The sequence below is a fragment of the Camellia sinensis genome, chromosome 1 (genome assembly GCF_055761805.1).
Source record: "Camellia sinensis isolate YWXY chromosome 1, ASM5576180v1, whole genome shotgun sequence".
NCBI lineage: Eukaryota > Viridiplantae > Streptophyta > Magnoliopsida > Ericales > Theaceae > Camellia > Camellia sinensis.
Window position 1 is genome coordinate 58013798 of NC_138961.1, and position 144179 is coordinate 58157976.

Genomic DNA, 144179 nt, shown 5'->3' on the forward strand with positions numbered 1-144179 from the left:
TCACCCACCACCCACCTGCCACCCACCTGCCACCACCACCACCACCCACTCGCTACCACCCGCCACCGTCACCCACCCACCCACCCACCACCACCACCACCTTCCACCTACCCACCACCATCTATCACTACCTGCTATCCGCCACCCACATGCCATCACCACCCACCACCCGCTACCACCACCACCCATTCGCTACCACCCACGATCGTCACCCACCACCGTCACCCGCCACCCACCCACCACCACCGGCCAGCCGCTACCCACCTGCCACCACCACCACCCACCACCGTCACCCACCCACCCGCCACCACCCGCCATCCGCCATCCACCACCCACCACCCAGGCACCATCACCCACTCGCTACCACCCGCCACCGTCACCCATCCACCCACCCGCTACCACCCACCGCTCACCGTCACCACTTTCCACCACCGTCTTCCGCCGCCATTTGCCATTTCTCACTCTTTTTTATATTTTTAAATTTTTTTAAACATTTTGTCAATTACCAAACGCATTTGTAGTTTATGTTTTTCTAAAAATAAACAAAAACCAGTTTATAAAATTTTTGTAAATATAAACTGAAAACGTAAACGTTACCAAACACACCCAATATGTATTGTGCATGTATTTTTATGTTGTGCATTGTTAGTGTAAATTGTTTGTGCTATTATAAACAAAAATCATCATTTCTAGTTTGAGAAAATTGTGGCATTCTTTAAATATGTATAGATATATATATATATATATATATTATTTAAAAAAAAGGTGGTTAGAGTAGTTTATATCTTTTAGGAAAATTAAGGCTCTGTTTGTTTGAGTTTTGAAATTTTAGTTCCAGTTATTGGTTTTCACGTGGTGTTTGTTTGCATCCTTCAAAAATTAATTCCACATTCATTTTTGAAAACTTGGTTGAAGGCGGAAAAATGACTAACCGGTCGTCCGACCGGTTGACCGAAATAGTGCAATTTTTTATTTTTTGCAATTGACACATGTTAATTTTTATATATTCAAAAAAAAATATTTTCTGAATTTTTAAAAAAAATCTTATGAGCTTTAATGGAATTTTGAGTTGTGTGTTTGGTTATGAGTTGTAAATTTTTGTATCAAATATTATATGTTATATCAAAAATTTCCTACTCTTTTCAAAACTCATTTACCAAACAAATTTTTCACACCCAAATCATAATTCCAAAACTCACAAACTCAAAATACAACTCATATTCTCAAATCATAGTTAGAAAATTCTACCAAACGCTACCTAAAATTTTGACTCAAGTATATGTTTATTATTTAAAGATGAAATGTGTACTGCATTACTTATTAATAAAAGAAGATGAATACTCTCTTGCCATTCACAAGCAGCCCCTCTACAACTTCTTTCTGGACAACTTTCTCATAAAGGTTGGTGATGGAAAGATAGTCAAATTTTGGTTGGATAAATGGTATGGAAACATCTACCTCAAAGATGAATTCCCAGTCTTTCAATTATCAACTGATAAGGAAGACACAGTATCCTTGTTCTATGAAAGAAGATCATTCTCAGGGTATTGGAATTTATCTTTCAGAAGAGCTCCATATGAGTGGGAAGAGATGGAGATTGCTAGACTGTCCAGTACATTATCTTCTGCACCCTCACTTAGGAATGAGGTGAATGACAAACCTGTATGGCTTAGTTCAAACTCAAGTACTTACAAAGCTGCTGATGTGTATAACTATTGCACTGCTTCTCTTGGCCCTCATCTCAATATTTGTAAGTTCATTTAGAATAAAGATATCCGCCCCAAAATTCAATTCTTCAGTTGGTTGGTATAGAAAGATAGGATCAAATTAGCTCATTTCCTCCAAAAAATTGGGATTCTTAGGCCTCGTTTGGCATGCGAGTGTTTTAACCTAAAAGCTAAGAAGTTACTAAAAAAATCAAAAAGCCTTTAACATTTACCAAAAAGCCTTTAACATTTACCAAAAAGTCAAAGATTCCATTTTCTCTCTACTTTTTGCACATTTTTTCATAAAAAATTAAAAAGTCATTCTAAACATACTAATTTTTTTTACCTCATGTTTTAGTCAAAAAACTAAAAAATTACTAAAATAGCATGTTCCCAAACGAGGCCTTAGAATCAATGCTTCCACTTAGTGTATTTTCAACAGATCAGAATCTGAATGCATAGGCATGAATTATCTCATACTTTGAATACAAAAGAAAATATATCCATTGCATGGAAAGTATTCAATAATGACAAAAAGTAGAACACTTACACACCATACAATTACAAAAAGCAGAACACTTAAAGAGAATAATGGAAACTATATTCAAAACCTTTTTAAACACTATACAACTTGTTCATACTAGAAGATGGACGACTAGCCACTCATAGAGGAGTGGGAAGAGGTAGAGAAAGCAACCACCATGGAAGACATCCTTGAAAACTCCAAACTCCTTTCTCTTCCAAACCCTAGCCTCTCAATTTCTTTAGAAAATTGCAGAACCCCCTTTTAGCTTTTTCTTCTTCCTTTTATACCTTCAAGCCTTTAAAATAGGTTTAGAACGACGCGCACACAAAACAAGGAACGGCTGCACATACGGGAAATGTGTGGGGCGAAGGCTCCACATGTTCGGGAAAAGCCCTCCGCATATGTGGTTTTTGCATAATGCATGGGCTTCAGGAGGAGAGGTCATACATGCGAGAATGGCCCTCCGCACATGCGGATTGACTTTTTTTTTTTTAATAGCTAAAACTCTATGCTTTTGCTCATTTTGTGCTTCAACCGCATCCAACTTGATTGACATTAAACAATAGTAAAATGTAAAACTTGAATCAAGAATAGGGTTAAGAACTCTCAATTATCAGCGTCAATGATATACAATTCAGCCTTAATCAGCGGACATTTCTATCCTCCTTATTGGGGGATGCCATTTTAGGGAAGTTTGATCTAATTTTTAGATCACGTTTCCGTCATTCAAACATAACACTTAAACCTTTATTTTTTTATTTTTTTATTTTTTTATCAGACTTAAACCTAACACTCACAAAAAAAAAAAAAAAAAACTCCTTAGTATACTTTTCCTAAATGTAACACTCTCAAATGCAACACTTCAATGTAACACATAAAAAAACTTCTTAGTATATTTTTTTTTCCAAATGTAACACTCAAATATAACACACTAAAAAATTTCTTAGTATATTTTTCTCAAACGTAACACTCCAACAAACAACAACAATTAAGGAGATTATAATGACAAATGAGTCATTACACATTCAAAATGATTAAATGAATCACAAAAAATAAAAATAATAAAATAATAATAAAAAAAATTTATGGAACTAATTGGAACATAATTGCAACATATAAGATTTATCAATAACTCTCTATAATTTATGTTACTTTATTATTTTGTTATTACAAAACTTATGATATTATTATATCATTATGAGATTTTATGTCAAAATAATTATGGTATTAAATATGAGTTTGATTGAAATTTAATTAGGTTTTAATCCTTTGTGGTACAAATTCTCCTATAAATACCTATAGTTTTTTAAAAGTAAAAGGCACAAGAAGAGAAAATGAAAACTGAAAGTTGTTAGAAAGAGTTCTATATATATTGTACATATTATTATTGACTGAAGTCAAACTTATTTTTATTTTGAGAAATTTTGATTCATGGTTTGATTCTAAAATGGTAAGTTTGGCTAACCTAAAAAAGTGCACTTATTTTATCTTTTTATTTTTTTTAGGTCATATCAATCAACATCTCCTCTCTACTTTTTCTACACAATTACAAAAAAAGTCAAAAAGTGCACTTATTTAGTCTTCCCAAACTTGACCTAAATGAAGAATACTATTTCATTCTGATTTTATTTGCACGAGAAAAAACAAAAATAATTTTAAGATAGTAACAATGAGACCCCAAATTTCACAACTATTACTCCCTCTGTCCCAAAATAATGGTCCCTTTTGGGGAATTTAACTTTTTTTGGTAATACAATTATTGCATTTGAAAAAAGTTGATTTTTCAAAATTACCCTTTTGATAGTACATTTTTTGAGAATATCAATGCCATAATTGTACTTTTTATATTGTTTATTAATTTAAAAGAAGGGCAAAATACGAAATTTATATTATTTTTGTACTTGATTTTTGAAGAGGGACTAATATTTTGGGACAATGAAAAATGAAATAAGGGACTAATATTTTGGGACAGAGGAAGTATTGTTTTTATCTTTTTACCACTAACACAGAACATTCCCCTTTCAAATAAATCTCAATCATACAATAATTATTCTATGATGTTTTTCTCAGTAAATTTTCTTGGCGGTGAGTACAAAAAGTAGAGCACTTAAAGAGAATAATGGAAAATATATTCAAAACCTTCTGAAACACTATACAACTTGTTCAAACTATTACAACAATCAAAAACTTATGAAAAATCCTATTTATTTGGCTAGGGTTTCATCAAAACCCTGGAACATGGACGACTAGCCACTCATAGAGGAGTGGGAAGAGGTAAAGGAAGCAACCACCATGAAAGACATCCTTGAAAACTCCAAACTCGTTTCACTTCCAAACCCTAGCCTCTCATTTTCTTTAGAAAATCTCAATACCCCCTTTCAGCTTTTTCTTCTTCCTTTTATACCTTCAAGCCTTTAAAATAGGTTTAGAACAATGCGCACACAAAACGAGGTACGACTGCACACGCGAAAAATGTCACCATATGTGCGGCGAAGGCTCCGCATGTTGTTGGGTATACCTCCTTATTGGAGTGTGGGACCCAAATTGATTTATTAAAAGAGTTTTAATTTGGTTTGGTTTAGGTATAATATATTTTTATATATTATATCTAATTTTGTGGAGACCCAATTCAATTTGGAAACAATTAAGGTTTTGATGAAAAACCCTAAAATTAACAATATATAAATATTGTTTATGTGTTCCGTGCGGGTGGTAGTAGCTTGAATACATATATTGTTTTCACTAAAAGCAAAGAAACAGTAGCTACATGATTTGTTTCAGCCTCGGTAAATGTGCAGGTTGATTTGCTTAGTTTATTAGGAGCTTTGGAAATTTTCAGTGCATCTTCAGCTAGGTGCTTTGGTGAAGTTGATTTGGTTCGTTATTTTGGGTCTTCTATAACTTTGGTTCGAAGATTTTTGTTCGTCTATTTGGTGAGGTATTTCCTCTTGTTTATTTGTGATTATTTGGAATTCACCTAAGGGTGGTTTTGTGAGACCATTCATGTCTCATTTATAATCGTTTGGAAACTATTTGGTTGATAATGGAATCGGATTTCGATCCCGTTGATGTACCTCACATTGAGGGAACCACATAAAATTCTTGTGTTGCTTTTGATTTAATTTTTCCGCATTAGTTTTTATTCTCATTAATTGATTTACTTGTGGGGAATCATATATTTTCCCTAACAACTGGTATCAGAGCTTACGATTTATTTGGGTTTAATTATTTGTGTAAATCAATAGAGGGAAATGTGGGTCGTATGTCTAGCTTCAATGGAAGCAATTGGGTAACTTGAAAAACTAAAATAGAGGACCTATTATTTTGTAAAGATTTGTATGGGCCAATTGAGGGTGATAGTGGCAAACCTGATGATATGAAAAACAATGAATGGAAGAGGCTTAATCGAAAAGTCGTTGGTATTATCCGTCAATAGATTGATGACAGTGTGTTTCATCATGTTGCTACTGAAACTTCAGCACATAATTTATTAAAAAAATTAGAAGGCCTTTACGATAGGAAATCAGCCACAAATAAAACTTTTCTGTTTCGTAAGTTGGTTAATTTAAAATATAAAGAGGGCAGCCCTATATCGGAACATCTGAATGAAATAAAGAGCATTGTTAACCAACTTGCTTCTATGAAAATTATTTTTGATAATGAGTTGCAGGCTTTGATGCTACTTAGTTCCTAACCCGAAAGTTGGGAGACTTTGGTTGTGACAGTTAGTAATTCGGCACCCGATGGAGTTGTCACAATGGGCCAAGTCACTAGTAGCTTGTTGAATGAAGAAACTAGAAGAAAATCAGCGAGTTCCTCTCATTCAGAAGCATTTGTTATGAGAGGCCGAAGCAAAACAAGGGGGAGAAGTAAGACTCCTCATGGTCGTGATCAAAGCCGTGACAAATCAAGAGATGATTCTTTTTCAAAGAAAGACATTGAGTGCTATTATAGCCATAAGAAAGGGCACATGAAGCGGGAATGCCGAAAGCTCAAGAATAAGGAGAAAATGTGTGACAAACGTGTGGATAAGAAGCAAGAAGACACAACGACAGTTACTACTGATGATCTCATGGTTGTTTGTGAAGATAAATGTATCGATTTTGTGGGCCAAGAGAGCAATTGGGTGATTGATTCTGGTGTTTCTTTTCATGTGACTTCTCGAGTTGATTTCTTCATTACCTACACCAAAGGAGATTATGATTCTGTTCGAATGGGTAATGAAGGTTTGTCAAAGATTATTGGCATGGGTGATATTTGCTTGGAAACAAATTTAGGCTGCAAGTTGTTGCTTAAAGATGTGAGGCATGTTCCCGACATTCACCTCAATTTGATCTCTACTGGGAAGCTAGATGATGAAGGCCTCAACAACAAATTTGGTGATGGAATATGAACGCTCACAAAGGGTTCTTTGGTGGTGGCTAAGTGCAAGAAGACTCATACACTTTATTCGATGCAAGGAAAAATTTGTAAAGGTGTTGTCAATGCACTTCAAGATGATACTTCTATTGAATTGTGGCATACGCGGCTTGGCCATATGAGTGAAAAGGGGCTACAAGTTGTGTTCAAGAAAGAGCTTCTACCCGGTTTAAAAGGTACGCATCTCAAAACTTGTGTTCATTGTTTGGCGGGTAAACAACATAGAGTTTCTTTTCAGAAAAATGTTGCTTCTAAAAAAGAAAATGTTTTGGAGTTGATTCATTCGGATGTTTGTGGTCTTTTAAAAGTTAGAACACATAGTGGTGCACTTTTTTTTGTTACTTTCATTGATGATTATTCAAGAAAAGTTTGGACTTTTCTACTAAAAACTAAAGATAAAGTTCTAGAAGTATTTAAGCATTTTCAGGCCATGGTTGAAAGAGAAACAGGGCAGAAATTGAAGTGCATCCGATCAGACAATGGTGGTGAATACATTGGGCCATTTGCAGTCAAGGTATTCGGCACCAAAAGACAGTTAAGAAGACTCCTCAACAAAATGGCGTTGCCGAGAGAATGAACCGCACCATTGTGGAAAGAACAAGGTGTTTGCTTTCACAAGCTAAATTGCCAAGATCCTTTTGGGGTCAGGCAATGAGTACAGCGGTTGACGTGATCAATTTGTCTCATTGCTATCCTTTGAATGGTGATGTTCCTGAAATAGTTTGGACTAGCAAAGATGTATCTTATGAGCACTTGAGAGTATTTGGTTGCCGAGCTTTTGTTCACATTCCAAATGATGAGAGGTCCAAGCTTGATAGTAAGTCAAGACAATGTATTTTTTTTGACTATGGGCGTGATGAATTCGGGTATAGATTGTGGGATCCGGTCGACAAGAAAGTTATTCGAAGCCGTAATGTTGTGTTTCTTGAAAACCAAACAATTGAAGACTTTGGCAAAGGTGATCAACCGGAGCCAAAAACTAGTGATCTCATTGACATTGGTCCATCTCCTTCATCTTCAGTTGATGATGAAAATGAGGGAGATGTGCAGCCACCTATTGAAGATATAGAGGATGATGCTAATCCTAATGAAGTTAAGCCAGAAATTGAGAAAGGACATCCAACTCAAGAACCGCTACCACAACTTGAGTTGAGGAAATCTATAAGGGACCAACAACCTTCAAGAAAGTATCCTCTCAATGAATTTGTGTTGATTTCTGATCAAGGGGAGCCCGAGAGCTACCAAGAAGCAATTGAGCATACAAAGAAAGGTGATTGGAAAAAGGCCATGGAAGAGGAGATGAACTCCTTACTTGAAAATCACACTTATGATTTAGTGAAGTTGCCTAAAGAGAGGAAAATTCTGAAAAATAAGTGGGTTTTCAAATTGAAGAATGATAGTAAGAATCTGAGGTACAAAGCACGTCTTGTTGTAAAATGCTTTGGGCAAAAAAAAGGCATTGACTTTGATGAGATTTTTTAACTGGTTGTGAAGATGTCTTCTATTCGGGTTGTACTTGGCATGGCTGCAAGTATGAACCTTGAAGTTGAACAACTTGATGTGAAGACCACATTTCTTCATAGTGACCTTGAAGAAGAAATTTACATGGAGCAACCGGAAGGTTTTGTGGAAAAAGGGAAAGAGAAATTTGTTTGAAGATTGAAGAAAAGTTTGTATGGTCTCAAGTACGTCCCGCGACAATGGTACAAAAAATTTAACTCTTTCATGATGAATAATGGTTTTTCTAAAACCACTTCGGACCATTGTATGTTTGTGAAAAATTTTCCAGATGGCAAATTTATTATTCTTTTGCTTTATGTTGATGACATGTTAATTGTGGGTCAAGATTACACCATGATTAACAGGTTGAAATTGGAGTTAAGCAAGTCTTTTGCTATGAAAGATTTGGGACCGGCAAAGTAAATACTTGGTATGAAAATTGTTCGTGATCGCAAAGAGGGACTAATTTGGTTGTCTTAAAAAAGCTACATTGAGAAAGTTCTTGAGAGGTTCAACATGGATAAAGCAAAGCCAGTTGGTTGTCCACTTGCAGGTCACTTCAAGCTTAGTTCGAATCAATGTCCTACAAGTGAAAAAGACAAAGAAGAGATGCAGAAAATTCCTTAGGCTTCAGCAGTTGGTTTTTTGATGTACGCCATGGTTTGCACAAGGCCGGATATTGCTCACGCAGTTAGTGTGGTGAGTCGTTTTTTTTCTAATCCGGGTAAAGGACATTGGGCATCGGTAAAATGGATTCTAAGGTATCTTCGAGGGACTTCGAAGGTGTGTTTGTGTTTTGGGGATGGTATGCCGATGCTTGATGGGTTCACAGATTCTGACATGGCCGGTGATGTTGATTCTAGAAAATCTACTTCGGGGTATTTGATGACTTTTGTAGGGGGAGCTGTGGCATGGAAATCTAAATTACAAAAATGTGTTGCTCTCTTAACTACCGAAGCTGAATTTATTGCTATTACAGAAGCTTGCAAAGAAGAGTTATGGTTGAAGAAATTTTTGCAAGAGTTGGGTTTGAAGCAAGAAAAGTATGTGCTTTATTGTGATAGTCAAAGTGCTATTCATTTGAGTAAAAATTGTATTTTTCATTCGAGATCGAAACACATTGATGTGAGATACCATTGGATTCGTGATGTGTTAGATTCGAAACGGTTACAACTCGAAAAAGTTTACACAGATGATAATATTTCAGATATGTTGACTAAGACTTTGTCGAAGGACAAACATTTAAAGTGTCGAACTTTGGCGGGTATGGTTGATGTCTCCACCTAAGTCAGTAGTGGGAGAGTTGTTGGGTATACCTCCTTATTGGAGTGTGGAATCCAAATTGATTTATTAAAAGAGTTTTAATTTGGATTGGTTTAGGTATAATATATTTTTATATATTATATCTAATTTTGTGGAGACCCAATTCAATTTGGAAACAATTAAGGTTTTGATGAAAAACCCTAAAATTAACAATATATAAATATTGTTTATGTGTTCCGTGTGGGTGGTAGTAGCTTGAATACATATATTGTTTTCACCAAAAGTAAAGCAACAGCAGCTACATGATTTGTTTCAGCCTCGGTAGCCGTGCGGGTTGATTTGCTTAGTTGATTAGGAGCTTTGGAATTTTTCAGTGCATCTTCGGTTAGATGCTTTGGTGAAGCTGATTTGGTTCGTTATTTTGGGTCTTCTACAACTTTGGTTTCGAAGATTTTTGTTCGTCTATTTAGTGAGATCTTTCCTCTTGTTTATTTGTGATTATTTGGAATTCACCTAAGGGTGGTTTTGTGAGACTATTCGTGTCTCATTTGTAATCGTTTGAAAACTATTTGATTGATAGTGGAATTGGATTTCGATCCCGTGGACGTACTTCACATTGAGGGAACCATGTAAAATTCTTGTGTTGTTTTTTATTTAATTTTTCTGCATTAATTTTTATTCTCATTGATTGATTTACTTGTGGAGAATCACATATTTTCCTTAACACATGTTTGGGAAAAGCCCTCAGCATATGCAGTTTTTTTCAAAATGCATGGGCTTCGGGAGGAGAGGTTGCACGTGCGGGAATGACCTTCTGCAGTGCGGGTTGACTTTTTTTTTTTTGTTGAAAAAAAAAAAAAGCTAAAACTCTATGCTTTTGCTCATTTGGTTTTTTTACAGTACAACATGACTATCTACAGAGATGAGCTTGAGACAATCTTGGCCAAAACTGCTACAGAAAACAAGATTGTGATAATAGCAGTAGTAAACAAAGCCTATGTTGAAGGCATAGTTTTAAATCGCGGTATCGGGTAACGTAACGGTATCGATCGCGGAGTCTCGGTATCGGTAGTATCGGCCGGTACGTATCGGGAATCGGGTGTCGCGGCCGTGAAATTTTAAAAATCATTAGCAATCCCTCTAAAACTCAATTTTATGCATTTTTTTTTACTCTTTTAGCCTTAATTTGTCACATTTTAATCAAAATCTTGATATGTAGGAGCACTTTTGACTCATTTTCAACTAAATGATATGTATTTATTTTAGTCACAATTATAACTTTTAATTATCTGCAATATCATTTTCAACTAAATGATATGTATTTATTTTAGTCACAATAAAATATTTAAAATAAAAATAAAAATCTAATTAGAATAAACCTCTTTAAAAAAAAAATTCTAAATCTTAAACATCTACACCAAAACAAGACACAAATAAAAAAAATAAAAAAAAAATATAGTACAAAAACATGGCACCAAAATAAATAAATAAATAAATAAATAATAAAAACCAATAACAAACCTTTCCACTAATCCAACTTTTGACATATTGGATTGAAGATGTATTTTTCTTATTTTTTTCCCCTTCTTCTGCTCAGTAGAAATATATATATATATATATATATATTAATATAAACAGTGGTGGTGTAGTGTAGAAGAAAAGAGAAAACAAAACAGGGGGGGCTCTCTCTATCTCTCTCACTCTCTCGGCCTCCACTCTCTCTCACCCCGAAATTCTTCTTTGGAGCCATACATGAACTTCTCTATCTCTTTGCCTCTTCTCTCTCTCTCTCTCTATATTTCTGATTTTTGGTGAGACCAAACCCACAGCAACAGCAATGGTTCCAAAAAACAGAGCATCAACAACTCACCAAAAACAGAGCATAAACACAAATTATAACTTGCAACTCAGGGACACAAACCGTCTTTGAAGAAGCTTGAAGATCAAGTGAACTCCATAGCCCAAAGAAGCTTAGATCTTGCAGGTTTTCGGTACTGATTTTCATCCGTACCGGCGTGTATCGGACTGTATCGCCGTATGTATCGGATTCGGGCTGATATGTATCGGGAATCGGCCGATACGGACGTGAAATCCAATCTCACCGGTATACCGGTGAGTATCCGACGCGGCCCTCCCATTTTCCGGTACGAATCGGCCGATACGGAACGTACCGGCCGATATTTAGAACCTTGGTTGAAGGAGACAAGTCCATGCTTGATCTCTTCTTGGATGGTTTTTGGCTAGGCGAAAATACTCCGGGCTTGAGAGATCATCTCTTAATCGTAGCCGTCGATCAAATGGCCTACGAACGGTGCATGTTTCTTAAGCTTTACTGCTATAAGCTTGAAACGGACGGTGTAGATTATGATGGGAAGAAGCTGTTTATGTCTGGTGATTTTGTGAAGATGATGTGGAGGAGGACTACGTTTCTTGGAGATGTACTCAAACGTGACTACAACTTCATTTTCACGGTACGTTAAAAAAAAAAAAAACATTAAAAAAAAAAAAAAACTATTACCCGTTCGGCACAACTCTCAAATTATAATTTCACCTATTGATTTGAGTATGTTGTTTGTTTAGAGTTTTGAAATCATAATTCTACATCCATTTCTCAAAACTCAATTCAAAACATAATCATTATTTTTCAAAACTCATAACCAAACACATAATCCAAAACTCTTTTCAAAATTCAATTCAAATCAATATTTTAATTTTTTAAATATTTTAAACATTTTAAAAATATTTTAATTTTGTTAAGATTTTAAATATTTTAATATTTAAATATGTTACGATTTTTTAAATTTTTTAATTTTTTGAATATTTTTAAATATTTTAATTTCAAAATATTGCGATTTTAATTTTATAAATTTTAAAATATTTTATAAAAATAAATTCAAACTCTATTTTATAAAAATATTTTTAAATATTTTAATTTTTTTGTTATGTATTTGGTTACGATTTGAGTGTAGAGTTGTGAAAGTAGTATGAAGTTTCAAGTTATATGTTTGGTTATGAGTTTTAAAAATAATTTCTTAATTGAGTTTTGTTTTATATGTTTGGTTACAATTTGAGTGTAGAGTTGTTTTTAAATTTAAAATATTAACATTTTAAATTATTTAAATTTTTTGAATATTTAAATTTTACGATTTAAATTTTTTGAATATTTATTTTAATTTTTTTAGATTATTTAAATTATTTAAATATGGGCAAATTATTGATAAATCACATTTAGAAGTGTTTTAATCCAAGAAGTCCATGAAGGAATTTTTAACCTATTTAGTCCCATGTATGTATAGTTTTATTCCATAAAGTCCTTTTTTTTAATTTACACTATTTTCTTTGACACTTATGTCCTTATATTTAATTTTGATACCCTTATAAATATTTTTTAAATGGTTAGCAACTTTATGATGTGAACATTCATATTTTAAAATTCACATTGGTAGGAATGTAAAATTGGCCCGTGGGCGGCTCGAAACCAGCCCGCGAGCCAGGGCAGGCCCGGCCCGGGCTGTTGACAATGTGAATATTCACATTGATATGTTAACATTCACATTAATAGAAGTGTAAAATTGGCCCGCGTCCCGTGGCGGCGTGAAACCCGCCCGCGACGGCGGGCCCGGTCCGGCCAGTTGACAATGTGAATATTTACATTGACATGTTAACATTCACATTGATAAGAGTATAAAAATGGCCCGCGGCCCATGGGCGGCCAAAAGCCCGCTTGTCGCCCGGGTAGGCCCGGCCCGTTGACAATGTGAATATTCATATTGACATGTTAACATTCACATTGATAGGAGTGTAAAATTAGCCCGCCCCTCGTGGCTGCCCGAAACCCGCCCACGGCCCATGGGGGGCCCGGCCCGGCCTGTTGACAATGTGAATATTCACATTGACATGTTAACATTCACATTGATAAGAGTATAAAATTGGCCAGCATCTCAGAGCGGGCCCGATCCGGCCCGTTGACAATGTGAATATTCACATTGACGTGTTAACATTCACATTGATAGGAGTATAAAATTCGCCAGCGTCCCAGGGCGGGCCCGACCCAGCCCGTTGACAATGTGAATATTCACATTGACATGTTAACATTCACATTGATAGGAGTATAAAATTGGCCAGTGGCCCAGGGCGGGTCCAACCCGGCCCGTTGACAATGTGAATATTTACATTGATATGTTAACATTCACATTGATAAGAGTGTAAAATTAGCCCGTGCCTCGTGGCTGCCCGAAACCCACCCATAGCTCATGGACGGCCCGGGGCGGGCCCGGTCCGGCTTGTTGACAATGTGAATATTCACATTGACATTTTAACATTCACATTGATAAGAGTATAAAATTAGCCCGCGGCCCATGGGCGGCCCAAAGCCCGCCTGCCGCCTGGGACAGGTCCGGCCCGGTCCGGCCCATGGACAATGTGAATATTCACACGTAAAGTGTAAAATTAGCTCGCGCCTCATGGCTGCACGAAACCCGCCCACGGCCCATTGGCGGCCCGGGTCAGGCTCGGCCCGGCCTGTTGACAATGTGAATATTCACATTGACATGTTAACATTCACATTGATAAGAGTATAAAATTGGCCAGCGGCCTAGGGCAGGCCTGACCCGGCCCGTTGACAATGTGAATATTCACATTGATAAGAGTGTAAAATTGGCCCGCAGCCCGTGGGAGGCCCGAAGCCCGACCGCAGCCCAAGGCGGGCTTGGTCCGACCCGTGACAATGTGAATATTCACATTGACATGTTAACATTAACATTGATAGGGGTGTAAACTTTGCCCGCTGGCCGAAGCTTGCCTGCGGCCCAGGTAGGCCCGGCCCGGCCCGTTGACAATGTGAACATTCACATTGACATGTTAAAATACACATTGATAGGAATGTAGAATTGGCCCGCGGCCCGTGGACTGCCTGAAGCCCACCCACGGCCCAGGGCAGGCTCGTTTCGGTCCGGGCCCGAGCATGACCGAGGCCCTAGGTTAGGGCCTAGGTCATCACTTTGAAGCCCGGCCTGGCCCATCGGCCCGCTTAAGGCCCATTCAAGGCTCGGTTCGAGGCCCAGCCCGCTCGAAGCGCAATGTATTTTTTTGTGAAAAATAATAAAATTTTAGTAGAAAAAATTAAAAGAATTAAAAAAAAATGGTCAGGCCCGCCCACACCCGACCTAAGCTTGAGGTTAGGCCCAGGCCAACCGGCCCGACCCGAGGCTCGATCCATCGGCCCGTCCAAGGCCTGAATAACCTTGTACCAGAGCTAGGGCCTGGGCCTAATTTTTTGGCCCGTGGGCCGGCCTGACCAGGCCCGGGAAAGGCTTGTTTGGGCCCAAGCTCGAGCCTACTTTGAGACCCTAGGCTAGGGCCTGGGCCATCACTTTGAAGCCCGGCCCGACCCATCGGTCCGGTTAAGGCCCATTCAAGGCTCGGTCTGAGGCTCGGCCCGCGCCGAGGCCTAGTGTCTTTTTTTGTGAAAAATAATAAAATTTTGGTAGAAAAAGTTAAAAAGAATTAAAAAAAAATGGCTAGGCCAGCCCCGAGCCGTGGGCGGGTTTCAGGCAGCCACGAGGCACGGGCTAATTTTACACTCCTATCAATGTGAATGTTAACATGTCAACGTGAATGTTCACATTGTCAACGGGTCGAGTCGGGCCCGCCCTGGGCCGCTGGCCAAGTTTATACTCTTATCAATGTGAATGTTAATATGTCAATGTGAATATTTACATTATCAACAGGTCGGGCCGGGCCAGCCCCGGCTAGCCCATGGGCCGTGGGTGGGTTTCCGGTAGCCACAAGGCGCGGGCTAATTTTACATTCCTATCAATGTGAATGTTAACATGTCAATGTGAACATTCACATTGTCAATGGGCCGGGCTGGGCCCCCCGGGCCGTGGGCGGGCTTTTGGCCGCCCATGGGCCGCGGACTAATTTTATACTCTTATCAATGTGAATGTTAACATGTCAATGTGAATATTCACATTATCAACGGGCCGGACCAGGCCCGTCCCGGGTCGCCCATGGGCCGCGGGCAGGTTTCGTACCGCCACGGGACGCGGGCCAATTTTACACTCCTATTAATGTGAATGTTATCATGTTAATTTGAATATTCACATTATCAATGGGTCGGGCTCGCCCCGGCCTGACTCAAATTTTTCCGGGCACCAATGAGGATCGACATGGGCTGGGCCCCTAAACATTAACGATATGAACATTCACATTGACGGTGTAAATATTCACATTAGGGGAATTTTGATAATTATGTCACCCATATGACTTATTGAAACATAAGAAAATAATATGAATTAAATGAAACATAGGTAGATGGAAAGGGTATTTTGGTCTTCTTATCTCAAATAGGACCTAATGAAATAGTCAAAAAGAATATGGGTTGATGGAATAAAGCTCTTAGAAAGTGAATTTATCAAAAAAGCTATCTTTAAATATTTATGATTTAAAATTTTTGAATATTTGTTTTGAAAAAAAATTATTTCCTTTCTAGCATTTTCAATTAAAAAATTGATTAATGTTATTTTTTGTTAATAATAAATTTTTTTAATTGAATTTTAAAAAGAGTTTGGTTATGAGTGTTGATTAGAATTTTCAATAGTGTGAAGTAGTGTATTTTGTTATGAGTTATAACAATTTGAATTAAGTTTAAAAAACTCTTTCTAAAACTCATAGCCAAACAAATTTTCTTACTTCACATGTAAATCAAACTTTCAAAATTCAATTTCACACTCAATTCAACATTTTATTAAAAACTCATAACTAAACAAATTTTCTACACTCAAATCATAATTCCACAACTTACAAACTCAAAATACAATTCATATTCTCAAATCATATTTATAAAATTCTACCAAACACAATACTTTTATTTATGTTTTTGTTGACTTTTACCATGGTTTAGAAATTTGTTTTAAACATAATTGATCAAAATCCTTAAATAATGAAGGTTGTCATTCCCTAGAATAACATAGGATTGCCACTTTGGGCTTTGGGGAAAAAAATGGTATAGGGAGATGTAATTTTTTGATATAACACAATTTTTTTTTAAGGTCAGGTTTGTAAAATGTTATTTTATTAGTAAAGCTATATTATAATTAAAGAGGTCGTTGCTGCTTCACTAACTTAATTGATTTGCATTTCACAAGAAATTTTTTTTAATTTTTATTTACTTTTGAGTGTGACAATCAACACTAGGTTGTAATATTATTCAATTGTGAAAAAAAAAAAAAAACAAACAAATGAACAAACAACTAGTGTAATTATTTTTCCGTCACATTTGTAAATGTAGGTAAAGTAGCTATTTTCCTCCGCAGGTAAAGTTTTATGTGAGTGCATGAGTATTGAGTATAATTTAATTATACAAATATATAATTTAGTTTATTTTTTAATCAACAGAATTTTAATTTGTAGTAGGAAGCTGAGTTCATTTTTACTTTCTAGAGAGAGACCACGATGGAGTCCTACACGTATCACAACTATTCCACGATAACTACTAAAAAAAAAAAAATCCCATAATCAACGCCTCAATGTTAGGAAGTCACGTAATGGACTTTGAAATTGCATTTGGTTCTTTATTATTTACGAAAGATAAATTATGGAAAATTTTGTTTTCACACATTATATTTTTTCAATCCACACACTTTAATGAATTATTTTTGTATTATATTTTTATCTTAAAATAAAAATATCAAAATATCCATATATTAAATCATGCGCGCGTCTCTCTCTCTCTCTCTCAAATCCCCTCTCTTTCTTCCTAGATCTAATTCACTGTCTCTCTCTCTCTCCATCAGAGGAGGCGAGGGCTTTGATCACCGCCGGCCGCCGTTCTCATGGCTCCCGTCAGCCGTCGCTCCTCTTTGACTTTTCCTCCTTTGATCTCCGCCATCGCACTCACTGTCAGCCGTCACTCCTCTACAACTAGCAAACCCTCCCTCTCTCTCTATCTCTCTAGCTTTCTCTCTCTGGGACTCATCTTCATCATCCTCTATCACTGCGGGGCCCCAACCCCTGATCTTCCTCGCTCACCGTCGCTACCACCAGTGCGGGATAGGAATTGTGGCAGTTGGAGATGATCGGAGTGGGTGTCTTTTGAAGATAAGGGGCACGAGGGGAGGAGGGGGGTATTGAGATGAGGATGAGAGAAGAGTGGCTGTTGGCTACCGGCGGACGGCGGTGGACAGTGGCCAAGGGTTATAGCCAGGGTTTGTTGGAGCAAATGAGGGTAATATGGTATTATATGAAAATTGAGGGTGTGTATTGAGATAACTCAACATATTTAATTTGTGTGTGGTGTATACTGAGTAAATGATGTGTACTAAGAGGATTATGATGTGAAAATAGAATTACCCATAAACTATCTATTGGTTATATTAGCTAGATTTAATTTCTATCAAGTCTGATTGAAAATAAGTCTTAATAAAATTGTCGCTAAAAATAATTTTTTTTGGATGATTTTTTGTATGTCGCTAAAAATTAATAATTTGTGATTTTTTTTTGTTATGATTTTTATAAATTATCACTAAAACTTACAATTAGTAACATTTTTCTATGACTAATTTTTCAAACTGTCATTGAAAGTTGAAAATTAGTGACGATTTTTTTAAACTATCTCTAAAACTTATAAATAGTGACATTTTTTTTTTATAAAATTTTCAAACTATTGTTCAAAATTAACAATTAGTGATTTTTTTTTTATAATGTTTGATGAAAAACCCTATTAATTTTTACAAGACTTATTAGACAATAAATCTGCATATTAAGACCTACACGTAAGTCCCCCTATTATTTGACCTCTTTTAACTCATGTGATGTGGATTTTACACTTGTGTAAATATTATGTAAAATATTTAATAATTTACATTGCTCTTTTAATAGAAGTATTATCTATAGAATTATTCTTAAATAAATAAAGATTGATTTTTATACGAGTTGATAGTTTTATAAAATAAATAATTTAAATTATTGAGAGAGGTTGAAATGAGCTGCACTGCACTGCACTGTGCAGTCCAAAATTTGACAAACCACATAGCTCTGTTTGGCAAGAGCTTTTTTGGCTATTTAAGCCATAAAAGACAACATAGGCTATTTTAGCCACAATAAACAAAATATCACATCTAACCCATAATTATTACACTATTCTCTTACAAAAAAAGTCAAAAAAGCCAAAAAGCTAAAAAGCCCTTCCAAAACCAAAATTTTTAGCCCAAGCTAAAATAGCCAAAAAAATCAAAAAGCCAAAAAACCAACTCACTTCCCAAACGGAGGCTTATTAAAATTGCTTTGCTGTAACCATTTCATTGGCGTGTTTTGAGTAATAAGACCATTCCAACGGTGAACCAAACTTGGCATCAAATTTAAATTTTGGTGAAAAAATCACTTTTTGGTGCTCTAACCGTTTCACCAAATTGATATCAAAATGAGAATTCAACAAAAAAATCATCAAACTGAGAACAAGGTACAGATTTTACCAAATTACTGTGCCTAACCGTTGGAAGAGCTGAACCGGTCAACCAGCTGGTTGTCAACCGGTTCATCAATTCTGCAACGGGTTTGAACTGCGACCGGTTTGAACTGGTTGGTTTGACCTGGTTTACTGTGCGCGTGACCGTTGGAGTTGAACCGGTCAACTAGCCGGTTGCCCGGCCGGTTGACCAACTGGTCGACCGGTCTGATCAATTCTGCAACAGGTTTGGACTGGTTGGTTTGAACTGGTTTGAACAGGTTTGGTTTGAACAGGTTTATTTTGAGATAGGTTATTTTGTGGACTTGGAATAATTTGAAGGGTGATATAAATTTAAATTTCCTTAAAAATATAATTGAAATTGTTATCTCATATACATATTTCAGAACTAGTTGTTCTAATAATTTACCGTTGGATGGACAGAGTATTTTAAAAATTTACCGTTGATGATATGTTCTATAAAATATATCTGTTTCGTATATCAAGCTGATAGAGTATTTTATTTTCAGAATAGCATTACATTGTATGCCGTGAATTTTGTTTCTTCTGTGTCATATAGAAATTTTTTTCCCTAGAAACTTTAATTTATATTATCTGATTAAATTATCTGATTCTGAGGTTGAGTATATATCATTCTAATATTTTTCAATAACTTAGATATTGTATGTACTGTATTTTTTCCAAACTATGGAAGATTTTGAAATGTTTGAGGAATCACAAATGTTGGAGCACAACAGTGATATTAATTTTCTGTCGGAAACTTCACGAGAGCAGAACACACAGAACAGTGATAATCATTTTATTTCAGAAATTTCTCGTGTTTCTCGTGGTAAAACGTTCATAATTATAGAAGATGAAACTTTATGTAGATCTTAGTTAGCAGTCTCTTAAGATCCCATTACTGGTAATAGTCAGACTATGGCTATATTTTGGAAACGAGTACTTGTTTATTTTAATTCACAATTGAGCGGTGAATCAAATCGAAACCGTATTTCTTTGTCTCACCGTTGGTCTGGCATGCAAAAGGCAATTAATAAATTCTGTGGTTTTCTTGAACAAATTCAATTGAGGCAACAAAGTGGAACAACTGCGGCAGACATGGTAAAATTTATTTGTGTTATTAAATATCAAATTTCTTTTCTAAATGTATACTTGTTATTAAATTTTTTGTAATTTTTTTTGTAGGTCACTGAAGTGAAGCGGATGTATCATGCAATACAGAAAAAACACTTCACATTTGATACATGTTGGGATATTTTGCGCCGAAGTTGTAAGTGGGATGAATTTCAAACTCAATCCAAAAGAAGCACGCAATATCCATGTTCGAATCCACCAACTGGAGAATCTGATGCATTTTAATCCAACCAGAATAATGCGGTGCACGAACAACTATCTAATACATCAACACGACCAATTGGTACTAAGGCAGCGAAAGAGAAGTTGAAGAATCAAACAATGCACGATAGTAGATTTGATGAAATGGCTGCCAACCAATCCAAAATTATTGAAGTGTTATCAACTATCTCCGCTAGAACTATTGAGCGAGATAAACAAAAGGCGATCGACCGTGAGCAGAAAGCTGCAGAGCGTCGAAGAAAGGCCGAAGATAGGGAGGAACAACTAAAACTCTTATCTATGATGAATGAAAGAAAACAACGAAATGAAGATCATAAAATAATGTCAATGGACATGACAATTTTAAATCCTATGCATGGGGCGCACTACGAAGATCTTCAACGACAGATTTTATTTCGAATAACTAATAGATTGCCTTGAAATGTTCTGTATTACTGGGTTTCATCTATTGGAACAGGAAACGGAAAAACTGTGTAAAATTATGTGAAATGTCTCACTTGCCTTTTCTATTTCTCTAAAATTAGAAATTAATTAATTTGTTCTAGGTTTTTGTTTCTTGAGATGGTTGAGTTCTATTCTCTGCTGCTACTTTGGATACCATATTGATTGGTAAAAACAAAAAAGTGTAATTCATAACTATTAATCATGACTGAAATTCTTAGAATGCATATGTCAGATAAGGGCCTCATATTTTTATTTTTCTTCTAGAATTCCCTACAACTATCTCAATGGGTTTTGTTCTTCTATTAAGTAATCAAGTCCAAGGGCTATATCTTGGTATTCTTATAGAAAGATTACATTCTCACATACAAGGCTACAAATCTCATGTCTCATTCTATCCTTGCATTGCAACCAAATGTAGGGATGTCAAATTGTTGTTTGTTTGATTTTTACATGTTTTCTTATGCTAGTGTTCTTGATGCTAGTGTGATGCATATCTTCTTGATGCTAGGGCAACACTGGTTTTTACATTCTCACTTCAATTAGGTGATGCATATCTTCTTGATGCTAGTGTTCTCATCAACCTCAGTTTTAACTTTTATATATGCCTTTCTCGATTCTGTTTCATAAACAGTGTTGTAATGTCACTTAAAAAGAAAGAAAAATATAAAAGTAGGTTTTAGAATTTCACCCTTCATTCAATCTGCTTCTTATCTTGATCTCAATGAATCTCCTCTGTCTGCTTTCTCAAACAAGAATATGATGTACATGTATATATAGTGTTACAGATAAATACTTACATATAAATACATCATTTCTTCTTTTCTTTGGTTACCATTACACCTTTCAGAAATTTTCATAAAAATTGAAGTAATCAGAAACATTAATAAAATATTAAAGATTATGGCATCAGTGAAGCTCGAAAAGATGGTGCACATGTATTACCAAGGCAATGTAAGTGAAAAACTAACAGAGAATTTTATATCAGATAATATGACAAAACCACTACATTTATAAAAGAAATTGACCCAACAAAAGGTTGTTAAAATAATAAAATACAAAACAATGCAAATACATAATGTCACACAGATCAACAGTCATTATCTGGTGGTGGTAGAGGAGGGAAGTAGTGATGGTATATGTCATTTACGCGATGCTCAATCCTATCTATGCGATTGTTTGCCACGTCATGACTTCTTTCAATGTCCAAACGGAACTCACCAAATTGTTCAATTAATGAGTTCTGCGCAGTGGCAAATGTATCAAACTGAGTACCCAACGAATTGACTTGGTTCGCCATTTGATGTTCTCATTGAACGCGTTGATTATAACGTTGTTCTTCCATGGCCAAAAACTCAGTCCAATATTGAGGTTGTTCAGTTGATGGCATCACATTGGCAGGAGGATCTTCTGGAGCATCATCTGGTGAGACTTCATCTTCTGAATCTTCTGCAGCATTAACACTTCCCATTAAATTGGAGGCTGCACCAGCACGGGTCACTGTATACTGATTAATGGGTGAACGGATTTTGATCTCCATTTCATTGACAAGGCGAACCCTAAAATGTTTGAAAATTTTTGTCAAGAGTGCCCTAAACAGTAATGACCAGCCCGTGAATTGAGCTTGATTTGCGAACATCATTTCTTTCATAATTATGTAACACAAATCTAACTTATGACCAACTTCAAAACAATATAACAAATAGACATTAAAATATGGGACCGCATCATGATGCTTTTTTTTCGGAGTGACATTTTCTACAATCCACCGGTGAAGAATCTGAAGATAAAGTTTTAAATGTCTTGCTTGTAGACTAGTTCCAGTAAATCTGTTATGACATATAGTAGTATATACATCAATAGCATTACCAACAATATTAACTAACTCAGCCTCACTCTGAAAATGGATATTTTCATCACCTACCTCAACTCCAATAATGCTTGCCAAAGTAAGAACATCAAACTATATACCCTTTCCTTTCACATATGACAAAAGAATAAAATTTCCATCTTCTTCCTGAGTACCTCTTAGGTGAACATAAAAAAGAGATACTAGCCGTGGATATACCTTTTGGGGTAAATTAATTAAATTTAGCCATCCCATTGCTTCAAGTTTACTAACTAATAGTGCATCATATTGAGGTGGAAAATTTACCCTCCTCCTTGTTACAATAGGTCGGCTGGAGAAGTTTGGAAAGGCTAGTTCATGACTTTGACTGAGAAAATTATCAGTAGGATATGACTGATTTTGAGGCTGCTATTCTTTGCGTCGTGGAGGGTTGGAACTTTCACCAACTTGTGGTCTCGCTCTTTTAGTTCTAGGCATGATGTCAATATCTGTTGAATTTTAATAAAAATGTGTTACTTATGAAAGCTGAATTACAGTTGGCTTGTTGTAGTTCTGGTGTTATGTTGAATATAAATATGCAGTGTTTGTGTTGTTATGCAGTAATTAGCATAAACACTGCATTTTAAAATTCTTAATGAAAACATGAACTTAGAATTCAAATGTGGGGATGTATTTTTAATAAAGCATGCACACTGAAAGTTGAACAACATACTGAATGTAGTATAAAGAATGCAGACTGAAAATTCAATACATATTAAAATGAATGTAGTTCATGTTTTAATAAAACATGCACTCTGAAAATTCAGTACTCTAGTTCATGTTTTAATAAACTACATTCATTTTAAAAACATGAAAGTAACATCAAGTAAAAATCATGTTCTTGTGTTCTGTATGACAAAGTTGAACAAATATGTGGCATGCACACTGAAAGGAAAAAAAATAAAATAAAAATTGAAAGGGCCGGTTGACCAATCGGTTGACCCGTGCGAAGCAGCTTACTCTTTTGCTAATGCCTTGCTGTTCGATTTTGATGCTGCCTTGTTGTTCCTGCTGATGTTGGCTTTGTTGATTCAGATGGTTTGCCTTGCTGATTATGTGGATTCACACTTACAATATAGTGAATATGCAGAGTTTGAGAATATAATTTGGTTAAGCCGAATTTGAAGGTGATGGTGGAGGGGTGTCACGACCCAAACCCGGCCCTATGGGTTTAGCACCGTAACCGGCCAGTAATCCGAGATTACCGAAGGCCTGCTGAACAGTAAATCAGTAAAACAGAGTACAGGGCCTGGCGGAAGCCAATATAGTAAATGAACAATGTCCAATGAGCTGTGACAGTCTACACATACAAGTACAATCATTCAGAACAGGGATCTAATCCCTAATAAATGGTACAGTAATAGTCTATACAGTAAAGTAAACAGTTACAGGGACAGACGGGGAATATTAAAACACCCCAAAGCCGAAGCTTGAACGGCTTAGAACCTCACAGTGAGGCACAGTGGTTGGCTGACAAAACAAAAGCTTGCCTGACGCTCCTAGCAGCGGTCCAGTGCCTGAACACCTACATATATATATAAGCAGTGAGCTAAAGCCCAGTGAATAACATAATGCGTAAAGAGGTTTAGGATGAATGTCTTTTCAAAATTTAAACAGTTCATTGATTCAGTATACCGGTCAGTCAGTTTGTGGCTCATATTGATGCCGTAACAGTCATTTAGAAATCATAGTAATCGTACGTGGCACATCCGTTAGCAGTACTAGTAGCAGTGTCAGTACAGCAGCAGTAACAGTAACAGTACAGTAGCAGTAACAGTAACAGTAACAGTACAGTAGCAGTAACAGTAACAGTAACAGTAACAGTACAAGCAGTACAGTAACAGTAACAGTACAGTAGCAGTACAGTAACAGTAACAGTGCAGCAGCAGTAGCAGTACAGTAACAGTAACAGTGCAGTAGCAGTACAGTAACAGTAACAGCGCAGTAGCAGTACAGTAACAGTAACAGTGCAGTAGCAGTACAGTAACAGTAACAATGCAGTAGCATTTCAGAAAACAGTACAGTTCTTATGGATTCAAGAGGTGTCTCGCACAGACTCTAGAGGTGGCTCACTCTGTAGCACTTAGTTCCGTGCAGCACTTTGCTCCAAGTTTCATAGATTATAACAGTCATATGTGGTACATCCAGTAGCTAAACAGTACAGTAGGTCTTAATAGACCAGGTCTTAATAGACCAAACAGTGAATGATGGCCATCATATCAGTAAACAGTAGTGGTTCCACGAGGGAACCGACAGAGATCTCTGTAACAGTAACAGTAAGCAGTAGTTGCTAAGGATGCCACAATACAGTTCAGAATATAGGTCATACATTCATTCATTCAGTTAACAATAACAGTTCAGAAACAGTTCAGTTTAATTGTTCAGAAGATAATCATTTTGAACATATCTTTACACAAATGTTACTCACAGAGTTCTGGGCTATAGTAAGCTAGAGCGTCTCCTCGGAAGTCAACCCTACACAGTCAACAGATCGAACACACACTAAGCTACACAGTTGGGAAAGATAATAACTTAATCCCTAATTTGCCTTGGTGTGTTCTACATCTTTATCCTCATTAAGATGCCTTAAACTAGGCCTAAGAATGCCTAGGATGGGATGAGGATACAAAAATACACTTAGAAAACATTTCGCAAACTTTGCTGAAAATAGGGGCTTCGCTCGAGCGAGACTTTCTCCGCTCGAGCGGAAGTCCAAAATCAAAGGCTTCGCTCGAGCGAGTAATCCACCGCTCGAGCGGTCTGCAAAACGGTAAGAATACTGGATGCTGAGATTTTACGCGCGATGGTCGCTCGAGCGGAGCCCTGGACAAAGGTGCTCGCTCGAGCGGGGAATCCTTCGCTCGAGCGAGGAAGCCAAATCTGGAATTTCCAGATCTGCCTCCCAAGCTCAAACCAAGCATTCTACCACTCCAAACTCGACCTCTTGGGCCCAAATTCTAGAAAACATCACTAAATTCAATGTATAACAAGTTTCAAAGCTCAATTTATGAATTCAAGCCCCAAAGGTGAGTCGATTAAAACCATATTCAAACCCATTTTCAAGAACAACATTCAAACATGTCATGTATGAGTTTTAAACCAAATTAAAGCTCCAAAGCTTGCTCAAATGAGCTCATTTCTTTTCAAAACCAGATAAAAACATGGTCTATAACAACAATATGAGCATGCATGCACTAATGTCCATGTAATGAACCTCAAAATGCAACAATACCAACATGCATGCAAGAAATGAGCTTCAATCCAACATGTATGAACCAAATCATGGCTTAGCTCTACAAATGAGGCATGAATCATGCAAGAACTAGCTCAAACACATCAATAAAGGTTGAGTTCTCTTACCTAGAGCCTCAATTACAAGTGTAGGACCACAAAGCAACAATCAACCTTCAATTCTCCAAGTTGTTTAAGCCAAATCTCAAGAACTACACAAACTCTCACTCTCTCTTCCTCAAGGTCGGCTAGAACAAGAGATATGGCTGTTGGGAATGTTCTTCAAGTGTGTACATACAAGGCTCAAGTATGTGTATTGAGATAGTGGCCCACTCGAGAGCAAAACGGTAATTAAGTCCAACTCTTTAATTAGCTTATTTTAATCTAATTTAATCATACCTAATCAATTTTCAGGTAAATACACCATAAAATCACATTAATTATGAGGGTCACGGAACATCAATCGATTTCTAATTCGGCCGCCGATAAGGCCTTCAATTAGCAGTTTAAACATATAAACATGAACAGATAATCATACAGTCAAACAGATAGATTATGCATTTAAACAGATACAGTCAGTCAATTAATTCTAGACTCCAGTCAGTCAGTTCAGTACTTTTAATCAGCTCAATTATCAGTCATAATCAATTCAGTTTAACGGTAATCAGTGTCTATCGGTAATCAATCAGTCATTAATCGATAAGCAGTATGAGGGTTGTTACAGTCTTCCCTCCTTATAAAGAGTTTGGTCCTCCAAACTCGAATTAACATACGGCAACAGAGATAACGCCTAACATAACAGTAGCTTTCACTCTTTCACAGGAGCATAATCATATTCATAACAGTTTCATGGCCCAATCTCACTCTTAGCAGTGCACAGAAATAGAATCATAAATTGCATACAGAGATTAGGGTCCGAATTATAATGGAGTCTTAGACCTAGTCAGGTTTTAGAGTCAGGAACAGATTCGGATACAAAGCAGAAGCTGAGCCCTCGTAACGAGGCCTCCGGTACGGGTAACAGAGTGTAGACAAATACAAGTTCCATAAGGAACCTCCAATACCGGGCAGCTAACATATACCACATAATATTAAGAGTCACGAATACATATCAGAGGTTGACCCCTTAATCAGTATACAACATATAGCATTACAGAAAACAAAACTTATTTCGTGACACAGAACATGAATACTGTTGCACACAACTTTACTGTAGTGGTAATCACACTACTTATATCAAGTACTTATCGGGGTTATAGATTGCACTAGCTTCATTTCATAAGTAATTTCCCCCGTTAAGTTACAGAGATTCGATTCATTCACTTCTGAGTCATTCATCTGGTCTTTGTTCAATTTGTCCCCAATTCGGCAATCCATCACAGTCAGTCCAGTTCATTCGGGAGTTATTGGAAACATAAGGCGAATTTGTACATTACTTCCATAGCAGTAGGCAGAGTTCTGAAGTAATCATTCACATACTATTCATCAGTTTCAGTCCTTACAGATTCGATCATATTACGTATCAATACGGAAGCAGTCATACTGACTACATATACTTCTAGATAGTGAGGGTTCATAATCAAAACCAGTCTGTTGTCAATAAATCCCATCAGTTCTGAAGCACGGTAATCACCAAAACAATCATTCCCTAGTCAAACAAGTTCATAATCATAACGGTAATACCGGGTAAGTAATCACATGTCAACACCCAGTTTCTCCATATTGTAAGTAAATCAGGTAATAGCTCTCAATAGGAGTTTTCTCAAGTCAAATCGATGAAAGTTAGACTAGGTCATTTCAGATGCCAGTTCTGCCCAATCATAATAAGTAAGAGTTCGGAGCACCAGCATCAAACAGAAGTTCTATTAGTTACACAAAGGGTTTCATCAACCCATGGTTCTATCAGATCAGATCAGGTAGCAGTTTCATACTCCAGTCATTTCAGTACATAGTCAGTAGTTTCGCAATTAGTCAGAGTCCATTTATTGTCAAACTTACATCAGGGTCTGGTATCATTATAATTCATATCGAAGCAGTACAGATCATATACAATGTGTTCCTCCCATTAAGTTTACAGGCAATACAGTTATTCACATCGAGAGGTAAACATCACAGTCAGTATAGCAACTTCCAAATAAATCTTTCACATAGGCATATGGCATACATCAATACATTACGTGAGATTCTCGAACACATAATAGGGAGTTGCCCTACGAGGGTTCCAAATCAGTCATACAGTCACTAGAGCATAGGCTCGCAGGTCTATTCCAACAGTCAAGAGTTTATTCGTCGGGGTCTTTATTCAGTCACACAATTCTGGAGTCATAGTCCCAACGGTTAAGTTATCAACAAATTATACACCAATCAGTCTGAGCAAAGGTACAGTCATATATGTGCACTCTCAGAGTCCACTAATATTCCCAATACGGATGCATAAGTTCAATGTACAATACAAAATAGTTTTCCCCAGATACGATAGTTAAGGTAGCAAGTCATAAGTCTACCCAGTCTAGTGACATCCTTAAGCAAAGGTATACGAACATGTACATGAGTCCAAACAGTTTTCATAGCATAGGTGATTGTTAACATAAGGCGTTACGGTGTTGTACATAGTCCACATCAAATAGTAGATCTCGAAAGATTCATTAACCACAGTCCATACCTCACAGTCCTAATAGTATCACAAGTATGGGAACATATATATAGGTGTGAGTCTAAAATCAATTAGCATGTGAGCATTCGTTCGCAAATTCATACGCAGTAGTTCATCTTTACAAGCTAATATGGGCTCTTAATTTCAGAAGTCCCACACACAAACAGTTCACGTGTATAATTCGAGTTCAAGGGTCCGATCATTTAATGATGTCCGTCAATATATAACAGTTCAGTCCGAATCATAGCTGTACAGATTTCTCGAATTACAGTCAGTCATAAGGTGTTCCCACGTTCAACAGTTCTAGCACAGTTCAAAAGGTCATGCTTAATAGTTCACATTCAGTTATTGCCATATGATACAAGGACCTAACTCAGTAAACTCTCGTTGGTCACAAGTCCTGACAATTCTCATAGTATAGGGTTCATAATTTCAGTAATTCAGTTGGTCCAGTCAGTATGTTCACAGTCTTTATCGGATTAGGGAATGTACGATTCCCACACAAATGTTCGTATAGGCAATTACACATAATTAAGGTAATACCCGCGTCCGTCATTTCAGTGTTCCGAGCATTCTCTGGAACTATGGTCTAGATTTAGACTCAATGTCGTTCGGTTGAGTTCGTGGGCAAGATTTAGGCAAGTGTCCTCCCTGTCCACGTCTAAAGCGAGTTTCAGACAGGCGGTGGCAACGCCCCAATGTTATTTCCCACAATCGGTACAGATAGGTATATCATTGGTCAGGGCTACTGCCCGAGGTTTTCCATTCACAGTGGTCATTTTCACTTTCTGTTACTTCCGTTTCATTCTTTCTGATTCGGTTGACGATGTTGATTTGGATATTTCAATGCTGCTACGTTGTCTCAGGCATTAATACTCCATCCAGGACATCTACATGCTTTGTTGGGTTTTAGCACGTCAAGTCAGTCAAACACATCTAGGTCACGCCCACCTTCAATTCTCTTCTATTCTTTGGTAGACAGTATCTAACATGTGGGGTGCCTATCGAATTAGCTGGGTAAATTTTACCTTGTATTCGACCACAGTCTTATCACCTTACTCGAGTTGTTCAACTCGGATACTTCCCTATCTTGGATGCATTGGGGGAAAGTATTTTTCGAAGAACACTTCACCTATTTTCTTAGTTACTGAACCCATGCCTCAGTTTTCAGTGGTTCGGTACTTCCCAGAAATTCCGGTGGTTTCAGTTTGTTGGGTTTCTGTATCCTCGCCCTTTCCCTTGTTTACTCACAACGGGGTGATTATCAATCCAGGAGAGGTTCTTACTGATTTCACGTTTTATTTCCTATCAGACGTGTGTATGCTTTCAATTCAACTCAGGTACGGTCACATGACCCTTTACTACCACGCGTCCATAATCACATAGATTCCATATTCGGCATTAACATTCACATTACATGTTATACCACTTAACTTCTTTAAGTGTGCATATAGGTTGCGTTCATTTCACCATAGACAGTACAGTAATCATAAGCGTAGACAGTTGCATACTTAAACACATTAACACATTTATTCAAATCATGGCCACACACACTTCTCATGTTCATGCAATGCCCTAATTACTTTTCTAGGACATCCTATAGCTCACTTGGACACGTGTGTGCAGTATAACTCGTGATTAAATATCGCTCTGATACCACTCTGTCACGACCCAAACCCGGCCCTATGGGTTTAGCACCGTAACCGACCAGTAATCCGAGATTACCGAAGGCCTGCTGAACAGTAAATCAGTAAAACAGAGTACAGGGCCTGGCGGAAGCCAATATAGTAAATGAACAATGTCCAATGAGCTGTGACAGTCTACACATACAAGTACAATCATTCAGAACAGGGATCTAATCCCTAATAAACGGTACAGTAATAGTCTATACAGTAAAGTAAACAGTTACAGGGACAGACGGGGAATATTAAAACACCCCAAAGCCGAAGCTTGAACGACTTAGAACCTCACAGTGAGGCACAGTGGTTGGCTGACAAAACAAAAGCTTGCCTGACGCTCCTAGCAGCGGTCCAGTGCCTGAACACCTACATATATATATAAGCAATGAGCTAAAGCCCAGTGAATAACATAATGCGTAAAGAGGTTTAGGATGAATGTCTTTTCAAAATTTAAACAGTTCATTGATTCAGTATACCGGTCAGTCAGTTTGTGGCTCATATTGATGCCGTAACAGTCATTTAGAAATCATAGTAATCGTACGTGGCACATCCGTTAGCAGTACTAGTAGCAGTGTCAGTACAACAGCAGTAACAGTAGCAGTAACAGTAACAGTAACAGTAACAGTACAGTAGCAGTAACAGTAACAGTAACAGTACAAGCAGTACAGTAACAGTAACAGTACAGTAGCAGTACAGTAACAGTAACAGTGCAGTAGCAGTACAGTAACAGTAACAGTGCAGTAGCAGTACAGTAACAGTAACAGCGCAGTAGCAGTACAGTAACAATAACAGTGCAGTAGCAGTACAGTAACAGTAACAGTGCAGTAACAGTGCAGTAACAGTAACAGTGCAGTAGCAGTACAGTAACAGTAACAATGCAGTAGCATTTCAGAAAACAGTACAGTTCTTATGGATTCAAGAGGTGTCTCGCACAGACTCTAGAGGTGGCTCACTCTGTAGCACTTAGTTCCGTGCAGCACTTTGCTCCAAGTTTCATAGATTATAACAGTCATATGTGGTACATCCAGTAGCTAAACAGTACAGTAGGTCTTAATAGACCGGGTCTTAATAGACCAAACAGTGAATGATGGCCATCATATCAGTAAACAGTAGTGGTTCCACGAGGGAACCGACAGAGATCTCTGTAACAGTAACAGTAAGCAGTAGTTGCTAAGGATGCCACAATACAGTTCAGAATATAGGTCATACATTCATTCATTCAGTTAACAATAACAGTTCAGAAACAGTTCAGTTTAATTGTTCAGAAGATAATCATTCTGAACATATCTTTACACAAATGTTACTCACAGAGTTCTGGGCTATAGTAAGCTAGAGCGTCTCCTCGGAAGTCAACCCTACACAGTCAACAGATCGAACACACACTAAGCTACACAGTTGGGAAAGATAATAACTTAATCCCTAATTTGCCTTGGTGTGTTCTACATCTTTATCCTCATTAAGATGCCTTAAACTAGGCCTAAGAATGCCTAGGATGGGATGAGGATGCAAAAATACACTTAGAAAACATTTCGCAAACTTTGCTGAAAATAGGGGCTTCGCTCGAGCGAGACTTTCTCCGCTCGAGCGGAAGTCCAAAATCAAAGGCTTCGCTCGAGCGAGTAATCCACCGCTCGAGCGGTCTGCAAAACGGTAAGAATACTGGATGCTGAGATTTTACGCGCGATGGTCGCTCGATGGTCGCTCAAGCGGAGCCCTGGACAAAGGTGCTCGCTCGAGCGGGGAATCCTTCGCTCGAGCGAGGAAGCCAAATCTGGAATTTCCAGATCTGCCTCCCAAGCTCAAACCAAGCATTCTACCACTCCAAACTCGACCTTTTGGGCCCAAATTCTGGAAAACATCACTAAATTCAATGTATAACAAGTTTCAAAGCTCAATTTATGAATTCAAGCCCCAAAGGTGAGTCGATTAAAACCATATTCAAACCCATTTTCAAGAACAACATTCAAACATGTCATGTATGAGTTTTAAACCAAATTAAAGCTCCAAAGCTTGCTCAAATGAGCTCATTTCTTTTCAAAACCAGATGAAAACATGGTCTATAACAACAATATGAGCATGCATGCACTAATGTCCATGTAATGAACCTCAAAATGCAACAATACCAACATGCATGCAAGAAATGAGCTTCAATCCAACATGTATGAACCAAATCATGGCTTAGCTCTACAAATGAGGCATGAATCATGCAAGAACTAGCTCAAACACATCAATAAAGGTTGAGTTCTCTTACCTAGAGCCTCAATTACAAGTGTAGGACCACAAAGCAACAATCAACCTTCAATTCTCCAAGTTGTTTAAGCCAAATCTCAAGAACTACACAAACTCTCACTCTCTCTTCCTCAAGGTCGGCTAGAACAAGAGATATGGCTGTTGGGAATGTTCTTCAAGTGTGTACATACAAGGCTCAAGTATGTGTATTGAGATAGTGGCCCACTCGAGAGCAAAACGGTAATTAAGTCCAACTCTTTAATTAGCTTATTTTAATCTAATTTAATCATACCTAATCAATTTTCAGGTAAATACACCATAAAATCACATTAATTATGAGGGTCACGGAACATCAATCGATTTCTAATTCGGCCGCCGATAAGGCCTTCAATTAGCAGTTTAAACATATAAACATGAACAGATAATCATACAGTCAAACAGATAGATTATGCATTTAAACAGATACAGTCAGTCAATTAATTCTAGACTCCAGTCAGTCAGTTCAGTACTTTTAATCAGCTCAATTATCAGTCATAATCAATTCAGTTTAACGGTAATCAGTGTCTATCGGTAATCAATCAGTCATTAATCGATAAGTAGTATGAGGGTTGTTACAAGGGGATATAGTGAATGCAGACTATAGAGGTAATCTGTGGGTAGAGGTCTTCAGTGAAAACATGTGAATTTGGTGATGGCAATCTTGAGCTGATATAGAGAGTGAATTATTGAGGTAGGTGGTGGAGGGAATTAATACTCAACTAAATTTATAGAATAATTTTAATGACTAAATGAATACTCAACTAAATTAGTGTGTAAAGTGAGGCATGTAGGTGGAATGAATTCAATGAATGGTAGGTGGTGTGTAAAATGAATGGTAGGTGGTTGAAACGTATGCCACATCTGTAGTATGCCATGAATGTAGGTTGAATGCATTTCAACTGAGGCAATAATTGAATGGCAACATCAACATCAATAAATGAATGAATGGCACAAATAATGCACAGTACAAATAATGCACAAATAATGGATAGCACAAACAAGAGGTTACAAATTAATGAATGGCACAAATAATGCATAAATTTGTATACACATCAATAAATTTGTATATACACAAATAATGCGTGGCATCAATAAATGAATGGCACAAATAATGCATACTAATAAATTCGTATACTGAATAAAATAATGTGGAACATCAATAAATATGAATTGTGAAGAAATTTATGTGGTATTATCATTTGTAATTGATTAAGATATGTTCATATAAATATGTATTAAATATCATTTGTGGTATTATCATTACTGAATTGAACATAGAATACTGAATTGCATAAATTTAAGACATTATTATTAAATTATCATTTCAGACATCATTATTAAATGTGTATAAATGGATGTGGTATTATCATTTGTGGCACATCAATACTGAATTGAACACAGAATTTAAGACATTATTATTAAATTTATGTGGTATTGTCATTTGTAATTAAGACATGATTATTATCATTTGTAATTCTCGTAAATGGAACAGAGAACAATTCTGAATATTAAAGATTGGATCATCGCAATAGCACATCTAATCACATAACTTCTAAACTACTTGGTTAATATAGTGCATCATAATGAAGATTACAAACAAGACAACCTTCCATTCCAAAACTATAAACAAAATTACATGTATTGATGTGGTGAATCTAGTTTTCACCATGAAGATGCCACATATGTTCTATTAAATCATTACGGAGGGCATGATATGCATTCTTATCTCTAATACCTAAATGACGAGACAAAAATGATTGGAGGTCATTGGTAGGAGTAGAGGAAAGTTGCACTGGTGTGTTGGTTGATGAAATTTCATAATCAAAATCAAGGTGCTTTTCCCTCTCATCTTCGACAATCATATTATGTAATATAATGCAACTCTTCATTATGTTGGCAAGCATTTTCGGATCCCAAAAATGTACAGCACCACCTATAATTGCGAATCGAGATTGAAGGACTCCGAATGTCCGCTCTACATCTTTTCTGGCAGACTCTTGCATCATTGCAAAATGTTGTCTCTTTGCTCCTTGGGGAGAAGAAATTGTTTGAACCAGTGTTGTCCATTGAGGGTATATACCATCAACAAGGTAATAACCCATATCGTAACTATGTCCATTAATAGTGTAATGGACATGGGGAGCTTTACCTTGCGCAAGATCAGAAAACAAAGGCGATCGGTCCCACACATTCAAGTCATTATGTGAGCCAGGCATTCCGAAAAATACATGCCAAATCCATAAGTCATAAGAAGCTACTGCTTCAAGAATAATGGTTGGCTTTTTTTGATGGCCTACGTATTGACCTTGCCATGCTTTTGGACAATTTTTCCACTCCCAATGCATGCAATCTAAACTTCTCAACATACCCGGAAACCCCCGAACCTCCCCAATAGCAAGTAATCTAGCAATGTCAGTTGGTGTCAGAGATCTCAGATATTCTACTCCAAAGATTTCAATCACTAAATTACAAAATTGTTGCAAATTTTGAATTGCAGTGCTTTCCCCGATACGTATGTAATCATCAACTGCATCTACTGTGACACCATATGATAATATTCTCATTGCTGAAGTCATTTTTTGTAGGGGAGATAATCCAACTACATGAGCTGCATCTTGTTTTTGAACAAAATAAGAATTGTGTGCTTGGATTGCTTTCAAAATTCGCAGATATAAAGGACGACGCATTCGAAAACGTCTCCGAAATATTGTAGGTGAATACACTGGATTTACAGTAAAATAATCTGCAAACAATCTGTCATGACCCTGCCTTCTATCTCTACATATATACTTATGGCCTACAACAGAACCACCTATTTTCTTTGAGCTATCACTTGACTTAATAATCTGAAGCATACTACTATTATTCTGCTCATAAGCCCCTAAAAGTGTGACCATATATTCATCATCAGACTCATCATCAGAGGAGGAGGAAGAAGAAGAGGATGAAAATGAAGTCAATATCATGGATTTGAAGGTATTCATTATGCTCTGTTTTGTTTAAGCTATGATCGTATCAATTGTGTAGAGTTGTCTGGCATATGAATAATGTGTTTATATGAGATTTTAGAAGCAAATCATTGTTAGAGGTAAACCAAAACGACATATATGTAATGGAGGGAAAAAGAAATAGGAAAAGAATTAGGAACAACAATGGAGGGAAACCAAAAAAAAAATACAAAAAAATTAATTTTCTTACCAGTCGACCAACCGGTCACCCCTCCCCCAGTTCACATAGATCAGTTCACATAGGTGGGTTCAAACAGTTCAAAAAAGGTAAATATATATATATATATATACCCTTACCGGTCGACCCACCAGTTGACCATCCGGTTGACCCACGGGTTTTGATGCACCGTTGGAGCAACTGATATCAAATTAAAAAAATGAGCCATTTTTTATTCAAATTTGATGAAAAAAATGCTGAACTGTTGGAGATGCTTGAAGTGAAAAGTTGACTTTTTTTTTTTTTTTGAAAAAAACTATAGAAAAATATCAAAAAAAGAGTTAAAAATCAAAAAAATAATTTTTAATCATGTTTCCAAAATAAGCCGGTGTATGAAATAGTGCACATGTAGTAGTATTTATAAGTCAAATTTTTAGTTTATTTGTTTAAGTTTTATTTAGTGTCTTTGGTTTCAGTTTTTTGAATTCAGTTTTCTGGAAATTATTATTTTTTTATTTTTTGTATTTTTTGTTTTTAGTGAATATTTTTATTTTCTTAAGAATTTTTTTTTAGATACACCTTACTTAAATGTATCTAAATAGTAAAATATTTGTGAAAAAATATTTTTGAAAAATTAATAAATACATAAAAATTGAAAAATATATTGAATTTTCATATATATTTTTTTTATTTTTGGTATTTAGTGATTTTTTTTTTACAAATATTATACTTTTAAGTGTATTTAGGTGTGTCTAAAAATAAAAATAAAAAAATTGCTTAAAATATTAAAAACATCCATTAAAAACAAAAATAAAATTTAAAATTTAAAAACCAAAACCAAGCAAATTGATTTTTTTTTTTATTTTTTTATTTTTTTTTGGAGTTACACAGACTAATACACATAAACACCAGTAGGTTTAGTCGTTAGATGTTAATAGTGGGAAGGGGGTAATAAAAAGGTTTCAAACTTCACGCTATATAATTAATCATACGGCATTCCTTCAATTTAGTATCTCTAATGTATCTTTAATAACGTGAAAGAGAGAGAAAATAGAGAGAAATAGAGAGTGGACTTATCTAAGTCTTGAAGGGTATCTACTATCCCCTTTCTGATTTCATGCATGCTGTAAAAGGGGCTCGAGCGTCCTGGGCTTGGTCTAGTCTCCTCCTTGGCCGTGAAGTGCTAGCAAATGGTTTACGGTGGCAAGTTTTCAACGGTTCCTTGATTAAATTTTGGGATGATCAATGGGTTCCAGGGTTAAAGGACTTCAGAGTGCAATCGCGCCGGCCGTCTGGATGTGGGGTTAGTTTGGTTCAAGATGTGATTGAGCCTCGAACCAAATCCTGGGTTAAACCGAAATTGGAAGCTTTGGTCTCCCCGGAAGAGGTAGCTGCAATTGTTGCAATCCCCATTTCTATTGAGAATATTCCCGACTCTTTTATTTGGCATCATGAGGCCAAAGGCTCTTATACAGTCAAGTCTGGGTATATAGCGATGGTAAACAAAGGGGCCTCCTCTTCTCACTCGAAGCCGTCCTCCTCCTTCTGTTGGTCTGACAAGGAATGGAAGTTCATTTGGGGGCTGACCCTTCCTCCCAAGATCAAACATTTTGCATGGAGGATGTGTAACAACTTTGTCGCCTCCCGTCAAAACTTGCATATTCGCAGGTGTGCAGCGACGAATTTGTGCCAACTCTGTCATGGTGAGGTTGAATCTATCGAACACATTCTTGTAGGCTGCTTCTGGACTAAAGCAGTTTGGTTCGGGAGTGGTCTTGGTCTTCGGTTGGATCCTTCGCGAATTCCGTCACTCTCGATATGGCTTAGAGGGGTCATGGAATGCTTTGACAACCCTAAACTTCGGCAAGAAATTGTTGGCCAGCTATTGCGGCTCTGTTGGCACATTTGGAAGGCCCGCAACGATTACATTTTTAACCATGTTCCAGTGGATCCTACGGAAGTTATTTTCAAGGCAGCTCGGGATGCTATGGAATTCAAGACAGCCCAAGCGTTGTTGGCAACCCCTCCTAGTGCTTTCAGACAGTCTTGTGGGGTCACTCCAGCATGGGTCTCTCATCCTCAGGGGATTTTTAGAGTTAATTGTGATGTGGCTTTCCATCCTGGTTCAAACGTGGGTGCAGTGGCTGCTCTGCTGCGTAATGCTCAAGGGTTACTTCTTGACGGGGTAGCTACGACAGTCCCGATCGCTTCGGTGCTTCAGGGTGTTAAAACCTACCATCACCTACTCCACCTACTACACCTACCACCACCTACTACCACCTACTATACACCTACAACTACCACCTACTCCACTACATCTCCTATATAAGGAGCCCATCACCATTTGTAATATATAACATACATCAATTAATAATACATCAATTTTAACATGGTATCAGAGCAAGGCTAAGAACTTAGTATTTTTCGCTTCACCGGCGGGCGGCAACCTCGCCTTGGTCGCCCGCCGGACCTCAACCTAGTCCGCTAGAATTTTCTACACATACCTTCACTCTTCTTCACCACCTCGCCGAAGCAAACCCAAAATCCCTCTGGTACATTTTGTCAAACACCATGTCTGCAACAATGATGGTCTCACGCACACACACAGATTCTCTACCAGAAACTCTTCTTTCTCTACACCATGGATGACTTTCGGAGAAGCCATGTACCGGTTTTCGGAAGCTGGGATTGCACCGACGATCTCCCTTTCACTCAGTGCTTCGAATCGGTGAGGCAAGCCAGCTTGCTTCGCTACAACTACTCTACAGATCGCGATCTCTACTAGTTCGTCGTTTGGGTCGACTGGTTCTTCGATTTCGGGTGTAACTTCGCAGATGGCTCCCCTCTGGCCACCTCCACATCCTCTGCAATGCCTCTGGCATCGAATTTGTTCACGCCAATGGCCACCTCCACATCCTCTGCAATGCCTCTGGCATCGAATTTGTTCACGCCGATGGCCACCTCCACATCCTCTGCAATGCCTCTGGCATCGAATTTGTTCACGCCGAAGCCAAACACATCCTCATCGCCCACATTTTAAGCCCTGTTGATGTTCCCAATTGCTTCAAAATGTTCTTCACCTTCGACGACACTCTTAGCTACGCCGGCCACCACAAGCCCTTGGCCGCTGTGCCGGTTACGGAGCTCGGCGACGGATTCTTCGTCGGATGCACCGTCAATCACGCTGTCACGGACGGCACGTCGTTCTGGAACTTCTTCAACACCTTCGCCGAGATCTGCAGAGGAGCCAAGAACATCTCCAAGTCGCCGGACTTTTGCCGGAACACCGTCTTCGATTCTCCAGTGGTTCTCCGGTTCCCGGAGGGCGGACCGTCGGTGACTTTTTCCGGCGACGAGCCGTTGAGGGAACGCGTTTCTTCTTACTTTTCCTGATCATCTTCGGTTGGAATTAGTGGTGGCCTCACTGACGATTTCATAGACTTCTGATATGGACTTGGAGGAATGCTCTGTTTTGGTGTTGTCTCATCCTCACTTGGGGAGATACTATGGTACCAACCCTTCAATTCTAACCTCTCACAGTCCACACCCATTCTTCTTTTATTTATTTAATCACATCCACTAAGATTGTTCCACTGTCATTATCACATCCATACACACCGCTATCATGATGTCTTCAACTTTCTTTTATTTATCATGATGTCTTCAACCTCTCGGCTCCCCACTACCCCCTTTAATTTTTAATTTATGTTATGTTTTTTACTTTTCATCATCAGCATGTTCACACTGGATTCCAACACTTCATTTTATATATTATTATTATTATTATTAAAAAAAAAAAAACAAACAAACAAACACCCAAAACTACATTCCTTCCAGTTGATTTTTCTGCATTACCACACCTACCATTCGAGTTTGCACAACACCCATATTTTATTCATCTCAGGGATCAACCCCGATCACAATTTTGCACAAAAAAAAAAAAAAAACCCACACAAACACCCACCCACGGCGGGACTTTTTCCTTATCCCTTCTCTACTCTGTCGCCGGTCTTTTTTTCTTGCCTCCGTCCTGGACGGCCCTTGACGGTGGTGCCTCCGTGTTTCCCCCGCCACCGAGCACGTTCACTCCCTCCTGCTCCTCCACTGCAGCATATGACGGACCTCCAAATCGGAACATAACGGTGGCCTTCCGCTTCAGCTCCTTGTTTTCCGCTTTTAGCACACATATCTCTGCTCGCGCATCCTTATACATGCATTGGAGCAGAGCCAGTTGGGCGTTTAACTGTTGCACCACATTTGTCCTACTCTGAAACCGGTGCGACAAGTTTGTGAATGTCGTCATGGTCTCCACACATGACTTCAATGTATACTGATTGGCCTCAATATCTGATTGCGCTGCCATTCTTTGCTCCACAGACCGCATCGGAAACGTCAACGGAGCAAACTCAGGGGCGCTTGGTTGAGGTTCAAGGGCACCTGCACCAGTTATCTCTCTTGTGGACTCGTTGAGGTCTGGAAAGAGAGTGAGCAGACCACGGGACGAAGAGGCCATTTTCTGGGCAACAGAGTGTTACAGAGTATCTCTCTCAGCAAAACGAAGAGTTTTTCAGAGGTTTTTCGCAGGTTTTTGTCTCAGCCTCAGCCTCAGCCTCCGCCTCCGTCTTGGTTAAATAGCCAAGGCAGACACGCGCATCATGCACCGCTCGGCGCTCGCCAACAACATGGGCGCGCCTTTTGATGGCACGCCTTTTTATGGATTGGGCACGGCTTTTGATGGCACGCCTTTTGAAAGATTGGGCACACTTTTTGAGGGTGCGACTTTTACACCAGTCTGACATGACCCCATAAACTGCTCCCGACATTTGATTCCGGTTAGCTTTTACAACGGTCTGACATGCCCTCGTCAACTGTCCAGACTTTATCTGCTACAACGGTCTGCCACAACCATCCAGTGTCCTCTACAACGTTATGACACAACCATCCAGTGTCCTCTACAACGTTATGACACAACCATCCAGTGTCCTCTACCACGTTATGACATAACCATCCAGTGTCTTCACCAACGGTCTGACACGACCATACAGTGTCTCCTATCCTCTTTTATTTTATGTATTAGACTATTTTCTTGTTTTGTTACTCTCTCCAAACTCAAGTTGGTTAGTTCCTACCCCCTTTGAGTTTGCGGGGGGCTGTTAAAACCTACCATCACCTACTCCACCTACTACACCTACCACCACCTACTACCACCTACTACACACCTACCACTACCACCTACTCCACCTACTCCACTACATCTCCTATATAAGGAGCCCCTCACCATTTGTAATATATAACATACATCAATCAATAATACATCAATTTTAACACAGGGTGAAGTTTTGGCTATTCGTCTGGCCTGCGTTATGTGTGACACCCTTCAGCTCAGTCGCGTGGAGGTTGAAGGGGATAATCAAGGAGCAATCAAGCTTAGTGTTTCTGAGGATGCCCCCCTTGGGGAGTGTGCTGCCCCCGTGGCTGATATCAAGGCTCTAGCATGCAAACGTGGTCTCTCTTTCAGATGGTGTCCCCGCAGTGCTAACAGTGCAGCTAACTGGGTTGCACGAGCTAGACTAGGAGGTTATCTTCCTGTAAATTGGGTGGCATGCCCCCCTCCCCTGTTTGTTTCTAGTTTATCTTTGAATGAAGCTTAATTGGTTTCTCTGATCAAAAAAAAAAAAAGACTTATCTATCCACATGGTTCATTTTATATCATTAGAGGTGAATTAGGGGTGTTAAATTAGTATTTTCAAATATTTTTCTTATATAATTTGAATCCACAACTTTATACCATAAAGTGGTGTTACACATAAAATTATACAATAGTCTCATAATATTATATGATTATATTCTCTCACCAATCATTATTTATTATGTCTCTTATGTTTCTCAATCACCAAACATAAATAATCAATACTTTACATTCTCCACTAATCATATTAGCATGGAATACCACATGACCGTACTCTCAAACTACCAAATAATCACCGATGTTACACAATTATTAGGTCAAGGGCTTTGATTTACTTAAAAGTTAACCAAAATTTTAAATTATAATTTATTTGACCAAAAAAAAAAAAAAGAAGAGAGATTTGAAAAAAAAAATACAATTTGTAATTTTTTTGGCCTCATTTAGGAACATGATTTTTTAGTAACTTTTTGACTTTTTAGTTAAAATATGATGTAAAAAAATTAGTATATTTGGGATAATTTTTTAATTTTTTACAAAAAAATATGCAAAAAATAGAAAGAAATTTTTTTTTTTTAACTTTTTAGTACAAATTGTTAACTTATTTATTTTTTTTAATAATTTTTTGATTTTTTAAATAATTTTTTGACTTTTAAACTATAAAGTAAACGTTTTAAATGCATACGGACAAAAACGTCATTCAAAAGTCATTCTCTTCTGTGCGTAAAAATGGTAATGTAGATATTTGCACAGTAACAATGATAGAGACTACTAATTTGGTGGTTTTAAACCCACTATTAATGAGGTAAAAAAAAAAAATGCTGTGACAATGGATGAGACCCACTGCCACATCATTAGTAATAGCTCTAATTAAAACTCTCACTCATTTTCCTTTGCCCAATTAATGGTTATGTGCCAACTTATTTAATCAAAAGACTTTTTCATAGATCATCAAAAGTTATATTATATAAATTTACAATTTATTTTGATTTTTTAAATTAATAATTCTAAAAACTATAAACATAAAAGTCAATTTATAAATAATATCATTACAACATTGCATTTTTTTAATTGGTAAAAACTTATTAACAAATACTGGGACAATAATTATGTAAAAAAATTTAACAACGCAACAAAACTAACACAAAAAAGTCTTGTAATGAAAAAATAAAAGTAATAGTAAATAGGAGAAATCTACAACATGCACCCTTTAAAAGGATACACATCGCCAAAAAAAATTATGATTTTTTGTGACACAAGTTATGATTATGTATGATGTGTGTTATGATATTTTTTTTTATAAAGTTATGAATAGTGATTTTATGGTGGGTACTCTAAAGTTGGGAATGATAATATTATGAAACTTTGTGGTTTTTGTTATGACATTTTATAATTTTATTATGATATTTTGTGATTTTTGTGAGAACATTTTATAATGGAAAAAATTTATGATTTTTGTAGTGAAAAGTTACGACATTTTGTGCCTAAATTATGAAATTTTGTAAAAAAATTATGAAAAATATACTATATATACCTTTTTTAGGATACACATTGTAAACATCTCCCTAGTAAATAATCAATTTTTACCTTTGGCAAATTGCCTTCTTATTCTTGAGTTGAGAATGTACTTCATTGTTATATATTGCTTTTTTAGATTTTATTTATTATTATTTATTTTTAGAATCTACAAAGGTTAATGCCTTTAGTAATTATATTTAAAAAAAATAAACTAACTTTTTAAATTCCTTTTTGTTTTTTATTTTAACTCAAGGCAAATGGATTTTTACTTTTTGATTATGGGTCTAAAAAGCTTCTTTAGGCCTTGTTTGGAGACTTAAAATTTTGGTTAAAAAGTCAAAAAAATTACTATAAATTATCTTATCATTATCTATTTTGTATATCTTTTCATAAAAAGCCAAAAAATAAATTAAAGGCGTGAATTTTCAAACTAGGCCTAAGCTAAATACAGCTTCTTTTGTCATTGTAAAATCATTGTATGATGTTATATGATTGTGTTCTTATAATTAATAGTTCCAAATAGCTGAAACAACCAGAAATTTGAATGTATGGTAGTGTTTGGGAAGGGAAGTTGGGGCTAAATTAGCCACATTTGGACAAAAAATGCTAATTTAGCCAAATGAAGACAAAACAGAAGCAACATGTTGGATTCAAACCTTTTTGGGATAAATTTACCAAAATACCCTTGGTCTTCCCTCTGAATCTGAGGTCCAACGTGTAAATCACACACACAGAGAACAAGTGAAGGAAGAGAAGAGAGATGGAAGACGAGGACCTTCACCATGTTGACTCGGTTCTAGATTTGGCCTCGACGAGTTCGAGTAGCTCCGGCGACATCTCCGTCGCGAGCAGCAGTTCTAGCGAGATTCCTTCGACCTTGTTGGCGGTGCCGCCGAGACTGGTGGTGGGACCGCCAGTGCCGGAGGCAGCGTCTGTGGCGGTTTCGGGGAGAGTGAAGTGCCTCCTGGAAGAACAACAAGGGAGTGACGTAGGGGTTTATGTCAGTGATAGGGAGGAAGAGAGAGATGGAGGACGCCGTTGCCATCGTGCTTGAGTTCATGACTCGTACGTGCGATCACGTGGGAGGGTGCACCGCCTCTGGTTCTCGAAGCTCTGGCGAGATCTCGCCCTCAATTTCTTCGCCATTTATGATGGCCACGGTGGATCTCAGGTACTTTGGATTTTTTAATTTTTCAAAAAATATTCATATAATATGTATTTTTTGAAAAATTAAAAAAAGAATTTGTATACCAATAAAAATTAAAGAACAAGAACTAATTAATATAGTATAAAAAAAATGACAAAAACATAAATTAAAAAAAAAAAAAAATGAAAATACGGCAAAATCCAAACACTCCTCCAAAAAAAAAAAAAAATCGGTCCAAACAATCTGACATGGAGGACGCCCAAATGCAATGAGTTGACATGTATATCAGGGGCAGTTTGGTAATTTAATAGGAAGATATCTCATCAAAAAGTCAAAAAGTTAAAAAAGTCAAAAAATTCATTCCAAATCAGATTTTTTAACCTCATATTAAAATAATTAAAAAAATTAAAAAGTTAAAAAGTCAACCCACTTCCCAAACGGAAGCCCAATCGATTATCCATGATTTTTGCGTGTTATATAGAAAATGCATAAGCTGTCTTCCAACTAGATTTGTATTCATTGAAAAAAATGCATAAGCTGTCTTCCAACTAGATTTGTATTCATTTAAAAAAATGATTAAAACAAATGGTGATTTATGATCCTCGCGTCTTGCGTCAACCCTCCTCGGAAGGAAAAATGTTTGGAAGTACTAATTAGTACTCCCACTAATTAGGTGGTAGTAGGTTCTGCCATTAATGATGTGATGTTTTGGTCTTAGAATTATATATATATATATATATATATTTTTTACTTTTTTAATACATTAGTGCTATTAGTGATAATATTTTTAATGGGATGAATCATTGTTGTCTCGGAAGATGGGATGTTGCTTTCAACTGGGTACATATATCTTGAAAGGGATGAAATTTTCTCAGCTCTCAAGTTCATTGAAGTAGATTGGGTAGAGAGGTCTAACGTTGACTTCGTTGTATAGATTATTTATAAAAGAAAAAAAAATAATTAATTAATTAATTCGATTAGTGTAGTAATATAATTTTATTAATTCATTTCAAAAGAAAAAAAAAAATAGACGAATAGTGTGGTTTTAAAAATAGAACATTTATTTTAAAAAAAATAAATATGATAAAATTGATCTACAACAAATTAAGGACAAAAACTGAGGAACAAATTTACTTTTCAACACTGATGCATACCCCCAGTGGGGGTCGCACCCCCACTGGCCGAAATCCAAAAAAAAAAAAAAAAAAAAAAAACAGTTTTTTTTTTTTTGTCAAATGATGGACTGCCACCTCACTGGGGGTCGACCCCCAGTGGGTGTATGAGGCATTTCTGTTTACTTTTTATGAACGAAATATCTTACTTGTCAAAAATATAATTGTTATATTTTATTAACGAAATTGGACATTTTTAATAATGAATTAGTGTTTTTTTGAAACCAAAATTTTGGTCTTTAAAATTTAACCTTCTTGCACAAATTGAGTTTGTCTTGTGCATTTATTAGTGATAGCTAAAGGTCATCATTTTATGTTTTTTGGATGATTCTTTTGATGATTGGAATTGATCTCTTAACTTTTTGTAATAAAATTTTTAATTTTAGAGATAAGCCCTACAAACCCAACTCAATACTCCATTCCAAATGGAGACAAGCCTATCACATAATGGAATCCTATCATTTCCATGTTTAAGGATTGTGAAAAATTATATCCAATTGATTTATTGATGTTTTAATGGCAGGACACTGACGTAATATGGTTAAGAAATCCATTTCCAAGGCTCAATCCAAATGAAACAGTAGACTTACAAATCAGTACTGATGTGTTCTATGGCAATGAATGGTCCAAATCCAACAAGATCAACACCGGTTTCTACATGGTTAGTTCGAACAACAAGACCATTGCATTGTTTGATAATTGGTATGCAAAGAAAGACAAGTCCACCGGAATGAAAGTGTAAGAGGAGCTAATTTAAGCCTACTAAATTAATTAGGCCCAATAGTCCAAGATTGGTGGGTCCGAATTTATCGCATGTCCAAGATTGGTGAGCCCGGATTTATCGCCATCAAACGGGCTGAATCGCTCTAAGCCTCGAAAGGGTTCAGATCCACGAACCTAGAGACTTACTCGAGCCCGGACTCAAAAGGGTATTAAGCAAGCCTAGAGATCCGAGGCACTCGGACTCGAAAGGATTCGAATTCACGAATCTAGAGATCCGAAGCACCTGGCTTCGAACGGATTCAAACGCAATCTAGAAGTCACTCCGTTAATGAGTCCCAGAACACTTGCGGGCTCGGAGCTTTCCGGGATCTACGCACCAGAACCATGGGCGTAATGGAGTTCGAACAAAGGACCCGATCCCGAGGACGGTGAGTGGAGATAAATTCACTCTTCGGTTAAACTAGCCTATACCCGGGTCGAGGTGGCACGACCTCGGGGGGTCCATGAGACTCGGCAATATTTTGCTGCAGGACGTCCTCTGGGACTACCCCTGACCCTTTGGGATGATTGGGGATCATTGGTTAGGTGTGGCTAAGAAGAAGGGTTCGCCGAGGGATTGATCTCCTCTTCGGGGTTTTCTCATCCTCGGAGAAGTCACCTCCTCGGAGAGGTCACCTCCTCGGACAAGGTGGTTAGAGAGAATATCCCCCATATGCCTTGCACATGGGCTCCATCCTACATCATGAGGTGCCTATAAATAGCACCCACCTATAGCTTTACAAGGGATGGATTTTGGAGATTTTTAACTCTTGGGAAAGAACTAATTTCCCTTCTCCATTATCAACCTTGAGAGTGAAAGTGGGAGATCAATGGGAGAGCCTTGCCATTATTCTATTCTCTAGCCATTTTGCCTTCTTCTTCACCCAATCTCTTATCTCCATCATCTCCTTTGTTGTTGTGTTCCTAAGTTGAGATTATTGAAGAATCTAAGCCTCTCATCATATTCTAGAGAATTCGAAGTTGTTCTTCAAGGATCTTCGAAGATCTTCGAATTTTCCAACTCTTTTCTTGAACCCTCTCCTACAGAAAGAAGAAGATGTTCTAGAGATGCTCTTGCATGAAGGTGTGCGTAAAGGTTTAGGCCTCAGGGTGAGGTTCTTGGACACTCTTTTTCAGTGGTTTTTGTCAAAAGAGCAGTGATGTTAGTGCTGTGGTAACAGTCCATGCAAATTGTGTTGTCGTAGTATAAGTGCCAAATTGATTGATCTGATGGATGTTATTCATCATTGGAAGACATTCAAGAACTTGCCTACAAATGAGACATTGACAATTGAATGGTCAAGGCACTTGGCTTGTGTAAATTCCTGGAAATTTTGAGTATATTTAGTTTTGCTTGAATTGTGTGATCTTGAAATCTTTTATTTTTTAATTTTTGTTGTGGTAGGGGGTGGTTGGTCGGAACTATAAAAATGTGTGACATTAAATTTTTTTCTAGTCTATTAAATAATTCCAATGTTACTCTTTATTGTTTACTAGTTAAAGTATGAAAATGGTATGTTCTTTATTTTACCTAACTAATTTTTTATCTATGCGCTTTAATGCTAGTCTTTATTTTATAAATTATCCATACAAGCTAATTTAAAAAGCCGAGCATCTCCAATGCACTAGGCATATAATACTTGTTAGTTAAAATGCCTAGTGTGATTCACTTTTTTCAATTCCAATGCACTAGGCATATGATTAGGCATTTTGCCTCAACTCATATTCACTAGCTACATGTAGCTAGCCTTCAATGCTAGGCAAAATGTATTCAATCACTAGGATCATTTTCCTCCATCTTTGTTGTTGACGTGGCATTCTATAAAATTAATAATATTTGGATAAATAGCTAAAATAAAGAGCATGGTTGGAGTAAAAACATAAAACAGTCGATAGGCAAAATAAAATATATACTTTATAGTGATATTTAGATAGGTAAAATGCCTATTACCGTTGGAGATGCTCTAATGCACTCCAAATATAGCTAGCCTGCAAGAATCTTATTAAAATAGTTGCCATGCTAGTTTACTTATTGGAGTGAATAATATAACATGAAACTAATTATGATAGTTAACAAGTCTCTTTTAAAGAGTCCGTAAAGATGCTATTGTAATGTTGAGATTATTAATATTAGTATTCTTTTTGAGGACAGATTATTACTTAGAAACATAAGGTGGTAAATAGTTATAGTTTACCATATCCCATTCATTTCTTGTAGGCAATGAAATTCTGTTTACTACATTAATATAGGGGAATGACTTTTTTACTAAATGCGTTCTAACGGCACTTCTTAATCAAATTCTTAGGAAAAAAAATATAATAATGTTTTTAAATTTGATATAATTATATTAATCTTTATTTAGTAAATTTAATCAATAAAAAATAATTCATATGATGTGTAGACAAGTTAATAACAATATAAAATATATATTTCAATGTAAAAAGATAACATTATTTTTTCATTATTACAATTAACAAATTACTGATTAAAAGGGGCTAGGTGTTATGTTCATTAAACCTTAAAGAAATTTAATGTAATTATATTGAAATCTATGTCATTTAGTATATTTTTTCAAGCGAAGCACCAATAAATATCAAATGGTGATATTATGAACTGTTTGGTCTTTTTTCTTTTCTTATAGATACAAAAGTCTCATTCTAGTGTGAATTACATAAAGGATCCAAGTATAAACGCACGTGTGTTATGTGTTGAGAGACAAATGTGAATTTCTTATAATGTTAAAATTACTAAACGTAACACTTCAAAAAACTTCTTAATATATTTTTCCCAAACGTAACACTCTAATGTAGAAGTCAAAAAACATAACACTTTAATGTAACACAAAAAAAAAAAAAAAACTCCGTAGTATATTTTTCTCAAATGAAATAATGTAACATTCCAAAACCACTCCCTGATATACTTTTTCTCAAACGTAACACTCTATTCAATATAATATACAAAAATTTCTTAGTACACTTTTTTCAAACGTAACACTTTAATGTAACATACTAAAAAACTTCTTAGTATATTTTTTTCAAACGTAATACTCCATTCAATATAACACACAAAAACTCCTTAGTATACTTTTTTCAAACATAACACTTCAATATAATATACTAAAAAACTCCTTAGTGTACTTTTCTCTAACATTTTAAAAAAACTCCTTAGTGTACTTTTTCTATACATAATACTCCAATCAATGTGACACACAAAAATTTCTTAGTGTACTTTTTTCAACGTAACAACATAACATTTCAAAAAAACTCTTTTGTGTATTTTTTCCAAATGTAACACTCCAATTAATGTAGCACATGAAAACTCTTTAGTGTACTTTTTTCAAATGTAGCACTCTAATGTAACACTTCAATTTAACACCAGAAAACAACACTAACAGAAATGTAGATTTTAATGTTCAACAATCATACTTCAGCCACCAATTATCCTAAAAAGAATCTTTCACACTTCACCTTTCCATTTTCATCCCAAAAAAAAAAATCAAAAAAATTGAAAAAACGAATCACAAAAAGGCATTTACTTATAGTCAAATGATACTAACTAAAATAAATATAACTTTTCAAAATAAAAAGCACTACACTTGGAAAACATGATATGTATTGTGCATGTATTTTTATGTTGTGCATTGTTAGTGTAAATTGTTTGCGCTATTATAAATAAAAATCAGCATTTCTAGTTTGGGAAAATTGTGGCATTTTTTAAATAAATAAATATATATATATATATATATTAAAGGTGGTTAGAGTAGTTTATATCTTTTAGGAAAATTAAAAATTTGACTCAAGTATCTGTTTATTATTTAAAGATGAAATGTGTGTTGCATTACTTATTAATAGCAGAAGATGAATGTTTTTTGCCATTCACAGGCAGCCCCCTCTATAACTTCTTTCTGGACAACTTTCTCATAAAGGTTGGTGATGGAAAGAGAGTCAAATTTTGGTTGGATAAATGGAGTGGAAATATCTACCTCAAAGATGAATTTCCAAGTCTTTTCAAATTATCAACTAATAAGAAAGACACACTATCCTTGTTCTATGAAAGAAGATCATTCTCAGGGTATTGGAATTTATCTTTCAAAAGAGCTCCATATAAGTGGGAAGGGGTGGAGATTGCTAGACTGTCCAGTGCATTATCTTATACACCCTCACTTAGGAATGAGGTGAATGACAGACCTGTATGTGTTGGAAGTAAGCTTGAAGGTAGGTAGCTACCATGTTTGAAGGTAGGCAGCCACCATGGTTGAAAGTGGATGGTAACCACCATGTTGAACACATGGTTCCTAAATGGTCAAAAATTGCTGCATAAATTGTAGGCTTTCACACTGTATTATTGTATGCTTTTATATTGACTAGCTTATCTATAAATAGCTAAATGTATCAAGAGTGTTGAGTGTGAGAGAAAAGAAGAAGAAGAGTGCTCTATGTTTGTTTTTCAGAATTTATTTTTGAGTGAATTGAATTTCAGTTTGGTTCAGTTATAAGCCTCTCATTATGAATCACCAACAGTGGTTTGCACCCCACTCCCACCATCAGTGGTATCAGAGCCGAAGGTAGCTTAAATTTGCAGACATTCTGCAAAATTGCAAAAACAGAGTGTGTTTTCAAACATTGCCCAGAAATCAAAGTGGTCGAAATCTATTTTTGATCACATCAACTTGAAGCTCCCAACGAGACGAGCACAACCATAAAAATCGCATAAAAAACACAGAGCGGATGGCTCCGCACGTGCCTCACGCGCCTCCTGACGCCGTTCTTACGCGCACCACGCTCCCACGCGCCACCACGCGCTTCTAGAGGAAGAAGACGCGTCATTCAACGCGCAATACGCGCCAGACGCAACACGCACCAGAGCCTGACATCATCCGCCGACATCATCCGAGCCGAGCCTCCAAGCCGTTGACCGAGCCAAGCCACTGACCAAGCCGAGCCTGAATCGCGCCGCTAATCAAGCTGCGTTGACTAAGCCGCTAACATCAGCACACAGAGGATTAATCTAGTGTGACGCGGCTAAGGTGCAGCCGTAGATCTGAACCGTTCAACTTGTTTTGGATTGATTTGAGCCATTCGGAGTCTGTTTCTGGTGATCCAATAGTGCTTTCCAACTATTTGGAATATTCCGGACACATCTGTACGGTCAGAATTTGCAAATTCCAACTTGAAAATTTATAATATTTTTTTTAAAGACAACCAATGGCCAACACAAACAACTTCTTTCAGCCCAGTTTCCAAAACTTAACAAAGAGAACTATGAAAATTGGAGTATTAAAATGCAAGTCCTACTAGCCTCACAAGATTTGTAGGAGTTAGTGGATCGAGGATATGACGAGCCAGCTACTCTCGCAGATGGAGGAAATTTAAATGATGCTCAGAAGACGGCGTTAAAAGATTCAAGGAGGAAAGATAAGAAGGCCTTGTATCTACTCTATAAAGGTATTGATGAGTCAAGTTTTGAGAAGATTTCAACAGCAACAACCTCTAAAGAGGCATGGAGTATTCTTCGCAATTCACACCGTGGAATTGAGAAGATGATCAGAGTTCGACTCCAGGTGTTACGTGGCGAATTCGAGATGTTGTACATGAATGAGAATGAGTCAATTTCTGAGTACTTCAACAGAATATTGACCATTGTTAATCAGATGAGAAGATATGGAGAGAAGATGGAATCTCTTCAAGTGATAGAGAAGATTCTCCGATCACTTAGTCCAAAGTTCGAGCACATGGTTGTAGCAATAGAAGAGACTAAGGATCTCAGTGTCATGACCACCGATGAGTTGATGGGCACACTTGAGATTCATGAACAAAGGATCAACAAGAAGACTCCCTCAAGTTCTCCAAAGCAAGTTCTTCAATCAAAGCTATCTTTCAGAGATGACAGAAACGAGCAAGGGGGGACATCACAAAGAAGCCGAGGAAGAGGTCGTGGTTACAATAACCGAAGTTCTAGTTTTTGAGGAAGAGGCGGAGGAGGTCCCGCCAGAGAAGGAAGAAATCAACCACACTTTGCTCCAAGAGGAAGAGCAAGAGGTAGAGGAGGTGGTTATAACAATCGACCAGCATTTGACAAAAGCAATGTTCAGTGTTACCAGTGCCACAAGTTCGGGCATTATAGCAATGAATGCCGAAGTAGAGCAACAACAGAAGCCGGAGAGCAAGCAAATTTTTTCGCGGAGGAAACACACAAAGTTGGACCTGCAATCATGTCTGTTCACCATGGAGACACTGAAAACCAAAACAATGTTTGGTATCTAGATTCGGGAGCTAGTAATCACATGTGTGGTAAAAGAGAGTTGTTCGTTGAGCTTGACAAGACTGTACAAGCACAAGTCTCATTTGGTGATTCTTCAAAGACTTTAGTGAAAGGAAGAGGTAATATTCTGATCAAGCTCAAGAATGGAGATCATGATTACATCTCCAATGTTTATTATGTTCCTGCTATGAAGAACAACATTTTGAGTATGGGACAACTCCTAGAGAAAGGATACGACATTAGCATGAAATATTGTCATCTTACCATCAAAGACAATCATGGTAATTTGATCGCTCGGGTGAGAATGTCCAAGAATCAGATGTTTGCATTGAACATCCAACATAATGCTGCGAAGTGTTTAAGTGCCATTATCAAAGACAAAGACTGGCTATGGCATTTGAGGTTTGGACATCTCAACTTTGGAAGCTTGAAGCTGTTGTCAAGCAAGAATATGGTGAAAGGGCTCCCTTATATTGTTCATACTAATGAAGTCTATGAAAGCTGCATTCTTGGCAAGCATCATAGAAGTAGCTTTGCCAAAGAAGTGAAGTGGAGAGCAACAAAGCCGTTGGAGCTAGTGCACAATGATTTGTGTGGTCCATTGAAGCCAATGTCAAATGGACAGAATAGGTATTTTCTCACCTTCATTAATGATTATAGCCGGAAGACATGGGTGTATTTTCTTAAAAGAAAGTCGGAGGTGTTCAGCATCTTCAAAGAATTTAAAGCTTTTGTAGAGAAGCAAAGCGGCTACTACATCAAGACATTGCGATCAGATCAAGGTGGAGAATATACATCAAATGCTTTTGAGAAGTTTTGCAAAGAGCATGGAATCAAGCATCAAACAACACCATCCTATACGCCACAGCTAAATGGTGTTGCTAAAAGGAAGAATCGCTGTCACGACCCAAACCCGCCCCTGTAGGTTTAGCATCGTAACCGGCCAGTAATCCTTGGACTACCAAAGGCCTCTGACAGATTAGCAAATAGTAAAAGGTTGCGGAAGCAATTATAGAAAATAGACAAGGTCCAATGAGCTGTGATGACATATATGGGACAGAAGATTTCAAAACTTATATATATATACATGAGCGTGTCGGTCAAAGGACACCAATATTTACAAACATTTACAAAAGTGTAATTCTCAGGACCCGACTTTACAAAACAGACAGAGACTAGCATAAGTACAAAAATAGCCATATAACTAGACTTCGATCGGAACCTCCTCGGGAGGCACAACAGTTGGCTGACAAAAACAGAGGTGAAGGCCGTCAACTCTAGCCTTGATCACGCGCCGGCTCACCTACATATATAATATAAACTGTGAGCGAAAACTCAGTAAACAATAACAGAGTAAAGGGGTTTCAATGAATGAGTCTGTACAGATTCAAAAATCATAATTCATAATTTGTCCAGATCATATACAGAAATCATGAGGTATACATAAATATACGTGATACATCCATTAGCATTAACAGAGCAGATGCAGACACGTGAGGGTTACGAATAACCAGTTTCATAAAGGAACCTCCGGATTCGGGTAACAGAGAGTAAACACGCTGAGCCCCCATGACGGGACCTCCGGTACGGGTAACAAAGTGTAGACAGATTAAGTTCCACAAAGGAACCTCCGATACCGGGTAACAGCCAACAGATATCACATGATGCTAAGGATGTCACGAATATATAACAGAAATTGGACAATCATTCATTGTACAGAACATATCATTTCAGAAAACAGATCTTAATTTATCACACAGAAAATAAGTAAAGTTGAACATATCTTTACTATGTTATTACTCACAGTTGGCCTTGAGACAGATAGACGGAGCAGGTTGGTCAAACAGTACACAGCACGTGACCTACATAACACAGAACAGACACACACTTGAAGCACACGCCCTAATTGTTCATAACTTACTTCGTTGGCTCTTAGTGTGTTTCTGTCACGACCCAAACCCGCCCCTATGGGTTTAGCACCGTAATCGGCCAGTAATCCGTGATTACCGAAGGCCTGCTTAACAGTAAAACAGTTATACAGAGTACAGGGGCTGGCGGAAACCAAAACAGTAATTAAAAGATGTCCAATGAGCTGTGACAGTCTGTATGCAAAAAGACTTTTCATAACACTTTCACATTCAGAACAAAAATAGTATATACATACATCATATACAAGTATTCAGGTTAGGAACCAAATCCCTGACATAACAGTACAGTAACAGTCTATACAGTCTAAACAAAACAGAGACAGAAAAGGGGGAATCTAAAACACCCTGAAGCAGCCTTAGCTTGACAACGCTTGGAACCTCGCAGTGAGGCACGTTGGTTGGCTTGACAAAAAGGGAGTTTAAACCCCACGCCCCTAGCTCCGATCCGGTGCCTGGACACCTACATATATATATATATATAAACAATGAGCTAAAGCCCAATGAATAACACATGCGTAAAGAGGTTAAGAATGAATGTCCTCTCAGTATTTAAAACAGTCATTTGAACAGTATATCAGTTATATGATCATAGCATTCATAAGTGGTACATCCAATAGCAACCAGTGCAGTAGGTCTATATCAGACCGAACAGTCAATTGATGGCCATCATATTAGTAAACGGTAGTGGTTCCAAATATGGGAGCCGACAGAAATCTCTATAACAGCAGTAGTAACAGTTCAGTAACAGTATATTGCTATGGATGTCACGAATACAGTTCGCAAATAGGACAAACAGTCATTCAGTAAACAGTGTTATTTCATTAAACAGTACAGTCATTTGTTCAGAAAATAATCTCAATTAAACATATCTTTACAACATTGTCACTCACAGAGTTCTGGGCTACAGATAAGCTAGTGCGCGTCCTCGGATGCCAACCCTATACAGTTACAGGATGAACACACACTAAGTCACATACTTGGGAATCGAAGACTTAGTCCTTACTTAGACTCGGTGTGGTTCTACATCAATATCCTCATTAAGATGCCTTAAACTAGGCCTAAGAATGCCTAGGATGGAATGAGGATGCAAAGATGCACTTTTCAAAATTTTGCTAAAATAGGGGTCCCGCTCGAGCGTGACTTACTCCGCTCGAGCGGACTGTAAAAGTACTGGATGGGTGAAATTCACGCTCGATGGACGCTCGACCTCCACTCGAGCGTGAGACACAAGTCCTCGCTCGAGCGTGCATTCCCTCGCTCGAGCGGATTGTAAACGCATGCAAAGTACTGGATACACGCATTTCCCGCTCGAGCGTCACTTTCCCCGCTCGAGCGGACTGCATAAACACAGGTTGTACGCTCGAGCGTGGAGTTTCCCACTCGAGCGTGAGTCCAAATTTTGGAAATTCCAGATTGAACCTTCAAGCTTAGAATCAACTTTAAATGTACCAAAAATGATCATTTTGGGCTAATTTTCTGGAAAACACTTGTAAACTCAAGGTATGGCATATTTCAAAGATCAATTTGAGAAATCAAAGCCCAAAGATAGTTCGATTGAACACAAATTTCAAAGAAGTTTTCATGAACATGAAGAACAATGCAAATTCAACACATGCATGGGTTCCTAGGAACTCCAATGCTACAAAACCAAATCAAATGAAATGTTTAACTTCAAAACATAGTGAGTTCATGGATCAAGACCAAAAATATGAACATGCATGCAATAATTTCCATGAAAACAACTCTAAATTTCAAGATATGGACATGCATGCATGATTCAAGCTATTCAACAATTTAAGACCAATCTATGACCTTAGGCTCCTATCTACCATGAGCCATGCAAGAACTAACTTGAATTCACAAACAAGAAGGTAAATGTCCTACCTTAGGTCTCCAATTACAAAAGTAAAAGCTCAATTATGCAAATTTCCTTCAACTCTCTTAATCTCCAAGCCAAAACAAGATGAAATCAAGATATCCCCTATCTCTCTCTCTCTCTCTCTCTCTCTAGTCGGTTTGGTATAAGGAAATGGCTGAGGAAGAGATATGAATTAAGTCTCAAATGTTTTATGAGATGGCCCACTAACATGGCATTTTGGTAAATAAGTCCAACTAACGCAATACAACATTATTTAATCTAATTTAATCATACAAAATCAAATTTCAATTAAATATACCATAAAATCACATAAATTCCAATTAGCATAAAACATTAATCAATTTCGGATTCGGCCGCCAATAAGGCCTTCAATTTGCAGTTTAAAACATAAAACATGAACAGATCATTTAACGGTCAACAGATAGAAATGCATTTAAACTAATACACTAAATCAATCAGTTCAGAATTTCAATCAATCAGCCAGTTAACATGCTTAATCATAGATTAGCACTAATCAGTGGGGAGGGTTGTCACAGTTTCTAACCTTTAATCCTCATTATGGAATCTTAAACATGGCCTAGGAATGCCTAAGATGGGATGAGGATGCAAGAATACATTGGAAAACATTTCTTAAAATTTGCTGAAAATAAGGTTCACGCTCGAGCATGGGTTTCCCCGCTCGAGCGGACATGCAGACAATGAAGCCCCGCTCGAGCGTGGACCGTAAACCCCGACAAAAGTACTAGATACAAGTTTTTCACGCTCGACGGGCGCTCGACCTACGCTCGAGCATGAGACTCAGAACCTCGCTCGAGCGGACTGTAAAACACAAGAACTTCTGGGTATATGCATTTCACGCTCGAGCGTAGACTTCCACGCTCGAGTGGAGTGCATGTACTCAGGGTGTATGCTCGAGCGTAAAGTTCCACGCTCGAGCGTGGATCAAATTTCTGGAAATTCCAAATTAGATCACCAAGCTCAAATTTGACCTTAAATGCATCAAACTCAATTTTCTTGGACCAAAACTTTGGAAAATACCTAGAATCTCATAAAAAAAAACATGTTTAAAGCATCATTTCAAGAAATCATGGCCCAAGAGTAAATCAATTGAACAAAATTCAACTTTAAACTCAAAATCAATTTATGAACATAACATGCATGTACATTTTTGAGCTAAGGCTCTCCAAAACATGATCAAATGCTACTAAATAACATAAAACTCATTGTTTTCCCAAAATTAAAGTGAACTCAACACATGCATGAGGGAATTCTTGAAAATCATCCTTCAAAATGCTATGAAACATGCATGTATGCATGGATTGACCTTCCTCTCTAGCCCCTGAGCTTGATTCTCATATCTTATAGCTCAATTAACTTGAATTCATGCATGAACAACTGAAATTCATAAACAAAAGGGTGAATTTCGTACCTCAAGCCTTGAATTCTAAGTGTAGAGGCCCAATCTCCCAAGTCTTCTTCAAACTCCTCTAATTTCTAAGCAAACTTTCTTGTTGAATCAATTCTCCCAACTCTCTCTCTCTCTCTCTCTCTCTCTCTCTCTCTCGGTTCTCTCCCTTAGAGTGAGCTCAAATATGATCAAAATGAATAAAAAAGGTGAGTGGGGCTTAATTAGCCTAACAAGTAGTAATTTGTTCAAAAGTAAACAAATGGCATTATTTTAATCAAATTTAATCGTTTCGAACCGAATTTTAATCAAACTTACCATAAAATCCTATAAATCTTAACTAGTACATAAATCAAGTTAATTTCTGATTCGGACGCCGATAAGGCTTTCAATTCATAATCCGAAACTAAAACGTGAACAAATCTTTCCACACCGAACAGATAAAGACACAAAAATAATGCAACACACATGTAAATTAATTCCAAATCTCTCCTAAATTATTGTTAGGCATAATTAAATACAGATTAATATTAATCAGAGGTTGGGGTTGTTACAATCGCACAATCTTAGATATGGCAAGAAGCATGTTGAAAGGAAAAGGACTGCCCAAGCAATTTTGGGCTGAAGCCGTATCATGTGCAGTGTATCTACTAAATAGATACCCAACCAAGAGCCTTCATTCTATGACTCCAGAAGAAGCTTGGAGTTCACATAAGCCAAATGTCAACCATTTCAGAATATTTGGGTGTGTTGCGTACACCAAGATTCCAGAAGCAAGAAGAACCAAGCTCGATGATAAGGGAGAAAAATGTATCCTTGTCGGATATGGAGATAGAACAATGGGATACAAGTTGTATAATCCCATTACCAGAAAGGTGATCATAAGTAGAGATGTGATATTTGAAGAAGAAGAAGCTTGGAACTGGAATCAAGATGAAGTTGTTAAAGATGCAGAACTCATTCTTGAAGATGAAACATCAAAAGTTCCGGTTGAAATCACAAGAGAAGTTCAAGATGCGCCACAAACTCCTCCACATAGAATACCGGCACCTAGATCACCAGTTTCTCACAGAAGTACTGCATCATTATCATCTTCAGCATCATCAGATGATAGTTTTTTTCAAACAACCAAGACCAATGAGAAATTTGCAGGAGATATATGAAGCTACAGAAGAAACAAATTTGAATTTGTTCTGCCTACTCGCAAATAGTGATCCACTTACCTTCTCAGAAGCCATCCAAGAAGATAAATGAAAGAAAGCAATGGATGAAGAAATTCATGCCATTGAGAAAAATGACACATGGAAGCTTACCAGTCTACCAGAGGGGCACAAACCCATTGGAGTGAAATGGATATACAAGACAAAGAGGAATGCATAAGGCGAAGTGCAACGCTATAAGGCAAGGTTAGTAGCAAAAGGTTACAAGCAGAGAGCTGGAATTGACTGTGGAGAGGTGTTTGCTCCAGTTCCCCGATTGGAGACCATCAAGCTAATGATTTCTTTTGCTGACCAGTACAAGTGGCAGATTTATCAACTTGATGTGAAATCTACATTTCTTAATGGTTTCCTCGAAGAAGAAATCTTTATTGAACAACCTTCGGGGTATGTTCAGAATGGGCATAAAGACAAAGTGTACAAATTGAAGAAAGCACTTTATGGATTGAAGCAAGCTCCGCGTGCATGGAATACTAGAATTGATCAGTATTTTCATGACAATGGTTTTGAAAAATGTCCATATGCACGCACTATATTTGAAGAAGGAAGCTACTAGAAGCATGTTGCTTGCTTGTCTTTATGTTGATGATCTAATCTTTACCGGAAACAATCCAGCCATGTTCAAAGACTTTAAAAGAAGCATGGTCCAAGAATTTGAAATGACAGATATTGGATTGATGGCTCATTTTCTCAGCATTGAAGTAGCACAAAGAAATGATGGAATTTTTATTTCCCAAAGTGGCTATGCCAAGGAAATTCTCAAGAGATATGGAATGGAGAATTGTAATTCAGTGAACACTCCTGTAGACAGTGGAATGGAGCTCAAAAAAGGTACGAAGGCAGGTGATGTGGATCCAACTTATTTCAAGAGCCTAGTTGGAAGTCTTCGATATCTTACTTGCACTAGGCTAGACATACTCTATGGAGTAGGACTGATTAGCAGATATATGGAAACATCGGATTAGTCTCACCTTTATGCAGCAAAGAGGATTCTTCGCTATATCAAAGGTACAGTCGATGATGGTTTATTCTATAAACCAACTGATAATTTCAATCTTGTTGGCTACTCAGATAGCGACTGGGGACGTGACTTAGATGAACGGAAAAGTACTACGGGGTTTACTTTCTTTATAGGAGATATAACCTTCGCATGGTCGTCCAAGAAGCAAGCCATTGTGACATTATCGACTTGCGAAGCTGAGTATGTTGCAGCCAACTTAGCTGTGTGCCATGCAATATGGTTACGGAACATGCTGAAGCATTTGGGATTTCCATAAGAAAAACCCACTGAAATTTTTGTTGATAATCGCTTAGCAATTGCATTGGCGAAGAACCCAGTTTATCATGAAAGAAGTAAGCATATTGATACCCACTATCATTTCATCCGAGAGCATGTGAAAAATAAAGAGGTGGAATTATTGCCTTGCAAGTCTCAAGATCAGCTTGCAGATATTTTCACAAAGCCATTGAAAAATGATCTATTCAACAGAATGAAGATAATGCTCGGGATGAAGCAGCATGGAGAATCAAGCTTAACGGGGGATGTTGAAAGTAAGCTTGAAGGTAGGCAGCTACCATGTTTGAAGGTAGGCAGCCACCATGGTTGAAAGTGGATGGCAGCCACCATGTTGAACACATGGTTCCTAAATGGTCAAAAATGGCTGCATAAATTGTAGGCTTTCACACTGTATTATTATATGCTTTTACATTGACTAGTTTATCTATAAATAGCTAAATGTATCAAGAGTGTTGAGTGTGGGACAAAAGAAGAAGAAGAGTGCTCTGTGTTTGTTTTTCAGAATTTATTTTTGAGTGAATAGAATTTTAGTTTGGTTTAGTTATAAGCCTCTCATTATGAATCACCAACAGTGGTTTGCACCCCACTCCCACTAACAGTATGGCTTGGTTCAAACTCAGGTACTTACAAAGCTGTTAATGTGTATAACTATTTGCACTACTTATCTTGGCCCTCATTTCAATATCTGTAAGTTCATTTAGAATAAAGATATCTGCCCCAAAATTCAATTCTTCAGTTGGTTGGCATAGAAAGATAGGATCAAATTAGTTGTTTTCCTTCAAAAAATTAGAATTCTTAATATCAATGCTTCCACTTAGTGTATTTTTTGCAAATCAGAATATGAATGCATAGGCATGAAATATCTCATACTTTGAATACAAAAGAAAAGATAACCGTTGCATGAAAAACATTCAACAACTACAGCAAGTGAAACACTTAAACACCATACAATTACAAAAAGTAGAACACTTAAAGAGAATAATGGAAAATATATTCAAAACCTACTGAAACATTTTACAACTTGTTCAAACTATTACAACAATCAAAAACCTATGAAAAATCCTATTTACTTGCTAGAGTTTCATCAAAACCCTAGAAGATGGACGACTAGCCACTCATAGAGGAGTGAGAAAAGGTAGAGGAAGTAGCCACCACGGAAGACATCCGTGAAAACTCCAAACTCCTTTCTCTTCCAAACCCTAGCCTCTTATTTTCTTTAGAAAATCTCAGAACCCCCTTTCAGCTTTTTTTTCTTCCTTTTATACCTTTAAGCCTTAAAAATAGGTTTAGAACAATGCACACACAAAATGAGGTACAACTGCACGTGCGGCGAAGGCTCTGCATGCTCGAGAAAAGCCCTCCGTATAAGCGGTTTTTTTCATAATGCATGGACTTCAGGAGAAGAGATCGCATGTGCAGGAATGACCCTCTACAAGTTCGGGTTGACTTTTTTTTTTTTTTTTAATGGCTAAACTCTATGCTTTTGCTCATTTTGTGCTTCAACCATATCCAACCTGATTGACATTAAATAATAGTAAAATGTACAACTTGAATCAAGAATAGGGTTAAGAACTCTTAGTTATTAGCCTCAATGATATACAATTCTGCCTTAATCAGCAGACATTTCTATCATTTCCTCATTGGAGGATGCCATCTTAGGAAAGTTTGATCTAATTTTTAGATCACGTTTCCATCATTCAAACATAACACTTAAATCTTTTTTTTTTTTTAATCAGACTTAAATCTAACACTTAAAAAAAAAAAAAAACTCTTTAGTATACTTTTCCCAAGTGTAACACTTCCAAATGCAACACTCCAATGTAACACAAAAAAATTTCTTAGTATATTTTTTTCAAACATAACACTCGAATGTAACACACTAAAAAATTTCTTAATATACTTTTTTCAAACATTATACTCCAACAAATAACAACAATTAAAGAGATTATAATGACAAATGAGTCATTACACATTCAAAATAACTAAATGGATCACAAAAAAAAATTATAGAACTAAGTAGGACATAATTCCAACATATAGAATTTATCGATAACTCTGTCTATAATTTATATTACTTTGTTATTTTGTTGTTACAAAACTTATGATATTATTATATCATTATGAGATTTTATGTCAAAATAATTATGGTATTAAATATGAGTTTGATTGAAATTTAATTAGGTTTTAATCCTTTATGGTACAAATTCTCCTATAAATACCTATATTTTTTTAGAAGTAAAAGGCACAAGAGGAGAAAATGAAATCTGAAAGTTGTTTGAAAGAGTTCTAGGTATAATCTACATATTATTATTGAGTGAAGTCAAACTTTTATATTTTGAGAAACTTTGATTTGTGGCTTCATCCTATTCTTTTAGTACTTAGTGAACACTGAATGAAGAACACTAATTCATTCTAATTGTACTTGCACGAGAAGAAACAAAAATAATTCAAAAATAATTTTAAGATAGCAACAATGGGACTCTGAAACAGGGCCGGCCCTGGCTTAAGGCCAGTAAGGTCGGTGCGTTAGACTCCAAAATTTTGGTCCAAAAATAGAGTTTTCAAATTTAGTAAAATGTTATAGGTCCAATATTTTTTTAAAAAAAATCAATTTAAGGGGTCCCAAAATATTTTATTGGGTCCATGTATAGTTGAACCCATATTTGTTTGTAAATGTAGTTTGTCCCATATTTATTAAAATGAAAATATATATTTAAAAAAAAAGTGTTTGAGCTCAAGAAGAACAATACATACAATATATGGGCCCTAATTTTATTTTATTTTTTACCTTCTTTATCTATTAGATTTTAGTAGAATAAATAATTTTGCTCTAATTTTTTTTATCTAGATCTTTATTAGTTTTAATTGAATAATTTTTTCTAATTTTTTTGCCCTAATTTTGTTTCATTAAATTTTTTTGTTTATAATTTTAATGATTATATGTGCAAATAAATTTTTTATGGCTACAAATAAATAAAAAAGTTGTAATTTATCATTTTATTTAAGATCTTTTTTTTTCCTAATGTAAGAGGAATTCTTATTTTTAAAATTCGCCCCAAACCCCTAAGTTTTAGGACCGACCTGTGGAATATCATCACCCCATGTGAGGGGTGATCCTCCATGTGCTGCAAGAGTGCAAAGCCAACAAAGATGTGTTGGCCATGTGAAAGAAGATGCAACATGTGGAGAAAGAGCTGGCCATGTGCATGGACAGCCAAGCTCTCCCTCTGTTAGTGTATAAATGGAGGTTGTGGTGAGAGTTTAATTGAGAGAGTGAAAAACAGAGCAAGTCAGAGAGTGAGATATGTGAGGCGGAGAGACCGTCTCCCTCGGTGTGAGCGAGGAAGACGGGTGAGTGGGTGAGTGAGGAGAGTGTGAGCTCCTCCTCTATTGTAATCTTTCTATAATATCTCCATTGTTATAGTGATAACCGGCTACTCTCCCGTGGACGTAGGCATTGAGGCCGAACCACGTTAAATATTGTGTCTCCTTGATTGTGGGTGTGTTTTTCTGCATGGAATAATTTCTATAAGGTCTTGGGCGGGATCCCAGTTCCCAACAAGTGGTATCAGAGCCTCGTTGGTGGCGTTTCGGAACAAAAACAGCGTGTTGTTTGAAACTGCCCAGAAATCAAGTTGCTCGAAATCCGATTTTGAGCATACCAGGAGCAAGGGCTCGACGAGAGGACTCCAAAAATATAAAGCAGACACCCAGAGGAGTTCCCACGCACTCTCACGCGCCGCCTGAAGAAGGCGCGTGAGTCCCAGTCGCTGCACGCGCCCCCACGCGCCGTGCAGAGAGACGGCGCGTCATCTCACTCGCGTGTACGCGCCCCACGCGCGGCGGAAGGAAGAAGGTAAGTGGGGGAGGCGCGTGTAAGGCACGCGCATGCCGCGTCAGCGTGCCACGTCGGCAACACGTGGCGATACGTCAGCAAAGGGTGCCACGTGTCTGCCCCGTCAGCCAGAGGCAGGGAGGGATCCAGTGCTTCGCGGCTACGGTGCAGCCGCAGATCTGAGGCGTACAAAATGTTTTGGCTAGATCGAAGCCATTTGGAGTCCGTTTTTGGTGATCCAATAGTGGTTTCCGACTATTTGGAGTATTTCGGACACATCCGTACGGTCAGATTTTGGAGACGGAGTTTCTGTAAAAGGAAGGCAGATTAAAGTGGCAGACGGCGTCAGGAGCAGTGTACGGAATATTCTGTTGGTACACGGAATATTCCCTGAACTTCTGAAAATTGTAATTTGGCCCAGAATTTTCAGAAAATTGTGGTGTGGTCCAGCTTTCGGGGATAGTTTTCAGTAAGGTCCCCGGAAATGCAGCGAAGGTTGGTTCTAGCTAAACGGACCGCTCCGGACGCAACCGCGAGGACAGAATAGTGAAATTCTGAACGGTTTGGAAAGATTGTCAAAACATGGGTGTTTGTCATCTTCAATACTCGAAGGAAGGTTGCCGGATATTATGGAATGTTGCGGATTCATTGAAGAGGTTAGAATGGGCAGATTCTGACCAGATTGGACAACCAGATACAGATTGAGATAGATCATTGAAGACCAGAGGAGATCAGGCTTGATCAAATGGCTGATCGAGGGAGATCAGGATTGGTCAGGGGCGATCAGAGGATTGCAGACATGATTATCTCAAAGGTCTAGGAAAGTTCTGTCAAAAAGACACTGTCTAAGGAGACTAGTTCTTAAGTGGGACCGGTTGTGACCCCACCAGTCTTTCCTGGGAACTTTCCTGGTTGTTGAGGTGATTGGAGGATCTGGTTCAATCAAAAGAGAAGACCATTCATCGACGGATAGATGATTTGGCAACCAGTACAGGCTCAGGGAAATACTGTAGCTGTTGGAGCTACTGTATACGAGTAAGTACTAATGGTATGTGGACATGTAGAACAATAGTTGCAGAGGAGCATCCTAAGCGCAGAAGTTTTTAATTGCAGACATGCAACAGTGCAAGGGTACGCTAGAGTGTCGTACAGAGGCACGAGAAGAGTGTGTAGCAGCGGGTTGTTGACAGTTCACAGGAACTTCCAGACAGAGAAATTGAGACAGGTAAAACGCAGGAGTACGTGCCAAGGAGTGGCAAGTCTTATTTCTCTATGGTGGTTTCTTTAGTTCCATGGCAGCAGATGATAGAGTTGATGCAGATCTCTCAAGCGAGCTCGACGCAGGGAGACCAGAAGCCATGGGTACGGGCACTATGCAAGGAATTGCATAGCTGACGATACTTTGACAGATGGAGCTACTGTCAACCATCAATCTACTGGACAACAAATCAGGGATTGCAAAGGCACAGACAACAAGCGTATGTGGAAACGCCAGGAGGTTGTTCAGAAGTGCAGAGGGCAAAAACTGAAAGTTCAGAGGAAAAGCTCCGAGCAAAGAAGACAGAGGACGTTGATGAGATAAACAACGAGTTTTCTATTGCTCCAATGACTGGTCCTGCACGGTAATGCATAACAGTCAAGGGCATCCCAGCAGGGGGTGCAGGACATCCAATCAGGGGGTGTCGGATATCTTGGTTGCGCAAGTTCAAGCATAGCAGGTATAGACATCCGAGACAGAAGCGTGGAAGAGATCTGTGGGAGATAGGAGCAGAGGCTCTCTCCAAATCAGAGAGTGGTGTGAGTTGAGTTGAGGATGTAGGATTCCCTCCTCCTCTTGTATCTCTGGTGTATTATCTCTAGCTTTCAAGGGATGCAGCGTCTCAGTGAGGAGATGCAAACTATGTTGAAATTGGGCATGACAAGATTAGCAGCAATGTGTGTTGTGGATCACCTCACATGGGTTGAGGGGGTGATTTGTGGAATATCATCACCCCATGTGAGGGGTGATCCTCCATGTGCTGCAAGAGTGCAAAGCCAACAAAGATGTGTTGGCCATGTGAAAGAAGATGCAACATGTGGAGAAAGAGCTGGCCATGTGCATGGACAGCCAAGCTCTCCCTCTGTTAGTGTATAAATGGAGGTTGTGGTGAGAGTTTAATTGAGAGAGTGAAAAACAGAGCAAGTCAGAGAGTGAGATATGTGAGGCGGAGAGACCGTCTCCCTCGGTGTGAGCGAGGGAGACGGGTGAGTGGGTGAGTGAGGAGAGTGTGAGCTCCTCCTCTATTGTAATCTTTCTGTAATATCTCCATTGTTATAGTGATAACCGGCTACTCTCCCGTGGACGTAGGCATTGAGGCCGAACCATGTTAAATATTGTGTCTCCTTAAGTGTGGGTGTGTTTTTCTGCATGGAATAATTTCTATAAGGTCTTGGGCGGGATCCCAATTCCCAACACGACCCGATCCGAAATTTAACAACTGTTACTATTTTTGTCGTTTTACTACAAGCAGATAACATTCCCCTTCCAAATAAATCTCAATCATACAATATTTTTCTCAATAAAGTTTCTTGGTGGTGGGTGGACGGATGGATTTGGGAATTGTGGTGTTGCTGGGGACGCGTTGACTTGTACAAATATTAATAAGCACCATCTTCTACTACCCCACGAAACATTCTCATCTAAACCTCACCGGAGATGAAGAGCTCCTCCGCCATAGTTCACCCCTCACCCACCACCACAGACGAGTCATCGAGACATTTTATTAACAAACGAGTGATTGATTTTACTATGTTCTCACTTTTGTTCGTTGGTTTTCTTTACATCTTAGTCTCCATCCCCTTCAAAGACGACTCTTTGTTTTCCTCCCTCAAATCCCATTACAATCTCTCAACCACGGTAAGCTCCTCTCTCTCTCTCTCTCTCTCTCTCTCTCATACGTAATTTTGAACATATTGAAGGTCTGTCACTTTTTTTTACTTTTTTTTTTCAAACTCATCTTTGCTTTGCTTGAGATATTTGGGATTTCTGTAGCAATGCATGTAGCGATCTAATTGGAATTTATTTATTTATTTATTTATTACGTATGGGCAAATTAAATCAATTGTTTTTGCATAAGGGTTTTTTTTTTTTTTTTTTTAATACGGAAAATTGAATCATGTGCACATTCTCATAAAAAAAAAAAAACCTAACAATTATAATCAATTAGATCAAATTGAGAAAAAATTATAAATTTATAATCAAAATCGAATGAATTAAAATTATAAAATTCAAAATGACACAAAAATCAAAATCTAATTGTTTGGGATGACCTAAATAAGTGTACTTTTTGTCTTTTTACAAAAAGATGTGCAGAAAAATAGAGAGATAATGTGATGAAAAAAAGATAAAAAGATGAATTATTTTGATATTGCCAAACTTGGCCTAAATGATGACGTTTTACTTATGTATTCTGGTTGTAGGGTGCTTCTTTAGATCGATAAAATCTTCCTATTGCCGATCAAAAAAACCAAGAAAAAAAAAAAAAATTCTCTTATTTCTCATTCATCAAATCGTCTAAAAATTCAACCTTTATAGCAGTGTTTATAAATTTATTTGTTTACATGTTTTTTTACAGTACAACATGATTGTCTACAGAGATGAGCTTGAGGCAATCTTGGCTGAAACTGCCACAGAAAACAAGACAGTGATAATAGCAGTAGTAAACAAAGCCTATGTTGAAGGAGACAAGTCCATGCTTGATCTCTTCTTGGATAGTTTCTGGCTTGGCGACGACACACGGGGCTTGACAGATCATCTCCTAATCGTGGCCGTCGATCAGACGGCCTATGAATTCTGCATGTTTCTTAAGCTTCACTGCTACAAGCTTGAAACGGACGGTGTAGATTTTGATGCGGAGGAGATGTTTATGTCTGATGATTTTATCAAGATGATGTGGAGGAGAACTCTGTTTCTTGGAGATGTACTCAAGCGTGGCTATAATTTCATCTTCACGGTACGTTTTCAAAATCACATCCCGTTTGTTGTGTGTTTGTCTTCTAAAAAACATACTCTATTTTTTTTAAGGCAACTGTGATAAAATAAAAAAAATTGTAATCATCAAATTGATATAATTTTTCTATGAATGATATATATTTTACAAAAAAAATTATTTATATTATCAAAATAAGATTTGTAATAAGCCCAATGAGTCACTCAAATTTTGGGGTGCAACTCGAGTAGGTTAGGCAGGTTGAGAGGTTATCAAAATCCAATTCAAATTATGCTGAGAGTTGTCTAAGCTCGAATTGTAAGTCGATGTTGTCTCCTAAGTCTAACCTGAATTGTCTAAGTTGCCTAAATTGTCCAAATTGCACATAAATTTTTGTTTTTCTTTATTCTTTTTTTAGTGCAGCCAAGTTAATTAATTTGTTAAAATTAGACTATTTATAATTTTTTTTATAAAATTATTAATGATATTAAAATAAATAATTTATATAATGTAAGAAAAATGTCGTTATGATGGCCTTTACTATTTATGAGTGAAAAAAAGTAAAAAAGTAAATATTATACTGAATTACTTGTGTATGAAATATATATTTAATATGATCTAACGATCTAAATTATTTTTATATTATCTAATAGCTAATAATTTATATGTATATTTAATATTTTTATATATCTACATATATAACAATTCGGTCTTCAATTTGCTCGGGATATCTTTATCCAAGTCGTCTAAATTTAATTTGGATTTCTAATTTTTGACCAAGTTATACCAAATTTAAAAATATTTTATCCAAATCTTAAAATATTTCAAACTAAACACAGATTAGTCGAATTAAACTCACCCAAATTACACAACCAAGTTAAGCTTGAGAGATACCTACTTTTGTACTTGTAAATGAAATATCATGATCATTGCCATAGATAAAATTGATTTTCTACCTATTAGATTAAAGAGTCTTTGGTTCGTATTGCTAAACTATTTTATACACTCCCTCCGTATTAAGATAGTAATTTCTTATTTTACTTTTTATTGTCTTAAAATTTTAGTCTCTTTTTAAAAATTAAAAACTAAAATAACATAATTTTTCTATTTTACTCTTTTTTTTAAATTCATTAATATTATTTTTGAAGTGCAATAATTGTAAATGTTAGTTTTGAAAAATTAATATTTTTGAAATATAATAATTGTACTATCAAATGTTAGTTTTGAAAAATTAATATTTTTTGAGTGTAATAATTGTACTACCAAATGATAGTTTTGAAAAATTAGTATGTTTGATTTGAGTTTTTTAGATTAAGTTTTTTAAAAATTGAGTTTTTTTATTTTCGTGTTTTTTTGTTTTTAGTGAATATTTTTAAAATTTTAAACATTTTTTTTACTTTTTTTAGATGCACATTACTTAAATGTATCTAAAAGTAAAAAATTTGTGAAAAAATATTTTAAAAAATTAAAAAATACATAAAAATACAAAAAAATGTACTGAATTTTCGTATTGTTTTTATATTTTTGGTATTTAGTGAACTTTTAAAAGGTTTTTTTCATAAATTTTTTACTTTTTAAGTATATTTATGTTAGCTATATCTAAAAAGTAAAAAAAAAATACTTAAAATATTAAAAAAATTCAGTAAAAACTAAAAAAAAACACGAAAAATAAGAAAGTAGAATTTTCTGAAAAATATTTTTTGAAAAACTTAACCAAGCAAATAGAATATTTTTTAAGTATAATGATTGTACTATAAAAAATAAGTTAAATTTTTTAAAATGAACTAATATTTTGGTATGTGTGGAGTAATTGATTCTCTAATTTAAATAGGGTAATTATAAATAGATCTTAATAGTTAAACTTAATTCTCATTAAGTTCTATTAAAAGTTAGTTGTGGTAAAATCCTTGCTAAAAAAAAAAATTTGTGACGATTTTTTACATGACGCTACAAATTAATAATTAGTGAATTTTTTTGTTACAATTTTTATAAGTTGTCACTAAAATTTACAATTAATGATATTTTTCTATGACAATTTTTTTGAATTGTCGCTAAAAGTTTTTGTGACAATTCTTTTAAATTGTCACTAAAACTTATATTTAGGCCTCGTTTGGGAACATGTTAATTTAGTAACTTTTTAATTATTTGGCTAAAATATGAGTTAAAAAAAATTAGAATGTTTGGAATGACTTTTTGACTTTTTACGAAAAGATGTGCAAAAAGTAGAGAGAAAACAGAATCTTTGACTTTTTAGTATGAGTTGTTGACTTTTTGGCTAATTTAGTAACTTAAGGTTCCCAAACGAGGCCTTAGTGATATTTTTTTGAACAAAATTTTCAAACTAGTGTAAAAAATTAATAATTAATGACTTTTTTTAATAATATTTGATAAAAAAATATTATTAATTATCACAAGACCTATTGAATAATAAACTCACTTATTAAAACCTACCTGTCAATATCACATTTAAATATTCTCCTACCGATTACGTATTGAGGGAAAAAAAAATTTTGATTTTATATTCAATTTAAAAAATTGGTAATGTTTGATCCTCACGCCTTAGAAAAATTATTTGATGCTCTTCCTACACGATATGTGTTTGTGTATTATATCATGTTTTCTGATATTTCTTAATCAGCTAAGAGGAGATGTTGCTTTCGTTGGTTCAAAGATCAACTACAAGAATAATGTTTGGGACCCCTTTTTGGGGGTCACCCCCTACCCCCCTTTGTCACGTGACAGGGGTGATTGGTGGAGCAGGAAAAAAAAGAAAAAGAAAAAGAAAAGGTAACCAATGAGAGAGAGAGGGGGTCAAAGGGGGTGGGGGAAAAGGGGGATGAATCATTACTCTCAACTACAAATAGGCACATGACAACATAAAACTTGTTTGACTTTCACAGTTATTGATCAGTAATAAAATATTCAGTAATAATACATCGTGCATTTTGGACTTCCAATTTTTCGGACCTCAATTACATGACAAACACTTTTTAGATAGTTTTATGTTTTAGTGAAATTTCTAAGTAACTTTTTCTGTGAAAATTTTTTTTGAATTGTGGTTAAAATTTAAAAATTAATAATATTTTTTGTGATAAAATTTTAAATTTTTAATAAAAAATAATAATTAATGACTTTTTTTAAATAATATTTGATAAAAATATCATTAATTATCACAATACCTATTAAATAATAAACTCACCTATTAAAATCCATACGTAAATATCCTATTTAAATATTCTCCTATAGTTTACGGTTTGAGGGGGTAAAAAATTGATTTTATGTTCGATTTAAAAATGATTAATCATGATTAAGAAAATGGTGATGTTTAATCCTCATGCTTTGGGAAAAACTATTTGATACTCTTGGGACACGACATTTTTGTATTCCTCATTAATTATCGTATATCATATTTTTTATTATTTTTCAATCATCTAATAGAAAATTATAAATTTCACATTTTCAACAAAACATCACACGCCTAAGACACCACGTAATCATACAAGGGCCACCTGCTTTCGTTGGATCAAAGATCAACTAGAAATAGGCACATGTCAACATAAAACTTGTTTGACTTTTATGGGTGTTGATTTTTGACCACACAACCAAACGAAGAACTCAGTTGGAGAGCATCGACAGAATAGATTAAGCCTGAACAACTTGTTACAGAAAGATAAGAATTCGGCGATGGTTCGTCCACCCGGGACACTCCGATAATCAAGTGAGTAATCAATATCTCTTAATGATAACAAAGTGTGCTTAAACTCACAAGAAAGAACTTACTGCTCACAGTATATCACACATACCTAAGACCCACAGGGTGCTCTGTTTTTATAGCCAACACCAACCTAATCCCTTTAAAAGCCTCACTTCAGTGGACTCAGGCTCAATACTCATCCTAGACTCTCAGCTAGATAGGGATAGACTCCCTAAAAGTTTTATTTTTATCCAGACTAAGATCCTCCTATATTCTAGAACTCTTGTCCCTTATCCGTCCATCTCGGATTTCGGTATCTCCGCATATAACCACAGCCTAGCTAAGGTCATCTTGGCACATGACCAGGCCACGTGGCATCTCGGCTGACACTTCAGCATCACCGTGGTCACGTGCTGTTATTCACAAAATATGTCCCCACAACTGCCTCTTAGATTCTATTACCTCGGCAACTTGAGGTGATGGAACCTACATCGTTTATTTATATATTATGTCGGCTAAAATTCATTTTTTCCTTTGACCAAGATCATGATTCGTCGGTTTCAAGTACCTAGGACTCAACTGTCTATCTTTATCAAGGATCAAAAATCAAGAGTCAAGTTCTTTAAATATCTCAACTGAGATCCCTCCTCTAGCCGAGGTTATGGTATCATTATTTTAAGAATTTCAAGAGTTCTAACTGCGCATGAGCTGTCACGTATGGCCTTTCCAACCGTTTCGTACATATGTTCCATTTTCATTAGGTTGTACCTGACGCACTATATGAAGTCACGTCGATTCTGTCCACGCCGCCTGACAGGCATGTTGCTCAAAGCACCATCAAAACATTTTTGCCACCCTTTCGTGTTTTAACAAAACTCTTTCTCTCTCTTTCTGTCTTTTCACTTCATAACTTTGATCTCCCGATTTGTCTTAAGCTCTCTCTTTCTAAGAAAACCTCCATTTTCATACCTTCAAACCTTTTCGAACCATGCTCTGTTCCGTACCTCCGGCGAAGCGTTCACGTCTGTTTGATTCCGGCAAACCTTACTTCGGCGTTCTCGTTTTCGGCCCCATTCGGTAAGTCCTAAATATCTGTCCTTTAATGACTTTATATATATATATATATATATATATATGCTTCGCATCGCATTTGTTGCTGTGAGACTTATATCTGTATAGCTGTACTCTATTTTTTCATCATTTTAGAATGCCAAACGTGTTTGTTTACAATTTGTGCTATTCAATCTATATGTGTGTCCATATACACTGTTCATATATTTGATGCTTTAACAATTTGTTATTGCTCTTGACTTTCGCACATTTGCACACACCTACTCAGTGTTCTTGAATCTCTGTTGCTTTCTTGATTCTGAATCATGTTCTTTTCTTGCTTTGTTTCCAGATTCTTGCCTTTGATTCTTGTTTCTCCATAGACTTAGGTTTAGGATTTGATTTAGAACCCTGTTCTTTAGGAAAACTAAAACAAGATCCCTTAAGATCTTCAAAATCCTCGCACCAGTGCCTTTTTAGGATCTAGCTGAGGTTCTAAAACCCCTGCCAGTGTTTTTTCCCCAAAGTCCTTTGCAAAACACCTCTAGCCGAAATCATGGGTATGTTTAGGTGGAGGGTAGACACCCCGGCCAAGCTAGAGTACTTCCGACATGAGTTCTCTATCCCAACCGACGTTCAAATCAGGTTGGCGGAGAAGAAGGATTCTATCATGCTTGATGGAAACTCCATGCCCTTCCATGTAGTTGCGTTTATAGAGTGTAGACTTTGATTCCCTTTAGACATCCTATTTAGGGAAGTTTTTCACTCTATAAACTTAACCCTATGCAACTAGACATCAATTCTTTTAGGATCATCAACGGTATCGTCGCTAGCATGCCGACAATATGCCAGAATTACCCTTTCTGATATCTAGTATTACTACACCATGTGTAGCCTCAAAACAAACAACGGCTACACATACTACCTCAAGTTGAGATCTACACAATACAAGTTGATAGCCGATATCCTAGACTCAAATAAGGGCGCGGGGGACGATTACCTAATTGTCTCGGGCAATTGGGAGTTTGCGCCAGACGACGAGCTCCACCTTTTCCCTTTGCGCCGAGAAGTATTTAGGGATGATAAGGGTAAGGACTTAGTCCCCCCAAAGTCCCTTCTTTAAATTACTTTAGCATTCTTTCTGTTACTCTGTTATAATGTTCTCTTTTTATTTTTGTAGCCCTTAGCCCGAAAAGAACTTTCGCCAATACTATGTGCCGAGCAAAGGCTTGGTTCGCCTTCTCGGCTTACCAATCGAGGCACGCAAAGCTCCTATTCTTCTCAACTACATCCCTACCTATCGCAGTCCGTTGCCCGACGTCCCCAAAAGAAGCCAAACTCCACCTTCTGTCACAACTCCTCTAACAGCCTCATCTCTAAGGCCAGATCAGGTTTCCTTATCCAATCCTACAGGCCAACCATCCACCTTGGCCCCTTAGTTAATCCTTCCAGCTTAACGTTAGCGCCAACGCTGACGCCGAGCTCTTCCAAGCGCTCCCGCCGGCAAAACTCGCAGTCACAAACACCAAGATTTTGACTCATCGATGCACGATCCAACAAACCCTCCAATTACCCTGTCAGCTATTCATTTCGGCTCTAGAGTCATCGTCGCCCAAAGTCAAAAGAGTGAAAAGGTCCAAGGCCAAAGCCACCACCACTGAAATCGAGTCCGAGGACACAGTGCCAATTTCCAAATTGGTCGAAACCGAGAGGACTACTTCTGTGGCCGAGAAGAGGCCTACCGAGGCTGAGCTATCTGACAAACCTTAGAAAAGGCCGAGGTCCAAAGGTGTGACTCCTCTTGGTGCTTTCCCTACCAATGAGCCCTGGGTTCCAGTAGTCAGGCTCGGAGAATGACCTCTGCTTGCTGGCGATAGTGCCCTTGACTCTGTGGAAGTTGGTGCTGCCATTTCTACCGCCGTTCTGTTACCGGCCGACCTCAACCACATGGCCGAGCTAATAGAGTATGAGAACTATGCACTAATGATGCAACATTGCGTCCTGATAAGTCTCTTTACTTTATCTTTTAAAGTTTTCCAACACTTAGCCAAATTTTACTAATCTGTTTCATTTCTTACAAGCCATCTAGTAAGGTCATTCTTTGGCTATCAAGACTGAGGAATTTAAGAAGGAATTAACCAAGAAGACTAAGGAGGCTGCCAAGCTCCTTTCTTCGCTTTACCAGGCCAAGGTTCACATCCGAGGTTTGCTGGACCAGGCCAAGGCTGCTTAGGCTGCACAAAACAAGGCCGAAGACTGCACTGAAGCAGTTGAAAATGTTGCTACGGTAGCTAAGGCCGAATTAAAAGAGGCTGAGGAAAAGATTGTCAAGGCCCAGAGTGAACTTCAATCTGCACTCGCCACGAAGGAGGCCGAAATAAAAGCAGCCGACGAGAAGGCTTACGCCGAGGGTGGCAGTCTATTAGAATATTTTGATAGACTTTTTCAAATTTCAAGAGAAATTAATATAATCCAAAACTTAGTTTTTCCAAGTTAATGATGTGGCAGTCTATCAGAATATTAAAGACACATCTCTCTCTCTCTCTCTCTCTCTCTCACACACATTTTCCCTAACCATTAGCCGATCAATTCTATTATGCATCACTAAATTTGAAAAATGAGTCTAAAAAGTAAACTTATATATATTTTTCAAATATAATTTGCCCTACCAATAATACTTTTATGGGACAATAAAAAAAAAAATCATAGGATTTGAATATTATAATAAAATAAACATTGATTTTTTAATTTTGTCAATTTAAACCTTAATATTTTGATTTATTTACAATTTAAACTATTTGTCTATTTTTGTTAACTAAAACAATAGAACAATAATATTTTACTTGTTAAATTCAACGTAAATATATATATAATATCTAAAACACTATTTTTTATTAAGGATGACTAAATTACTATTTTTTCTATCGATTTTATTCAATGAAAATAGATAAATAATTTAAATTAAAAATAAATGAAAATTTTAAAATTTAAATTGATAAAATTAAAATTTTAAGATTTAATTTATTACAAGAGTCAAACGTTAGGGGAAAAAAAAATTGGGTGGTACGCTGGTAATTTCCCCAACTTTTGAAGTGTTTTGGAAAGTTAGTAAAAAAACTGACTTTTTAAACTTATTTTATCTTTTTATGGATAAATTATGTGGGAGATGATGTGACTCAAAATAACTAAAAAGCTAGAAGTTAATTTTTTACCAACTTCCCAAAAGAACCCTTTATTAGAACTCACACGTATTATTCAATGTTACATAAGGTGTAATCCACGTTGTGTGTTGTATTATAATTGAAGAGGGGCCTATAAGTATAACTGTCTAGATTATTGATAAAAAAAAAAATTATAATAATATAATTTTATCATTTTTTTTTAAACAATTAGATTAGTTTTATTTTTCTGAAACCAAACCAAACCAAACCAAACCTTAAATTCTATCAAATAGAGTCGATTAGATGAATATTTTTTCTCCACTTGATTCTGTTAGTCAAATTAAAAAATTTATATATCTATTTACTATACTAACCCACGTGAATCTATGTTTGTCCTTTTTCCCTAATGTTGTATTTGGTTGAGGGATTTGGATAGGGAAAGGGAAAGGGAAAGGAAAAGGAAAAAATTATAAAAAATATACGTATATTTTATTCACATTTCACATAACTTTTCTCTTTCCCCCCTCAAATCCCCCAACCAAACACAGCGTAACACTTCTATTTACCGTCATTGTATCACAAATATTCAGTACTGCCTCTGTTAATCTCCGTTATATATGATCAAATCATCTCAATCTATTATTTTTTATCAGTATTACTCCTACCCATATACAAATATACTCATTCCTGACTCTATTTTTCCTAATCTTGCCACACATTTATCATAACATCCTCATCTCATGTTGTTTCTTAGTTGTGTAACATTCTGTCCCATACAACATCGTTGGTCTAATAATCGTTCTATAGAATTTTCCTTTTAATCTAGTGAATACTCATTTATCGTACATAGGGATGCAAATGAACCGAACTGTTCATGAACAAGTTCGAGAACCAAACTGTTCATGAACAAATTCGAGCTCAACTCGTTTAAGCTCAGTTCACTTACTAAATAAACAAGCTGAAGCTTATATTTTAAGATCGTTTAACAAACGATCGAGCCGAGTATCGTGAGCTCAAATTATGTATATATATATATATGATTATATCATATATACATAAATATAATTAAGCAAATATTGAACTTTCCAGGAAAAAAATTTCTATTATATATGTGTAAATTTATTTTATAAAACTTAGACTGCACAAGTTTTTTTCTATAATATATATGCGTACGTATATATATATATATATATAGCAATTTTGGAATTATTATTTACTTTACTTGGGTGGAGAAACATTGGGCCATGTGGGGGAGTTTTATAAGCACTCATCTTGACCACACTTTTGTCTTGGACCGATGTGGGACTCTCTTGTCAATTCCTCTCAGCAACAAAACGACGTCGTTTTAGTATATTAAATGTCAAATAATTTTTGTCCCACATTGTTTCTATACAATGGTGTTCAGGTAAAGTGATCTCTATTTATGTGTAGTGTAGTAGGCTTGAAGTCTTCCATGAGTTTGACTTGGCTAACGAGCTACAACGAGCCGAGTTTGAGTTAGACAAATTTTATGCGAGCTGAGCTCGAGCTGATATGTTTCGGTTCATTTCGAATTCGAACATCTTCAAAATAAATCGTACAGTACTCCACATGTATTTCTCCACTTAAGTCACCTTCTCCACTTAAGTCACCTCATTTTAACTTTATGGATCACATTCGCTTCAATTTTATTTTTCCGAAAACAAATATGATAAAATTGTGTGATTATATTTTTTTGGGTTAATTACAGACACACAAAAAAATGTTTCACGTATTTTTTTATTTTAAATGTGAGGCAGGCAACGGAGAATCATTTTGGGATTTAAAGTGAAAAATGAAACCTTAAGTTTTTTTTTGTATAATTAACATTTTTATAAAATTAAAATCACTAAAAAAAAATGATTAATTACAAAATAAACCCCAAGGTTTCACATGTTTTTTACTTTAAATTTTAGTATTTTTCACTTTCAACCCCTTCCATTACCTTACATAGACATAGATAGATGGAAGGGGCACATTGAAACACAAATGAAACTTTAGAGTTTAATTTGTCGAAATTGAAATACTGAGATTTAAATTGCAAAACGCGTAAAACCTTAGGATTTTTTTTAATTAATCCTATTTTTTTTTCGAGCAAAAGAAAATAAAGAATAGCAAATTACAAGCAAGATTTACATCAATAAATAAGAAAAGTGCACAAAGCATTATAACTCAATTTTAGAATCCCAATTAGGTTAGCACGGAGAGCAAGTACAATCATATGTGAGCACTTGAACCAAAGATTGGTGAGGAACAAATCAAGGAAACAAAACAGAGAACGAAAAAAACAAAACAAGCAGCAACAACTCTGATCTGGGCCAAAAACTCCTCTGCATTAACACCATCCTGTGTAACACCTAGATCACACACCAAACTACACACAATAGCAAACCTATTTCAGGTTTGACAAAATAACATGCACAAATTAATTTTGTGTGATTATATTTGTCTAATTAATTAATTAACTATCATTTTTTTATCTCCACACAAACTCAATTGGATGCTCCATCTACTATAGTAGATTGGAGAGAAGCCCCTCTCATAATTGAATTCTATCAAATCTATGTTAAGGATTGTATTATAAACCATAACCAGTTGATTTATTGATCTGTTAATGACAGGACACTGATGTAATGTGGTTCAGGAACCCATTTTTAAGGCTGAGTCCAAACGAAACTATAGACCTACAAATCAGTACTGATAAGTTCAATGGCAATGAATGGTCACAAGCAAACAAGATTAACACTGGCTTTTACATGATCAGATCGAACAGCAAGACCATTGCATTGTTTGATGCTTGGTATGCAAAGAAAGACAACTCCTCTGGAATGACGGAACAAGATGTCCTCGTGATGCTCATGCACGAAGGCCTGTTTAGAGGTTTAGGGCTTAGAGTGAAGTTTTTAAATACCCTCTTTTTCAGTGGCTTTTGCCAAACTAGCAGAGATGTTAGGGTTGTGGTGACAGTCCATGCTAATTGTTGTCGCGGTATAAGCACCAAGCTGACTGATCTAACAGCTGTTATTCATAATTGGAAGAGGTCGAAGAACTCCTCAGCCAATGAGACATCCATGTTTGTATGGTCACAGCATAGGGCCTGTATAAATTCCATGAGACATCGAGGATAACTACTTTAGGATCATAGATTTGCTCCAGTTGTGTTGTGTGATCTGAGATTTTTTTAATTTTTTAATTTTTCAGTTTTTTGGGTGAGAGATGGTTGGCTGTGATTTTAGAAGATAAAGGTTAGATTTCTCTTCTGATCAAATAGATAATGTGATATTGAGACCACAAGAATTGAAAACATAAGGTGACAAATACTTTTACTTTATATTATGCTTTTTCATTTTTGTTATATGCAATGAAATTCAGTTTGTTCCAGTGTAGACTCCAATTAAGCTGTCAATTATTACAACTTAAGTGTTTTTTTTTTTTTTTAAAGTTGAATTTATATAAACAAGTGAAAAGAATAACTGGATACTGATAGTAACAAGAGTGATGAGCCACATCGATATATTGCAACTGTGTAAGAGCATCTCTAATGATTTGCTATTGTAATTATCAAGAGCCAAGGTTCTCTCCTTGCAGTCTCGTACTTGCGCTCGTTCTTGCAGGCCTTCGGGTCTACTTTTAGGCCCAATTTTAATAATTCGAACCGTTCATGTTTTATGATTTATTCAGTATATCATACCTGTAAAAAATCAAGTTGATCGGATATCAGAAAGCATATGTTCGGAAAACTGTTTATTAAATTCTTTAAAAAATAGTTTTTAGTTCAATTTTTCGAACACATACTTTCTGATATCCGATCAACTTAATTTTTTACAGGTATGATATACTGAATAAATTATAAAATATAAACGGTTCGGATTATCAAAATTGGGCCTAAAAATATACCCGAATGGGCGCTTTTGAAAAGAGCTAAAAATGTCAACTTTTGATTTTTTACTTATTTTGAGTTATATCGCCTCTCATATTTTTTACTTATAAAAAAACAAAATAAACTAACAAAGTCAAAAGCTAACTTTTCATCAACTTTCCAAAACACAGCAATATAACTGTGTGTGAAAAATGATACCCCAAGAATATGACAGCTGCCAAATGTGTAAACTTAGATAAAACAAACCATTTCCTTCTCTAATTTTTTGCAAAACCAAATTCACCATTTTTAAAAAAAACCTAATTCACCAAATTTTTTAAATAATTTTTTTAAACAAAATTCAACAAAGTTAATCTCACACAATTTGAATAACCTTTAAGTAATAAATCCCTGGATTTGCCATTTATTGTTCATATTTCAGATGATTTCAGCAATCATCTTCTTCGTCTTCATCTTTTACATCATTCTTTGTGCCCATTGTTTATTTTTAAACTGGGTTTGTGAAATTTCAAACAAATCTTTGGTTTTCTTGCTTTAATCTGGAAAGAAAACTAATTCTAGGGAGGTGGGTTAGTTTTTCTAAGAATGGAAAGTTCTAGAGGCATAGAGAAGAGAGTGTCCGAAGAGAGTTTGGAGGATCAAGATGAATTTCTACTTATATATTTCTTGATTATGTTCATGGCATTGAAGAAAGAATTGAAGAGAAAATCAAGAGTAGAAATGGAACAAGGGAAGATGAGGGATAAGGGATGAAGAGAGATTGGTGATGAGGGATGAAGATGAGGGATGAGAAATGGAACAAGAGAGTGATCGGTGATGAGGGATGAAGAGAGAGAGAGAGAGAGAGCCGACTGATCAAAATGAATGGAGAGAATGAGAGAGTTGGGATGATCATCAGTCAAGAATATTCCATAGTGCACATCTCAGCCGTTGGATTATGCAAAGATCGAACGGTGAAATGATGTCTTGAAATGTAATTTACTTTTCAATTAAAGCTTAATTTTTTAACGTTATTATGAAAAATGCAAAATTATTAAAATGAAGGCAATGTTGTAAATGGAGATAATTTTATATTTATTAAAAAGACATTAAATGGTGGGGTGAGTTATATTTATATTTTTTTAAAAAAATTTAATATTTTATATTTGTTTAGTCGGGTAGAATGTAAATATATAAATTTTTTTTAATTTTTTTTAAAAAGGTCATAAAAGACAAAAAAATAAATAATTGAAAAATCATTTGAAAAACCTATATCTAAACAATACCTACAAAATTGGAGGGAAAGTTGGTTGAAATTTATCAAAATAGCATATCACAATTGGAACACCATTACTATAATTTGACAAATTGTTACTATTTATTGTCAAATTATAGCAATAATAATGTTATTATAACATTTGTTATTGGAGATGTTCTAATAGATCATGATTCATGACTCTAATACATTTTTGAAGAATCCTGAGTGATGACATATATTGAAACTTGACTTGTTTTAGGAAGTAGGTTAAAAATTGAATTTTTGACTCTTTTAAAAAAAAAATTAAAAATATGTAAAAAAATAAAAGTTAATATGACCTAAAAAAGTCAAAAAACTAAAAAATTGACTTTTAGTCGAGTTCCCATATGACTCTATACATTTCCAAACTATGGGAATTCACGATGGTTCTCTCTCTTTTTGTTTGGGTTGTCTACGTATCAAAATAAAAAATAATAATAATAAAAGGGGGGGATTGTCACGAGCCAAACCTACTCCTAAAAGTTTGGTCCATGACCAGCCTGAACTTAGGCCTTGAAACAAAATTTCACGAATATTTACTCAACTACGGGGCCTTAAGCGGAAGCAAATACTAACATAAAGATAATGCCCATTGAGCTTGTGCATACATGAAGACTTAGATTAATTTAAGCATTTAAATACGCTTCCATATTTATATATATAATCACAGAATTTATACAGATCTCACACACATATACATAAGACTCAATGAAATACATAATTCTCCAATACAAAGTTAAAGCCTCGACACGGAGGCGTAACCTCGGTGGCTTGATAGAGAGATGGATCTCGATACAACTTTAGTATAGATCCCTGATGACTCACCTACATATATATAAAATAAAAGAGTGAGCTAACGCCCAGTGAGTAATATTAAAGTAAAGAGGTTAATGAATGATATTCTTAACATTAAGAAAACATATGTCACTATTATGAAATGTATCTTAAATCATGTTAAAGCAAGCATTTAGCATATCAAAATCCATGTTATTGCAAACGGGATACGTATTTGCAACTTTTACAAATGTTCGGAATCACCTTTCAAAATAGAACATCCATTCATTTATATAAAATAACATTTGGTAACATGATTCATATAGCAATGTAAAAACATTTGTATTTAAAAACATTTATATTCATATCATATTTTCTGAACGACCTTGGGTCCATGTATAACAAAACGGCATCGGGCCCAATAATATATCAAAACGACCATAGGTCCAAACGTATCATATCATATCACTGTATCTTGTCGTAGAGTAAATGGAACATCGACATGTCTCTACCTTTCATTGGGCCCAATTTATGAATGTATGGATCCAATAGGTGACTCGTACGGATTCTAGAGGTGACTCTTATTGTAGCACTTAGTTCCGTACAACACTTTGTTCTATACCAAAAATCAATAGGTCTTAAAGACCGAACAATTCATATCATGTCATAGTATAAACGAAACAGATAAACAGAATGGCCTTGGGCCCACCATATCATATTATAAATAATTCACATTCCTTGTTCATAACTTATTTCACATTTCTTGGAAACTTGTGCATTTTGATAAAATGTAACATTTAGAGAATCATGTCATATATAAATCAAGATAGATAATGAAAAACATATCTTTACTATGCTATTACTCACAGTGATAGGCTTCAGGTAGCAGTTGGATGATGACCTCGTCTCGACCTACAACCACAATTACATAACACAACATATGAATATAACCGATCCCTTTCTTTGTTCTCTTTAATCAATTTGTTAGGTTGGTTCTAAACTCATTAGTCCTCAATAGGTCATAATCCATGTCTAGAAAAATAGGAGGAAACGAAAGGAACTGAGTTAGATGAAGAATTAGCATGAAACTAATAGATAGAAAGTGAACAACCTTCACTGATTTGAGCATATCTATTTGTGTATTAGAATTTGGATGTGAGACCACCACCATTGAAAACTAGACTTCCGAGGCTTGAATTTAGGCTCAAGAATCACTTAAAACGGAGTCCAGATGAGGGAGATATGCTTATTTGAAAGTGGCTGAAACAGGGGTACCCCGCACCTGCGGGAAACAGGGCTGCACGTGCGGGAATTGAGCCGCACGTGTGGGACAAGGTGCTTTTATTTTAGAATCAACTTAGGTGCTGGAAGTAGACTGTCGCACGTGCGGCTCTGGGCAAAATCTGTTGTCTGAAAATCTTTATTGGCTCTAACATTTGTTTTTCTACTTTCTAAGCTAGGTTTCAACTCTAATCACTCGAAACATGTCAAATTGCCCCACAACATGATAAACTAACATCATTTAAGTGTAATTTCCTCTCAAATACATCAATCATGCTTAAAGTTAGAAATCAAAGTCTCATCTTTTCCATATATTCAAAATTTCATAATATATGTCCACAATCATGTAAGTACATCTTACACATGGCTGATTCTCACACCAAATCTTGTTATTCCACGAATCATTCATAAGATTGAACTCGAATTAAACAAATTTAAGGAAATCAAGGTTCAATTCCTTGAATTCAACCCATTTCATTCATAACCCAAAACACAAATTCATTTACATATTAAATCTCCAATTTAATCCTTAATTTCATGTGGTAGATGAATTATCTACAAGGATAATAATTAAAGCCACATACCTTAACTCAAATCCTTATTTTTCCCCTTGAATCTCTTCAAGTTTCCCAAGCTTCTATGGTTGATCTTCTTCCTTTCTCTTAAATCTATTCAAGCTTCTATGGTTGATCTTCTTCCTTTCTCTTAAATCTATTCAAGTTCTTTTTCTTTTTAAATTTTGTCTTCAAATCCCATGAATGTTGAGCCCTCTCCCTTAGATAAGCTCTCTCTCTCTGTTCTTCTCCAGAATCCTCTCCTCAAAATATCTCTTCCTCTCTTCTCTTCTTTGTTGAGCCAAACAAGGCTTATATACAGAAATATATATATATATATATATATAAAGATATAAAAATTAAAGAAAATCAATTTAATTCATTCTGAATTAGATTTTTACGAAACTTCATACGAGGCTCTAAAAATCATGCTGATTATAACTATGTATTCCGTTCTAGTTTTTGAAGCCTCTAAGGCCTTCAATTTATAATGCAAAGTTAACCACCCAAACACACCTTAACAAATCAGACGAAATAAATTTTCAATTAACTTTCCTAATTAGCTCTAAAAATTCTCATTAGCATATCCATGTACTCAATTTCAATTTCTAAACCCGTGACAGTCGGTAATTTCAGTTTTAAAGTCGTAACTCAGCAGATAATTCCTCAATTCAACAGATATAATTAAATTAAAGCACATTAGCCCATAATTAAATAAAAATAATTTCTGATACGTATTTTGGAGTCATTACAGGGGTGTTATGTATTCTGAAAATTAAGAGTATTTTATAAATTTAAATTAAGTATGATATGGATCATACCAAGAACCTGTTCAATTAATAAATTTTGTTTATGAAGATAAATTTTTTTTTTTTTTTCATGAGTGTCTAATATTATTGTTATAATATGTCATAGTGGGAGCTGGATCTCCTCCAATCAATAATTTACTGTTTGGATTCGTGGGGCCGACCACGTTCCGTTACATTGATTTATAATGTTAATTTTGTTGGGATATTATTCACATAAAAAATTTAGCCAATCAGATATTTATAACCTATTTAATTTATTGTGTTTGTCACGCAGTATTACATTCATACAATTTTTGTCCCATAATCGCCACAAATGATGTGGCAAGTACAATTTCAAAAGTTGATGTAACAATTCAGATTTTTAATTATTTTGTAGAATTTATACTAATATTATTTAATAACAGTTAGGAAAATATATAATTTATTATTATGTGTAATTATGTAAAATAATATAATTATTAAAAATTTAAGAGTCAAAAAAAAATAAAAATAAATAATAATAATAATAATAATAATAATAATAATAATAATAATAATGAGTGTGGTAATAAAATAAATAATTAAATTTTTTTTGACATATACTACATAAATTACTAAATAACTATAACCACGGTATAACTACGGTACGGAACAGAACAGGATCACCGGAGTGACAATCAGAACAAGGGTCAATGAATCCATGACAAACAGGTACAAAGTGGTCAAACAAGGGCCAATGGTTATTTAAGTCCCCCAAGACGTGAGACTCCCGTGGTAGTACTTAGAAAACATAATTATTTATAAGGTTATAGTCAAATATTTTTTAAAATATAAACAAATATATCCATGAGTTTCAATTTAAACAAATAAGGTTCAGAAATTAAACCACGTAACTGAAATATTTATATAATTTATAATAGTTTATAAAACATAACTTGTATAAAATAAATAGTAAGTCAAAACATACTTAAAATACATTTTAATAACTCAAAATATAATATAACTCACCTTAATTTTAATACATTACTCTTTCTTTTCACTATCAAAAAACCCTTTAAACTTCCAATTTTTTTTTTCCCTCTCCTTTCTCACCTTTTCCTTTCTTTCTTTCTCCCTTACTTTTCCTTTCTCTTTGATCGTTTCCTCTTATACATTCAACTTCTCCCTATCTATTTATAGAGATTGAATTCGTGAGTCCCAAGCCAAACTCATACACGTGGCCACTGCGGCTCGTGCCACGATTTGATTCAATCGTCCCCTGGATTTGCTTCATTATAACTACAGATTTTAACTTATTTAAATAAATATTTAAAATAATTATATTTTAATCCAAATTTCTAACATAATTATATAAATAAATTAATTCTTAATTAAATTATACTTTATTACATATTAAAAAAAATTAATAATTATACAAATAAATTAATCCCTAATTAAATTATACTTTATTATATATCAAAAAAAATTAATTATTTATTTTATTATCACACCTATTATTATTATTATTATTATTATTATTATTATTATTATTATTATTATTATTTTGACCCGTAAATTTTTAATAATTATATTATTTTAATTACAACAAATAATAAATTATATATTTTCCTAATTGTTATTAAATAATATTAGTATAAATTCTACATAATAATTAAAAATTTAGATTGTTACAATCTTTCCTCCTTTTAAAATTTCGTCTTCGAAATTTGTCATATGTGCAACTATCCGTTGCACACTCTGATAAATATATATTAGATGATTAATCTGATAGAAAATATTACCTCAAAAAAAATTTTTACCAAAAACAACTCACTGTCTAGTTGTCAAAAATTAGTTTGGGCCAAAATGAGAAATAATGAGTGACTTTAAAAACTTTTCATTCATTTTGTCTACGATAAAAATAAATAAAATGAGAACACAATGATAGAATCATATGCAATAGTTGAAAAAATTTGAGATGAACTTTTCATTGATAGTTTCAAAATCAGTATTTTTATAATTTGAAAATATCGAAATAATTTTTTTTTTAATACTGAACTGAAAATTCCATGTATTTAATTATATTATAATTTTGGTGGGTGCTTGAGTCTAACACCTTTTGTTTATTTTCCTTCTTTTGCTATAACAAATATAAATTATATCTAATATCCTTCACAAATTATGCAAAAAATTTTTTTATTAATATATATATATATATATATATATAATCATATAAAATTATAATATAATTAAATCGACGAACAAAATATAATATTTAGGTACTAATTATCCGCTATCCCACTTCTTAAATGTGCGTGTCCTATGCTCCAATGATGATTTTTTTTTATTATAAACCATTGCTCTGATACCACTTGTCACGACCCGCTCCCCGTACACAAGGGTTAAGCATCGTGATGGCCAGTAACCGAAGTTACCTCCGGCCAAATCTTTAAACAATTACTAAATGCGAGCGGAAAAATATATAAGTGAGGGTACTAAAATAATCATTGGAGCTTCTATTTAATTACATTGTCAGAACTGAACTATGTCTACAAAGTGCTTTGTGCCTACCCCACACGCTGGTCCTGACATGTTACCTGAAAGTGGTAAACAACTATAAGCACATGGCAGAGTGAGAAATATTATACTAAGAGCATAAGGGCATAAAATTCACCATGAATAATTATGGGGCTAAACAGAACTTGATATTAAAATACAGAATATATATTATACAGAAATCATTTGACATATACTATATAAATTACTAAATAACTATAACCACGGTACGGAACAGAACAGGGGTCACCGGAGTGACAATCAGAACAAGGGTCAATGGATCCATGACAAACAAGGGACCACAAAGTGGTCAAGCAGGGGCCAATTGTTATTTAGGTCCCCTAAGGCGTGAGACTCTCGTGGTGGTACTTATAAAACATAATTGTTTATAAGGTTATAGTCAAATATTCTTTAAAATGTACACAAACATATCCATGAGTTTCATTTTCACAAATAGGGTTCAGAAAATAATCTACATAACTGAAACCTTTATAAAACATAACTTTTTTTAATATACTAATAAAACATAACTTGTATAAAATAAATTATGGTGAGTCAAAACATACGTAAACTATATTATGGTAACTCAAGACATATTTAAAACATATTATACTAGCTCAAGGTATAATATAACTCACTCTGTCATGTGCTTATAGCTGTTTACCACGTTCAGGTGACATGTCAGGACCAGCATGTGGGGTAGGCACAAAACACTTTGTAAACATAGTTCAGCTCTGACAATGTAATTAAATAGAAGCTCCAGTGATTATTTTAGTACCCTCACTTAAATATTTTTCCGCTCGCATTTAGTAATTGTTTAAAGATTTGGCCAGAGGTAACTTCGGTTACTGACCATCACGATACTTAACCCTTGGGTACGGGGAGTGGATCATGACAGTTGACCCACATTCCAATTGGTATATAACTTGCATTTAGGAATCACAATGGGAGAAAACGGGGCGAATATTAATGCTCTGTCTCCATTCTTCTATTGTAATTTTTTTCCATTCCCCGTGGGGGACTACTCTCTCCATCCCCTAATGGGTTTGGGTTCCCAAATCAACGTGACCCATTTTTCACATTTTTTCCTGTTAGGTTTTTATTCTTGGCAACCCCGTTTGACAAAACTCCTTTTCAGATGTATTTATTTTCGTTTTTTTTATTTCAGTGAGGCTATGAGTGTTTAGATGCGAATCCAACCCGAATCGAGCCTTTCAGAGAAGTTTTGTGATGATAAAGCGTTCAAGATTGCCACTTCGCTGATTATGACGGGGATCGAGCTGACCGGTCAGCTCGCAGGGGTCCAGGGGGCAGCGCCCCTTGGCGGGTCCGGGGCAGCGCCACGGCGGGGTTGAGGGGCAGCGCCCCCGAAGCAAAATGCAAAAATGCATTCAAAGTTGCCTGTCCGAGCATGTTATATTTTTCCAGTTTTTCCGTTTTTGGCCTTCCCGCTCGAGCGGGGAAAGGGACGCTCGAGCGGGGATTGGAAGCTCTCAGCATCTCTGCAGTCGCCTGCAAAAGTACTGGATGGTGTGATTTGCCGCTCGAGCGGCAAAACCGACGCTCGAGCGTAGAGCCTGTATGAAATCGCAGAATTTGAAGTCTCCGCTCGAGCGGGGAAAAGGGCGCTCGAGCGGACCGCGCGATCCCAGATTTCCAGATTTGATTAAAGAGTTGGTTTTCTTCTGAATCTAGGATTACTTTTGGTTCTCTATAAATACTTGGTTTTCTCCCAAAACTAGGGGATTTTATGGGACTTCTCCAGATCTTATTTTTTGGATCTTAAGGTTTATATCTGGAGAGATTTTGCTTGTTTTCCTTGATGTTCTATTGAGTATTCAACTCATGTTCTATAGAGAGTACATCAAAGGTTGTGTTTTGTTCTACAAAAGAGAGTGTTATTCTTCAGTTGTGGATTCTGAAGAATTCGAGCCTGAAGCTTTGGTGGAATCCGGAGTGGCTCATCAGAAAGACAATTCCGTGGTGAAGATAGGGTTGGAAGAGGCACATAAAGGTTGGTTCAATTAGGCGTTGTGAATTCGCTAGGTAATTGAGAGTATACCTGTGTAATTCCTTTAATTCTTCTTAATGGATTGTCTTGTGGCTGTTGCCCGTGATTTTTTTATCACAGTTGGAGGTGTCCAATTGTGGTTTTTTCCACGTTAAATCGTTGTGTCTCTTTGTCTTGTTTGTTTGATTGTTTGATTGGGATTGTTATATTCTGCTTAAAATTGATACATAATCACAAATCAACATCTAGGGGATTTCTAGATTTTTCATTTCCCATCTTCTTTCTTTTCTTTTTTTAAAATGTTTTATTATTTTTTGAAAATCTTATTTTATTTTTCAATTTATTTCTAAAATAATATTTTTTATTTAAAAAAATCTTATTTAAATTTTTTTAGAATTGGTGGTAGAAGTGATATCAAAACATATGGAGAAATTAGTGGGTATTTATCCCTGATAGAGATTTAAATCATGCCACTAACCCAACCCGATGGGTAGAAAAATGGAGAAAATTCTTATATTTTGGTTCGGGTCTCTATGAATAACTATTGGGTAAGATCTTCATTGTCATTCCTACTTATATTATGTCTTCCCACCTCATTTGTTGAGATTGTAGAGAAAGAAATTGTGTAAATAAAATATTTTTCTTTTACAAATTTCTTAGATTTATGAAAAGATAAACACTTAAAATTTCATAAATTATTATACGAGACTTAAAATATTCTCATTCTTTTAATTATTTATTTTCCAATTGAATAAATTACCAAAAGGTTAGATTTTTAACTAACAATCTTTTCCATTTTCACGAGGAAAAAATATGTTTTATGTTTACTGCTTTATTTTTTATTTCTTTGGGAAAATTACATTAATTGGCCCTATAATTTAGGATTTATGTCACTTTGATCCTTAATTTTTCAATTGTGACACATTTGATCCTACATTTTGAATATTGTTTCAAATAAGGATAATTGAAGATATCATTGCTTAATTTCAAGGGCAAAATCGTTAATTTGATAAAATATAAACTAATTTAACAAAAATAAATGTCAAAAAATATTTTTAAAATTTTAAAAATTATTTCTACCGACCAAAGATAAAATTATGTAAAATTGATAAATCTTTTATACATTTATTTACTTATTTTTTTACCAAATTAATTTTTATTATGTAATAGGTGGTTGTTAAGATTTTAATATGTATTCAATATATTTAATATGCGACATGTTTTTAGTTTTGAATTTTCAGATTTAATGGATTGGTTTAATAATGATATCAAAGTTGTCATCATATTTGACTTTCGGAAAAATAGAAACTAATTTAATGAAAATAAAAACAACCACTCATTACATGATTATCATCCAAACACATAATAAAAATTAATTTGGTAAAAACATAAAAATAAATAATGTCTAAAAGATTTATCAATTTTACATAATTTTATCTTTAGTAGATAAAATAGTTTTTAAAAATTCAAAAATAATTTTTTTGACATTCATTTTTGTCAAATTAGTTTATATTTTATTAAATTAACAATTTTTTCCTTGAAATTAAGCAATGATATCTTCAATTATCCTTCTTTGGAACAAAATTGTAATGCCCCAAGTTAATACCATAGATATAATCCAAAGCATAAACAGCGATTATATAAATCAGAGTATGAGTAATCATTTCATTATATAAAGTTGATAATACAAGAGGGTTTAACATCCCTTCGGGTTTACATCTTTCCAAAATATTACTTAGTTACAACAGAAGAGAGTCATAAGCTCAATACACATAAAGCCCCAGGCTTGAATAAACATTTAAACATCTAAACTGCAAAACAACAAAATAGAGCCTTCAGCTCCTAAATCCTTCCAAGCTACAACCTTGGAGGTGGCATGTCACTGATACCTGAAAATGGTTCCCCAAGTAGGGTGAGCCAAAACCCAATAGAAATAGTCTAACACAATATATGAAGTTTAACTAAGATATAAGTGTCTGAATAAAGGTTCGATATACATTACCAACTTACATTCTTCCCATGACCATTCAACATAGATATTCACATCTTAATCCATTTTCATTTGTCAATTTCAAGTTGACTCAGTTCAATTCATTTCTAGTCATATGACAAGTACACATAGCTTTCCAAATAACCCAACTGAGACTACAACTCAATGATGTTCAATCAACATAACAATCATGCAAACACTTCAATCTTGCTATTTTATAGAATTTTCATCCGAGGGAACCAGCACCTATATATGCACATGATTTCAAGTTTTTGCCATTTTACAGAATTTTCATCCGAGGGAACCGGCACCCATATATGCACATGATTTCGGGACTTTCACCTTGGACACTTTGGCCAACTTAATTATAAATGGAGTCTATCCCCCATCTCCTCCAAAACAATGATACATATACAATGTGTTTAAAAGCATTATCATATACAATGACTATCTACAACACACATCTAATATCTCGATCACACCATCATATTCAACAAGGTAAATTAAACGATAGGTTTCAATTCACTTAATCCACATGCAGTTTCTACAACAATCTTAGCTATCCTCCACCGATAGCCCAAAACAGATATTTCTAAACAAATATACAATCTATATAACCGGTAATTTATCAAATTTCCATAGGTGAGTGGTCAAACAAATCTAACTACACCATTCATTCACACATCTTCCCAATTTCATATTTCTCACACCAATTCCATTATTTATACTAAATAATTATTTAACTCATATTAGGACAAATTTCCATCTTTATCAAATACTAACCCAAAGATCAAATTCATCTATTTTAACACAAAATCACCTCATATCCCAACCCCATGGTCAAATATACAACAACACATAAAAGCCCATATTTCATAAATTTGAACCTAAACCCTAGGTTTTCTCTAATCATCCCAAATCTCACCATATATTCATTGCGACAAATAACTAGGTTAAAATTCATAACAAATTGTAGGATATCCCTACCTCAAGTGTAGAGCTCAAAGAGGAAGAAGAAAGAAACTTTGAAGATGACCAAACTCCACCTTTTTCGGATCAAATAGAAGCTCTCACAATACTATACGTTTTTAACAAAGGGAGTAGAGTAGAAAAACCTTCGATCAAGGAGTATTTGTAGAGAGAGAGAGAGTTTTAGAGAGAGTTTTAGAGAGAGAGAGAGTGCCGAATTAGGGTTTGAAGGAGAAATGAAATCAAAAAGTGATGTAAAAATCCTCTGCTGCGAACTGATATATGCGAGGCTCGCTTGAGCGAAGGAGTTGTCGCTCGAGCGACCAGACACAACAAGTGACCTCACTCGAGCGCAAGAAGCGTTGCTCGAGTGCAAGATGCAAAGCTTCAGGTCTTCCATAGACATAGATGCACACTCAAGCGCAAGAAGTCTCGCTCGAGCGAAGAACTTACATCTTCCAAGAAAAGCTGCGTTTGGGAAATAAACTTGAAGACCCTCAGTTCTTGCTCGAGCGCAAGAAACCTTGCTCGAGGGAAGAAGCAAATTACAAAAAGCTCGAGAGCACAAAAAGCCTCGCTCGAGCGAAGAGGCAAAAATCTAGGCAACAACAATCTAACCCAATTAACAACCAACCTGTTCCAAACTCGCCCAACATGTTCTAAACTCAAATACAAAGAGTCAAAGGAGAAAACAAGGTATGGATACAATATTAAACTACAAAACCCGAGTCCGGAATACAAAGAAGGTCGGAGCAAAACCGGGATCGCTATAAAAATTTAAAATTTAGGGTCAAATATGTCACAATTGAAAAGTCATAGACCAAAGTGACACAAGTCCCAAACTATAGGGACTGTTAGTGTAATTCGCCCCATTTCTTTCTATCTTAATTAATATTAAGATTATATTTAGAGCAAAGATATAAGAGCAGATTTATGAATGAAAAAGAAAAAAGTAATCTTAGCTAATTGACATAAAATCAATTGTCACAAAGAAGATTAAGTGAATTAGTCAAAGATGTTTGATAACATGATTCAATACTTAAAATTTAACGTATTAATTAGTAATTAATTAAACTCATTTGATAACCACAATTGATATCACTTAAAAATTTAAGTGTCTCGACTAAAACTTAGAAAAATTTTAAGTCACATGTGTAGACATCCCATTTTGACCACCTAAACGTTACGTTGTGCAATCTTTTGAATCTTCAGCAAAGGAATTCAGATTCAAGCTCAAAATCCCAACCTTATGTCTCATTTTGACCAAACTATTTTAAACCTTAAAATCCTCCTTTCAAAATATTTTTCCAAATGTTTCTTTGATGTTCTGAGGCTTGCATTTCGATTAAAATGTTGCACTTTTTAGTAAACCAAGTAAGGACAAAGTGGAAATAAATGGAAAAGAGGTGAACTCTTTGAAAAATATTTAAAATCATCTTATTTATAGGTTTAGAGTTAAAGGAAATAGGAGGGGTGGAAGAAAACTAGTTTAGGAAAAGGCTGAGTATCAAACCATTAAGAAAGAAATGAACAGCTTTCACTAAATTAGGCATATCTCTTTGTACACTTGGAATTTAGATTTGAAGCTACCACTATTGGAAATTAGACTTCTGGGGCTTCAATTTAGACTCATGAATCACCTTAAAATGAGTCTGAATGAGGGAGATATACCCGTTTGGAATCAGGCTTTAGAGCAGATTATGTCTAACCCGGCTAGGTTTGTTTAGATACGGCCATGGCTTGTTTAGACCTGGCCAGGTTTTAGTGAAAACTAATCCAGAGTGCCTTTTTAGACTCAGCCTCTCATTATTTGGCCTGGCCGTGGGTTTTGAAATCCGATCGGGTCTCAATAGCGCCAAGTAGAGTTTTTTATAGCAGTTTGCTCCCATGCACGAGATTTTGCCACCTCGCCATTTCTAAAGATATTTTCGACCAAAACATCTCAAAATCTATAAATAAAACCTCCCACTTCAAATTTTAGGATTATAAAAAACTTCCAAGAGCTTAGAACTATCCTTAAACCTTCAAGCTTCTTTTGTTCTTTAAATCAACTCTCACCCTCCATACACTATTAAAGCTTGGATTTGAAGCTTTCTTGTAGAGAATTCAACCTAGAGGTTAGAGAGTTGTTCTAGGAGATATTTATAAGAGCTTAGACATACCTTCATCTTCAAAGCCTTTCTTCAGTTTCAAACCTTCTTGAACTATACATACACAATACATACACTATTAGAGCTTATTCTTGAAGCTTTTTGCTATAGTTTCGAACGATATTTTAGAAACTTGAGGGTGTTGGAATTAAGTTTGTTAACTAAGAAGATCTTTCTCTCTTCAAGAGGTGAACTTTGAACATTTTCATCATCTTTTCTCCTACTTTTTTCCTCTTTTTTTCTTTTCTTTACATATTGTTTTTCAGAATATTTTGGGGCTGAAATATTTGATTTAAGGTTACAAAAAAGTGAAGGAGATAGCCACCCTTCCTTAGGCTTGCTTGGTAGATGTAACCTCTTTGTTCTCTTCCATTTTTGCTCATGTTTTCCACCTCTTAAATCTTATTTTCAGCACTGTTTTGTGTTGTTTGTGGGCTGTTTAATATGTTTATTTATGCCTTGAATATTATAGTTGTATTGTTGTAAGTCTTCACAGATTTGGTGTGTTTAGGACATAATTGCCAATACGTTTGAGTTGATAGCTTTTCTTTTACTTTCTTTGTAGTTTTTCTTAAGTATATTAGAACCTTGTGGTCATGGGGGGTTTAGAGCTTAGCCACCCCTCCACATGTTTGATTAACTAGTTGTAAATCTTTCGTTTTCATACTATAGTTGTTTACCTTAAAGCTAGGTGATAGTTTCCGTGTCAAAGTGTTGAAAAACTCTATTTCCGATCATTTTCGAAACATAGAAATGGATGTCCCATCCTTATGCCATGAACAAAAGAGGAGTTGTCAACAACTTTGGCGAGTCGCGTGTTAAAGTTTTTGATAGTTAGCTTGATTTTGAGTTTCTCCCATACTTTCCTTGTTGCTCATATAGAGCTCTTTACCAAAAGTATTGAAAACTCTCTTCTAGTTCCACTTTGAAGCATAGAAACAGATGTTTCATTCTTATTCCACATCTAGGGAGAGGAGTTTACAACAATTTTTGAGTAGTTATTATGTAATAACCCCGATCCACAATTAGCCACTAATCGGTAATTAAGGATGTTAATTAAGTGAATAAAATAAATTATGGATTTATTATGTGATTTGCATGATATTTGGCTTACTATCTGTTACTTGTAGAAATATCTGTTTGGAATTCCGCTTTAATATGTAAATTGAAAGCCTTATCAGCATCCGAAACCGAAATTGACTACACCGATATGTTATTTGGAATTTTTAGAATCATATGGCAAATTTTATTAAAAATTGATTCAGAACGGTTAATTAAGTCATGCTTGGTTAGCCTAATATTCTAATTAATGTGTTTTAGCACCATAAGCTTATATGAGCCTAATAGGCTCAGTTGAACTCATTCGTTTCATCTCCCTTGAGTGGAAAAATATGGTGAATTTATTTTAGAGAGAGAGGGAGCACAATTCTAGAGAGAGGAAGGATGAGATTGAAGGTTTTGTGTTGAGTTGATCAAAGATTGTGCTAGAATAAGGGTAATTCAAGACTCTAGGTAAGATTACAACCTCTAGATTGTGTAACTAAGTCATTTAACATGAAATTTCTTCAAGATTATAAGTTTGATGTGTATATTGAGTTTAGAAGGAAGATTTGAGTTGCAATTCATGCATGAATGTACACTTTCTTACAAATTGAGCATGATTTCCAAGAATTCTTTCTTGCATGTTTGAAATTCATCTTCATTTGGGGAAATCATCAAGATTCAAGTTGTTTTGTGGTGTTTGATCATGTTTTGAGAAGTTTGATACAAGAAAAAATTCATGCATGTTGTGTTCATGAACATTCATCATATTTTAAGTTGAAATTGGAAACTTTTGGCAAACCCTTGGGCCAGGATTTTATGAAATGATCCTAAATTCTTCATGTTTTACAAGTTTACTATGTTATCTCAAGTTTTAGGGCCCAAGAGATGTGTTTTGAAGGTTGGAATTCGAGTTTTGAGCTTGAAGGTGCAATCTGAAAATTCCAGAAATTGTATCTACGCTCGAGCGTGGGAGTTCACGCTCGAGCGACCACTCTGAGTGCGTGCACTCCGCTCGAGCGACCAAAAGTCCGCTCGAGCGTGAATTGCAAGCTCCTAGAAGTTTCATGTCTTTTACAGATCGCTCGAGCGAAGGAATGTGCGCTCGAGCGACCATTCACATTTTGCATGTTTACTCGAGCGAGGAAAGTTACGCTCGAGCGTGGACCTTATTTTCAGAAAATTTGACTAAGTGTTCCAAGGCATGTTTTGGCATCCTCATTGCATCTTAGGCATTCCTAAGCCTTAATTAAGCCATAGTAATAAGGTTATGGATTAGAAACACACTAAGACAAGAATGTACTAAGTCAAGAAATTGCAAATGTGTGTGTGTTAGGCAATGTGATAAGAAAGAATAAGAACTAATGTAATGAAAGCTAGGTCTTAATGGCCACTTGAATATGTAATGATAAGATATGCTTGTGTTATGTATTTTGTGATTGTAGGTCAAGACTCGAGGATTGATTGACCATTTACGGGAACCACTATGAGTAACTGTAGATGTCCCCGAATGCCCCCGGGAGGAACGAGTCCCCCGTTCCGTTCGATATTGGGCTCACTACAGTTCAGGACTCTCAATTTGTCATGGTTCTAAGTCTGAACCAAAGAGTCCAAATCCGGCAAATCGTTTTGAGAAAACAGATTTTTGAAAGAAGTGCCAAACATGGACTGCTTTGCCAGATACAGAGTCGCCACCTAAATATTTTATTTTGGGGAAATTTAGGAAACCCTGACTCGTTTGCCTAAGGCCACGTGTCCGTCATTACCAAAGTTGTCTCGGCTCGGGAACTTGGGTACGATTGGGGAAGGTCACTTCGTGAGCACCCCCGCTCGCCCGATCAAAGATTGGCCTCTACTAACCATGATATCTAGTTTTGAAAACTTTATGCGTTCTTATTCCGGTTATTAGCCTAGATTTACTATGTGATGCGCACAGCATACAAGTATAGACTGGATCGTCTGAATTGGAACAAAACATTTCATGTTTGTTTATTTTGAAAATGGTTTGATGGTGCTACCCGCAAGTAGGCTAAGACGTGGATTTGCCACCCTCGGGTGGGCTTAGAAAACATGATTTTGCCACTATCTAGTGGGCTTTAAAACACACATTTGATAAATTGTTCCAATTCAAATAACCCAACCTTCACCCACAAGCATTCAGGCAATTATATCACATAAGCAATTAGCCTTATGGTAAGCATGCTATCATGGCAGTCACTCACACGCATGCAAGGATGCTAAAGCATAAAACTTACCGAGTACTCCAAGCCAAAACAGAAGCTAATTAGAAATCCATGCATGATCCTAACTACACAGAAATGCCTAATGCAACACATGCAAAAATGCAACTAAGATAGGCTCGGCTATTTTAAACATGGCATATGAAATGCTACAGCTAACATGTATTCAACTTGAAATTAAAAATACAATGCAGTTAGTATGATGCGCCGAGCCCGGTGCATGCAAAATAGATGAATGAATGTAAACATGCTATCATACTGTATGCTAATTGAAACATGCCCTAATCTAACCATCATAATCGGGTAAATAAAAGGGAGAGAGACGTGGGGTTGGAAGACATACATCACACACACGCACACTTATTACAATATTGCCCTCGCGCGGAGGGTCCGAATAAATAATATACAGTCCAGAATGAATATTACAGTCCAAATATGTACAAAACCCTAATTAATTAACAAATTAAATTAGGAAAGCAATAAATTGGCATGCAAGCCAGGGACTGCCTCAACTCTGCTCCGGATGATGGATGATGCATGTTTGAGTTGCCTTGTGCGGAAATCCACTGCGATGCCCCAATTAGCCTCTGTTTACAATTATTCTCGGGATGCATGCCATGCTTCGAAAGGCTGTTGATTCTTGATTTGCTGTAACAGAGAGTAAGAAAGGGGCATGGCAAAGTATTTTCACATATGTATGCATGACTACTCTTCGGGGAGTGTAGTCCTCGATCCTTGTGCCACCAATCACGCATATCGATGCATAATGGCCGAGGAGTCGAATTGTACGACTCAATATGAAATGAATGCACATATAAACACAACAAAACCTAAACTCCATCATGGATAATCCGGAGTGTTGGTGACTGGGAATTGAGACACGTTCCGTCACTCGAAGTACGAAACGTCCCTCGTTTCCCGTGCTCGGACTAACTCCTATCCCAAGCACAATGCAATATGCATAACATGCATGAATGCAACTAATATACAACCAAGCATGCACAATGCTATGAGATGGCATACACAATGCACGATGCAACAAAGCATACGCAATGCTCTAACATACAACCTAGCATACGCAATGCTATAAAATGAAATGGCATACTCAATGCACAATGGACTTACACCAACATGAGTGGACCTCATCCGCACTCACATAGGAGGTCATACGATGAAAATGAGACAACTCGAAATGCGTGCCCACGTGCACGCGAACCGAGGCTCGACCCTAAGGCACCAAATGCCACTCTAACAAGACATGGCAAGGCATGGAATATGGCATACTAGCATGCAAATTTCAGTAGCAAAATATGATGCAAAAAGGCCCCAGAACATGGAAACATGGCACCCGATACATGGAATGAGACCCGAAACATGAAATTAGGTACATGGAATGACCTATGGCTATGCAAAGCATGCATTATTCGAACATGAAATGTGAAGACAGAATCAAGACAGTCCCAAAACAAGTATATTTACAGTTTTAAGCAAGGCCAAAAAGTGAACACAAATAGGGCTAAGTTAACATGCAAAAATGGCCCCAAAAGAGAGATAATGAAGCAAGTAGCAGATGATGGCCCTAAATGACCAAGAGCCCTTCAAAAAAGTTGAAGAGGGGCTCAAAAGATGGTATTTTACAATTAGTGACCAAACCCAAAACAGTGCACATGCAAGCTTAAAATACTATGCAAAATAAGGCCTAAAGAGAGGTTTAAACACAAAGAGAAAAAAGGGAGCTTCAAACAGTAAAAGTCCCTTGATCAAACATGAAGAGGGGTCAAAATAAGGCTATTTATAGTTCGGACCAGAGCCCAAAAACACAAGCACAAGGGGCTAACAAAACATGCAAAAATAAGGCCAAAAGAGGGATGAAGAGGCAAGTGACAAAAGGAAGCCTCAAATAGTGAAGATCCCTTCAACAATGTTGAAGAAGGGCTCAAAATAAGCCACTTTTCAGTTTATGACCAAGCTCAAAACAGTTTATAAATGAGCCTAAAATACTATGCAAGAAAGAGGCATACAAGAGAGGTAAAGTAGCAAGTGGTAGCTAGAGACCTTAAACATGGAAGGACCCTTAATCAATCATGAAAAAGACATTAAAACATGACTATTTTCAGTTAGGGTCGGAGCCCAAAAATGTAAGCAAGTATGGCTTAGATATAGAACAAAATAAAGCACAAAAGAGGGAGAATGAAGACTCACCCATGTAGACCAAGCTTCAGCAACTCTTGGCTTGAGAAAAGGTGCTCCTAAGCTCTGGAAAACCAGCTCCAAGTGTTGGAAAGTATGGTAGTGGTGTGGTGCTATGGGGTGGTGTAGAAAGGGGTGTGGGATTTGAGGGGTTTTGAGGGTTGGAGTGTAGAGAGAGAGAGGTACAATGTAGGAGGCTTAGACAAGATTTTCTAACCCCTAAAATGAAAGTTGGAGGGCCTGGATATATAGGCAAAAGAGGAGGGAAAAAAGGGGGGGAATGGAATTCAAATTTCCCCCCAAAAGTTGGCCCCCCGGATACAAAATCTGGGGGGAAACAGAGGGCATTTTTGTAAAGTACCTGGAGAGAGGATCATGGCCAGCCGGTTTCCTAGGGTTTAGGTGGCCGGTCGGCCAAGGGTCAAAAGGGTCAATGAAGGTTAATGGCCGGCCATGCCAAAAAGAGGGCCTCTCATGTGTGCACAACACAACCATATGGTCAAAAACTGGAGAAAATGAACCAGGAGAGAGAAAAGGCCACTTTTAGGAGGGGTTCAAAAGGGTCACACACAATTACTGGCCGGCCATATGATATTGGTGGCCTCCCAGGTGTGTACAACACAAATATGTGGTTTGGGGCAAGAAAAAGTGGCCTTAGGGTGGTCAACATTGGCTTTCAAGTGGGAAAAACGGGCGACGGAGAGCGATGGAGGAATAAAACATGGTCTTCAGAACAATTGCTGGCCTCCCACCCTTCTACGACCTTCCTAACAATGAAACAGAGGTCCCTGCCAAAAATGAACTCAAACCGATGCAAAATGGAGGTTCGGGGGCCGAAACGCGCAGCCCGAGGCCCCGAAAACTGGCTGTTAGGCACCGGAAGTGGTGTTCGACCACGAAGTTGGTTTTTCGGACCACAGTGTCCTTCAAAAGGGAGTAAGTAAGATGCATGCCAAAAATTGGAGCAAACGGAGGTGGTTAAGCGGTCCCGAACCGAGGCACACGGCCAACGGCTCCGAAAAATCCAAAACCGAACTCCAAACGGGCAAAATGGCCTACGACCACGAAACATAGCCTACGGCCACTGAGAGATGATCTACGAGACCTCTCTCTCCCTTCTGGAAGAGAAATAGAGAAAACCGAGCCTGGTTCGCGAATCGAAGCAAAGCACGCAAGAGCCCCGAAGTTCGGAGGTAAGGCTCGCAGCCGAAACTTTGAAACCTCAGAACGAGCACAATATGCAACATCACCAAGCGCTCAATCGGTGACGTCTGAGTCTTAAGGTTGGTCAAAAATGGGGTGTCTACAGTAACATTTCTGTAAAGATATGTTGATATGAATTATGTTCCAAATGAAATATGATGAGCTATGATTTCTGAAATGATATCTATTTACGTGAACGAACATCCCAAGTTTGAAATCTATTATGGCATCCATAGATAGTCCCAAATCATGGGGGACGGCATGAAAATGCGGGTCCATGACATACAAGTAATTACGAAATCTCGTTAGCCACTTCATTGTGGTGATATTTGTTTAATTGGTATCCGGAACCGATTACTCTAGTCGAAAGATGTTCTGTGATATGTTCTATGGGATATACCATTATTATGTTCTGATATGAGGATGATTATGTTATGATCTGTTTTCCGCTTATGATATGTTCGGATTTCGTTCACTAACACCTTTACATTAATGTTATTCATTGGGCTTTAGCTCATTGTGTGTATATATATGTATAGGTGAGCATTCTGGAGCCCGAGCCCGAAGGCTTTTGTCTGGACCTATGTTCTGTTGTCAGCCAACCATTGTGCCTCACGTGCAGGTTTCCAAAGCGTCCTGTGTTTAAGTTCTGTGGTTTCTATTTATTTAAGACTTGATTTGATGTCGTTGGCTGTACTTAAAATACTGTAATGTATGTGGGATAATGTATGAATGACTTTTGATTATGTATATAAATTTTTAAATATTCTATTCATATAAGTCAGCACAGCTCATTGGACAATTATATTTATGTATTTGCTTTCGCTAGCCCTTTAATTTTGTTAATCTGTTTAGAGGCCTTCGGTAATCCAAGGATTACTGGCCGATTACGATGCTAAACCTATAGGGGCAGGTTTGGGTCATGACATATTATTTCTCATTTTAGTTGCTTTTATAATCATCGCATACTATCTTGTGATGTTTGATGATTTGTGAAGCATGTATACCTCTTCCTTGAATAACCTTGTGATAGGAAGGAGGTAAGGATAATAGTCTTATTTTTGTGCTTAGTAAATTCTTTTCCTATTGCCTCTAAGATCATCATGCAACAAACCTTGCGATGGTTGATGATTTGAGAAGCAAGTCTATTTCTTCCTTGAGTATTTTCATGATAGGGAGGGATAAAAGGGATAAACATCTTTTGGAAATACTCTGTCTGCACTGTTTTTACCTCAGTGCACAAAGTAGGTTTTTTTACTAAAAATGAAGCACGATTGTATTTTATTAGACCCGGTTGTGCCTCATGGTGGATTGACCGGGCCTCAAAGTGGATAAACAAAACACAGTTGTTGGCAAAATAGAGCAGTAGCTGAGGGTAAAACAGGGCAGTTCTCCCAAAGATAGACAGAGTAGTTTTTGAGGGATGTTCTCATTGGTGCACATATGGCTCATGTCCATTTTTATATTTACTATTGTAATATTTGTGAATGTAATAAATTAGACGATTATTCATTTGGTGATGTAATAATTAGTTAATTAGGACATTCGGACCCTCTTGTTAGAGGGCAAATTTATAACACTTGATGTATGTTTTCTAATCTCCATTTCTTTCTCCCTTTCATTTACATGCTTACCGTGGTTGTACAAAGCATGATGTTTTTCTTTATCATTTCCATGCCTTGTATCTTTTTTTGCATGCACTAAGGTTCGGCTCATTATACTTGATGTCGTTATCAGTTCCTACTTGATTATGTGCGCTACCTCATGTTTTGAGTTGATTCACATGTCATAATAGTAGCCGAATCTAGTAGTTGCATTTTTGTATGTGTTGCATTAGCCATTTTGTATATTATGATCATGCATTTTTTCTATCTTCTTTTCTTTGGCTTGCAACGATTGAGTACTAGGTGAGTATTTTTACTTTAGCATATTATACGTATGTTTATGTTACCATGTTGAGCATACTACCATGAGGCTACTTTTTTACTTGAAATATCTATATGAATGCTTGTGGATGGAGGTTATTTTGTTTAAATTGAGAATGACTTTGATTATTGTGCATATGAGCTCAAATAGTATGAAATCGAAGCATTCCAAAGTAAGTGACGTGGTCTATACTTGTTTGCCTCAAATAGTAATGCTGGCATATTGAATAATCAGAACATGAGCATATAACGTCTAGAAGATTCATATCATGATTTAGTAGAGGCTAATTTTTGATCGGGTGAGTGGGGTACTTAATTTATGATATTCCCCTCTCATACCTAAGTTCTCGAACCGAGACAACTTTGATTATGACAGACAAGTGGCCTTTGATACGAGTCAAGCGTTTCTTAATTCTCCCAAAAATATTATGTGGTAACTCTGAAACCTAGTAATGCAGTCAATTTTTTGGCATCTCTGGTGTTTAATGGATTTTCTAAGATTTGTCGGATCTAGACTCTCATTCGTTTTTCTGTTTCACATTGCACTTGTGAAGCTAGATTTAAAACCACGAGAGTTCAAAGTGTAGGGAATCGCTTCCGATGAGACTAAACCCCTCCAATAAGCGCGAAAAACTAGCTGAAACTTAAGGGTGGTTTGGGAATTGGATATTTTATTTAGTTTTTTGATTTTTTATTAAAAGATATTCAAAAAAAGTAGAGAGAGAATTTAATAACTTGTAGTGATTTTTTGACTTTTAGGCTAAAATAGCCTATCCCCAAACGGGGACTTACTTAATTATGACTGAATTTATAAATACTAAGTATAAGTAACAATATATACTATTATAAACTTACCACTACCATCGCTACTATTATCACCGCCATCGTTGCCATCGCCACCACTACAACCACTACTATCATGCCACCGCCACCGCTACCACCGTCCTTGTTGCTACTACCACCACCACCACCATTACCACCACCATTATACCATTGCAACAACTACCACCATTATGCCACTACCGCTAGGAGTGTAAAAATGGCCCGCGGCTCGTGGGCGGCTTTGGGTGGGCCTGGCCCGTTTAGGCCCATTTGGGCCTAGGCCCGAGCTCCAAGGCCATCATTTTGAAGGCCGTGGCCCAGCCTATTAGCCCGCTTAAGGGCCACTCAAAGCCCGACCCCCCCGAGGCCCAGTTTCTTTTTTAGTGAAAAATAATAAAATTTTGATAAAAAAATTAAAAAAAACAAACAAAAAAAAAGGCCAGGCCCGCCCAAGCCCGAGGCCAAGCCAAGGACCATCAAGCTGGCCCAAGGCCCAGCCCGCTTAAGGCTCGAATACCCCTGGGCCTAAGGTTGGGCTTGGGCCTAATTTTTTGGCCCATGGGTCGACCCTGCCCAACCCGAATTTTGGCGGGAGCCCACGAGGCCAAACACGGGCCGAGTCGGGTCAGGCCAAATTTACACCCCTAGCCACCGCCGCCGCCGCCGCCGCCGCCGCCACCACCACCACCACTATTACCACCACTTTCATCACCATTGTCACTGTTACTATAAGCACTACCATTATTTTATTACCACTATTATCGTTATCACAACCACCATCAATGCCGCCACCACCACCACCACCACCACCACTATTACGACCACTACCACAATATAAAAATTGAAATATACAATTTAAAAAATTCAACATTCAATTTTCAATATTTAATTTTTAGTTTTTAATTTTTAATTTTTAGCTTTATCAAACACTATGGTGCCGTTTGGTAACACTTATGTTTTCAGTTTTCTGTTTATATTTACAAATATTTAAAAAACTCAAATAAAAACTTGTTTGGTAAAATTTTTGATTTATAAATCAGTGATCTCAGTTTAAAAATTTGGCCAAAAAATGTGTTTCCATTTTGGGTTTTCAGTTTTTTTTTTTACCACCCAACACTAGCCACCACCCGCCACTATTTTCCACCACCGTCTTCCGCCACCACCACCCACCACCCACCTGCCACCACTAGCCACCACCAGCCATTAGCCACCACCCACCTGCCATCCACTTGCCACCACCACCCATCCCTTACCACCACCACCACCACCACTACCCACTTGCCATCCACCCGCCACTACCATCCACCGTCCGCTACCACCACCCGCCACCTACTTGCCACCACCACTCACCACCCACCTGCCACCACCATCCACCACCAGCCATCTGTCACTCACTCGCCACCACCACCCACCGCCACTACCACTATCACCCACCACCCACTTGCCACCACCACCCACCACCATCACCGCCACCACCCACTCGCTACCACCTACCACCCACCACCGTCACCCACCCATCCACCACCACCACCACCACCACCCACCATTACCTGCCATCCCCCACCCACCTGCCACCACCGGCCACCACCACCACCACCACCACCCACTCGCTACCCACCACCATCCACCATCCGTCACCCACCTGCCACTACCACCCACCACCCGCCACCACCACCACCACCACCACCACCCACTCGCTACCACCCACCACCTGCCACCGTCACCCACCCAGCCACCTACCATCGCTATCCACCACCCTCCCGCCACCCACCTGCCACCGCCACCCACCACCTGCCATCACTACCCATTCGCTACTACCCCCCACCATCACCCATCCACCCACCACCACCACCCGCCATCCGCCACCACCACCCACCACCGCCACCACCCACCACCACCACCACTATCACCCACTCGCTACCACCCGCCACCGTCACCCACCCACCCACCCACCACCACCACTAGCTACCTACCACCCACCGTCACCACTTTCCACCACTTTCCACCACCGTCTTTTGCCGCCACTTTCCATTTCTCACTCTTTTATATTTTTAAATTTTTTTAAATATTTTGTCAATTACCAAACGCGTTTGTAGTTTATGTTTTTCTAAAAAAAAAAAAAAAAAAATCAGTTTATAAAATTTTTGTAAATATAAACTGAAAACGTAAACGTTACCAAACAGACTGAAAAACTTGATTACAAAATCTTAATTAGTAATTTTACATCACCAAAAAAAAAAAAAAGAAAAGAAAATAAGTTATTAAAAAAATTATAATTAAAATCTACCTAAAAAAAATAACCTCATTTTGAAATTTTGCCTTAAACTCTCAAAAGGAGTCTGGAAAATCCCATGGAGTTGAAAATTAATAATTTTTTGTGATGGTTTTTTTAAACTAACATTAAAATTTTAATTATTGATATTTTTTGAAACAAAATTTTTAAATTGTCGCTGAATGTTAACAATTAGTGACTTTTTTTTTTATAGTGTTTGCTAAAAAAAGTCATTAATTATCACCTGACCTATTGGATAATAAGTTTAACTATTAAGACCTATATGTAAATTTCCTTAAAGTTTATCTCAAAAGTTATTGAGAGGGTGATTTATGATCAGGAGTTGGGCCGAAGTAACGGCCGAGCAGATTGAGAGCCCAATGGTGCATGGGGCCGAGATGATTGGCCATCCGCCAAGAAGTGGGCTGCCAGAACTTGAGCCGGGAAGAACTTGGGCCAAGTGTGAGTCACCCCGGCCCAAGATAGAACTCGGCTAGATAGCGCCTGGTTGGACCGAGCTGCCTGATCAGAGGATGGCTGAAGCCAGACAAGCTGAGTGACCGGCGCCCGGAAAGGCGTGGTCAACCGAGGAGACTGTTTGACCGGCAGAAAGGCCGACCAAAGGAGTTACCCGGGCTAGGCACTGCCGGGATGCCGCCTAGCCCGGTCCTCCATGTCTTTATCTGGTTAGGCGCTTGGGTATGAAGCATGGCATGGCCGTGGTAGAGCAGCTCAGCTGCCGAGCTCTAGCTGTGAAGTCAGGCAGTTGAGATTAGGTGATGATCGGCAAGGTTTACGCTGACAGATGGGATAGCAGAGCCACGTGTCAAGAGAAGACTGGGAGTGGATATGGGGCTCAGAAGGTATATAAGCATGTCTGCGCCCCCCATACGCGACACACGAACATCTCTATAAGGAATTCTTACACTCAAACACTCTCTCCCTTCTCTCTATCCGTCCTAAGGTGTGTGCTAACTTGATCGTCGGAGGGTTTTTCCGGCCACACACCGCCGGGTAGCTCACCGTTACTTGCTCGCAGGTGATCGGACATCGACGGAGCTCGGAAGAAAGGAGTACGGGCTTGCCGGAATATTTGCTCCCCGTACAATTGGCGCCGTCTGTGGGAAGCTTGACAGACAAAACCTTGTCTTCCAGGTTCATCTGATCGCCGTCCATGGCGAACAACGACGAGTTTCCGTTGTCCGCCATCGACGGAGCCACCCCGGAGTATACCCGAAGGAGAGAGGGACCTCCTGCTGTCCACCCAATGGCTGACTTGGGAACGCCCACTGGCGGACAGTCAAGAGACGCGCGGGACAAGCGCGGACGAAGTCATGGACATTCACGGAGTCCAGACGGTCACCGGCGGAGGAGAGACTCACACGCCAGGCGACTGGAAAGCAAGTTGAGGGATCAAGATGCTGTCATCCGGCGAATGGCGGCGGAGATGGAAGATCTCAAGCGGCATGTCAAAGGGAAGGGTATAGTTGGAGTGGGAGACCACAGTGAGCGCACCCCATCCCGCCGTTCAGGCGGTCAGAGTCAGCGACGTACTCAGTCAATATCCATTACCAGAAGTTACCAGGTTGGTGATTCCGACGTGGGTGCAGGGAAGTCTAGCGCGCAAGACAGCACCTACAAACCCTCACGTCCGGAGACGACGTCGAGGTACTCTTACTCCGCTCAGTCAGAGGATTTACGGGCGGTCTTAAAGGAGCGGGCCCGCCGGCGTGAAGCCTAGAGAATACCAGCTTTCCAGCGACTATCTTACGGGGTTCACGCCAGCGAGGAGGTCGGAATGCCTCCGCCCCGCCAAGCAGTGCCACTCCTTGAAGATATGGACATGGCCAGGCTGAGTGCCACTCATTTTTCCCTGAAAATTGAAACAACACCACTTCCGGCAGGCTTCCACCAGCCTAAGTTCACATTTTATGACGGAAGAACCGATCCATACATGCATGTGAGCCACTTCCGACAGGTTATGGCCGGACATAGGCACAATGACGGACTTATGTGCCTAATCTTCCCGTCAAGTTTGGGCGAGCTGGGCTTAAAGTGGTTCGAGCGGTTGCCTGAAGGGACCATACAAAGGTGGCATCAGTTGGCCGAGGGGTTTGTTACACGCTTCAAAACCAACACAAAAACACCAAAAGAAGTCGATCACTTGCTAAGTGTCAAGATGGAACCGTGCGACACACTGAAGGCATACAACTCAAGGTACTGGGAAACCTTCAACGAAATCTTGGACTGCCCGGTCAACCTTGCAATCACACAGTACAAGCGAGGTCTCCCGGTCGGACATAGACTGCGGGACTCGCTTACCATGCACCAGTCGACCTCCATGGGCCAACTTATGCAGCGCATCAATGAACACATCCGAGTAGAGGATGACGCGTCCGCTTCTACCATGACGACTACTCCGGTAGGGACAGACAAGAAGACGGCAGGCAAAGTGCACGCAGTTGGGCAAGAGTCCAGCCGCTCAAGTGACCAAGCAGAGGAATCAGACCGTGGCACAAACCGTAAAAACCGGGGTAGAGGACGTCGGCACGACCGGGATGACTACGCCCGGGATGACGTTGCAGATGCCAACAGGAGGTTGAAGGCAAGAACTGGCATCACCACGGTCTTCAAGATTCCAATTTATCGCATACTTAGTGAAATCCGAGACGAGGAGTATGTCCGGTTTCCTGCTAAGTTGGGCGATGGACAGAAGGGCTACAATCCGCGCTACCGTTGCACATTCCACCGGGAGAGAGGCCACCGGACTGAGGATTGTTTTCCTTTGAGGCAACACTTAGAAGAGCTCGTCGCGGCCGGGCACCTAGACCTCTACATTGATGGCGGTGTGAAGCCGAATCTGGCCGCGGTCAATCCCAGGGTACAGGATGACCGAGACGCACCACCGCAGGGAGTTATCAATGTCATCCACGGCATCGTGGAACCAGAGCGAGTTTGCGAACTCCGGGGCATGATAAAAAAGGCAGAACATATGAGGGAAGTTTTGTCGGTACAGCCCGCCATCAAAAGGGGGAAGACTGAAGAAAAAGACGTGATTAGTTTCACCTCAAGGGATCTTGAGCGCATCCAGACGCCGCACAACGATGCCCTAGTGGTAACACTACGCGTCAAGGACTTTGATGTTAAGCGGATCTTGATCGATCAGGGAAGCTCGGTCGAGATCATGTACTATGATGCGTTCAAGCAGCTTAAACTCCGGGAGACAGACTTGGCTCCGGCAACTTCGCCACTGGTTGGATTCAACTTTCAACCGGAGTGGCCTTTGGGAAAGATTATCCTGCCGGTCAAAGCGGGATCCGTGGTCAAACAAGTTGAGTTTTGGGTGCTACAAGTGCCTTCGACGTACAACCTAATCCTTGGAAGGGGATGGTTACACGCCATGCAAGCTGTAGCATCGACTTTTCACCAGGTGATTAGATTCCCCTCGGCCATGGGGGCAATCGAGGAGATTTGGGGCGATCAGGTCATGTCCAAGCAGTGCTTCGTGGCGGTCAACGGAAGCTGGGCTGCCAAAGGATTCGTTCAAATGATCGAGGGACCGAAGGACCAGGGTGTCTTGGATGATGTGGGCACCAAGGCCAAGGATAAGGCTGTTGAAGAATTGGTTGAAGTGCGGATTGATACCGAGCAGCCGGACAAGTTCTTCCTGCTCGGTTCAAGTCTCACGGCCATAGAGAGGACCGAGATGATTGAGTTTTTGATGGCGAATATCGAAGTCTTTGCATGGTCGCCTTACGACATGCCTCGCCTCGACCCAAGTTTTATCTGCCATCACCTCAATGTTTTCCCTGGAGCAAAGCCAGTCATCCAGCGAACAAGGAGATCGGCATTGCATCACGCCGAGGTAGTTGCTGAGGAGGTAAAGAACCTGCTTGAGGCACGAGCAATTCAGGAAGTGCACTATCCTCGGTGGATTTCCAACACAGTAGTGGTGCCTAAGAAGAATGGGAAGTGGCGAGTTTGTGTCGACTACAAGACAGTCAACCGAGCTTGTCCTAAAGACAGCTTCCCTTTGCCGCGCATTGACCAGCTAGTGGACTTGACGGCTGGACACAATAGGCTCAGTTTCTTGGATGCGTACCGCGGCTATCACCAGATCGCCATGCATGGGCCTGACCGAGAGATCACCTCTTTCACGACTCCAAGGGGACTCTTCTGCTACCGAGTCATGCCATTTGGTTTGAAAAACGCCGGGGCAACCTTTCAGAGGATGGTGACCAAAATGTTTGCTCCTTTGCTTGGTCGGACAATGGAAGCTTATATTGATGATATGGTGGTAAAAATCCGACATGAGGCAAACCATTTGTCCGACTTAGCCGAGATGTTTGCCATTCTAAAGAAGCACAAGCTGCGCTTGAACGCCTCAAAGTGTGCCTTTGGCGTGGGATCCGGAAAATTTTTGGGATTCCTAGTCACGAACCGAGGCATCGAAGCAGACCCTACTCAGATCAGAGCCGTGCAAGCGTTGAAGCAGCCCAGCTCGGCTAAGGACGTGCAGCATCTGGCCGGTATGGCCACCGCGCTTAATCGATTTATAAGTCGGTCATCAGATCGCTGCCGCCGTTTCTTTCAAGCATTGAAGTCAAAGTTCTCGTGGGACGACGAATGTGACCGAGCTTTGGCCGAGCTTAAGGAATATCTGTCTTCTCCGCCACTGTTGGTTACACCAGAACCGGGTGAGGAACTCTACCTTTACCTTGCCGTCTCCCAGCACGCAGTCAGTGCGGTGCTGGTCCGGGCTGAAGGAATCAAGCACCTCCCAATTTTTTATGTCAGCAAAACTTTGTTACCGGCAGAGTCGAGATACTTGCCGTTGGAGAAGCTTGCTTTAGCCTTGATGATGGCTTCAAGAAAATTGGCGCACTATTTCCACGCCCATACCATTGTCGTACTGACTGAGTTTCCCCTCAAGGCCTTGTTTGAACGGGCGGACTTTTCAGGCCGAATTCTTAAGTGGGCGGTCGAGTTGGGACAGTTTGATGTCAAGTTCCAGCCGCGCACTGCTATAAAAGCCCAGACCTTGGCAGATTTTGTCGCCGAGTTCTCATCTGGCATTCATCCGGTATGCCCGGTCGACATTACTGAGGCAGATGATGAGATGCACGCAATGCCAACCGAGGTACAACCAGTTGAAGGAGGTAGTGCCGCAGAGTTAGCACGCACCATCGAAGTTCCCTCAGCTTGCACGGTTATACCACCCGGTGAAGCGATGACAGAGTTGTGTATCACCAACCCATCAACTCTGTCCGGTCCCGCATCACCAAGGGATGAAGAAATTGAACCACACCGCTCAGAACCTGATGATTCGCCTACGGATTTGGGCATTCCGAACCAACTTGCTGAGTCCGGTGCCGAATCATCAAGGGGGGAAGGAATGGTTCCACACAGCTCAGAACCTGCGGCCGGCTTCACACCGCAACCTGATGATTCGCCCACGGACTTGAGCATTACAGAACAACTTGCTGAGTCCGGTGTCGAATCACCAAGGGGCACTGAATTTGAACCGGTCAACACCGAACTTGACACCGCACAGCCGAGCAGTTGTGATCCCATTGCCCTTCGCAACTCTCAGGACCCATCCGACTGCTGGAAGCTTTTTGTGGGGGACATGTGGAAGCTTTTTGTTGATGGAGCGTCCAACCGCCATGGTGCCGGCCTAGGTATTGTTCTTATATCCCCGGATGGCCTAACCATTGAACATTCTATCACGCTTGGCTTCCCGGCATCTAACAACGAGGCTGAGTACGAGGCACTTCTCGCCGGGCTCAAGAGCGCAATTCAAATGAAGGCTGCCGAGCTCCTGGTGTACAGTGATTCCCAGCTTGTGGTTAACCAAGTTTCTGGGATTTATGAAGCAAAGGACGAAAGGATGGCGAAGTACCAGGCTCTGGTCAGGGCACATATCAAGCAATTTGAGGCAATTAGAGTCCAACAGATTGGCCGGGAAGAAAACAGCCGAGCTGATGAACTGGCCGGTCTCGCGTCTATGGTAGATAATACTTTCCCAAACCCTCTTTTGATTGACTTTCTTCCGCGGCCAAGCATTGAACACGCCGGGCAGACAGATGTACTCTGCGCCGCGCTCGGTCCCTCTTGGATGGACCCCTTGATCTTGTTCCTTAGAGACCGGACTCTTCCAACTGACACGAAAGAAGCACACAAAATCCGGGTGAAGTTAGAGCGGTTTTGGCTCTCTTCATCCGGCGCGTTATATAAGAAGTCCTTCACTGGTCCTTATTTAAAGTGCGTGCACCTGAATAGTGTGGAGGCCTTCTTGTACGAAATTCATGAAGGCATTTGTGGCAGCCACATAGGAGGCAGGTCCTTGGCCTACCGTGCTATTTCGCAGGGATACTGGTGGCCGTGCATGCAGGCCGACGCACAAAAATATGTCCGCAAGTGCGAAAAATGCCAGAAATTCGCCCATCAGATCCACCAGCCTGCCAGGGAACTTCTTCCCCTCACCAGTCCTTGGCTCTTCGCCATGTGGGGGCTAGATATAGTGGGACCACTGCCAACAGCACCGGGCAACCGGAAATTCTTCATCGCGGCCACAGATTACTTCACAAAGTGGGTTGAAGCTGAGCCCTTGGCAACCATCAAAGAGAAAGACGTGAAGCGATTTGTCTGGCAGAACGTGGTCACGCGGTTTGGCGTCCCCAAGATTTTGATCTCTGACAACGGCACCCAGTTTGACGGTCGCCTATTCAGAGGATTTTGTGAAGATTTGAAGATAGAATTCTACAACTCCACCCCGGCTTACCCGCAGTCCAATGGTCAAGTCGAAGCATCGAACAAGACTATACTGGATGGGTTGAAGAAACGGCTGGAAAAGGCCAAGGGCAAATGGGCTGAGGAATTACCTAGCGTCCTTTGGGCATACCGAACAACCCCGCGACGTTCTACTGGGGAAACTCCATTTGCTTTGGCTTACGGCATGGAAGCGGTCATACCCTTGGAAGTTGAAATGCCCACCCTCAGAAGCGAGAGTTTTGAGCCCGAGCTGAACACCGAGGCTATTGCCTTGGAGCTGGACCTAGTGGACGAGCGTCGGGAGAAGGCCCTCATCCATGTGGCCACCTACCAACAGGAGCTCTCAAAGAAGTATAACAAGACGGTGCACCCCAGACCGTTCAAAGTTGGTGATTGGGTTTTGAGGAAGATTATGGGCAACACCCTGGTGCCAGGAGAAGGCAAACTAGGGGCAAATTGGGAAGGACCCTACAAGATCACTGGTCTGGCGGGCAAGGGGGCTTACCACTTGGAGGATTTAGAGGGAAGAGCAATACCCCGGCCATGGAATGCGGCCAACTTGAAACTGTATTATTTTTAAGCTTCTGCTTTCTTTTCTTGTGCAAAGAAATTTTTTGGCTTGCACCACAGCATGTAATTCTTTTTGTCAATTTATGGAAGTAATTTTGCTTTAGCACTTAGACTGTTGTTTTAATGTTACGGACCGTGATGATGTACTCCGGTTGGAAGAGTTGGTGTTTTGTCCAACTTAGGATTCCCAACCGAGATGATGTACTCCGGTTGGAAGAGTTGGTGTTTTGTCCAACTTCGTATTCCCAACCGAGATGATGTACTCCGGTTGGAAGAGATGGTGTCTTGTCCAACTTCGCATTCCCAACTGAGATGATGTACTCCGGTTGGAAGAGTTGGTGTCTTGTCCAACTTCGCATTCCCAACCGAGATGATGTATTCCGGTTGGAAGAGTTGGTGTCTTGTCCAACTTCGCATTCCCAACCGAGATGATGTACTCCGGTTGGAAGAGTTGGTGTTGTGTCCAACTTAGGAATCCCAACCAAGATGATCTAATCCGGTTGGAAGTGTTGATTTGTTCAACTTTGTTACAACCGAGATGGTTATTTCGGTTCATGAATTTGTTTTGTTATGCTGAAGTGCTTCGACTGTGTTATGGATTCCGGTCGACAAAGTATTGTTCAAACGATGAGTTATACCGAGATATTTTACTGAAGATGGAATTGATTACTACCGTGCAAACACTTAGAAAAATTTGAGTTTCTCATTGAAAAGAAAATCATTACAAAAGGTGGGGACAGAGCCCGGTTATATCAAAAGAGTTGGAAGCAAAACCACAAAAAAGAACAAAGAGAACAGAACTAAACTAGGGGGGAGAGATTGGTGAACTCGTCCTCGCCAGCATCAAGGTTGATGGTTGGACTGACGTCTTGGGCACCGGGCTCAGCATTGCCGGGCTGTTTCTGCACCTCGGCCTCCTCTGCCTCAGAGTCTGTCTCACCATCTCCATCTTCAAGTCCTTCCTCGGCCTCCGCTTGCAGAGCGCTGAATACGTCGTTTGCGTAAGGCACAAGGTAGACCGGTAGCGAAGCTGGAGGTGGGTTGGCAAATACGTCAGTGTCGGAGCCTTGGCCGAGGTGTTCGCAGGCAGACTTCCAACCTACTTTGTAGTAGATGTCTTGTGTTGCAAAGACTTGCTTCTTGTAGCTCTCCTCGGCTTCGTTAAAGCCGGCGGTGTTTGCAGCCCGGCAAGCTTTCTTCTTCGATTTCTTCAGGGAATCCACCTCGGTCTGGAGCTCATTTTGTTTTTTCTCGGCTGCATCCAGCTGGCCGAGCAGTCTGTTGTTGTCGGAGTTGGCCATCTCAAGAGAAGACTTAGCCCGGCCGAGCTCGGCTTGAAGGCTTTCTACCTGGCTGGCTGTGTCGTTGGCTTTCTGCCTAAGTCTGTGGATACGCTCCAAGACCAGGTGTTGTTTTTGAATGGCCTGCAAAAACAAAAGCAACGTTGATTAGATAGGAGACCGAGCAAAAACGGAACCGAGCAAACAGTTGCGAAATTTTCAAAGGAACATCGACTTACCCTGGCCATAGACTTCACTGACGATTTGACCAACCGAGTGTCGGGGACGTGGTCGCTGCCGACCACGTCGCTCGGTAGTAGCAGGGCTTTGGACAGATCGAAGGCGAGCAGATGCTCTTTGTCAGCCTTGATCGAAGCCGTCACCGGGATATCTTGGCCCCGGTGCTTCAAATGCGGGTGCCAGGCCGGCACTGGGGCGGGGGCGTCTGTTGGATGCTCGGTGGTAAGCTCGGTGACTAGCTCGGCGGACGGGTTTGCCCGAGCTCTTTTACCGGCACGTCGAGCAGAGGGTTCTCGGCTGGATTGCCCGGCGGATTGAGTGGCAAGGGCGACCACCGCGCCACTAGATTGACCGGCGGCTGGCGACCGAGTTAATACGCTCGGCACCTCGGCGGATGTGGCGGTGAGCAGGTTCTTGATTCTGCTGGGCTTGGCCATTTCTTGTTCCTCGGTCAGGCGAATGAGGGGAACGTCAGGAAGGGAAGGATCTGGGGGCGGCGAAGGGGCGCGGAGGAAGTCAGTTACTCTACTCCGGCGCGGAGCAGAATACCTGTATGTCGGTGTGTAGCCAAGTAATTCGTTGCAATCTCGGCGAGGATACCGAAGCACGGTCCAAATTGCTTCGACGTTGGGAAATTGATAGTTGGCTTGCAAGGCTTGGATTGCTGCAAAAGAAACAAGAACCGGTTAGTTACAAGGTAAAACGTTAAGCTAACCGAGCAAGTTTGAGTGGCTTACATGAAGAACCGACGCCCTTGTTTATAAACCAGCCCGGGACCTCGGCTGTTTCGCAATTGCCCGACACCCAGAAAAAATCGTCGTCGTGCGGATCTTTATCCGGGGTGCCGGTTACAATTTTTTCCTTGCCCGGTCTAATCTTCAAGTAATATGCTAGGCCGTCGCCGGTGTGGCCCATTGTGTGTTGCCTTAATATCTCGGCTAGACCTAAGTGGGTGCCTAGCCGATTGTTCAATTCGTGAACACCGTTGATAATTCTATAGGTATTGGTGGACACTTGGGTGGGTGCCAGCCCGGTGCGACGAAGGAACTCGGTTATAAGAGGGTTGAGCGGGAAACGGAGGCCCCCTTCAACAATTGAGAGCACGGTGAAGGGGCATTGGTCAACTCTTCCCCAGGGTGTGGTCTCCTTTTCAGCCAGTTCGAGATGAACATCGGCCGGAATGCCGTAATCCTCTCTGAAAGCAGCTAGCGCGGCCGGAGTATCCACTAGGAAGCGGAATTTCCCCATTTGTGGCCGGCTTAGTGTATCCCGGCTGAGGGGTTTGGCACTGGTTGTTGGATGCTGCTCGGTCCTGAGAGCCTCAGGAATGACAGTGGTCCCCTTGGACTCTGCAGGAAAAGGATGGCAAGTGTTAAGTGTTAGCGCGGTCGCAGGAGCTGGATTTTAGCTCGGTCATTAAGGGTGCCAAACCACCTCGGTTGTCTATTCTATCTAAGGAGCCCGGTCGCCCAAGCAGACCAGATGTTAGCCCGGTTGAGCGACCAAGTCCTTTTGATTATCTCGGTTTTTGCTGTGTTTGAGACAAACATGTTATTTGCTCGGTCAGGTTGGTTTTTTGGATCAAAAGAAGACCAGGAGCCCGGTTCGCTCTAGTTCTTCAGTGTTCTTCAGGAAGAAGAAGAACACCAAGAACAGAGGGAGGTTTAGAACGGATTCTATGGCCTATGCCCTAATAGCTACGTTTTTGTGCCCTAATGTGTGTATTATGAAAAAATATAGCTACTCTAGAGGGATTGAAGATCTTACCTGTGAAGGGCTGGGGCTGTTCTTCCAAGCACGAAGAATGGCAGTCGAGTATGAGGAGAGAAAAGGCACTTGAGCTCTGAGTCGTCAGGAAGAAGAGAAGCAGTAGGAAGAGATCGTAATAGGGGTGTCTTGTATATGTAAGAACGAAAGGCCGCCAAAATTCAAAATTCTGGCACGGACGGCGGGTTGGCTGCCCGATGACCAATGGCAGCCCGCCACGTGTCCCTATTTATGGCAATATCAGTACTGAAGCGACGGGTTAAAAAGTCGAAGAGCCAACCGAGCTACTTCCGAAGAAAAGGGCGTCATCCGTGGCGGATAACCGGGCAAGTTTGCAGCCAGTTTGTTAACCAGTCCGGTTGCCTTCTGGCCTCTTGGAGACCGGAGAAGTGTTATCTTGGTCGAAGAGAATAATCCCAGTCACGCTTTCGCGGACGGAATTAAGGGGCAATTGAGAGGGTGATTTATGATCAGGAGTTGGGCCGAAGTAACGGCCGAGCAGATTGAGAGCCCAACGGTGCATGGGGCTGAGATGATTGGCCATCCGCCAAGAAGTGGGCTGCCAGAACTTGAGCCGGGAAGAACTTGGGCCAAGTGTGAGTCACCCCGGCCCAAGATGGAGCTCGGCTAGATAGCGCCTGGTTGGACCGAGCTGCCTGATCAGGGGATGGCTGAAGCCAGACAAGCTGAGTGACCGGCGCCCGGAAAGGCGTGGTCAACCGAGGAGACTGTTTGACCGGCAGAAAGGCCGACCAAAGGAGTTACCCGGGCTAGGCACTGCCGGGATGCCGCCTAGCCCGGTCCTCCATGTCTTTATCTGGTTAGGCGCTTGGGTATGAAGCATGGCATGGCCGTGGTAGAGTAGCTCGGCTGCCAAGCTCCAGCTGTGAAGTCAGGCAGTTGAGATTAGGTGATGATTGGCAAGGTTTACGCTGACAGATGGGATAGCAGAGCCACGTGTCAAGAGAAGACTGGGAGTGGATATGGGGCTCAGAAGGTATATAAGCATGTCTGCGCCCCCCATACGCGACACACGAACATCTCTGTAAGGAATTCTTACACTCAAACACTCTCTCCCTTCTCTCTATCTGTCCTAAGGTGTGTGCTAACTTGATCGTCGGAGGGTTTTTCCGGCCACACACCGCCGGGTAGCTCACCGTTACTTGCTCGCAGGTGATCGACATCGACGGAGCTCGGAAGAAAGGAGTACGGGCTTGCCGGAATATTTGCTCCCCGTACAGTTATTAAGAAAATAAGATAAATAGTATAAATTTAAAATTAGTTAGATGTGAAACATGCTTAAAATAATTTTAGTTCCTAAATGTATTAATCTAAATATTTTTATGAGTGGGTAGTATTGTTAAGTGTTAGGGCTCTTGTACCCACATTTGCATGTTTGGCTAAGGACTAAACTGGACTAAGATCATCCCCATCGCATCATTTAATAATTATGAAATAATTATGCGAACTTATAACTATTTTAAATTTAGAATAAAAAAGATCGCAACTCAAACCGAGCACTAGGGTGTAAAAATGACCCGCAGTCCGAGATGGGTCCGGCCCGTTTAGGCATGCTTGGGCCTAGGCCCGAGCCCAACCCGAGCCCGTGGGCTAGGGTTTGGGCCATTGTTTTGAAGCCCAGCCCGTGGCCTAGCCCAACGGCCTGCTTAAGACTCACTTAGAGCCCGACCCGAAGCCCAACCTACCCGAAGCCCATTGTATTTTTTAATGAAAAATAATAAAATTTTGATAGAAAGAAATTAAAAAAACAAAAAAAAATTGATTAGGTCCGCCCAAACTCATTGGGCCGGTTCAAGACCTAGCCCATTAGCCCGCCCAAGACCTGAATATTCATGGGCTTGGGTCTAGGCCTAAATTTAATTTTTTAGTCAATGGACGGGCCGGACCAGATTTACGCCTCTACCGAGCACTACCCAAATTCAGTTGACCTTCCCATGAAAGTAAAAGGGCAAGTTCGTCGCTTCCACCTTCACGAAAGGGTGTTCTAAATTCTTAAAATAAGTACGTAACCGTTGCCTCAAGCTCTCAAAAAACCAAACATGCCCTACATTCCCTCTCTATCACACACCCACCTTCTCTCTCCACTTACCACATGCATATATAAACCTCTCCCCAATCAATCAATCCATCCAAAAAAATAAAAAACTAAAAAAATATTTTAAAAAATACACTAATAAAAAAAAAATAAAAAAAACACAAAAATGGCCGGAAAAATTACACACACTGCCCTCCAAACCGCCGTGGTGGCGGTTCTTTTGACAATTCCAATCGTCTTCTCCAACGACATGGTCCCAATACCCCCAAACCAGGCTCAAGTAAATAGTTGGTTCCAAAGCAATGTCCAACCCTACATGTCACGAAAAGGCACTTTAGACCCCGCCCTGGTGGCCGCGGAGGCCGGTGCTAAAATAATTAAGGTGAAGAAAGGAGGCGGCGGAGACTTCAAGACGGTGACTGATGCTGTGAAGAGCATTCCATCCGGGAATAAGAACCGGGTCATCGTGTGGATCGGTGGCGGAAACTATACTGAGAAAATCAAGATTGATAGATCTAGGCAGTTTGTTACATTTTATGGGTCTCCAAATGATGTGCCAACTTTGATTTATGGTGGTACGGCAGCGCAGTATGGGACTGTGGACAGTGCTACGTTGATAGTGGAATCGGACTATTTCAGTGCTGTTAATGTTAAAATTGTGGTACGTACTACATATAGTACCGTGACATTTTTATTTTTTGTTTTTGTATTTTTGTACGGATGTTTATGGATTTTATTTTTGTTGTTGTTGTTGTTTTGATTTGGATAAGAATTCGGCGCCGAGGCCGGATGGGAAGAGGAAGGGAGCGCAAGCGTTGGCGTTGAGGATGTCTGGTGATAAAGGGTCGTTTTATAACTGCAGAATCTATGGATTTCAAGACACAGTTTGTGATGACAGAGGCAATCATTTCTTTAAGGATTGTTACATTGAAGGCACTGTTGATTTTATCTTTGGCAGTGGCACCTCTCTCTATTTGGTATATATAATCTCTCTCTCTCTTAATACCCACACTTTCATTTTTTAATATCTCAATCTGGCTCAATAAATCGATTAATATGAGGACTAATCTCATTGTCTATTAGCATTAGGCCAAATTAAGATTAAGATAAAATTCTGTATAAACTAATTTTAAGAAATTGATTACACTTAAAAAATTTCGAACATGAGATCATAGAAAGCGTTAATCACTAAATTAGTCTCTTTGGATTCCCACACATTTATCTTTGAGAAAACATACACAAGTGTATGTATTGATATGAATCCATTGCTTTGTATCTAAAAATTTAAAAATAAAATAAGAAATAAAATTATGTATAAAATGGTTCTTTCCCTAAATAATAGTTGACATTTCCATTTTAGATGTCTAAAAATGATTCGATTTGATTTGCTCAATATGTACTTAGATGTGATCTTCTGTCAAATTCACTCTCCATCATTGAATCTTGCTTCAAAATTTAAGTGTTCTGACGTTTTTATAGGATGAGATCCCATTCATAATTTCATCTCTTTATTTTCTTTCCTTTTTTTTTGGTTTTGAATATTAATCTGGACTTATATTAATGATGTGAATCATTTATCTGGTAGACTTTATAATAAAAGTCATTTATACAAAAAAATAATTTCATTGAATATTTATGAACACAAGTAGAAATTACATTTTGTTTTTAATAAAATAAAAGACAATTATGATTGTAAACTTAAACCATCTATTTTATTAAAAAAAAATATATAATTTATTTCTATACTTATAGTTGTCTAATGAAACTTATTTTTTTGCATGAATACCCTTTATTGTAAGAGTTATGAAATAGACAGTTTGGATCATCTATTAGGAATGGCCACGGGGCGGGTTCGTCATTCCACACCCCCACTTTCAAACCCAACCCCGCTACAGGTGAAATTTTTCAACCCCATCCCGGCGGATACCTGACCACATTTCAAATAGCCAAAAAAATTGAGAACTATTTAAATCCTTAACATACTAAATAATTTCTTTTGTTTCCATATATATAAATAGTGAGACTTTTAGGATTATTATTTATTTATATTTAAACAGAACCACAAACTTTTAGTATTCCTTTATTATGTCTAATTATATTATATATGTATTGGGTTTAGATCGGGGAAGGCAATATCCACCCCCGTTGCGGGTAATTAAAATATAATCCACTCCCGTCCTACATAAGTATCGAGTTAGGTAAAATCCGTCACATTCGAACGGATATGGTCAGGCCCTGCAGATCGTACTAAAAATGGTCATCCCTATCATCTATATGTGCTTGAATTAGAACCCACAAGAAGAACTTAAAGGAGTATTAAAAAAATGAGGCATGGAAGGGAGCTCATCCCATATCCCCTGCTCTTTCTAGTGTATGATTAGGGAACTGCGGAGGGTGTTGTGCCTGTGAGCTTGTGGGGGTGTTTTCCGAATCTATTTCGATGATTTGAACCTTTCATATTGTAAGATTTGTCAAATATATCATCCATGGAAAAAATTAAGTTAATTAGACATTTATAACTCATAACAAAATTATATTTATGTTTAAAAAAAATAAATGGATTAACATAATTTTGACAATTTTTTTAATAACAATTATGGTCTGATCATGGGTACGCATGTTCGATTAATCTCATTTTTTATATAGATAATATACTTGATGAGTATTATAATATGAATGATTCATATCATCAAAATAAAATTGATACAAATCTCAACGGGAGTATTATAGCGAGGTGATGTGACAACAATGTGTTTTGATCTCTAAATGTGCGGTAACGAGGTGGTTCAAACAAAAGGAAAAATGAGGAAGATGATCTGATCTTTTAGTTTTATGTTTTTACTGGAACTTCCCATGTTAAAATTAGCTTTCGTTTGGGAAGAGTTAAAATGACCTGATTTTCAACTTTTTAGCTATTTTAACTTGGTTGTTTTAGCCTAGTTTGGTTTTTGTTTTTGACTTTTTTTACTTTTGTGAGAGAAAATGTATAATGATTATGATTTGAATGTGACATTTTGTCTTATTAGTTTATGTAACCAATTTTATCTTTTGTGTTTTTTTAGCCAAAACCAAATAGAGCTTTAGTTAAATATTGTAGGAGATTCTTACGTTTCAACAATATAGCACAAACTGGTTGTGGGTGTCTCAATTTAATCCGAGTTACCCATTGATAGGAGTATAAAAATAGCCCACGATCCGTGGGTGGCCCGAAACTCGCCTGTTGCCCGAGGTGGGCCCAACCTGATTAGGCCCGAGGCTAGCCCTGGACCTTGGGCTTGAGCTTGGACCATTATTTTGAAGTTCGGCTCGCTCAAGGCCCGCTTAAAACTCGGCCCGCCTGAGGCCTAGTGTCATTTTTTGTGAAAAATAATAAAATTATGATGAAAAAAATGGAAAAAAAAAGAAGATGAAGCACGACCCAAGGCCAGGCCCAAGCCCACTGGTGTGGCCAAGGCCTGAATATCCCTTGGGCATGGGCTTAATTTTTGGCCTGTGGGCCAACCCAACCCAATCCGAATTTTGTGGGAGCCCGTGAGGCCTAACATGGGTCGGCCCGACTCCGACCCGGCCCGGGCCAAATTTACACCCCCTACCCTGAAAACCTACATTGTATTTGTATATATGTTTCGGCCCGATCTGCTACCCTATATGTTTATAATCTCATTTCCTACTTCTGTTGGAACATACTTACTCATATCATGAAGAGAAAAATAAAATAAAAATATAATTATATATAATAATTTTTTTTAGATATAATAATATTTTGAATAACTTTTATCACATACAACTAGAGCCAACATATTATAATCTTTACATTCATAGTAAAATTCATTCCTTATTTTTAGCCTGTACATAAGCATAGTTAAACAACATAAATCATTTTATGTACTTGTTGATTTGTTATGATTTACTTTATTTTCTCAAAAAGCTAATAAATTAACTTATAAGTCACTTTTCAAACGAGACCTTAACGCATGCCTAAAACTATACACAATTCTAACTTCTTATTAATGTAACTAATGTGTAGCTAACTAGGTACAAAATAAAGATGAATGCATAATGTTATACAAAATAAAATAGAAAAATTTGGTGAAAAGTTCATCCTGAAGGTCGGTATAAGGTATTAGATCCAAGGTAAAATTTTATTCAGTGACAAAGACATGTCGAAAAAAGTCGCCAACGACGACGGCAACAAGTGGTGATGGTGAGGTAGAGAAATGTGTGATATTCAACAAATAGGGTGTTGAATGAGTGACATATGGTACATTTCAACAAATAGTTTGGTTAATTTTAACAGATAGACAGATAGATTCATTTCAACAAATAGTTGTTACTTTGGACAAATTGTGTCATTTTGACTCAAAGACATTAGAGTTTGAATTTAGTGACCCAAAAAATTTAAAAATAGACTTATGCCCTGAAACCCAATAAAATCTCTCTTGCGGAATTTTAGAATAGAATAATATACATTTTTACGATTCTTTCATTTCAAACAAAACATCCCACCATGATGACTAAAAATTCAAAAAAATCAACGGCTTGAGACTTGGAACTTAGGGGTTTATTCTCTTTAGATCTTAGATTCGATTCGTCCAATCAACATAGAACTCTTGAGGTCACAAATTGTAGAGAAATCTGTTTTGAAAATTTTATTTGGACTGTAAGAACTTAGTTTGTGCGTGAAAATTAACTTAAGATACCTTACATAACCACAAAAAAATCAAAAAACCACATACGCAACATTCCGGATAGATTTTTTTATATAAAAAATTGTGTTTATGAATCAATTTTCCATTAAATAAAGATATATACCAACGTGTTAGAACAAGCTAAATTATATTGTCACCTTTATATTAGCGTTTAATTTTTTATTTTTTTTTCCACTTTAACCCTACATGTTTCAAGTTTTTCCTAGTTTATTTTTTATATTTTTTTTGTTCAAAACTAGACAAAAAATGTCACATTAACAGTTATGTAGTATAAAAATATTTTATTATATATAACTTACACATCTGATATAAACCTAAATCCCAATATAATAATATATTTTTTATATTATGTGGCATTTTCTGTCTAATTATAAACAAAAATTAATTTAAGAGTAAATTAGGAAAAAATTAGAAAATGGCCGTGTATAAAAGTGGCAAAATGTAATTTATCTTTAGAATAAATTAAGATCGATTCGACACAAAATCCAATCACATTTTTATCAGTCTCACATCTACAAAAAAGAGAGTCGTATCTAATTTTACGATTTGTATGTGTATGGGTTGGTGTAGAACTCGGAATTACGAGTGATACCAGGGGACCCGGTGGCGATGATAACAGCACAGGCGCGGAAGAGTGATGCAGAGGACAATGCATACTCATTTGTACACTGTAAGGTAACAGGAACAGGAAGGCATGCATTCTTGGGGAGAGCTTGGATGCCTTATGCAAAAGTGGTGTATGTATACACTGACATGAGTGATGTTGTTCAACCTCAAGGATGGTCTGATAACTTCCATCCTGAGCATGACAAGTTAGCCTTCCTTCCTTTCCCTTCTTCATCTTCTTCTTCCATTCCTCATTTCTCTTCAATTTATAATGTCTTCTATTATACATATAAGAATACATCATACTGTTTGGACTCATTGGTTCACCACGAGTCATATCTCGATTATTCGAACTCTTAATTTTTAAGATCACAATGTGTGAATCTTCTATGAAAAAAATTTAATTTATTGCATTTGTTTTATAAAAAAAAATGATCTAATTTTTAGATAATATTTATCATTTATTTTCTTACAAATAAATGTTATAAAGTAACTAGTCTACAGTAACCAGATCAATTGAATTTTTTACATTGATAATTTACACGTTATGATTAAAAAAACAAACTATTTAAATCATTGAGGAGTGACCCGTGGTGGGCACCACGAATCCAAATAGTATGGTATAATTTTCAAAGTAGACTGGAGAAAATTTGTGTCTATATATATATATATACTAGTGGGTGGCACACACGATGTGTGTGCAATTTAAATAAGTAAAAATAAAAAAAATAATAATGAAATTAATATTATAATGTGTACTTAGTTTAAGTGGTATGAGTCCTCGTACTTAAACCCATGGTCATGGGTTCAAGCCTTGCCCATCTCTTTGTTTAACTTTTTTTTAAAAAATAAAAAATACTGTCACATGGCATGAGGAGAGTAAAGCAAGCTTCAGGACACCATATTATGCGTTCACTTTATAATAGTATAGATAGATAGATAGATATATACTATAGACTCAATATTTTTATTAAAAAAGTTACTTACATACATCAATGTGCGGTCTAAATTTATTTATGCATGAATCTCATAACACAGTATTTTAATCTTAGCCACAAATCACAATTTTTGACAAAATTATAATAAATATTTTTGAGGCCTTAGATTTATTTTTATATGTAAGGTGGAATTTAGTGTGGTATGTGTTATATCAAAAAATAAATAAATAAATAAACTTTACTCACTTTAATAATGGGTCTGCGTACCCAGAAAATAAAATTCAAAAAATTTGCAAAGAATTTAAATCGATGGCCAATATTTATTTATAATGGGACTTTGAAGTTTAAAACAAACAACATAGATATAAAATCCTGGGCAATTTTTTGGTCCCTTTTATGGAACTGTAGAGTTTTCCCTTATTAATTCTTTCACCTTGTGCCAGGGTATTTGTTAGTATTTCTCTAAAATTTTAATCAATTTTCGTTTTAGTATTGTTTTTGGTTCATGGTATTTCTACAATAATTATAGCAATACTATGTATCTAGAAAATAACAAAAATATTGCACAAACAAACAAGTAAGTAGGCCTCATTTCAAATACCAAAATTTGTTTACTTTTTATGCCACACCAATAAGTATTTTTTTTTTTTTTTCTTTTTTGCAAGAATCTTTTCCCAGAAAAATATATAAAAGAAAAAAAAATCCAAAATTTGAAATATATAGATGTAGTACATTTTGGATTTGGTTCAAATTCTAAACCCTTTTTTAAGTATATTTTTTTAGGCAGATTGCATTTATGTTATAATTACAGCAATGGTATGTACTTTAAAACAATACCTAGAAAAATATATCCAAAAATTACTGACAACTTGAAATGTGTTGAGTGAGTGCATCTCACAACACACAAACTTTAAACCAAATTTTCTCTGTATTTTTCAAATACATAACATTTATTGTTATGTTATATAAATATAAATAATAAATAATGGTTTTTTGCAGGACGGTTTACTTTGGAGAGCACAAATGCTCAGGTCCAGGTTCAACCTCTACTAAAAGGGCTAAATTCAGCAAGCAGTTGAGTTATGAAGAGGTTAAACCCTTCATCACCCTTGCCTTCATTAAGGGTTCCAAGTGGCTCCTTCCTCCTGCCAGGGTCTGATGAACACGTCGATCGGAGAATTGAACAGTGTCAATCGAGGGCATCTTGCATCGGCCTTAATTAATTTTTTATTTTTTTTGTAGTCTTAGTTATTATTCCTGGGTGTTACAATAATTGTCGTGTGTATACGAGAGATTAAGGGTGTAGTCACATTGATGCCCCGAATTTTGGAATTTTGTAGCTCACTATGATAGTATGTGACTGTTTAATAAAATATGTTAATTTTTTTTTTTTTTTTTTGGTAAGAAACACGATAATTCAATTTCAGCCTTTTTAACAGGAAATAAGATTATAATTCAAGTTTGATTAACAAATCAAGAATCACATTAAAAACAGAAACTATTTTCTCAATTTTCACAAAATTTAACCTCTTTGTACCCCTTTTGTCAATCTCTATTATGAAATGACAATACTTACATTATTTGGAAAATTTATCATAGAAATTGGAACTTGATTTGTTAAATTATTCAACCTAAATAATCTTAGAAAGAGCTTGGAGACGAGGCAGACGAGGCAGACGAGGCAGACGAAACAACCACCCCATCCGAAACACATTTGCTCCAAATCTCATCACTCTGAGACAATACTTGGGGCACATTAACATGTCTTCTAATCCAAGGCATTTCAAGAATTCTGTTAACCAACGTGCCATGGCACTCCTTTCCCATCGCCACAAGGTTCTTACAGCACGGTGCAGTGACCGTCGTATTTATAAATATGCCCTCAAAGATCTCCGAGCCACAGGTCTCGTTGAAATTCTCAACACACTTTTCCAAGAAAGCATCAGTGGGGGAAGGTGCTAGGCCGGCAAAATCTTCCAAGAAATCATCCATGGCTGAAGGTGCTAATGCTTCTTCGCCATTGTTGGCCGGTTGTGGTGCAATATTTTCTTCCATTGAGGGTTTAATGGCAATGTACATAATGAGCATTGCAAAAAATATAGTGAGTTTTGTCATGGTTGAGGATGATGATCTCTCTTGTGGTGGTCACTAAGGGATTGTTAGAAATGAGTTAAATGCTTAGGAAACCAGTGTGTGGTTTATATATGGGTGGCTAGAGGTTTAGATAGAGGTATGAGTATTAATTTTGTTTATTAGTTTTTATTGTAATTTAATGAAAGGAGTTTCTTTGTCTTGCGTATCTTAATACACACTTTTTAAAGGGAAATTATAGAATGTTTCAGAAGTATCGTGTATTCGTATTCTTTAACCAATTATCATTTAACATGTCTCCTCGTGTTCTCCAATCACCCAACACAATACCCCACATATCTACTTTCTTCACCAATCACAATACTATGAAATATCATATGTCTATATTTCGAAATTACTGAATAATTATTCCTTTTTAAAATGGTTTTAGCTAGAGTTCTAGATACATTTATGAGTATTAATTTTATTTATTAGTTTTTGTTGTAATTTAATGAAAGGAGTTTTTTTTGTCCCTTGTCGTTTTAAGTATCTTTAGTATACACTTTTAAAGTTATGCATCACATATATTTTATTATGTATTTTTATGATACATAATATGTATTTTTGTAACACAAATATGTAATATTATGATAAAATTATAATAATTTGTGATTCAAAAATCAAATTATATATTTTATGATAATGTTACATTTTTTATTTATTTTTTATTGAAAAACCTTTTAACCATAAAATGTGTTCACCCCACCAAAAATACATCCAAGACTATTTGTTGTTCCATATATATTCAATCACTGCAAACAAAAATGTTTGGTAGCATTTTCAATATATTTAGGATTATAAATAAATAGAGTCTTCGTGAACAGACTCGAGTTTAGTTCAGTAAAGACTCGTTCGAACTCGGTTTGTTAAATTTTTATTGCATTTGAGCTCGAACTTGTTAAAATTTTAATAAATAAATCCAAACATACTAAAGTTCAGCTTGTTATCTGAGCTCGTTTAACATTTATTTAAATAATATATTAAATAATGTGAAAACATGTATAAAAAAAAGAGATAAATATGTTATTTATATATATTTAAATAATGCAAATGTAAATAATAGCTAAATTTATTTATATGTAAATAATAGATAACTATAGATAATATATTCATATAATAATGGTGGTAGATATGATTATTTTGATAAGAGATTGACTTTCCATTTGATATATTTATATATATTGTATATATGTAATTGTATAATCAAAATTTGAATTGTAACTTTAGTCTCATAAAAAAATTTGAATTTATAATTTCTTTGACTTGTTAAGGCTTGTGAATAGACTCGAACTCGAGTCAAACCTGAATCAACTCGACTCGAGCTCAATTTTTTATTTTTTATTTTATTATTTTTTTGAATACGAGTTAAAATTCGAATTCGAACTCATTAAAATTTTAATAAACAAGTTTAAAGATATTAAAATTCGGCTCGGCTCATTTGTAAATTTAAATATATCCGCTATTTTTAAAAGTCAAAGACAAAATAATCCATTTAAAATAAAATAAATTACATTAAATTGGACGTTGATTCCTCAATTACTTTGAAGAGTGTTTGCTCCTTAATTTCAATCCAATTTCAAATTGGACGCCAACATTCATCATTTTGAAAAAGTAAATGTACTTTTTTTGTTACTTGATTTCAGTTGACATTTTAAAAGAGTGTTATCAATTGAACTAAATTGATACAGTGTGAATGATTCCAAAAAAAAAAAAAAAAATCAATCACTTTGCTTGGTTCTTATTTTTTAAAAACAATTTTCAAAAAATTCTACACTCTTATTTTTCGTGTTTTTTTGTTTTTACTGAATTTTTTTAATATTTTATGCAAATTTTTTACTTTTTAGACGCACCTAACATAAATACACCTAAAAAGTAAAAAAATTGTAAAAAAAATCTTTTAAAAATTCACTAAATACCAAAAATACAAGAAAATACAAGAATTTAGTACATTTTTTATATTTTTATGTATTTCTTAATTTTTTAAAATATTTTTTCACAATTTTTTTACTTTTTAGGCACATATAAGTAAGGTGCATCTAAAAAAGTAAAAAAAATGTTTAAAATTTTAAAAATATTCACTAAAAACAAAAAAATACAAAAATCAAAAAACTCAATTTTCAAAAAACTTAATCCAAAAAACTCAAACCAAACACAGTGAATGCAATTAGATTTAAACAACTAAATTGACACAATATGTAAATACAATGACTACAAGTGTAAAGCTTTTTAAATTTTCAATTTACAAAACATAAAAATTTGTTGAATTATGAATTGAAGCTTTGTTTAAATGAACTTGGTTAGTCCAGGAAAACACGTTAAAAATTTTAAGAAAATATTTGAAAAAAGAATGCACTGTTTGTTGAAAGTTTGCCCAAGGTTCAGTAACTAGCTTCAGAGTCCAGCTAAAACAAAAGGAAACATACATACATATATATGTATATATATAGAGAGAGGGAGAGAGAGAGAGAGACAGTCAGAAACTGTCTCACAAGAGATTGCTGGAATGTTTATTCAGTTTTTTCACATTAAATCAAGGGCAAATTATAAATCAGATGTATCTTCCAAAAATAATTACCAATACATGAAAAAGTTCATGATTTTAATAATTAAAATTTATAAATTATATAATTATTCTGAATTTTTTTTTTCCCAACTAGTACACAGATTTGTTATTTCCCCTTAAATCAATCCCCCATTTGATTCACTTGACAATCTGTAAAAATTTCACAACTGAAGAAAGAAGAGAACACTGGGAAACATTATGGTAGGGAAGAATGGCTGTCAAGCTACATTCTTCACCTGTAACAAAAGCATATATTTAAATAACAAAGAGAAAAATAAAATGGAAAGAAATTGATTATGCTTCCCATCCTCTTAATACAGTAGCCCGAGCAACACGATTCACTGCCAGTGTGAAGGCGCCCATTCGCAGGTTGCAATTGTGTGTCTGACACATGTTTTTGATGTTATGAAAAGCTTTCGTCATGTACCTATGAAGCTCCTTGTTCACCTTCTCTTCGTCCCACATAAAACCTTGAATATTCTGCAACGACATAATTAATTGTAAACCATTATAATTGTTTCCCCTTCACATCTAATATCTATCCCTGATTTTTCATACTGATTTCCCACAGACACACGAACAAAAACACAAACATACTAATATACAGACACCCCACTGACACCAATAATATACATTGCATTTTTCCTTTGAAGTAACTTACAATTGCAATGAAAAGGTAAGGGGGCAAGGGAAACAAAGAGTCCAAGATATAGTTTGACCAAGCTTTCATCCAATGCATCAAACTTGTGTTTTATGATCAACATCTTTTATTTGCAGGTCCATTTTTAAGAATGGCCTCATTTAGTGCTTCTCTATTTCATTTGATTTTTAGTGGAAAATGGAGATTTATATGAGTTTGATGATTTCGACCTGTGTTATGTGATTTAGGGTTGGTTATATGTCAATTATTTACTCCTCTTCCACTGAAGGAACAAGCTTAAGGCCCAATAGTATGTCTCCAGTTCGATCACCACCAGCCATTTCCTAAGAAATTAAGGGTAAAACTCACCTTCTTTGAGGTTTTTGAAAATTTACAGTCAATCTCAAACTACACTTGTATTACACTGACATTTGAACCCACATTCTCAATACTTTCACACAAGGTTTCATATATTGATAACCATACCAGAAATATAGAAGGGATATCGAGTGCTTTTGATACCTGAACCCACTCAAAATAGCTGACCGTCACGCCTCCAGAATTTGCATATATATCAGGTAGTATTATAACCCCTTTCTTAGATAGAATCTGCAGCAGCAATAATAGCTTGAGTTTTGAATAATGTACATATTTCCCAAGATGAGTTAAAAAGTTGAAGTCAATGTTACCTCATCCGCCTCTGGATCAGTAGGATGGTTTGCTGCTTCTATGATGAACTTGGCTCTTACATTCCCAGCATTTTCTCTTGAAGGGGCAATGTGAAAAACGTACAAGAAAATAAATGAGATGTATTGCATTAAAAAAAGTTCAAAATATATGTCTTCTTCATTCCACTTGAACATCTAATAGGAGACACATGCAAGTCATGCCTCTTCATGGGTCAAAGTTCATATGACTCACCTTCCGGCTGCGAATTCAGACACAAGCTTGTCTGATCAACCCATGAAAATGGATAAATGGTCAACAAGACCAAAGAAATGATTCCATTCGCTTTAAGTCCAACTTGTTTGCTTATTGCATTTGGCATGAAACAATTCCATTGTATAAACAACCCATTCTATATTTATAGTAGGACGTCGTTCTCTTTTTTTTATCACAAATTGGAGTAAGTTTTAGCATTCCATTTATATAATGGCACCAGTAAAAACTGAATTCACACTCTCAAACAAACCCCCCAGGGAGTAGCTCATATCTCTGGGACATCCAAATCGTTCACAAAAATGTGCAAACATCTGTATAGTTTTCCTAGAGGAGTAGACTGCAAATAGATCATCTCCCAAATTAACCTTACTGCAACCATCTTTCAGACAGTTATGTCTTATCTTTGACAATTACAATATGAATTGCATATTACCGTAATATTAACTGCAGCATTCTTTTAATTCACATGTGTTTTGCTTACTACATATACCATTATGCTTGCAAAATTTAATGTTTCTTTCATGAGGGATGCATCCTTTGTTGGGTGATGCCATGCTCACAATAAAATAATAATAATAATAATGAAGTAATGCAGATTAAATATGAAAAGAACGGATGAGCAATTTACACAAGCAATTGCAACTTGAAGTTGGATTAAGGCCATTGCTAAATAAAAAGTAGGGTGAATTTCACTTTACTCCTTTGTGGTTTGTTCCATGTGCAAATTACCCTCAACCATTTGAAAATAACCGCTTAACTCCCTTGTGATTTGTGAACTGCAGTGCACAGTCAAACATTGTACCCAATTTAATAGCAAGTGTGAAACACGTGCTAGGATATAAGGGGATTATGTGCTCATTTCCAAATGCTAAGGGGTAAACCGCACAAAGAGTAAAGAATAGGGAGTTAAAGAAAATATTGCCCTAAAAATAAATCCAAAAAAATGTCCTTAGTTTGCACAATGAAGTTACTTATGTATAAGGGTATTCTCGTCTTTCCACTTAAGCCGTTCACAGCTTTACTGTGCACTTTAGTCCACAAATCACATAAAGTTGTGTACTTATTTTTAAATAAGACACAGGCCGAACCACAAGAACTTAAACTAAAATTTTTCCTAATATATGATTTAATGACATTCATTAATCATAAATGTTGACAAATAATAATTTTAAATGCCTTTTTCGAACCAAGAAAGATTATTACATTTGTGTCTCAACTTGGACGTATTCTTTAACAGCTTTATTTCATGTTTCAAAAATCAAGTATATTGTCAATTAACAGTCTACTATTGAGTGTATACCAAACCAAGAATCAGAGAAAAGAAAATAAAATACAACTACTAACAGTGACAGTAACAACCAGCAACCATGGGCTAAATTTAGAAAATACCATAATGAAAGTAACAAGTTTCTAGGCAAAACAAGAGATAAACCTGTTCAGAACTCCTCCCAAGGCACATGGGATCAAGACATCACATTCCTCCAGGAGTAATTCATTTGGATCCATGGCATCTCCACCATCAAAATTATTCAAGCTCCCCGTTTCTTCTTTATGATTAAGCAATGCTGGTATATCAATCCCACTTGGGTTCTTAACCGCTCCAGTGATGTCACTCACTGCAATGACCTTACCACCTCTCTCATGAATGAGACTTGCTGTCCAAGATCCCACGTTCCCAAAACCCTGAAAATAATTTCTTTAAAAACATTACTTACAAAAGAATCCATGCCTAGCACAGCTGATTAAGTAATTAACATGGAAGCACCAATGTCAAATATACCTGTATAACAAATGTCAAATCTTTTATTGACTTTCCATGTTCAGCGAGTAAAGCCTCTGTGGCATAAACGACACCACGCCCAGTTGCAGCCTCCCTACCCAGGGATCCACCAAGATCCTAAAAACGAAAAAGCGCATTTATAAGGTTCTTGTGAAAAGAAGCAAGAAATTTATTTATTTATTTATTTTACTTGCTAAGTGTTATTTCAGAGCTAGGAATCATGTTCTCGGATTTTTGTCTTGATTGCTTACTATGGGCTTTCCGGTCACAACAGCTGGTGAATGACCATGAAACTTTGAGTATTCATCCAAAATCCAAGCCATGGTCTGTGCATTAGTCCCCATATCTGGCGCGGGGACATCCATATTTACCCCAATAAGATCATGAATCTTTTGAGTGAAGACTCTAGTGAGACGTTCCAACTCACTCTTACTTAACTCACTTGGTGTGCATCCAATTCCACCCTTAGCTCCACCATAAGGAATATCTGCTACAGCAGTCTTCCAGGTCATTAGTTGAGCCAGAGCATTTACCTCATCAGGATCAACCTTGTTCAAGAAAATGAAGAAACATCTCAGTACAAAATTCAAATGAAGAATCGTTTATATTTTCTTTTGGGGTAAATTACAAATACACCCCCTCAGATTTGCTTAAAGTACAGATTGCCCCCGGTAGCTTGGAAAATTACAAATACCTCATTGTTAGTATTTTTTATTTAACAGAATTAACTAAAGAAATGAAATTCATAATTGCTCTTTTATACAATAATAAAATTACCTAAATTATTAATTGAAACATATTTCTAACATTATTAAAAACTGTTAATTGACTTGATGATTTATTAATAAAAGGGACGATTTGTTATGAAATTAGAAACCTCAGGGAGTGGAATGTAATTTTCAAAACCACAAGAGGCAATTCATATTTTAATCAAATCTCAGGGGGTGTATTTGTAATTTATCCTTTCTTTTTTACTCTGCTGTTGTATATGAATGATTAGTAAAATGAATTTTAAAGTAAGGATTCCAAAAGTTACGAACAAAAATTCAAAAGACACTGATATATACACCGATGTTCTAAAAACTGGATCAGTGATCAAACCGGAAAAAGCATCAGGTGGACGGGTCACTAGTTCAATCGTCGAGTCGAATTGTGATGTCATAATTATTTTATAAATATATTAAAATTATTTAATAATTATATAAGAATTAAAATACATTTATTTAAATTATTTTTAAAATTTAAATTACATATATAATTATATAAATATATTTATATTTATTATTTGCAAAATATATTAATTATACATGATGTTTGAAAAAAATGCAATAAAAATATAAATAATGAATACAATAAATAAAATATATGTTACATTTATCAATAAGGTGCATTGTGGTTTAGTGGAAAATAGTCAAACATCTTGTTTGAGGTCCCATGTTTGAAACTTGGAGCTTATTTTTTTCAGAAGCATGCACCAATTTCTAGACTGCCAAACCAGTGTTGCGTCATCGGGTTGACTAGTTCAACCACCGGTTTGACTGGTTCAATTGAAGGAGGCCGATTTTCAAGTGAAACTAGTTAAAGGGTATATCTAGACCGGTCAAAGGGTATATCCGGACTGGGCCAGTCTTATTTTTAAAACATTGATATATACCCATATACTAAAGAGAAAAAATTGGATGTTAAGGAAGGACTTTAAACAAACTTCTTCAATGAACCTTTATATATTATGGCAAATGCTAATTGTTTATTTTCGGGATTGGGGTGAAAAAGTTATAAAATGTTTTGTTTCAATGAAAAGTTGTTTTGAATTCAATAACAAGTGTCCTGAGTTTTTCCTTTTTTTTCGACTTTTTCTTGTGCCTTAGAAGCACTAATTAGCAAGACCCTTATATTATATACACGATAAAAAAAAAATACTATTTATGCTAAATACATACCAGGATTATTTTTCAGGATTATCAGAAATTTCTTTATTTTTGAGTAATTACTATGGCCTTATGGGAGACGTACAAAGGACAGTTTAGAGTCTGAAAGAGAGTCATACAATTGAAGCCACAATATAAAATCCACATCAACTCATCAATAATACCCTAGGGCACTATCTAAACTGATCAATCTGGCAAGATCACCATCCAGTGAAACTGCTAGGCCAGTCATTTGTGCCAGATACATACAATTCATTAGTTCAGATATCATAATTCAACAACTTAAAACTTCCACGCTTGTACTCAATGAGAACATCAGGGAAATATTGAGGCAAAAAAGTCCCAGGAAAATCATATTTTCAGTTAATGTGCGGCACTGCATTATAAATAATTTTCATTAAAATTGTGTAAATGGCATGCAGCAATCAGGACTTTTATGATACTTTAGTTGATCCAAAACTAGAATTCCAACATCACATCAAAGTGGTGTCCTAGTTCTAATATTTTTCAAACCAAGCAATTGTAGAGATCTCAAGACATTCTAGCTTGTAGTTTAGTTAGACAAAGCTAAGAGCTAAATGGCAAGTACTCCCCAACAGATTCTAGCACCATAAAATTCAAGCATAGCAGATGATCCCTTTTCCAAACAGAGTTTGGATATCGTGGTAAAACGAAATCATTTCAAGACAACTAGCATAGTCATGGAATTAGTACATACATCTAGAACATTTTGTTTTCACTAACAATGACATGAAAGGTTTTATGTTGGCACTTGTAATGACTCCTAAAAAATACGTGAATTTAATTAATTTAACTAAACATATAACTTTTGACCGAGCAGAATAAAATAACAAAAAACCAATTCATGTCAACACCCACACTTGATTAGGAGTTGATTAGGACACAAGGATTAGTTTGGCTTGATTTTGTTACTGGTCAAATACCTCCATTGTCGGATAGTGAATGGATTTACAAAATATCATCCTACTTCTATGGACAACCAAACACAGTTTTAGTTTACCAAAATTTATATCAACCAAGAATTCCAAAAACCCAAAATCCAAAAAAAAAAACCAATTCAACCTAAAAACAACCAAACCATCAAACCAGAAAAGGCACAAAATCAGAAGAAATTGAACAATAACCTCGGGATGATATCTGATCCCTCCTTTCATAGGACCACGAGAATTATCATGTTGAACTCTGAATCCAATGTAGGACACCAGAGTTCCATCGTCCTTAGGAATTGTACATTCCACCTGATCAAAACCCAAAAATCACAGGATCAAAACTCTTTCCATTCCCAAGATTATCAAGAAATACAAACAACCCATGAGTAGAAAACATAAAACTTTTCTATTCTTACCTTGATTTCTCTGAATGGGATCAAAAGACTCTTCTCAAGTTTAGAGTCCAACCCAAGAATGCGAGCAGCGTGGCGAAAATTGCGGTTTGTGGCGGCGAGAGCGTTCATGGTTGTGTGAGAATCACTCAAACAAGCAATACCCAGAAACTAAAATGGATCAAACAGTTCAAAATATTATGTATATATATATATAAATGGAACTGTGTAGTGAGAGATTATAATGGGATCAAAGGAATGAAGATGAACTTTGTGAATAGCTGTATTTATAGAGAAAGAGGAAGCAAGTGCTGAATGCGTGTGACAGGGATTGTAGTCAGATGGATAAAATCAGAGAGGGAGGGAGGAGCAATACGAGTGTGATTGTTTTGGAAAGTTGTTTAAAAGTTAATTTTTTATTTTTGATTTTTATTAAAAGAATGAAGTGATTGTTTTGGAAAGTTGATTAAAAGTTGTTTTTTTATTTTTGATTTTTGATTTTTTAAAAAAATTATTAAAAAATAAAGTGATTGTTTTGAAAAATTGATTAAAAGTTGTTTTTTATTTTATTTCTTTTTGATTTTTTTTTAAATATGAAAAAATTAAAAGATGATGTAGATTAAAAGTAAGCTTTTAATTTTATTTTATTTTATTTTTTATTTTTATTTATTTATTTTTTTTAAACTCTTTCTAAAAAAGCCTTAGGTAAACCAAGACTTCTATTAAATTTTTTACCAACATGGCGGTAGGCTTAACGGGAGATTATTTAATAATCATGTGTCTAATTTTTCTTAATCAAATATTGTTTAATGTGCTTCATTGATTAGGTTTGGAAAGTGGGTTTGGATGGGTTTGGAGTTAAAATAGTCACAAAAAATAAAATAAGTTTTTTAGTCATAATAAGATAAAATATCACATTCAATCCATAATTATTATATGCTTTCTCTCATAAAAAAGTTAAAAGTCATTTTCAAATTAGGTTTTTTAGTTCCAGACTAAAATAGTTAAAAAAATTAAAAAGTCAACTCACTTTCCAAACCAAGCCTTTATATTCTCTAATCATCTAACATTATATTTTATTTATTTACTTTCTCCACTAATTATAACTAGCAACCGCGCACACGCGATGCGTGTGCAAATTTGTTTAGAATTATAATATGAATTTGATATTATTTTTTCTAATAATATACATATAAATCATATGAATAATTATGTTCAATGTAACATTTGGTATTAAATTTGAAGACATAAAATTAAGCAAACAAACAAACGAATTTTATTGAAAACATAATATTTTTATTTTTATTTTTTTTAAAGGCGCACACACAAAATTAACCATCCAAACAAACCAATTTTTTCAAAACATAAATTATAAACACACAAATACAAAATTAAGAACATTGATTTTTAAAAATAAAAAATACATACACACACACAAAATATTATTCTTGTTTGTTTGAAAACAGACTATTTTGATCCAAAGGCGGTTTCTTCGGAATCATCCTCGACGACGACGAAGAGACCGACGTCGAAGCCTTGTGGTTGAAAACAGAGCGAGTCTGATCCGATTCCGTTACCGGAGGCAATGCAGCGAGGATGCCGAAATTCTCTGCACGGCCGACGCCGTAGTGGTGGTGGGAGCGGGGAGAGGAGTAAGTGGAATGCGAGGTGGAGGAACGGTTGTGGTCGGCAAAGTCGCCAGTCCAGAAAACGTCGTCTTCGTTGAGGAGGAAGTGGTTCTCTAGATGCAGAATCTGGCGGCAGCGCCACCGCTCGAGTCCATGAAAAAGATTTTGCTCGTCTTCGTTGAGGAGGAGGAAGTGGCTCTCTGGATGCGGAATCTGGCGGCGACGCCACCGCTAGGGTCCATGAAAAAGATTTTGCTCTCACCAAAAGATAAGAGAGCCCATGAAAGAGAGGGATGGAGAGACAGCAACACGTGCTTAAATTGAAAGAGAGAGATTGGAAATCCATTGAAAAGTTTGTGCAAAGGGATAAAGCAAAGAGATTGGAAATCTGTTAGACAAATTGATTGAATTGAATTCACCGATGCGGAATCGTTGATAGTGAGATTGGAAATCTGTTGAAAAGTTTGTGCAAAGAGATGAAGCAAAGAGATTGGAAATTCGTTGAAAAGTTTGTGCAAAGGGATGAAGCGAAAAGTAAGAGAACAAACGTGGGGGATGAAGTAAAAAATATATAATTGGTAGTTAAAGTGAGGGCAGTTGAGATGTGCAAGTGTAGGAACAAAACGTGTAGGGCAATTGAGACGTGCAAGTGTATTTATTTTTTTTAAATATATATAACTTACAGGTGGCAAAAGCTTCATGACACCAAAATCACTGTTCCCTTTTAATAATAGAATAGATATTATGAAATATCATGTGTTCATATTCCGAAATTACTTAGGCATGGTTTGGGAAGTTGGGCTAGAGGTTTTTTTTGAGCCAAAATAGTCACAAAAAATAAAATAAGCTTTTTAGCCCAATAAAACAAAACATCACATCCATCTCATAATCATTACATTATTTCTCTCACAAAAAAGTCAAAAAAATCAAAAGCCCTTCACAAACCAAGCTTTTTAGTCACAGGTTAAAATAATCAAAAAAGTCAAAAAGTCAACCAACTTTCCAAACCATGCCTTAATAATTACCCAAGGTTCACAATTATATGGTCGTATAATGCTTTAGGCCTCGAGAGCTTCAGGTGCGAATGTGCGCGAATTTATGGTCACCAATCGACCGGCTGGACGACCTGTTGGACGACCACCCGGACGACCAGGTGAAACACTTGTCTACCGTGGTTGTCACCTTGTCAACCGTAGTTGTCAGCCTCTTTGCCGGATGACTGGTTAAACAAATTCGAGACAAATTCGCATATCAATATTCGAGGCCTGTAGCACGACTCACTTATAAAAAAAAAATTGATAAAAATCTTCAGGTCTAGCATTTTTCAAGAGAAAGAGAGCATGGAAGAAAGGGTGGGAATTGTGCTTATCTAATTAATGATAAATTAGTAGAAGTCAAGATTGGTAGATATAAAAGTTTTTGAATGTGTAGCGGCAGTGTTTTTATGAAAGAAGCCAATGTGAAATAATCACAATAATATAACATTACTATTATTAGTTTGATATTGGATGAAATTTGTTTTGCTTTTAAAATTTTATTGGATATTTAAATATTAATGAATGACAATAATTTAGATAGGATGTATAATGTATTAGTGATGAACATTTTTAAGGGTAATGCTAGGGATACCAAATTTTCTACCAAACAAATGACCAAATGTCTCACATGGGTGTGGGGTCCGCAATTTTGTGGGCCCCACACCCATGTGAGACATTTGGTCATTTATTTGGTAAAAAATTTGGGACCTCTAGCATTTTCCTTATGGTTATACTTCATTAGGTATATATTATATGGAGATTTAAGTTTTAATTTAACGGATGAGAATGAATTACTCAAAATATAATGGTTACTAAATTCAAGTTGTATTCAGATTACATACGAGTTAATAGTGAATTCGTGTCAACATGTTGATATGAATTTTCATACAAAGTAAATGTGTCTATTTCAAACTTCACGTGTTCAACCTAAATACAACTCATTTAATATTTATGTTTTCAGATCCTATCATATTTGAGTTCAAATAAAAAAAAAAAATTAGCCTTAATTCTGTAATTATTGTTAGATAATGTTTCAATGGGACCACATAATTAAATGTGGTGTTATCATTTATAAGAAGCCTACAATTTAAGTGATTCAATTTAGTTAATAGGCTTAAGGGTATATGTGTTATGGACCTAATGTGTAGATACTAGTTGTATAATTTCTATTTCTATGAGGGGCAGAAATAGAAATTAAAACATATTGGTTGAAGTTGGTTTTCATGCCTTTTGAACTTCCACAACCTTTCAGTTTTGAAAACCAATTACAACATTTAAAAGGTTATGGTCCATATTCCTTCCCAAGTGGAAAAATAAGAACACTGCCATGTTTCTTTCTAAATCCTCTCAAGGAGAAACATAAGGCACCAAAGGGGAAATGATTATAAGGCAATAACATAATCAATAACAAAGAGTTCATTGATAATCACGCTTCCGTTTAACCGTTCATCAATGGATTCAGGTATGTCATTTTGTCTTGATTTCTTGATAATACACATGGTAAATGATCCAAAGTGTACGGTTTATGTTCTGAAATTTATGTTAACAATTGGTATCAGAGCATCATATCATGTGTCTTATCAGAATTGATATGCTTTATTCATTCTATTTAGTTTCCTGGAATCAGATTCTGAATTTTCTTATGGATGTAAATTCTGTTTTTTCCTGTTTTGTTCTGTGAAAATGGCAATCTGTTTTTTGGAATTGTAAAATGATTCGGTGGATTCAGTTTTTTTTGGACCCGTCAATTCTATTTATATATGTATATATATAATTGGAATTGCTGCAGATTATATAACATATACGGGGTCACAAATTTAGAAATCTTTAAATTTAATGTAATTTCATACAACGTCTACAGAAATTTAATTTTCTAACATTCTCAATATAAGTCAATTCAAACAAGATGTCACAAAAGTAATCTCTCTTGTCTAAATTGTTTTATATGGAATGTTTTGAAGTTCATGTCTGTGTATCTCATGCGGGTATTTATCGGTCCAAAGACATGATTAAGACTTGGCAGAATTACACACACATTTTGTGGTGATAAACATGTGCCAATTGTCAAGAAAACCTAATATGAATAATAAACCCATCAAAAGATAGATTTGTTATTTGACATAACTTATTGTCAATGTTTGATCATTACAACAAGAATACCACTTACAGTTAATATCACTACCCAAAGGCTTGGTATTAATGTTGTGCTAGGTATCTTGAGATGTTGTCATTAAATTATCAAACCAAGGGATATGGCTGCGGAATTTTGTCACTGGGTTGCGTATTTTGGAAGGCACTGCAAGACCACTTAAGTTATATTGTGACAATAAGTCTGCAGTTTTATATTCCAATAACAACAGGAGCTCGACAAAATTAAAGCATATTGATATCAAGTTCCTAGTTGTAAAAGAAAGAGTGCAGAGTGGACAGATTTCCATAGAGCACATTGGGACAAACTCCATGATATCGGATCCACTTACGACGGGACTACCACCCAAGGTCTTTCATGAGCACACTGCTCAGATGGGTGTTGTTCTATTTGAGAACATTCTGGTTTAGTGGGAGTTTGTATTTATATTACTGCTTTATGTCAGCCTTGAGTTTTATCTATGTAATTAGATTAATTTCTGCAGAAATGAAATATTCAGTTTATTACGCTCTGTTACGTATTGTGAAGTATTGATCCCAATAAAGTTAAGTAGGACCAGTTGGAAATAGGCATGTATGGATCACATCACATGTAATTTCCATGCTACGCATCCATGATTGATCTATGTCATTTAGCTGTATTAGTATACGTGACCATTGGTGGGTCGAGTTACGATTGATGTAACGAAGACCGCTTTGATCCTATATTAATATAGTTAATGGACAAGATTGTTTGGATACCCTCAAGTTATGATAACAAATTTCTGAGCTCACTAAAGTTAAGCGCATTTTTCAGGATACATATGTGGTCCAGTGGGAGATTGTTAGATAATGTCTCAATGGGACCACATAATTAAATGTGGTGTTATCATTTATAAGAAGCCTACAATTTAAGTGATTCAATTTAGTTAATAGGCTTAAGGGTATATGTGTTATGGACATAATGTGTAGATACTAGTTGTATAATTTCTATTTCTATGAGGGGCAGAAATAGAAATTAAAACATATTGATTAAAGTTGGTTTTCATGCCTTTTGAACTTCCACAACCTTTTAGTTTTGAAAACCAATTACAACCTTTGAAAGGTTATGGTCCCTATTCCTTCCCAAGTGGAAAAATAAGAACACTGCCATGTTTCTTTCTAAATCCTCTCAAGGAGAAACATAAGGCACCAAAGGGGAAAGGATTAGAAGGCAATAACATAATCAATAATAAAGAGTTAATTGATAATCACGCTTCCGTTTAACCGTTCATCAATGGATTCAGGTATGTCATTTTGTCTTGATTTCTTGATAATACACATGGTAAATGATCCAAAGTGTACGGTTTATGTTCTGAAATTTATGTTAACAATTATATGTACAATCCAAATCGTGTTACCAAATTACTAGTCAAATTATTACCCTTAGAGAAGGGGAAGTCAAATCGTTAAAGTAAAGTTTGGAAATTTCAAAGCTCTTCCCAATTGGAGAAAAGGACCTGGCTTAGGTGAGATCGATTTGTGAGCTAGCTATACGGGTGTAAAGATGGTTCGTGATCTGAGATGGATCTGGCGTGTTTAAGCTCGCTTGGGTCCAGACCCAAGCCTCTAGGCTAGAGCTTGGGCAATTATTTTAAAGCTCAGCTCGGCCTGTATGTCAGTCCATCGACCCGTTTAAGGCCTACTTAGGACTTGGCTTGCACCGAGGGCCCAATGTATTTTTTAGTAGAAAATAATAAATTTTTAGTAGAAAAAAAATTTAAAAATTAAAAAAAGTTGTCTGACCCGCCCAAGCCCGGCTCAAAGTCCGAGGCTAGACCCAGGCCCATTGGGCCGGCCCGAGACCCGACCCACTGGCCTGCCTAAGGCCCGAATACCCCTGGGCTAGGGCCTAGGCTTAATTTTTTGGCTCGTGACCCGGCCAGAATTTTTGACCGGAGCCCGCGAGACCCGAAATGGGCCTGACCCGGCTGGAGCCTGAGTGGGTCGGGCCGTAGGCCAGTAAGACCTATTCCTTAGACCCCAAAATTTTTGCCCAAAAATAGGGCTCCAAATTTAGTAAAATATTATACGCCCAATGTTTTTTTTTTTTTTTAAGGATCAATTTAAAGGGCTTCAAAATATTTTATTGGGTCCATGTATGATTTAGCATATATTTATTTATAAGTAAGTTTGGCCCATAGTTATTAAAATGAAAATATATATATTAAAAAAAAAATGTTTAGGCTCAAGAAGAATAATACATACAATATATCGGTCCTAATTTTTATTTTTTTTTACCTTTTTTATCTATTAGATTTTAGTGGAATAAATAATTTTGATCCAATTTTTTTACCTAGGTTTTTATCAGTTTTAATTGAATAATTTTTTCCTAATTTTGTCTTATTAAATTGTTTTGTTAATAATTTTAATGATTATATGTGCAAGTAATATATATTTTTTTTTTTGGCTACACACAAATAAAGAATTTGTAACTTATCGTTTTATTCATGAACTTTTTTTTTTCAATGTAAGAGGAGCCTCCATTTTCAAAATTTGCCTTAGACCTCCTAAATCTCAGGACCGAGTCAGATTTGCACCCCTAGCTAGATTGAATATATATTTTCAAAAGAGAAATTTTAATATACTATCCCTTCAAAAAATGGTGTACACTTTTAATTATGTTACTTTGTTTAGTTATAATTATTTTTTAAAATTATGACATCATTTTAATTATGACTTATGAGTTCTTTAGTTATATCTCATGGTAATATTTTTATTTTTTAGTTATAATTCAAAAAATTAAAATTATACTATTTTTTTTTAATTACAAGGTACATATGGTGCACACTCTTTGAAGGGTGTTCACCATAGTGTTTCCCTATTTTCAAAATATTTCATTAAATTTTTTTAATATATAGATTACATGTGTATTAATAATTAAAATCATAAAATAAACCGAAAAAATTGTAATATATTTAATAAGTGTAATAAAAAATATTTGATTTGGTAAACCTCTAAGGGGGTGTTTGGAATGATCTATTTTGGTTAAAATAATTAATAAAGATAAAATTAAATTAAATTAAATAACCAATAAAATATTATATCTTACACATCAATCAATTATTTTTCTTTTACAACTATTTATTTAATTACCAAAAAATTCACAAATCATCACAAACATGACTTTTTTTTTTTTTTTTTTTATAAAATAGTCAAATAGTCAAAAAGCAAACTAAAAATTAGCCAAGTTGTCACATTATTTCTCTATTTTCGATATTTCTTTTTATAAAAAATCAATAAATAAACAAAATAAGCAAACCTCAAACCCCAATGGGTATGTTTAAAAGCAGCCATGATATGAATGATAGGAATTAAATAATTTTTTTTCATATAGTGAATTAACGATTCAAATTACTCTGATGATAATGGATCTCATATAATTCTTTAATTCAATTACCATAATAAATTAATTATTTATTGGGACAATTGCAAAAAAATAATATAAACTCAAAATAATTACAAAGAGAAGTACAAGATTTTCATTGCACAATTTGATGTATAAATTGACTATACTGTCATAACATTATAATTACTTTGTGTTGATTATTATTATTTTTTTCATTCTCCCGTATTTATTATTGTGTTACATATGATATTGATGTAGGTATATCTAAATATA

At 37.0% G+C, this 144179-nt stretch overlaps 4 protein-coding genes and 1 pseudogene across 5 annotated transcripts; 3 read left to right on the forward strand and 2 right to left on the reverse strand.

Moving 5' to 3' along the window:
* The first annotated feature begins 8900 nt into the window (after positions 1–8900).
* Positions 8901–47260, forward strand: LOC114319918 (uncharacterized protein At1g28695-like; annotated as a pseudogene).
* Positions 47261–66239: 18979 nt separating this feature from the next.
* LOC114319914 (uncharacterized protein At1g28695) lies at positions 66240–78941 on the forward strand. 2 transcript variants are annotated; one of them, XM_082878052.1, is made up of 3 exons: positions 66240–66565; positions 67284–67661; positions 73562–76365. In XM_082878052.1, the coding sequence occupies exons 1-3, from the start codon at positions 66365–66367 to the stop codon at positions 73916–73918; spliced, it is 936 nt and encodes a 311-aa protein (XP_082734178.1). In that variant the 5' UTR covers positions 66240–66364; the 3' UTR covers positions 73919–76365. The 2 variants fall into 2 exon arrangements, with proteins under 2 accessions (XP_082734178.1, XP_082734175.1); XM_082878049.1 differs by lacking the exon at positions 73562–76365 and adding an exon at positions 78182–78941 and having other exon boundaries at positions 66247–66565.
* A 39373-nt stretch (positions 78942–118314) lies between these two features.
* Positions 118315–125964, forward strand: LOC114319910 (pectinesterase 1-like). Its single transcript, XM_028266981.2, has 4 exons — positions 118315–118809; positions 118919–119125; positions 123428–123669; positions 125401–125964. The coding sequence occupies exons 1-4, from the start codon at positions 118315–118317 to the stop codon at positions 125558–125560; spliced, it is 1104 nt and encodes a 367-aa protein (XP_028122782.2). The 3' UTR covers positions 125561–125964.
* A 78-nt stretch (positions 125965–126042) lies between these two features.
* LOC114319920 (protein DOWN-REGULATED IN DIF1 11) lies at positions 126043–126516 on the reverse strand. Its single transcript, XM_028266991.2, has one exon. It carries the CDS (start codon positions 126514–126516, stop codon positions 126043–126045), a length of 474 nt encoding a protein of 157 aa, XP_028122792.2.
* A 2612-nt stretch (positions 126517–129128) lies between these two features.
* On the reverse strand, positions 129129–136163 carry LOC114319915 (glutamate dehydrogenase A). Its single transcript, XM_028266987.2, has 8 exons — positions 135751–136163; positions 135530–135643; positions 132708–133004; positions 132457–132573; positions 132109–132359; positions 130424–130499; positions 130257–130343; positions 129129–129574 (listed from the first exon to the last, which is right to left on the reverse strand). The coding sequence occupies exons 1-8, from the start codon at positions 135856–135858 to the stop codon at positions 129389–129391; spliced, it is 1236 nt and encodes a 411-aa protein (XP_028122788.1). The 5' UTR covers positions 135859–136163; the 3' UTR covers positions 129129–129388.
* Between the last annotated feature and the right edge of the window lie 8016 nt (positions 136164–144179).

Bases quoted from the DNA above. Each gene is read 5' to 3' on its own strand.
- LOC114319920 (XM_028266991.2), bottom strand. From the start codon at position 126,516: ATGACAAAACTCACTATATTTTTTGCAATGCTCATTATGTACATTGCC.
- LOC114319910 (XM_028266981.2), top strand. From the start codon at position 118,315: ATGGCCGGAAAAATTACACACACTGCCCTCCAAACCGCCGTGGTGGCG. The intron at 119,126-123,427 runs GTATATATAATC...GGGTTGGTGTAG, and splicing joins GTGGCACCTCTCTCTATTTG to AACTCGGAATTACGAGTGAT. The intron at 123,670-125,400 runs GTTAGCCTTCCT...GGTTTTTTGCAG, and splicing joins TTCCATCCTGAGCATGACAA to GACGGTTTACTTTGGAGAGC.
- LOC114319914 (XM_082878049.1), top strand. From the start codon at position 66,365: ATGAAGAGCTCCTCCGCCATAGTTCACCCCTCACCCACCACCACAGAC. The intron at 66,566-67,283 runs GTAAGCTCCTCT...GTTTTTTTACAG, and splicing joins ATTACAATCTCTCAACCACG to TACAACATGATTGTCTACAG. The intron at 67,662-78,181 runs GTACGTTTTCAA...TGTTAATGACAG, and splicing joins GCTATAATTTCATCTTCACG to GACACTGATGTAATGTGGTT.
- LOC114319915 (XM_028266987.2), bottom strand. From the start codon at position 135,858: ATGAACGCTCTCGCCGCCACAAACCGCAATTTTCGCCACGCTGCTCGC. The intron at 132,574-132,707 runs GTAAGCAATCAA...TTTCGTTTTTAG, and splicing joins TTGTGACCGGAAAGCCCATA to GATCTTGGTGGATCCCTGGG. The intron at 132,360-132,456 runs GTATATTTGACA...AATTATTTTCAG, and splicing joins ATTTGACATTTGTTATACAG to GGTTTTGGGAACGTGGGATC.